The sequence below is a fragment of the Myotis nattereri genome (genome assembly GCF_964212035.1).
Source record: "Myotis nattereri genome assembly, chromosome: 15".
Taxonomy (NCBI): Eukaryota; Metazoa; Chordata; class Mammalia; order Chiroptera; family Vespertilionidae; genus Myotis; species Myotis nattereri.
Genome location: NC_138090.1, coordinates 38065056 through 38209234, shown reverse-complemented (window position 1 = coordinate 38209234; position 144179 = coordinate 38065056). Strand labels below are relative to the sequence as shown.

General features: G+C 41.3%; 3 protein-coding genes across 3 annotated transcripts; 2 read left to right on the top strand and 1 right to left on the bottom strand.

The window, feature by feature from the left end:
* Nucleotides 1-2721: 2721 nt before the first annotated feature.
* On the top strand, nt 2722-14919 carry WDR87 (WD repeat domain 87; the record flags this gene model as incomplete). Its single annotated transcript, XM_081108037.1, has 6 exons — nt 2722-2793; nt 4627-4794; nt 5446-8312; nt 8721-8992; nt 9299-12996; nt 13270-14919. The coding sequence occupies 6 exons, from the start codon at nt 2722-2724 to the stop codon at nt 14917-14919; spliced, it is 8727 nt and encodes a 2908-aa protein (XP_080964163.1).
* Nucleotides 14920-36111: 21192 nt separating this feature from the next.
* Nucleotides 36112-36588, bottom strand: LOC308530778 (rhombotin-2-like; the record flags this gene model as incomplete). The annotated part of the gene is made up of 1 exon (XM_081107475.1): nt 36112-36588. The coding sequence occupies one exon, from the start codon at nt 36586-36588 to the stop codon at nt 36112-36114; it is 477 nt and encodes a 158-aa protein (XP_080963601.1).
* Nucleotides 36589-38529: 1941 nt separating this feature from the next.
* Nucleotides 38530-103698, top strand: LOC308530188 (uncharacterized protein). The gene is made up of 5 exons (XM_081106681.1): nt 38530-38618; nt 39976-40025; nt 64734-64822; nt 70949-71075; nt 98091-103698. The coding sequence occupies exons 3-5, from the start codon at nt 64814-64816 to the stop codon at nt 100004-100006; spliced, it is 2052 nt and encodes a 683-aa protein (XP_080962807.1). The 5' UTR covers nt 38530-38618; nt 39976-40025; nt 64734-64813; the 3' UTR covers nt 100007-103698.
* Nucleotides 103699-144179: the final 40481 nt, after the last annotated feature.

The following is a 144179-nucleotide window of genomic DNA, read 5'->3' as shown; positions in this document are numbered from 1 at the left end:
GTTGATCTCTCCCTTAAAGTCCTCTAGAAGTTGTTTTTTGTATTTAGGTGCTCCTATGTTGGGTGCATATATGTTTACCAGGGTTATATCCTCTTGTTGGATTGATCCCTATAGTATTATGCAGTGACCTTTGTTGTCTCTTGTGATAGTTTTCATTTTGAAGTCTATTTTGTTGGATATGAGTATTGCTACTCCAGCTTTTTTTCCTTTTCCATTTGCATGGATTTGTTTTTCTATCCTGTGTGTGTCGTTTATTGTGAGGTGGGTTTCTTATAGACAGCATATAGTTGGGTCAGGTTTTTGTATCCATTCAGCTACCCTACGTCTTTTTATGGGAGCATTTAATCCATTTACAAAAAAAGGTTATTATTGATAGGAATTTATTTATTGCCATTTTAATTCTGTATGGCTAGGTTTCTCTCTCTATTTCTTCTTCTCATTACAGAAATCCCTTTAGCATTTCTTGTAATGCTAGCTTGGTGGTGATGTACTTTTTTAGCCCTTTTTTTTTTTTTTTTTTTTTTTTGGTCTGGGAAGGTCTTTATTTAACCATCTATTTTTGAATGATAGCCTTTTTCAATATGGTAATGTGGCCTGTATTGTTTCTGATGAAAAATCATGTGTCAGCCTTATGGGAGTTCCTTTGTAGGTAACAGTTTGCTGCCTTTAAGATTATCTCTTTCTCCTTAATTTTTGACATTTTAATTATGATGTGTTTCTGTGTGGGTCTATTTGGGTTCTTCTTGCATGGAGTTCTTTGTTCTCCTGAACTTGTGTGACTTTTTCCTTTACCAGGTTAGTGAAGTTTCTGCCATTATTTTTTCAAAAATGTTCTCTGTCCCTTTCTCCCTTTATGTCTCTTCTGGCACACTACTCTCTGGAAAAGCTGCTGCTAACATCTTGGGTGGGGCTGCAAATTGGATGGGGCGGGGTCTCAGGGAATCACCAGAGTGGAGTAAACAGTGTGAGCAAGGCTGAGGGAAACTCAGATGTGCTGCCAGTAAGCTCTGTGACAGTACAGGAACAATGATCCCTAGGAGGACCCCTATCTGGGAGAAAGCTGCCCCCAAGTTCCTGCCCTGATGTCAGACAATCCAGTTCCTCCCCATATGTCCCTGGGTCCCCCAAAGCCCCCTCGTCCTGGAGCTCAGAGGGATTGAGTCCTGGTAAGTTCATGCACCAGCCCTTTAAAAGGAACACCCGGGTCTCCAACAATCTCCAATGTACTCAGCCACAATCCCCGCTAGTGTTTTCAGCCCGAAGTTAGGGGACTTCTCTTCCCAGCTCTGGAACCCAGGGCTGGGAGTCTGGTGTAGGTTTGGGACCTCTTGCTTCTCATACATGGCCTCTGCAGAGATGATCTCCCTCCTGATTAAAAAGAAGCACATATGGGTGTCAGATCAGCCTGTTTTGCACCTGCACCCCTACCAGTTTTAATGTGCTTTCTTCTGTACTCCTCTAGTTGTAGGACTTCCATTCAGCCAGCTTTCAGGCAGTTCTGAATGATAGTTGTTCTGTATTTTAGTTATAATTTTGATGTGGTTGTAGGAGGTGCCGCATACTCGTGTTTACCTATGGCACCATCTTGGTTCTGGGGAACCACTTCTTTAAACTGAAAGCTCATATTTTATTCATCCGGCAGGCTCAAGGATGGCCTCCATTGCCCTCTTCTGGCTAAACTATAAACTTACTTCAGGTTTCCAGAGCAAGAGGAAAGTACAAATTATGGGTTGGAAGGAAATATTTGTCTGAAACCAAACCAGCCTAAAAACAGCAATCATAATAATTGTTTGTTGCTTCAGAGTATACTTTAAAAAGTATTCACAAGAATTATTTGATCTTTGCAACAATCCTGTGAAATAGGCAACACTGGCATTTTCATTTTACAAATGAAGAAAACAGGCCTATTGTCAGGACAGTAATGAGAGACTCCCTGGCAGAGGGGGCTTGTTAAATGTAGGATTTATTCACAATCCATTTGGGAAAAGTACAGGTTTGTTCTCATGAAAGCCAAAGATAAGGGAGTGCAGAAGAGGATGACGAACAGTTGATTCACATGTAAGGGAGCTACTTGATTCCAACAGCTGGGAAAAATGTCTGGATCCTTTCTCCAGCTGTGCTATGTGGGCTAACCCTTAGTCCTAAGCACCCAACATCTCAATTTCCTATCTCAGTAGTCAGACTTGAATGTCCATAGAATCATCTAGGGAGCTTGTTACAGGTGAAGGTCCTTGAATCCCATCTCCAAGCTTGTGTTTCAGTAGGTCCAGAGCAGGACCTGGGATCTGCGTTTTGAGACATACCCTCTGCCCTTGGAACTTTGGAACGCCTAGTCCATGAAAAATGCTCTCTTACCACACCACCAGCAGCAAAGAATTATTATTTGCCTAGGACAGTATTCCTTTCTAGCCCCTCTCTGCTTCCCGCTGGGTTATGATCGTTAAGATTCAATCCTCAACTCTTTGATATACTCTCTCCAAACCTCAGTTTTCTTGTCTATAAAATGAAATAATGCCTACCTTACTGGGCTTGAGTGAGGATTAAATGAGAAAGTATGTCCTATATATAGTTCCTGTAAAAAGTGTGTAATAAACATGAGTTCATGGGTCTTGCCTTCTGATTCCTAGCTCCTCAAAAAGTATAGTGGCTAAGCTGTCATGTTTTGGATTTCCACAGGTTTTTAAGGAATGGTCTTGAGCAGGACCAGGGATAATCAAGGTGATGTCTTCCCCCAGACTCATTCCCCTGTGGAAGGATTTTAAATACCTCATAAGTGACATACCTAAAAGCAAGGTAATGTATATGTAGGACATAAACGTTATTTGCCTCTGTCTATCTTAATAGTTATGAGCACCTCTGAGGAGCATAGATACATGGAAGCAGGCAGAGGAGACCATAAAGGCAATTGTCACCTTAGGAAGAAGTGGACCATCAATTTCTAAATGAGTCTAGGAACCTGTTGGAAAGACCCTTTTTTAATTCCTCATCTGAGAGGGAGGGAGGGAGGGAGGAAGGGAGGGAGGGAGGGAGGGAGGGAGAGAGAGAGAGAGAGAGAGAGAGAGAGAGAGAGAGAGAGAGAGAGAAGCGATGTGAGAGAGGAGTATCAATTGGTTGCCTTGTGTATGCACCCCAGCTGGGGCTCAAACCTGCAACCTAGTATGTGCTCTGACCAGAATTCGGCCTGTAACCTTTTGTTGTATAGGACAATGCTCCAACCAACATTGAGCCACCTGGCCAGGGTTTGCAAGACATTTTTTGTTGTTGTTGCTGTTAATCCTCACCCATTTTCCATTGACTCTTTAGAAAGAGTGGAAGGGAGGCAGCAAGGGAGGGAGGAAGAGAGAGAGAAAGAAAGAGAAACCTTGATGTGAGAGAGAGACATGGATTGGTTGCCTCCTGCACATATACAGAACAGGGCCCAGAATCTAACCCCTCAGTGCATGGGATGACACTCTAACAACTGAGACACACCAGCCAGGTCTTGCAAGGACATTTTGATAGTGGAAGGTGAACACTTTGGAGATTTGTCAGAGGAACCAGCCCTCTGAGAAAAGAGATTTTTCCAAAAAAGAAAGGAGGCCTAGCTGTTTTGGCTCAGTGGTTGGGGTACCTACCCACGAACTGAAGGGTCTCAGGTTCGATTCTGGTAAAGGGCACATACCTTGCAGTTCAATTCAGTTCAGGACATGTGTGGGAGATAACCAATCGATGTGTCTCTCTCACATCAATGTTTCTTTCTGTCTCTCCCCCTCCCTCACTGCCTCAGGTGAGGATTAACAACAACAAAATAATAAATAAAAGAGAAAGGAGAAGGCACTAGAGAAAACATTTGCCAACCTCAGTTTTGCTAAAGTTAACTCTGTGTATAAGGATCCCAATTTCATGTTGAATAGCACATATTCTATCACTATGGGATAATATATTTTTTATATATATCATCCTGTCAAATTTAAAGGTCAGGTAGGGTGTCCTAGAAATCTTACTTAGTGTACTTCTAAGCCTTAATAACTTAAAGCTGCACTGACTTTTGGGACACTGTTGCATTGTATGTGGGTATATGGCAGTGCTCTTTCCTAATTAAACTGTTAAATGTGTCTTTTATGGCATATGTGCCTTTTAGACCAGTGGTTCTCAACCTGTGGGTCACCTAAGACCATCAGAAAACACATATATAATTACATATTGTTTTTGTGATTAATCACTATGCTTTAATTATGTTCAATTTGTAACAATGACATTGGGGGTCACCACAACATGAGGAACTGTATTAAAGGGTCGCGGCATCAGGAAGGTTGAGAACCACTGTTTTAGACAGAAGGGAGAATGTCAGAGTAGAGGTATAGTTAATTTCATATTGAGAAGAACATCAGTTTCCCCTATGCTCACACTATAAAATTTGCCCACAGAGGCCCTAAAGAGGTTTGGTTCTCTCATGTTGGGGGTTTTGTTACGTGCTTGCTAAGAGTAGGTGTCCATAAGTGATATGTTGTGCATGTGTGGGCTTAACATGAGTGGTCCTTGAGGGTGCAGCATGACTTTTGGAACTACTTCAATTGTAGCTTAAGTGAGAATATATTTAGTACATTTGTGTCCTGTTCTCTTACTTTATGCCATGACTCTCCCCAGGAAAATTTAGATGATTCAAAGAATGATGTAGTTGTGCTGAGTGACCGGTCTGAGATACTATTCAAAGAGTCTCGTCATCCTCAGAATATGCCATTTATATGCTACTACTTCAGTGATGCCGACTTCTTTGCCTCCCTCTCATGGGTGACAAGCACAAAAGAAATACAGGTAAAACTGCCTCCTCTTTCTTCTTTTTAGCCCATTCTACAGGGGCCTTGCCCATATAAGCCCTCACCCAGTGACATAGAGAGCATGTGAGATTTTGCTCCCAGACATATGTCCTCATTATGGCTTAAACAAACTCTTATTTTTTTTAAAAAAGTGACCTGGCACCAGGAATTCTCCCTCATACTTTCTCAAATTACAGTCTTCACATTAAATAGAGTTTATGGTTTCCCTAAAGTAGGCCAAGGTTAAGGAAAGAATCTTATGCTTCCTGCTTCTACAATCACCATAATCAAGGGGTAAAATTATTTTAGAATTGCCAAAACCGGTTTGGCTCAGTGGATAGAGCGTCGGCTTGCGGACTGAAAGGTCCCAGGTTCGATTCCGGTCAAGGGCATGTACCTGGGTTGCGGGCACATCCCCGGTAGGAGATGTGCAGGAGGCAGCTGATCGATGTTTCTCTCTCATCGATGTTTCTAACTCTCTATCTCTCTCCCTTCCTCTCTGTAAAAAATCAATAAAATATATTTAAAAAAAATTATTTTAGAATCTTCTAATTCCTCCTTGGTATGAGAATAGGGGAAAACAGCTGAATATTTTCCCCTTTCCTCTTCTACTATCATTTCTAGGCAGTTTCCATCTATTCTATTCTAGGCTGTAGTATGGATGAAGAGCAAAACTGAGGACATGGTCGAGAAGAGAACATTCTCCATGACTGAACGATTGCCGCCCATCCAGTGTATGGTACACACAGGTTCCTTTCATATCCTTGTGGCCTACTGTGGTGACTTGCTTCTGCGGCTCTTTGGGGACCACTTTCGGTCATTCAAACCCCTGGGTATAGTGCCTTGCCGCTTTAACATCAACTGCCTCTGCTATGACCCAGAAATGAAGATGCTTCTGTCAGGTATCCTGGGGGCAGTGGTCACCTGGACCATTGAGCAAAGTGGCAGGGGCCTCCAAGTCGCCCACATGGTTTCCATGCCTGGTGATGAACTTGTCCAGGACATCATATTGAATGGCCCCAGTGGCAACCTCCTAGCCCTGTGTGAGACTGTGGTGAGGGTCCTTGAGCGCCAGGGCCTGAGCCAGCTAGGAGAAGTGAAGAGGTTCACTTCTACCACTAGTGGCTCATCTATCACCTGCTGCTTCACCTGTTTTGATCTGGGCTTTCTCTATGCTGGAAATAGGACTGGGTACATCCAGGTATGGAGCCTCAGTCAGAGCTACTCTTTCCACAGTTTCAAGGCCCATTCTTCATCAGTAATATGTATCTGCAGCCGGCCAGAAGCCCACACCCTGTTAACAGCTGGTAAGGAGGGTTTCATTAAGGAGTGGAGCCTTACTTCTGGGAACCTGCTGCGGCAACTAGAACTTGGAGAGGAATTGTATCGACTCCAATTTATTGATAACATTACTTTCTTCTGCCAAACTGCCCATACTTTCTCCTTGCGCCGTCTGCCCTGTTTCTATAGCCTCTTCAATGTTTGTGGCTCTGCTCCAGAGCAGGTTCGTCGGGTCTGCTGTGGTAATAACTGGTTCCGGATCCTATGTACTACGGAGGATGGCTTGTTACGCTTTGTGTCCCCAGTAACAGGGGAGCTTCTGGTTCTCACCTGGCCCTTCTCAATCCTGGACCAGGCTGTGGATTGGGCCTATGACTCAGATAAAGAGGAACTCTTTGTAGCAACAGGGGGCTCAGAGGTGCTGGTCTTTGACACAACCCGCTGCCCTTGCCCAGCCAAGTATCTTTTATGCACCTCACCAAATTCTCAGGACTCAGTACAATGCATGGCTTATGGGCATTTCCACCTGGGTCGGGGCCTAGAAGGACTAATGTTTTCTGGATACCAGAGTGGTATGATAAGAGTCCTTTCCCAGCACAACTGTGCCCGAATAGAGAAATTCATGCACTTTGGGGCTGTATTGGCCCTCTCTACACTGCCTGGAGGGCTTTTAGGTGGCCGAGAAAACTCTTTGCTTTGTTCTTATGGAATGGATGACTACATACGCCTATCAGAAGCTGTGCTTAATGGGACTAGAGTACATCTGCGTCCTCTAGCTAGCATTCTCAGCAGCTGTCACCTAAAACACCTGATACTCTTGCCAAAGTCTGTGGGTGCCATCACAGAAACTAACTGTCTGCGTCTCTGGAAATTCCATGATTTTCTGCCCTCTGAGACACATGCAAAGTTTATAGAGACGTTGCCTCTGCATCAGTATGCAATTACTTCCTTTGATGTATGCCTGACCTTGAGTCTTTTTGTCACAGGTAGTATTGATGGCTCTGTTCGAATATGGAACTTTCACGGTGGACTTGTAGCCATGCTGGACTCAACATTGCATTTTGGTCCACTCTGCTTTGCAAATGATCGGGGTGACCTGCTTGTGACTTTCAACCAGAGTCTTTATCTGGTATCCTGTTTAAAACTACTTCCTCCAACCCTGTTGGTTCGCCTTTCCTTTATGAGCATCACAGATGACGTGCTAGAAATCCCTAAGCCTTTCACACCAAGCTTCTTCTTCTCCTTTGAGACCATATTTGTGCCCAAGTATATCTACCTTGGACAAGGGCAACAAGTATTAGTGGGTTTGGAGAAACTTGTCAATAAGCGGGCCATTGCCTTTGACCATACTGTGCCACATGTCATAGAAGACGATGAGCAAGGAAGCTCCGTATTACTGTTTACCTCAAGACCTGGTTCCTTGAAAAGGGAAGACACTGTTATACGCTTGAGCAAATCTTATCCCCATTATGTGGTTCCTCCCCAACTACAGTTGACTGCCTGGGATGGACTCAACCCTTATCAGATACTGAAATGCTACTTTGGTCATGGGCGGAAATGGCCCTTTGCTCCTGATTGCTATATCCCTAACTCAGTGATTCGTGCCCGTCTTTGGCCAGAGGGCAGCCCAATATACCTACAGTGCAACCTGCATTCACCCATACGGAAGTTGGAATGGGACAAGTCTCAACAATTCTTCTGGCACGGTAAAGTAAAACCTATACATGATGTAAAAGAACCACAGGAAAAGGAAGATGAAGACTTCATAAAAAGGAGAATGTCCAAGGACATAACTTATAGTGTCCTTACAGACACAACAAACCGTAGTTGGCTGGGAAAAAAGATGAATGAAGTAGCTATTAATAGCTTGATTGAGACAATCCTCAACATTATGATTTATGCTCCTCCTCCATTGAAGTACCAACACTGTGTTAGTGCACTAGGGCAAATCTTTGCTTCTTACCAAGTGTCTGCACCCCTGCGCTCTGAAACAGCCCATCGTCTGCTGGATGATACAACCAATTCTAATCCACTGATCCGAGAGCTAGCCTGGGAAGGGCTGAATCGTCTAGGAATTATCACTCATCTCTTTGCCATGGCTCTGGCCCAAGGGTTAATGGACAAGGACCAAAGAGTGAGGAATAAGGCACTGAACCTCATGGCTGACACTGGAATCCACTCTAAGACTTCACTCTTAAACTTGATCCAGAATCGAGATACTTTCCAGGGGATGCAGTAAGTTCTTTGTGCCTTCCTTAATTCTTTACTAGCTTCTAATTTTCTTCTCTCCCTTCCCAGTTTTCCCCTTTCATTCTCTCACTATCTCTTCATCCCTGTTTCTTGGCTTTTCCTGTTCTTTTTCCTTGTTCACAATCTTTTCTCATTCCTAGACTATTTTGACAACCCCCTGACTCCTCAGTCATTTTTCCATTTCTTCTTTTATTCCTGCAGCCTCCATACAGATCACTCCATTAATTGCCATTTATCTTCCTAGACATTTCCTTTCTTCTTGACCATCCTTTACCTTTACATACACCATCTCTGTTGTCCACTTTGCCAGCTCCCCTGCTTGTTGCACTTTAGTTCTTTTTCATTTTCTCTTGCCCCTAATTCAGCATGCTCCTTCTCTTTTAACTTTCATAGGCAGGAAATGATTGGTGAAGAAAGCCTGGACAGTCTGCTGGGGATGCGTGTCACAGATCTCCAAATTCTTCATACTCAAGTGGAGCAGCGATTAAATGAAAACCTGACCTTGTCACATGGAGATGAAAAGCCTTTTTTTTCTTTAGATGTCTCAAAGATTCCTAAAACAATAGCCGTTCTTGATGAATCTGATATAATTCCAGACGAACCTGAAGTTGTCATCAAGCCCAGCAAAGGCCACAGACGGGGCCGGGCAGGGGGAAGAAAGCATGGTATGTATGGGGTGATCCACTTCATGCCTCAGAGTCCCAAGAGCAAGGTAGTTTAGGGCTAAAGTGGGTCAAGAGATATCAGATAGGAGTTGAAATAAGTGGAAAGATCTTTTCACAGAGAACCTTCCTAGAAAGAATCTACCCAAACTCAGGAAGACTCCAAGGCTTGGGTGGGAACACTGGCCTCAGGCCCCTCTATTGCTCTTTCTTTTATAGCAGTCCTCCTAGCTCATACTAGATATTGGAAAAATATCTTACTTAAGCCTCCCATGCATTCTTATCTATATCTCCTGATTTTCTCTGCAGCCCAGAAGAAGTTGAAAGAGACTGGCACAGAGCCAAGTCCCTTAGAAGGTGAAATTGATCAGAGTAAAGTTGCACCAATTGAGATGGAGGATACAGCCATCTATTTGAGTTCTCCAATTTCTAAAGATGCTGAACAACAGCCTTCAGAGAAAGAAATCTCAAAGGATGTTGCAATGACCCTGAAAATGCTAAGGAAAATACAAGACAAAATAGAAAAGAAAACAGCTCAGAAACACATAAAGAGGCATAAAAAAAAGACAAAGCAAGCTGAAGTTATAATTGAGGAACCTCTGCCTGATGTAAAGGAAGAACCAGTTGTGAAGAAGGTGCAAGACATAGGTCGGGGTGCCTTTGGAACTCCTGGCCGCAGGGCTACCCCTGGAGATGGCTCATCCTGGCGAGATGATCTCTGTCGTCTTATGACCCTGAGGATATCTGGTTCCCAAACAACAATGTTGGAATCTCTAAACACTGAGTTAGTAACCATGGCTCAGAAGGTGCTGGCAGATAAGCGCCCCAGCTGGGAGCTCTTTCAGAAGATCTGCCCCCTGGTGAAGACAGAAAGTGAAGTTCTGCTTGAGAACCTTGACTGGGATGTAGCTTGGCCAGAGGAGAAACCAGTTTTTATTCATGAAGCAGCAATTAGAGAGGACATGGTGAGCAGGGACAGTAAAGAAATACCAGAGGGGCAGGGTCAAGTACAAAAGGAAGCAGGGGATATACAGGAATTACAGGAAATCCAGGTGATTTCCAAAAAGGGGAAGAAAAAGAAAGTTATTTTTTTAGAACCAGGTGACCTAATCAAGGGGAAACTAATGCTGAAGCAAGAAGATAAGAAACCATCTAAGAAGCCCTCTGTGCAAAAGAGGAAAGTAGTCCAGAAGGAAATAAAAGTGGATAAAAAAGAGAAGAAAATGACCACAAGAGAGTGGGATGTGAGTCTGGAAGTGGGAGAAATGGCCAAACTAGAGGAGAAAGTGGTTGAGCAAGAAGTAAGACCAGTTATGGATAAGAAGCAGCTGTCTTTGCAGGAATGGAAAGAATCCTGGGATCAGTGGAAACAGGCTCATGGTGAGACAAAGATATCCTGGAATGAATGGAAGAAAACTTGGGAAAGGGAGACTCTTGAGGAAGAGGAGAAACTACAAGAGGACAAAGAGAAGCTACCTCTAGATGAGGAAAAGCTGGCTGGGGAAAAGAGGAAGCTGGGATGGGATGAGGGGGCACATGTCTGGGAAACTATGACAGACATGTCCAGGGAGCAAAAGTTCAAGGATGAAGAGGAATTGAGCCTGGAGATAGAAGAATTGTCTCAGGAAAAAGAAGCATTAAAAGGAGAAGGAGAAGGAGAAGGAGAAGAAGGAGGAGAAGGAGGAGAAGGAGGAGAAGGAAAAGGAGAAGGAGAAGGAGAAGAAGAAGAAGAAGAAGAAGAAGAAGAAGAAGAAGAAGAAGAAGAAGAAGGAGGAGGAGGAGGAGAAGGAGAAGAAGAGCTGTTGACAGAAGAGCAGAGACAGATCCATAAAGAATATAAACAGGCCCAGGTTGAGAAGAAACGAACCCAAGCTGAAAGAAAACGAGCCCAAGAAAAGAGGAAGCTGGCACAAGAAGAAGAGAGGCTGGCACAACAAGAGGGAAAGCTAGCTCAGGAAGAGAGGAAACTTGCCAGAGATCATGGGAAACTGATTCAGAGAGATAGGAAAATGGCCCAGGCAGAGAGGAAGCTAGTCAAGAAAGAGGAAAAATTGGCCCAAAGAGCAGTGTGGCTAAGCCAGGGAGCAGAGAAATTGGCCCAGAATAGGACGAAACTGGCCAGAAAATTGGAGAAACTGGCTGGCAAAGAAGAGAAAATAGCAAAGAAAGGAGGGAAGCTAGCTGAGGTTAAAACTATATTAGTCCCGAAAATGGAGGAAGTGATCCAAAAGGAGCAAGATCTGGCATGGCAGGAAAAGGAGCTAACCCAGGAATTGGAGGAGATGACATGGGAAGAGGAGGAAATGGCTTGGAAAGAAGAGCAACTAAATCAGGAAGAGGAGGAATTAGTTAACGAAGAGGAGAGACTGGCTCAGAAGGAGAAGACACTGGCCTGGAAAGAGGATCAACTGGCTATGGACGATGAAAAACTGATCCAGGAAGAAGAGCTGGTGATCCAGGAAGAGAATAAACTGGCTGAGGACAAAGAATTTATGCCTGAGGAAGAAGAAAGGCTTGCCCGGAAAAGGGAGCAATTGATGGAGAAAAAGGAAAAAATGGCCCAGGAAAGGAAAATTTTGATCCAGAACAAAGTGGAACTTGCAAACAAGAAGAAAATACTAGCCAAGAAGACGATGACTCTGGATCAGGAGAAGAAGAAGCTGGGTCAGGAGAAGGTAAAATTGATTCATAGGAAAGAGAACTGGCACCAGCTTAAAGAAAACCTTTCCCAGAACAAAAATGAATTAGCGCAAGTAAAGGAGAAACTGGACACGTACAAAAAAAAATTGTTTCAGGTAGAGGAGACGCTGGTGAAGGAAAAGGAGGAAATTCTCCAGAAGAAGGAGAAACTGGCCAATGTAGAGAAAAAACTGGCCCAAGTAGAGGAAAACCTGGCTGAGAAACAGCAGAAGCTAGCCCAGGACAAAATGAAATTCACTATTGAGAAGAAGGAAGTACTTCAAAAACTGAACCTGCTCAATAGAGAAGCTGATATTACTAAGAAAGAAAAGAAATTTGGCATGACAATGAAGAAACTGGCCCAGGAGAAGGTGAGACTGGTTGAAGAAAAGGAAACTCTCTCAAAGGGAGAGATTCAAGAAACCTCAACACAGAGGAAACTGAATAAGAATGAACTAGAACTACTTAAAAGGAAATTGTCACTAGTGGAGAAGATACTGGCATATGAAGATAGGATATTGGCCACAAAACAAAGTAACATTGCCAAAGAAAAATTAGAACTTGCCAGAGGAGAGAGAGTTTATGCCCAGGAAGAAAGGAAGCTAACCAAAGAAATAACAAAGTTGACTAAAGGGAACATTTTCAAGAAACTATCAAAAATGAGCAAAACAATCATAAAGGTACTTCAAAACCTTATCAAAAAAGAAAGGATAGTAACCCAGGAAGAAACACAGATGACACAGATAGCAAGGTCATTCTTGGATCAGGAAAGAATATTGAACAAAGAACAAAAAGAACTTGATGCCAGGAAGTTGGATATTTCTGAGAAACAATCAGAAATGACCCAAGATGAGGAGAAACTGGCTAGGAAACAGAGAAAACTGGCCAAAGAAATAAGAAGAATGATAAAGAAAGAGAAAAAAATAACTGAGGAGGAAAACAGACTATCCAGGCAACGGAGACAAATCATGAAGGGAGAAGAGGAGGCAGGAATAACAGAGGAAGAAGAAGAAATGTCATTTCTTAAACAAAAGCGAAGTAAAAAAAAACCACTAAAGAGAGTTAAAATGCCACAAGAAGAATTTCCCAGTCAGGGGGATGAAGTAGAAAGTGAAGAGAGCTTTTCTGGAAAAATGGAAAGCCTGTTAGATCAAGTGGAGCGAGAGAGTTTGTCTGAAGTGGAGGAGGAGGAGGAAGAAGAGGAGGAGGAGGAGGAGGAGGAGGAAGAGGAGGAGGAGGAGGAGGAGGAGGAGGAGGAGGAGGAGGAAGAGGAGGAAGAGGAGGAGGAGGAGGAGGAAGAGGATAATGAAAGGATGGGGGAAGAAGAAGTGGAAGAGGAGGAGGAAGAAGAAGAGGAGGAAGACGAAGAGGAGGAGGAGGAAGAAGAGGAGGAGGAAGAAGAGGAGGAGGAAGAAGAAGAGGAGGTGGTAGAGGAAAAGAAGAAGATGAAGGACAAAAAAGAGGTGGAGGAAGAGGAGGAGGAAAAGGAGAAAAAGACAAAGAAAAAGAAGAAGACGGCAGCAGTGGCAGCAGAGGAGGAGAAGGAAGTGTTGGAGAAGGATAAAAGCATGATTAAGGAAGAGCTAGAAAGTTTGAGTGAGGAAGAGCAGAGAGCGGCGCAAAGTTCAATGGAAGAAGTAGACAAGGAAAAAGAAATCTTTAAAAAAGAAATATTATTTAAGTTACAAGAAAAAAGAGGAAAGGATCTAGAAAGAAAAGAAACAGTCCCTTCTGTTAGAAAAAGAACTCCTGAGGTCAAAGACAGGGATATAAACTTGGAAATTCCAAAGATCCCTTCCAAGAAACTGATTTCAATAGCTCTGGGGAGGGAAAAGACTATACCAGTGCCAGAGTCTAAGAAACAAATACCCTGGAAAGATAAGGCCACAGTACTTGAGACATCCAGGATATTCCCAGAGACAAAGTTTATGGAAAAGCAACGTGAGCTATTGAAGAAATATCAGCCCATTCCTCCACAAGTTTTGGATACAGTTTTGGAGTCCCAAGAGCCATATTTCAAGACCCCATATTTATCCCACATATTGAGGAAGAGCAAAAAAGAACAGAGACTCCAAGGCAAATCACTAGGGGATAGGTGGCAGTGGCTTTCGAAGCATCATCCAACACTGATGGGACAAACTAAGATACAATTACCTGTGCCCCAAATCCCAGCTGAGGAAGTATTTGCAGATGTAAGCCTCTCAGATATAGAATGGATCCACCATGTCCTAGAACAGACAGAGTCAGGAAAACAGCTTTCCAGAGATAGTTTCCACAGATTGTGTCAGCTTGTCAAAGATCTTATCTCAAAGGGAACCTTAGAGTGGATGCATCTAGCCAAACTTGAAGCTATCATTTACCGTCACAGGCAGGTTCTGGAATCACAAAGCACATGTATCTCAAAACCCAGTACGAAGCTCATGGGTCCTAAGTACTTGAAAGTGATCCCTCCTATAAAAAGAAAGGAAAAGGAAAGCCATCTAAAACCTTTGGCTTTTTCCTCATTAGCTAACAAAAGGATTCCAGACCCAAAGGCTATAAATTGGCAACTTCTAGGAGAACCTTACAGGAGTGCACGGGCAGAGCAGATATTCAGTGCCCTTAAGGATATGGAGAAGCAACATGTTTATCCTGCTACAAGAGACATTGTCACAGGTGCCCATGCCTCTGTAGAAAAACAAATGCTAGCACTGATGTTTCAAAAGGACTTCTGGGCTTTTAAGGATAAAAGCAGGTTTCCCAGATTGCCCAAGATGGAGAAGATGACACAGCCCAGCTCTAAAAAACAGGAAGAAGTGCCTCTATGGGAGACATTTGTGGCACTCTACCATGTTTTACGGATGTTGCAGGAGCAATACGCAGGAGACAGTGCTGCTTGGACAGAAAAATTCTACCACCTCATGGACCTGTACCAATTTAAGTCCCCTGGAATCCAGAGATTGCTACAGGAGCTGCTACTGAGAGAAGAACCCCAATCCCATAAGATCATCTACAAAGAGGCCCTAAAGGCCATAGAGCTGGTTCCTGGGGAGCGATTGTTCTACCACCTATTTTGTGGTCATTCTCATATCCCTAGAGGTCCTCTAGAGTTCCAGGAGGTGGTGTCTCTCTCAGGGCAGAACAATGTGCATACTATGCTTCCAATGGGCATTGCCCATTATGGCATCTTAGAACTTGCCTGGAAGAGCCTGCCCCAAGCTGATATTCACCTCACCAAGGAATTGCCCCACACTGTGGCTCCTACCCCATAATTTGGGACTGACTGGACATCAGGACTTTTCATTCCCACCTGGAGAAAGGTCTTGCCACCAGATCTAGACCTTTATTCCTAGGGCCCATACAGAGGTAGGGCCAGGCCAAAGCCCTTTCCCTACCCAGCTCCAGAAGCCAACTTCTATATGTGGAATAAAGATGAAGTTCCCATATCCAACAAGCTCTGTGATATGTCCCTTTTCTTCAAATGTTGATTCTCCAGAAATGTAGCCATGGACACCAGATACATACATACTCCAGAGTTGAGAAAACTTACCAGAAGCCCTGGACAGTGGGTCAGTTAGTTGGGCATTGTCTCATGCACTGAAAGGTCAACAGTTTGATTTTTAGTCAGGGCACATGCCCAGATTTCAAGCTCTATCCCCAGTAGGGGGCATGCAGGAGGAAGCTGATCAATGTTTTATCTTTCCCTCTCCATCTCTCTCTCAAATCAATAATAATTAATATATATATAAATAAATATATTGAAAAACCAGAATCAAGTGGTGCTCACCCTCTGGAGGCCTTCAGACAGAAACCTGTTCTTGTCCTCTTCCTTCTTGTATCCCATCATCCTCTCCTAAAGCCTATATAGGAAGGAAAGCACCTTGACACAAAAATGAATGTATATTTCACATTAATACGAGGCATTGATATAATAGAAAAAAATGGATTTTTGAGTCAGAAAACCCAGCATTTTCCCCCTTAGTTTTGGGGGTTATACGGTGGAGGCAGGTTCTATTTCCCTGATCATAGCATGCTGATGACTTGAGACCAAAACAGCAGGAGTGTGGATGTTGAGGAGACCCTCAGAGTAAAGGAAAGAGCTTCAACAAGTTCTAGCTAGTACTTCATTACTGGATGGTACAAAGGAAAAGGCCATTTGAGGTTAAAGCAGAAAGAAAAGGAGGGAAGCCTATGTCTTTCATTTCTTTTTTCAATACCTGGACATAGGATTTGGGGAAGATGTTAGAATTTGGAAGATTAAGTGAAAGTTCAAATAGCTCCTTCTCCTTGCCCTATTGCCTAGGGACTTATGATTCTTCTAGCAATTAAGGAGACAAGAGTTAGGGGAAAGGTATAGTAAAGTGAGGAAGTTGTCACTGCCAGTAATCATGTTCCTTTCCTAATCATCTCTCTCCACCATGGAGATTTTAGAACTGCCTCTTTCCAGTTAAGCTGAGTCTTCCAGCTTCTAACAAGTAGCCCACCTGTACCATTTGCTACCTCCATTTCACCTCTCTTGTTACTTTACTTCTTCCACCTGAGTTTGATTTTGTGGTGAAAGAGAACATTCTGAGAAGTTGGGTTCACCTTGGAGGCCAAGGGTTATGACAGCCCTAGGTATATTGTTGGGCTCTTCCATGCCAGACTACATGTTAGGCCACATGGAGTATATGAGAGCTATGGGCATGGGGCAGGGAGCCTTAAAAGGAATGAGTGACCTAACAGCTGGACAAGGCAGCAAAAGTAAGCATGATCCAGCTGGCTTTGTATTCTCAACCTGAATTACTTCTCCTTTTTGGCCTCTGTTTATTTGTCTATGTCAAAAAGAGAATAGTGCACAACTTACAAACGTGGGACTATGAGGAACAACTCTATGTCCACAAATTTGACAACATAGATCAGATGGACAAATTCACTGAAAGACCAGGAAAGGGAATAGCAATACCTATCTACTTCATTTTGCAGTGGGTCCTTTGTAAAAAATTAAATTAAATTAGTGAACCCTGACTGGTATGGCTAAGTAGTTAGAGTGCCAATCCGCTCACCAAAGGGTTATGGATTCAATTCCCACCAAGGGCATGCACCTGGGTTGCACATTTGATCCCCAGTCCAGGTCAGGGCACATGTGGGAAGCAATCAATTGATGTGTGCCTCTCACATCGATGTCTCTCTCTCACTCTCTCTCTCCTTCCTCCCACTCTCTCTAAAAATCAATGGAAAATATATGCTTGGATGAGGATTATAAAAAAACAAAAACCCCACAGTGACGAAACAGTCTGTTGTGGTTCTAGAGTGAGGAAGTCTATGAAAGGCTCTTTAGAGTACCTCAAAACCTGAGTACTGGCTGTGACAGCCTAGAAATCCTCATCTTTGTCAGAATGGCAGTGAGCAGGACTTGTTTGTATTTTCTTTTTATTATGAAAAATGTCAATCACAGAAATTCAAGAGTATTATAATGAACTCCCAGATCACATCACCTAGACTTAATTATAAACATTGTACAAAAATTGCTTCATATTTTCCTTTGTTGAAATATTTTTAAAGATCACAGACATCATCTTTCAACCCTAAATATTCTGATACTCTAAAAAAATAAAATTTTCTTACATGATGACTTTTACATCTAACAAAATAATTCCTTAATATCATCCAATACTCTATGCACATTTTCCTGGTTTTCACCCCATATGTCCTTTTACACTTAGTTTGAATCAGAATTCAAACAAGGTCTACATCTTGATTGTTATACTTCCTAAGACATATTAAACATTTATATTCCCCTCTCCCCCGTTTTTCCCCACCATTAATTTGTTGAAGACTGATTCTCCATATTTTGGGTTTTTCTGATAGAATTTTGCAATCTGAGGTATGGATGTGCTTCAAGGGATCATGTAGCTTCTGAAGTTAGATGAAAAAGAATTATGATAAGTACCCTTAACCCCCTCTGGGAAAAAGTCTGCAGCTTTCATGAGGTTCTTGAGGAAGTCCTTGACACAAATATGTTAAATCACCACTTAAGGAGAGCACAAAGACATCTACCTGGGCTTTAGCTCAGACATTGCCAGTAGATGAATGACCTTCAACCAGTACCTTCTCCAAACTGGGCTCTAGATTTCTAAATTTTGAAAGGATGGTTATACTTCAGACCTCTCCAGGATGTGAGAAATCGTTTCCAGCCCCTTACCTTCTTCCAGAATGTGAGCTCTGAGTAATATATGAGACTTTCCCTACTGTACCAACTGCTTTGAATCAGGAAATAGGTAATAGGGAGCTGACTTTGAGTAAGACCTCAAGGGAGAAGGATCTTACAGTTCCTAGGAGACTATCACATGCACCAACTAAGGTGAGTGAATAAAGACACTAGATTGAGATTGGGAAATGACTCTGACAGCACACAGAAACTCCTAGATGGTTTGGATCTGAGAACTGAGCCTGAGAACTCAAATGTTTAGAACAGGGAGACATAAAGGAGATTGTAATGATGCAGCTACAAGCCAAGGAACACTAAAGATTGCCAGAAACCACTAGAAGCTAGTGGAGAAGCATGGGAAAGATTCTCTCTCAGAGCCTCCAAAAGAACCAACCCATGATAACACCATGATTTTGGACTTTTGGCATCTTGAACTGTGAACGAATAAATTTCTGTTGTTTTAAGCCCCCCAGTTTTTGATAATTTGTTATGATAGCTCCAGAAGGCACTAAGTGTGCTCATTGCTACTGGACTGACTTTGCTCTGTGGCCCTTTCCGCAGTCACAGCTAGGAAAAATATATTCACACACATACATATGTGTATACACATGAACACACTTATATGCATACATATACATATTTTAGAGATCATGTGTTCATACCAGAATCTCTAATTTCAATCTATCCCCATAGGGGTCATTGTTGCCTGCCCCGATTTCATATTTGTATGTCCTTTCTTCCATAGTGAGTACCCTGTCTCCCAATACCATAAACACATTTTCTTCTTTACTCAAGTCTATGATACATTTAAAATAGTTTCAGAATCACTTTGCCCATACTACTATAACATACAAATTTATTAAAAAGAGCTCAGGATTTGTTTGCAACCCCCCCCCCCCCGCATATACACCTCCAACCCTGCCCAAGATTGAGCATATTTGTCAAATACTGTGTACATAAGGTACTTGGATTAGTTCATCCTTCCATTCTTTAGGGTTATGTTATTCATTTGAAATACAATTAGTTTCATTTCTGTCACTTTCAGTTATAAAATTCCCTGCTTCCAATTCTTAATTTATTTTTACTCAAATATGTATAATGTAATCATGCTTTCAAAAGTCAACAGCACACAAAAAGTATACTCAAAGAAATATCATTCCCTCCCATATTCCATCTATCCCATTTTGCTCAACATACTCTTATAGATAGTCAGCTTCAATGTTTTCTGGTTTGTTTTTCCTGTTACTTTCTATATCAGGAAAAGAAAGCATATTAGGGGAGGATTCTAGAAAGATAGCAGAGCAGAAGCACCAGGAATCTGTTTCCCTACCTCGACAATTGTCTGATGTAACTATGTTGGAACTCTGGAGTCTATAGAAAGCTCGCAACCTCCAGAGGAAGACTTGGATGGTAAACTGTAGTTAATTTTGATCAATTTCAGCTCTTAGCACAGTAGCAGCTACCCATCCCCCATTCCCAATCCAGGAGTAGGTAGCTGTGTATATGTTCCCAGAGCAGCTTATACACAGTTTGTAGGAGCCAGGATAGGTATAAAGGACTACATCTTCCAAATATTAGATATCTGTGCTCTCATTGCCAACTATTGTGTCTGATCACAGGTGTAGATGAAGAGATGGACAACCATTAGACAATATACCTCCTCCATAGTTGCAAGCCTGTTCCTCTCTGGTTGAAATTTCTTCCAGGGGCTTTAAAAGGCTGATGCCCTTTGTTTCCTGCCACCACCCTGTTTCGGGGACGAGGTGCTAAACAGTAGCCCATTAAAAAATAACTGCATACTAGTATACAGGGAAAATTAGAAAGTGACCATGCATGCCAGGGACAGGCTCATGAAAGACCTGAGAAGACTAAGTTTACACATCAGGCTGACCCTTGACATAGAGACAGCCTATGAAAATTAAACAAATAAAACACTAAAACAATAACATAGCAAACCAGGGCGGAAATAGAGTCTCATTTCCAGTGTTATCAAATTACTAGGTCCAGCCCTAACCGGTTTGGCTCAATGGGTAGAGCGTCGGCCTGTGGACTGAAGGGTCCCAGGTTCAATTCTGGTCAAGGGCATGTACCTTAGTTGTGGGCACATCCCCAGTAGGGGGTGTGCAGGAGGCAACTGATTGATGTTTCTCTCTCTCATCGATGTTTCTAACTCTCTATCCCTCTCCCTTCTTCTCTGTAAAGAATCAATAAATAAAATTACTAGGTTCAAATGTCCAATGTTTAAAAACAAACAAACCCACAAACAACACAACAAGACCCAAGGCATATGAAGAAACAGGAAAGAATCAACTACTATAAGGGGAAAAAATCAAATCAACAGAAACTATCTATGAAAAGACCTGATTGCAGATATAATAGAAAAAGACTTTAAAATAACTGTCTTAAGCTCAAAGAACTAAGTAGATGTAGTGAAATTTAAAAAAAAAAAGTATGAACATAATGGAAATGTTAATACAGAGAAAACCTAAGAAAAAATGCTGAAAAGTACAATAACTTCAATAAAAAATTCACTAGAAGAATTTAAATGCAGATTTGAGCAGCCAAAGAATCAGTAAACATGAAGATAGGACAATGGAAATTATCAAGTCAGAGAAACAGAAATAAAAATGACTGAAGTGAGCTTGGCTAGAGTGGTTCAGTGATTGAGTGTCAACCTATGAACCAGTTTGACTCCTGGTCAGGGCATATGCCCAGGTTGTGGCCTCGATCCCCAGGGTGGGGCATAAAGGAGGCAACCAATCAATGATTCTCTCACATCATAGATATTTCTATCTCTCTACACCTCTCCCTTCCAGTCTGAAATCAATAAAAATATCTCTAATAAGTGAACAGAACCTAAGGGACACCAATAAGCAGACCTACATATGCATTGTGGGAGTGCCAGAAGGAGAAGAGAGAGAGAGAGAGAGAGAGAGAGAGAGAGAGAGAGAGACTCCAAAAAAGAGAAAGAAGAAAAGAAAGAAAAAAGAGAATATGTGAAAAAGTAATGATTAAAATCTTTCTAAATTTGAGAAGTGATATGAATATAAACATCCAAGAAGTTCAACTAACTTCAAGTAAGATGAACTAAAAAAGACTGAAACCAAGACACATTATAATAAAACTTTCAAAAAAGACAAAATTAAAAGCAACAATAAGATGCAAACCATCATAAGGGTGATAATTTGCTGCAATAAGAATCTTATCAGTAGACATCTTATCAGAAACTTTGGAGACAAAAAGTCAGTGGGATGATATATTCAAAGTGCTAAAAGAAAAAAAAATCATTAACCCAGAATTCTATATTCAGCAAAAACTGTCCTTTTAAAGTGAAGGAGAAATTAAGACATTCCCAGATAACAAAAGCTGAGGGAGTTCATTACTACTATACCTACTCTGTAAGAAATGCTCAGGGGAAAAAAGAACTAAATAAAATAAAAAGAAAATAAATAAATAAATGCTCAGGGAGACCTTAAAGGACACTTGACAGCAATGCGAAGCTATATAAATACAGAACACAATAATGGTTAAGGACATAGTCAATTATAAAAGCTAGTATTACTGTAAAAGTTGTAAGTGAATTTTCTACATGTTTTAAGAGACTAATATTTTTAAACTAGAGGCCTGGTGCACAAATTTGTGCATGGGTGGGTTCTGGCTGGCTCATCCCAATCAGGCTGGGCCAGCTGGGGTTAAGGGTCATAGGTGGTTGGCTGGCCTGCCTGCCCCTGATTGTGGTTGGGGAGGCTGATCAGGGACAGGCGGGCCATGGGGAGGGGCTGCAGGTGGTTGGCCTGTTGGCCCCGCCCCCTCTTCAAACTTCTGGTTGAACTCCCGGTCAAACTCCCGGTCAAGGGGACAATTTGCATATTAGGGTTTTATTATATAGGACTAGAGGCCTGGTGCATGAAATTTGTGCACGGGTGGGGTCTCTAGGCCTGTCCAGCAATCAGGGCTATCTGTTTCCTTGCATCCCCGCCTCCTCCTTCCCTCACCATGTCCTGCCACTACCCCACGGTTCCCTGCCTCCATGCCTCCCCATCTCCTCCTTCCTTTACCGCCCACACACCGCCACCTCATGGTTTCCCACCTCCCTGCCTCCCCATTTCCCCCCCTCCTCCTTCCCTTGCCACCCGTGTCCACCACCACAAACCCCTGGTTTTCCATCCCAGCCCAGGGCCTGGCCCCGATTAGGGGGAGGGGCCAACTGCCAATTGGGGCCTGCAACCAGGGTATGGACAGGGGGAGGGACCTGGGAGGTTGGCCACTAGCCCTGAGGATGTAGCTGGCCCTTGACCCCCCTGAGAAAGAGGCCACACCTGCCACTATCCACCCCTGGTTCCCTGTCACAGTCCAGGGGCCCAGCCCTGATCAGGTGATAGGGGCCTGCTGGCCGGGGGTAGGGACTGGGAGTTGGCCAGCAGGCCCCATCGGTGATCGGGGCTTGGGGGCTGGGGGAAGCTCCTGCATTGAGCGTCTGCCCACTGGTGGTCAGTGCTTGTCATAGTGACTGGTCATTCCAGTAGTTCCATTGTAACAGTCAGTTAGGCTGTTATATATATAGACTAGTGGCCCAGTGCATGAAATTCGTGCATGGGGCTGGGGTGTCCCTCAGCCCAGCCTGCACCCTCTCCAATCTGGGACCCCTCGGGGGAGGTCTGACTGCCGGTTTAGGCCAGATCAGGCCTAAATCAGCAGTTGGACATCCCTCTCACAATCCAGGACTGCTGGCTCCTAACCGCTTGCCCGCCTGCCTACCTGCCTGATTGTCCTTAACCACTTCTGCCTGCCAGCCTGATCTCCCCCTAATTGCTTCCCTGCCAGCCTAATTGATGCCTAACTGCTCCCCTGCTGGCCTGATTGCCCCCAATTCCTCCGGGCCAGCCCAATCACCCCCAACTGCCCTTCCCTGCTGGCCCAATGGCCCCCAACCGCCCTCCCCTGCCAGCCATCTTGTGGCAGCCATCTTGTGATGACATCACTTGCAAGGGCATAAGGACCAGGTAGGCTTTTATTAGTATAGATAAGGAAAAATTGTTAGTAGAAAAGCTAGTATTGTAACTTTTATTTATAACTCCAAATCTTGTTTTCTATATTAAGAAACTAATGCATTTAAAGAATTATTAGTTTATGTTTGGGGGCACACATTGTATAAAGATGTAATTCAGTGACAGAATTATAAAGGAGCAGAGTTTTTGTATGTTATTGAAGTTAAGCTGGTATAAATTCAAATCAGAGTGTTATAACTAGGGTTTTAAATGTAATCTCTATGGTAACCACAAAGGAAATAGCTATGGAATATATACAAAGGGAAATCTGAAGGGAATTTAAACATTTCAATACAAAAAATCAATAAAACACAAAAGAAGACAATAAGTCAAGACAAGGGGCACAAAAATGCTATAAAGCATATAGAAAACAAATATCAAAATGACAGAATTTCATCCTTTTCAGTGATTACTTTAAATGTAAATAGATTGAACTCTAATTAAAAGACAAAGATTGGCATAATGGTTAAAAACATGATTGAACTTGATTCTATTTACAAGAGACTCGCTTTACACAAATAGGTTAAAAGTGAAAAGATAGAAAAAGAGATTCCATGCAAATAGTAAGTAGCCAAAAGAATGCCAGGGTAACTATGCTAATATTCAACAAAATAGACTAAATAAAAAAGAGGTAAAAAGTACACTATATATCAATAAAAGCTCCAACATGGCAAGACGATATAACAATTATAAATATATATTGACAGCCCATCAAAATATATGAAGCAGCCCAGCCAGCATGGTTAAGTGGTTGAGCATTGACCTATGAACCAGGAGGTTATGGTACACTTACCCGGGCTGAGGGCTTAATTCCCAGTGTGGGGCATGCAGGAGGCAGCCAATCAATGATTCTCTCTCATCATTGATGTTTCTCTCTATCCCTCTCCCTTTCTCTCTGATATCAATAAAATATGTATCTATATCTATATCTATCTATCATCTATCTATCTGTCTATCTATCTATATGTCTATCTATCTATCTATCTATCTATCTATCATCTATTGCCTATCTAGATATACGAAGCAAAAACTGACAGAACTGCAGGGATAAACAGATCATTCTACAATAATACTTGGAAATTTCAACTCCCCACTCACAATAATGGATCAAAAACCAGACAGAAGATAAAGAAGTAGAGGATTTAATACAATATACCACCTTGATCTAGCAGACATACACAAAACACTTGACCCAACAGCAGCATACACATTCTTCTTAAATGCACATGGGACATTTTCCAGGATAGACCTTCTATTAGAACACAAATTAAGTCTCAGTAGATTTTATTTTATTTTTTAGAAGTGGATAACACATTTAGTTTTATTATAATCAAAATCACAACACTTCCTTTTTCAACTGATGCAAAGTGCCCCTGCAACTTACTATTACAGATCCACTTTAAAAAGGTTTCCTATGACATCACAGCAAGCCTCTTTTTCCCCTAGACAAATATTCCCAAATTCTTCCTCAAATAAAAATAACTCTATTATAGTAAATGGTAAGACATGAAATTACAGTAAACCAGGCACTTAAAAGGACAGCCAAGAAGTTTTCCAACAGCTTATTAAAAAGAATGTAGACATTTAAAAAAATCCCCACTACCATGAACATAAATTGAAGTTTTCAGCCCTGCCACAAACAGAATTTTAAAAACAAAAATTAAAAAAATCCAATCGTATATTAACATTTTTACTCATTTGCCATACTGACAGTACAAATACAAATTTGGTATAAGTCTACAGACTCTTGAGCAACAATGTACAGCCTTTCCTCATCCTCCATGCTAAAAAATGCAAAAGTTTAAGGGCCAAAGAATACCAAATGTACAGGTCTTTAAAACCATACAAGTTAGGGTATTCACTAGTTTTAGCTAGGATACATATGGAAGACTGACAAGGGGTCACTTATGTATTAGTATAATAATGTGAAGCAATTAAAAAAAAACTTTAGTGGAACAATCCTGAAGAACATACCAGAATGCAAGTTAGCAATATAAGGTATCGACTAATTTGTTTCAGCCAATTTGAAGCATGTTCCAAAATCTAAAACTTAAATTATTTTTCTGTTAACAAGAACTTCCTATGTTATGAAGTAAAAAAAGACTGAAGTGAAATGTTTTTTATTTATCACAAGTGCTGTATCAATTGCCTAGGACCTCAACAGTGTCATGGAAGTCTGTGAAATGTTCATGCATAATGTTATTGACTTATTTGACTTAAAATTGCCCCATAAAATGAAGCATTAACAAAAAAGAGGTTGAAAAATGGGTTTAAGGAGGCAAATGCAGCATCTCCATTTGGATTATATAAACTCATGATTTCCTCAATTTTAAAATCTTGCAGAGAAGTTATTTTTTGGTCTCAAAATTCAGTGATGACAACATTCCTTACTCCAGATCTTGCATTTTTTTTTTTCATCATCACTGTCTTGTGAATCACCATCTGCTCCATCTACTTCTGGTAAAACTACATCCTTATCACCACCCATTCTGTTCATCATTTCAGAGAAATAATCAAAATTACATATGACTTCATCAGAATCATCTCCACAGTCTTTCCAATTCTTTTTGTAAACAACATAAAATTCACCTGTTCATTCATTTTTTATAATGAATACTAGGGGCCCAGTGCACGAAATTTGTGCACTGGGCCGGGTGGGGGAGGGGGTGTCCCTCAGCCCAGCCTGCCCCCTCTCACATACTGGGAGCCCTCAGGGGATGTCCTAGTGACGGCTTAGGTCCACTCCCTGCTCCCCTTGGGGATAGGGCCTAAGCCGAAGTCTGGCCTCCCTTTGTGGGAGGTGACTGGGCCGATCAGGGGAAGGCACCAGCCCCATCACTCCACTGCTGCAGCCACTGCCAGTCACCGCAGCCAGCAAGGTTTTTTCATCAACACGGACTCCAGTCCCTGCACTATGAAAAAATGACAACTTTCTTTAGGCATTTTCAAGATGTGACATTCACATAATAATAATTTCTTTATTATTTTTTTATCCTCACCTGAGGATATGTTTCCATTGATTTTTAGAGAATGTGGAAGAGAAAGGGAAAGACAGAGAGAAACATCAAAGTGAGAGGAACACTTTGATTGGTTGCCTCCTGCATGAGCTCTGACCTGGGCTCCGGCCAGGGAGGAGACTGCAACCTAGGTACATGCCCTTGGTCAGAATTGAACTCAGACCCTGCTATCAGCAGGCCAAGGCATTATCCACTGAGCCAAACTGGCTAGGGCAGGATATGACATTTCTTAGCCCTCCAGCAGCGGATCTTCGTTTTTTTTTGCCAGGAGTATGCTGAAAAACCCTAGATGACCTTTTTGGATTCTTATTACCCAAGTTACTAAGAATATTACCAGTGGCATACAGGGAGCTTAACCAATGAGCGGTCAGAAAAGGTGTTTCCTCTGTAGTTCACACCAATCACTGGCTTAGGCCCCCCCTCAGGCCTCATGCCTCTAGCTCTTGCCAGAGGCATCAACCCCCATCACCCTCCAATCGCCAGATTGGCCCTTTGCCCAGGCCTGACGCCTCGACCAGAGGTGTCAGGCCTGGGCAGGGGACCCCCATCTCTCCCCGATCACCAGCTCTGGGCAGCTTCTGGGGCCAGCCTGTGACTCAGGATGGTGGCTGGTGCTGGTAACTGCACTGTCCCGCCCTGCCTGCAGTATGCAAATTAGCCACCATCTTTGTTGGCGGTTAATTTACATATCGTGCTGATTAGCCAATGGGAGGCATAGTGAAGGTACAGTCAATTACCATGTTTATCTATTATTAGATAGGATACTAGCATATTTTGAAAAAACATTATACATTCCTAGTAAAAAGCAATATAATAAATATGAAATTTAAACTTATTTTAAGTCAAATTATTTGCATGAAAGGGGCTTTCATTAGGTAAAAGATGGTTACAAATTTTTTGCTCTTCCATTGAAAAGTAGAGTATAGTTCCCTCTCCTTGAATCTGAGTTGTCTTAGTGACTTGCTTGGCCAATAGAAGCAGCAGAAGTGATGTTGTAGACATTTGAGGTCAGAACATAGGAACATTGGGAGCTTCCACCACAAACTCGGGGAGAATTCAGCTGCTGACCTTTCTATTCACCTGACAGAGAGTGAGAACAAGAATATTCACACATGCTCTGGGCTTTTCCTTCCCTTATAAAAGCACCAACACCATCGTGGGGGCTCTACCCCTATGACCTAAACCAAACCTAAGTACCTCCCAAAATCCCATCTCCAAATACCAATGGATGAATCGGGAGGGGAACAAACATTCAACCCATAACAATAAAGTTGTAGGCACATACACAGGTTGCAGGCTCAATCACCAGTGGGGGGTGTGCAGGAGGCAGCTGTTAACGTAAAAAACCATTAAGAAATATTCAAAGTGATGAATACCAAGAACCTACAACCAAGATTACTTTATCCAGCAAAGCTATCATTCAGAATTGAAGGTCAGATAAAGAGCTTCACAGATAAGGAAAAGCTAAAGGAGTTCATCACCACCAAACCAGGATTATATGAAATGCTGAAAGGTATCCTTTAAGAAGAGGAAGAGGAAGAAAAAGGTAAAGATACAAATTATGAACAACAAATATGCATCTATCAACAAGTGAATCTAAAAATCAAGTGAATAAATAATCCGATGAACAGAATGAACTGGTGATTATAATAGAATCAGGGACATAGAAAGGGAATGGACTGACTATTCTTGGGGGGGAAAAGGGTGTGGGAGATGCTGGAAGAGACTGGACAAAAATCGTGCACCTATGGATGAGGACAGTGGGTGGGGAGTGAGGGCGGAGGGTGGGGCGGAGGGTTGGGCGGGAACTGGGAGGAGGGGAGTTATGGGGGGAAAAAAGAGGAACAAATGTAACAATCTGAACAATAAAGATTTAATTTAAAAAAAACACACAAAACCATTGAAACCTGTAAAGAATTTTTGTGTTTATTTGAGTCAAACTGTCAACATATGCCGGGAAGCAGAACCTCAAGGAATCGAGATAATGCTCCGGAGAATGGCAGGGTTACATCCGTATTTATACATGAAATTCATTGGTGACAGGAGACGGAAGATGGCGGCGATATAGGCAGACGCGTCCCAGGTCGTGTCCCGGAGCAAATGGAGTGAGCAGCTGAAACTAATAACACCCACCCCGAATTGGCAAAATTACTCAGCTGGTGAGACGGTTTGCAGCCGGGAAGGGAAGAACTCCCCTGGAAAGGTAAAAAAAAAAAACAACCCAGGGATTTGGGCAGGAAAGTTTGCCAGATCTCTGAGCCCAGAGGGTTGGGGGGAGACCGCATGTCAGACAGCCCTGTCCATTGGAACAGGCACAGCCCCTGACTGGGGAAAGGAGATCTGGGGGATTCCTGGTGCCAGGGGATTTGATATCTGGGTTCTGTGATCACAGAGGACTGAGCCTAAAGGGGGCAGCCTGAAGAGCTGTCCAGACCATGCAGTGCCAGGAAGACAAGAGCTTACAGAAACTAAGCCTTCCCCATTTCCGCGGCCGGTGTTTGTTTGTTTGTTTTCACTGAATCCTGTTCATAAGACATTTCGGATACAGACACTCACCTGTGCTGAAGAGAGGGAGAAGGTGCGGACGAGTGGAATCTGGGGAGAGACTGAGGAGAGAGGGGTGGCCGGGAGAGGAGGCAGCAAATTGAGTGCTGAGACACCCCTGGGCCCAGGATCCAGGCACCCATTCTCTCCAGAGGGTGGGTCTCCTCCACCTAACCCCCAGGCAAAGAGCACAGCCACTCCCAGATTCCACCCTGAACGAGATCAAGGATTAAAATAATCTGATCAGTCCCTGGGAGTTAACAGGGTCTGGCCTATAGAGGGATTTTCAATCCCAGCAACAACACAGAGCGGGTAACTATTAAGGAACCAGCTCTGGGCAGTGGACTTCCCCACACCAGTTTTAAGTGCAATAGAGACGATAAACCCAAGCTACTGGACAGAGAGGCCATATAGCCTCAGAGGCCAACCCAAAAGCACTGCCACCCAGAGACTGAGCCACAAACTGACTCTTAGCTAAATACAAATTAAGGCAGTCTGGGAAACAAATACGGCCTGCTTTTAAAATCAGGACTGTGGTTTACAACACGGAGGAACAGTGTATCGCAGGGAAATTCAACACTCTCCTGAATACCTGACAGGACTAAGGCGAGACAGACTGATGAGTAGAAGAACCGAAGGACCTTCACTACTGCAATTTTTTTTCTTCTTTTTTCTTTTTTCACCTTTTAACTAAGAAACCATTTTTTTTCTTTTTTTTCCATCACCTGATTTTACCCTTTTAATTACTACATTTTTATTTTCAACCAGTATTACTACTGCTACCATTTTACCATTTTTTTAAAGTGCCATTTTATTTTCTCTTTATTTTATTTTGGTATTAGTGTTCTCTATTCTATTTTCATCATTCCTTTAGCATCAATTTTCCCTACCTCAATTTTACCTCTATGCTAAAACCCTTTCCCTCACTTTTCCCCTTTGTTGTCCTGTTTCTCTTACCCTATTCCTGCTTTAGATTTTCCCTATTCCTTCTGTTTACCTCCTGTCTAAATTTCACCCTACTTATATATCCTATTACCAATCCACTGCTCTAAATCCTTATACACATATCCCTTATCTTTCTTCACTATCCAATTTTTTTTCTTCTTTTATCTTTCTATTGTTTTGTTGCTGTTTGCTTGATTGTTGAGTATATTGGTTTTTTGTTGTTGTTTTGTGTGTGTGTGTGTGTGTGTGTGTGTGTGTGTGTGTGTGCGCTTAGGGCTGGTTGTGAGGCTATTTTGCTTTTTCTTTTTTTTTTCTGCTGGTTTTTCCCCTCCCTCCACCCCCCTCCTCCGGTTATTTTTGTGCTTCTGTTTTCCCTTGCCTCTCTGGATATTATTGGTTGTTTCTAGTTTGCATTCATCTCCAGGGAGCTGTTGCTGGAGTTTGTTGGGATTAGTGGCGGTTCTATAAGGGTTTTGTCCTCATATACATAGCCTCTTCCCCTCTTCCACTTCATTCTCTCTTTTCGCTCTTTTTTTCCCTCTCTCTCTTTTTTTTCTCTTTTCTTTCCCCCTCCTTTTTCCCAATTTCATTTTTGCACTACTTTTTTTCTTCTTCCCTACTTTTCTTTCTTTTCGTTTTTCTCCTTTATCTTTTTATCTTCTTTCTTCCTTGTCCCCTAATTCTCTTAATTCGGGTGGTCACCTTTATTTGGGGTTATTAATATCGTGAATATATTTGTGTTTAGTGCCTGGTACGTGGTGCCTTGTTGTGTTGTATTTTGTGCCTTTAAATCAACGCAGCAGACCCAAGCAACAGCAGCCACCTGAGCACCACACCCTCGGTCTGAGGAACAGCAGCTGTACGTGAAGCCTCCCCCCACCAGCCAGAAGAGCCAGCACAGCTGTGAACAGCACCCACCAGAGGAGCTGCTGCCAACTGAGGAGCAGCTGCTACCACAACCGCCCGAGGAGCAACCACAGCCCAAGGAGCCACTGCCACCCAGGGAGCAGACACTGAACGACTCAACATCTAGATATGTCAGTGAGATCAAACATGGGTAGACAAAGAAACCCCCAAAGGAACGAGAAGGAGGACTCTCCAGAAAAGCAGCTAAGTAATACAGAGGCATGCAACATGACAGAAAAAGAATTCAGAGTAAGGGTCCTAGAGTGCATAAACCGGATGGAAGAAAAAATCAACAACCTCTGCAAGAAGCTAGAAGAAACAGATGAAAAAGTCAACTACCTATGCAAGAAGCAAGAAGAAACAGATGAAAAAATCAATAACATATGGAAGAAGCTAGAAGAAACAGGTGAAAAAATCAACAACTTAAGTAAGACCCAAGAATAAATGAAGAGTGATATAGCTGCAATAAAAAACACCATTGAAAGTATCAACAGTAGACTAGGAGAAGCAGAGGACCGAATTAGTGAATTAGAAGACAAGGAAGCAAAACACACCCAAAATGTACTGCAATTGGAGAAAAAAATTAAAAGACAAGAGGAGAGCCTAAGGGAGTTTTGGAACAACATGAAACGAAACTACATATGAATAATAGGGGTGCCAGAAAAACAGAAAGATGAACAAGGATTAGAAAACCTACTCGAAGAAATAATATCAGAAAATTTCCCTGAGGCGGGGAAGAAAAAAGTCACACAAGCCCAGAGAGTCCCAAATAAGGTGAACCCAAAAAGACCCACACCAAGACACATCATAATTACCATGGCAAATGTTCAGGACAAAGAGAGAATCCTACAGGCTGCAAAAGAGAGATGGAAAGTTACATACAAGGGATCTCCCATTAGATTATCAAATGATTTCTCAACAGAAACACATCAGGCCAGAAAAGAATGGACAGAAATTTACAAAGTGATGCAAAGCAAAGGACTGAATCCAAGAATACTCTATCCAGCAAGGCTATCATTCAAACTTGAAGGGGAAATAAGAAGCTTCACAGACAAAAAAAAGCTAAGGGAGTTTATCACCACCAAGCCAGCAATGCAAGAAATGCTAAAGGGACTGGTGTAAAAAGAAGAAATAAAAAGCTCAGAAAGAAAACAGCCACACACACACACAAAAAATGCTACAAACAAGTACCTTTCAATAATAACTTTAAATGTAAACGGATTAAATGCTCCAACCAAAAGACATCAAGTAGCTGAATGGATAAAAAAAACATGACCCATACATCTGCTGTCTACAAGAGACCCACCTCATTAGAAGGGACTCACACAGACTGAAAGTGAATGGATGGAAAAATATCTTTCAGGCAAATGGAAAGGAAAAGAAAGCTGGGGTAGCAATACTTATATCGGACAAAATAGACCTCAAAGTGAAGGCCATAACAAGAGATAAGGAAGGCCACTTCATAATACTAAAGGGATCAATACAACAAGAAGATATAACCCTGGTAAACATCTATGCACCCAATGCAGGAGCACCCAAATTCATAAAAATCTCCTGGAAGATATCAAAGGAGAGATCAACAACAATACAATCATAGTAGGGGACTTTAATACACCACTGACAACACTGGATAGATCCTCTAGACAAACAATCAGCAAAGAAACAGCAATCCTAAATGACTCACTAGATCAGATGGACTTAGTAGACATCTTCAGAACACTTCACCCCAAAGCCACGGAATATACATTCTACTCAAATGCTCATAAGACATATTCAAAAATAGACCATATATTGGGTCACAAGCAAAGTCTCCCCAAATTCAAGAAGACTGAAATCATAAAAAGCATCTTCTCAGACCACGATGGCATAATATTAGGAATAAAATACAATAAAAACAACCCAAAATACTCAAACACCTGGAAGCTGAATAGCATGTTATTAAATACTGATTGGGTTAACAATGAGATCAAAGAAGAAATTAAAAACATCCTGGAAACTAATGACAATGAAAACACAACAATCCAAAACCTATGGGACACAATGAAAGCAGTCCTGAAAGGAAAGTTTATAGCTCTACAAGCCTATCTCAAAACACAAGAAAAAATGGTAGTAAATCATCTAACTCTACATCTCAAAGAACAAGAAAGAGAGCAACAAGAAAACCCCAGAGTGAGCAGAAGGAAGGAGATAATAAAGATTAGAGCAGAAATAAATGACATAGAGACCCAAAAAACAATACAGAAAATCAATGAAACCAAGAGCTGGTTCTTTGAAAGGATAAACAAGATTGACAAACCTCTAGCCAGACTCACCAAGAAGCAAAGAGAGAGGACCCAAATAAACAAAATCAGAAACGATAGAGGCGAAATAACAACAGACCCCACAGAAATACAAATGATTGTTAAAAAATACTATGGACAGCTCTACTCCAACAAATTAGACAACCTGGAGGAAATGAACAAATTCCTAGAAAAATACAACATTCCAAAACTCAATCAGGAAGAATCTAATATTCTCAACAAGTCAATAAGTATGGGAGAAATTGAAGCAGTCATCAAAAAGCTTCCAGCAAACAAAAGCCCAGGACCAGAGGGCTTCACAGGGGAGTTTTAACAAACATTCAAGGAAGAACTAAAACCTATCCTCCACAGACTACTACAAAAAATTCAAGAGGAAGGAACACTTCCAAGCTCATTCTATGAAGCCAGCATCACCCTAATACTAAAACCAGAGAAAGACAACACAATGAAAGAGAATTACGGGCCAATATCCCTCATGAACATAGATGCCAAAATCCTCAACAAAATCTTAGCAAATAGGATCCAGCAGTACATCACAAAGATCATACACCATGACCAAGTAGGATTTATCCCAGGGATGCAAGGATGGTACAATATCTGCAAATCAATAAACGTGATATATCACATAAACAAACTGAAAGAAAAAAACCACATGGTCATATCAATTGATGCAGAAAAAGCATTTGACAAAATTCAACACCCATTTTTGATAAAAACTCTCAGCAAGGCAGGAGTCGAAGGATCATACCTCAACATAATAAAAGCCATATATGACGGGCCCACAGTCAACATCATACTCAATGGACAAAAACTAACACCATTTCCCCTAAGAACAGGAACAAGACAGGGATGCCCCCTCTCACCACTCCTGTTCAACATAGTACTGGAAGTGTTAGCCATTGCAATTAGGCAAGAAGAAGAAATAAAAGGCATCCAAATTGGAAAAGAGGAAGTAAAACTGTCCTTATTTGCAGACGACATGATATTATACATACAAAACCCTAGAGACTCCATCAAAAAGCTACTAGACTTAATATAAGAATTTGGCAATGTAGCAGGATACAAAATTAACCCCAAGAAATCTGAGTCATTTCTATACACCAATAGTGAACTTTCAGAAAGAGAGATTATAAAAACAATCCCATTCACCATCGCACCAAAAAAATTAAGCTATCTAGGAATAAACTTAAATAAAGAGGTAAAAGATCTCTACTCAGAAAACTACAGGACGTTGATAAAAGATATGGAGGAAGACATAAACAGATGGAAGAACATACCGTGTTCATGGATTGGTAGAATCAACATCATTAAAATGTCCATACTACCCAAAGCAATCTATAAATTCATCGCACTTCCCATTAAAATACCAACGGCATACTTCACAGATCTAGAACGAACTCTCCAAAAATTCATCTGGAATAAAAAAAGACCCCGAATAGCTGCAGCAATCCTGCAAAATCAGAACAAAGTAGGTGGGATCTCAATACCAGATATCAAGCTGTATTACAAAGCCACAGTTCTCAAAACTGCCTGCTACTGGCACAAGAACAGGCATATAGATCAATGGAATAGAATAGAGAGCCCAGAAATCGGCCCGAACCAATATGCTCAATTAATATTTGATAAAGGAGGCAAGAACATACAATGGAGTCAAGATAGTCTCTTCAATAAATGGTGTTGGGAAAATTGGACAGATATATGCAAGAAAATGAAACTAGACCACCAGCTTACACCATACACAAAAATAAACTCAAAATGGATAAAGGACTTAAATGTATGACAGGAAACCATACAAATTCTAGAAGAATCCAAAATCTCAGACATATGCCGAAGCAATTTCTTCACTGATACAGCTCCTAGGGCACTTGAAACTAAAGAGAAAATGAACAAATGGGACTACATCAAAATAAAAAGCTTCTGCACAGCAAAAGAAACCATCAACAAAACAATGAGAAAACCCACTGTGTGGGAAAACATATTTGCCAATGTCATATCTGATAAGGGCCTAATCTCCAAAATTTATAGGGAACTCATACAACTTAACAAAAGGAAGATAAACAATCCAATCAAAAAATGGGCAAAGGACCTAAATAGACACCTTTCAAAAGAGGACATTCAGAAAGCCAACAGACATATGAAAACATGCTCAAAGTCACTAATCATCCGAGAGATGCAAATCAAAACAACAATGAGGTACCACCTCATACCTGTCAGACTGGCTATCATCAACAAATCAACAAACAACAAGTGCTGGAGAGGATGTGGAGAAAAAGGAACACTTGTGCACTCCTGGTGGGAATGCAGACTGGTACAGCCACTATGGAAGACAGTATGGAGTTTCTTCAAAAAACTTCAAATGGAACTCCCATTTGACCCTGTGATCCCACTCCTAGGAATATATCCCAAGAAACCAGAAACACCAATCAGAAAGGATATATGCACCCCTATGTTCATAGCAGCACAATTCACCATAGCTAAGATCTGGAAACAGCCTAAGTGCCCATCAGTAGATGAATGGATTAGAAAGCTGTTGTACATCTACACGATGGAATACTATGCTGCTCTAAAAAGCAAGGAACTCTTACCCTTTGCAACGACATCGATGGAACTGGAGAGCATTATGCTAAGTGAAATAAGCCAGTCAATGAAGGAAAAATACCACATGATCTCACTCATTCATGGATAATAGAGAGCATTATAAACTTTTGAACAATAATAGATACAGAGGCAGAGCTGCCTCAAACAGATTGTCAAACTGCAGCGGGAAGGCCTGGGAGGGTTGGGGGGCAGGAGGTAGGGGGGTAAGAGATCAAGTAAAGGACTTGCATGCATGCATATATGCATAACCAATGGACATAAGACACTGGTGGATAGGGGAGGCTAGGGGACTGTCTAGGGCGGGGGGATAAAATGGTCACATATGTACTACCCTTTGTAATACTTTAAACAATAAAAAAAAAAAAAGAGTTGCAGTTCCCATTTTCAACTGAAATGTGTCTCTCTGCTACTTCCCTTGGGTCCAAAGGTTAAGGCCTTGGTAAAGTGGCCGAGGGAAAAAGGGTGGCTGCTCTCCTATCCTTCTTGTGTGTGGAGGACAGTGATTGGAACAGGTTTGTCATGGAAGCCAGGAAGTAAAGAAATCATTTGCACATTTCTAGTTGCCAAGGGTCAAAGTCATAACGCGTCTTTCCACAACTCCCTATCTGTAGATGTAAAGTTCTGTTATAATGGCCCAAATGCTGTCCCCTCCCCACACACTCCTTGCCTTCACTAATCATGTCAGTAATTATGGGTAGGCTGTGGCTACGGTCCATACATCCTCCCTAAAGGCCGGTCATTTTGTCACATTTAGGTATCATTTTTTGCATTATGTCACTTAGATGCTGTGTCTTGTGCCCAGTTAGGGTCTACCACCCACTAAGAAATGCCTCACCCCAACCTCGAATCCCCAAAGTGCCTAAGAGTGAAGACCCCCTGGAGACAGTGACTTTGGTGGAGCACCTCCCAGAGATGCCTAGATCATGCCATTGATCTTAGTCCACTCGTAGATGTCCTGTTCCCACACTATGTCAGAGTTGATGAGCAGGTATCTGTCGCCAATGCAGAAAAGCTTCTGGCAGGCGGCACATTTGAAAGACTCCAGTTGATACACCTTGTCTTTCACCCACATCGTCATCTCATAGGCATGGATCCACTTGTCACAGGAGGCGCAGAGACCATCTTGGCCAAAAAGCCCGAAATAGTCCCTCCGGTAGAGCTTGTGGCCCAACTTGTAGTAGAGGCGCCGCCCCACCTCGCCGAGCCGGCACCCGCAGAGGTCACAGCTGAGACAGTCCTCGTGCCAGTACTGGTCAATGGCCTTCAGAAAGTAGCGATCCCCGATGTTCTGCTGGCAGCCTCCACATGTCAGCAGGGATGGGGGAATCTGTAGCACCTCATCCACGGGCTCCTCAGACGGGTCCAGGCTCTTCCTCTTGATGGCCGAGTACATTGGGGAGGGCGGTGGCGTGCTAGGCCGCGGGGACGCTCCCTTTATGACTCGGACCCCCTGGAGTGCTCAGGCTCCGCCGCTCCTGTGCCTCTTCTGGCCAGGGCGTTCCGGCTGCGAGCTCGCCCTCCGCGCTCAAGGACAGTCACCGTGCTCCCTGCCTCTCCACCAGTTCCTTCAAGTCCAGGACGGAAAATAGCTTCTTTTCAGAACTGTTGTTCCAAAGATGATGTAATTTGGTGGCTTCTCCAATCAGATCAAGGCTGTCACTCCTCTGCTTCCTCAGCTAATTGCCCTTCTTCACACCTGTTGCTAGTTCCTGGCGCCTATGCCACCTCCTTTCCCTGCCCGGACACTCACTGGTCCTGGTGGACAGCAAGGCCTAGGGCTGATGGGGTGTATCCTTCCCACTTCTGTTCAAGGCCAGTTGCTGTATGTTGAGTGTGTTGCAAACCCATGGTTAGGGGAGCTGGGCCCCCTGTAGCCCGGTTGTCTATCTGATGGGTGGAGTCTTCGCTCCTGCAGTGAGCTCTCACACTGCATGTGCTCTGCGTGGAATCTCCAGATTTCCAGGGGAGATCCTCTATGCTGTGCCAGATGGCAAGAGTGGATGGCCCCAATCCTGCTTAGACCCTGGCTCAGAACGAGGAAGGCCTGCCCTGGATGGCTGCGTCCTGGCGGCAGTATGCAAATTAGCTGCCATCTTTGTTGGCGGTTAATTTGAATATTGCGCTGATTAGACAATGGGAGGCATAGCAAAGGTACTGTCAATTACCATGTTTGTCTATTATTTGATGAGAGAGAGAGAGAGAGAGAGAGAGAGAGAGAGAGAGAGAGAGAATGGGAGAAGGGTTTGACCTGGAGTTCAGGAAATCGAATGCTGGACTCTGCTAAAATTCACTCTTCTTATGTATAAACTTATATTATTATTTAATTAGTCAATGGCATCTCAATCTTATCCAACAATGTCCCCCTAATAGTAAAAAATAATGGATGCCTATTTTGGGGGGCAGTGGCAGAGGAAAAAACAGTTACTCTATGTCTGGCTTTGAAATAATCTTTCTTTTAAAAAAAGATGTTAATTTTAATTTTGTAGTCTTCCCCATAATGCATGTATTTGCTCTGAGGGAAAAAAAATCATTTATTTGCCAAATAAACTGATAACTTTTTCCAGATCATCAAATTAGTGTTCAAGTAATAAATAACTGACCATCCATTGTGTTTTCAGTCACACAATGCTCTTTTTCTAGTCGAACTCCTACAGACACTGAAACAGGTACAAGAAAAGTACATTTTACATAAAAAAAAATCCAGTCAGTCACTCAACCACACTGAATTATGGACACAAAACAAACAAGGCTCAATAGCAGAGGTCCCTACTCTATCAGGCAATCCCACTCAGTTATAAAAAATATGCCAAAACCATGTGTCTTCAAGTATGGATCACACCACACCCAACAGCAGGAAGAATCACACAAGGGGAGAAATAAACCCGGCCACTGAGGGTCTCAGGGTGCCTGACAACATCTCGCGTTGTTTGACACACATTCACACATCTAAGGGCCAGGCGAGGCACAAAAAGGGTCTCTTGCTCATCGGAGGCTCTGGCTGGTCGCCGCCCCGCCCCGCCTCGCCCCAGCTCGTCCCCGGCACTGGACACGCCGGCCCGTTCCACCCTCTGGTCGCATGGGACCCCAGGTCTCGGCCTCCCTCTCCGCCGCTGGCGCCCGACGCCTGCGCCTTGCGGCCCTGGGCGCCTGCGGGTCCTGGCAGCGGGATCCGCGAGCCCCGCTAGGTGGCTGTATCGTTTAGCGTCTTCGCTGGCCAGCCACAGCCTTCCGGTGGTTGGACTACATTTCCCAGAGGCCCCGCTTCCTAAGGCGGCTTCCTTTCCGTTTGTTCGCGCGACTTGGGGGCCTCGCTTTGGGGGAGAGCTGTATCTGTGGAGGAGCTTGGGCCAGCGCCGGTGGGACCCGCGAAGCCGAAGTCGCACTGGACCCCGAGGGCGATCCTGAACTGCGCCTTCTGTCGAGGTGGGCGGCGATGCTCGGAGGAAGCGTCGGTGTAGTTTCTTGTGTGGCCGTGTCTCTTGTGGATTTGTATTGTGAGACAAGCATGACGTGTTGGTGACTTGTCTAAGTGAATGGGTGTGTGCGACGGTGGTTTTGTGTTTAAGTGTTTGTGTGAGTTGTTTATGACTCTGACGGTTTGATAATACGGCTATGATTGGTGTTGTTACAGGTCCGCGACAGTGCTGTTGTGAAAGGATGTTTAGATGTTCTTGTGTCACTTTGAGGTTGTGGATGTGATCGTATCATGTGTATTACTGGGGTTTTCCGGTGACTTTGAGGTGTTACAAATGTTGCTGTGGTTTAGTGTTTGTGACTGCTTTTTCCTCGACCTGGTACTTGGCTGTGTTTTTTTGACTTATTGTATGACTTGTGTGGCCGTGTTGTCTTCGAGATTGTGAAAAGAGTAAAATTGCTGCTGTGAAAGGGTGTTTTGGGCCATTGTGTGTCCCTGACAGGGTGCTTGGATGTGCTTGAATGAGGTTGTGTGTATACTCTGTGTATGATAGGATTTTGTTTAAGACTAGGTGATCTGACAGTATAGTATTAACGTGGTGAAGGTGACTATGGCTGGAAATGGGATTGTGTCCCTTTGTGTCATCATTTGTATATTTTATGATCTGTGCCCATATGAGAGTTCAGTGGGTTACAGAGGTAAAATTGTTTTTTGGTATTTCTGGGGTTCATTCTGGGGTAGAGTCGGCCTGTGGGTCATGAGTCCCACCTGGCTTTGTCCTTCCCTGAGGACTTCTTTCTCTTCTGGCCACAGTGAGGACCCGCTCCCTTTCCCCTGTTCAGACATGGCCTCTATTGATTGCTTTATTCTGTATCCTTACTTCACCCTGGGATTGCAGTTGTAGGTTCCTTGCTGCTTTCCGGTGCCTTCTCACTTTGGGTATTGGATGCAAGAAGTGACAAGAAGTCAGAAATTTGAGCCTGTGAATGAATTATTTCTAAGCCACACACCTGGTCTTGGGATGAGAATTTTAGAGCTGGTAATACCTTAAAGAAAGGCCACATAAATGTAATGGGGCTTTCAGAGAGTGTGCTGTATGAGGCAAGCCACACACTTAAGAACTTGTAACACTCCCCTATAGGGGTCTGTTTCCAGTGCACAACTTTGAATCCAGAAATAAATTCTAGCCCAAGACAGCTGTGATTTTCTTTCTGATACAGAAAGTGGAGGACTGTTTTGACTGCTCTCCATGTTAAATGAGGGTAGATTGGGGGATGGGAGACAGACAAAGGTATGGTCTAATTTAGAATATGACCTAAGAAAGGCCTCGTATTTCATAATTCCATTTTCTTTTCCTGAGAGTAGGGCCCAGAGGAGGAAAAATGGCTGTCATGCATTCAAAAGCAAAGTCCAGGGTGAGTAGATGTTTTCTCTATTTCCTGATCTCCCTCTGTTTATTTCAGGACATAGGCATCTTTTTCTTTTTGAAATTTCCTAGCTAAAGTGTTTTCGAATAATGCAGGGACAAGGCAGTTTTCTATAGATTGGGAATATGAGCAGTAAATTGTGATAGATGCTTCCCAATATTTGTTAAGTTAAGGAATAATGGATTTGAAATTCATATTTCTGACATAGAAGCATAGTTTTTTTTAACATTTTAAAATTTTCAAATGTACACAAAAGTATAATGAACCTGCTAAAATTTATCACTTGCCAATCTTATGTAATTTATTCTGTCTTCAGTTCAAAATCTGTCAGTTTCTGCTTCATCTATTTTGAAGCCCTACTATTAGGTACATAAATATTTTAATTACATGTCCTAATGGTGGGTTGGCCCCTTTAATCATTATGAAATAGTATCCTTTATCCCAGTAATATTCTTTGCTTGGGACCTCTACTTTGTTTGATAGTTAATGTAGCCACTCCAGCTTTTTACATTAGTGTTAACATGGTATATCTTTTTCTATCCTTTTACTTTTAACCTATTTGTATTCTGATGGTTAAAGTGCATTTCTTTTAAAAAAATTATAATTATTATTTGAAAGTATGACAGATGTCCCCTTTTTCCCTCCCTGCACTCGTTTCCTCTGTCTCTGTTTCCTCTGCCCCCTCCCCCCAGGCCTTTACCACACTATTGTCTGTGTCCACGGGTCATGCATATATGCATATAATTCTTTGGTTAATCTCCTCCTCCTCTCCCCGCCCTGCTGCCTACCTGCTTTCCCTCTGAGATTCAGCAGTCTGTTCCATGCTTCTATGTGCATTTCTTGTTGGCAGCATTTAGTTGAATCTTTAACTTTTTATTTAATATATATATTTTTTATTGTTGATGATATTACAGATATCTCCCATGTCTCCCCCCCCCCCCTCCTCCCAGCCTGTTCCCACTACCCCAGGTCTTCACTACCCTATTGCCTGTGTCCATGGGCTATATAAGTACTTTGGTTTATCTCTTCACATCCCCCCAACCCCACATCGAGGTATGTCAGTCTGGTCCATGCCTCCCTGCTTCGGGTCTTATTTTGTTCGTCAATTAATTTTGTTCATTAGATTTCATAAGTAAATGAGATCATGTGATATTTATCTTTCTCATATTGGCTTATTTCACCTAATATAATATTTTCCAGGTCTATCCATGCTGCCCTAAAGGATAAGAGGTCCCTCATTTTTACAGCTGCATAGTATTCCATAGTGTAAATGTCCCACAGTTTTTTTTAATCCATTGATCTACTGATGGGCACTTGAACTGTTTCCAAATCTCAGCTATTGTAAATAATGCTGCTATGAACATAGGGGCGTGTATATTCTTTCTGATTTGGTATTTTGGGATTTTTAGGATATATTCCCAGAAGTGGGATTTCTGGGTCAAACAGAAGTTCCATTTTTAATTTTTTGAGGAAACTCCATGCTATTTTCCATAGTGGCTGCACCAATCTGCATTCCCAACAGCAGTGAACTAGTGTTCCCATTACTCCACATCCTCGCCAGCACTTGTTGATTTTTTGATAATAGCCATTCTGACAGGTGTGAGGTGATATTGTGGTTTTAATTTGCATTTCTCTGATAATTAGCGACTTTGAGCATATTTTCATGTGTCTCTTGGCCATTTATATGTTCTTTTTTGAAAATATATATTTTATTGATTTTTTACAGAGAGGAAGGGAAAAGGATAGAGAGAAACATCGATGAGCGAGAAACATCAATCAGCTGCCTCCTGCACACTTCCTACTGGGGATGTGCCTGCAACCAAGGTACATGCCCTTGACTGGAACCAACCTCGGATTCTTCAGTCTGCAGGCTGACGCTCTATCCACTGAGCCAAACTGGTTAGGGCTGTATGTCGTTTTTGGAGAAATGTCTGTTGAAGTCTTCTGCCCATGTATATTTTTTAAAGATATTTTTATTGATTCCAGAGAGGAAGGGAGAGGGAGAGAGAGATAGAAACATCAATGATGAGAGAGAACAATTGATTGGCTGCCTCCTGCAAGCCCCCCACTGGGGATTAAGCATGCAACCCAGGCATGTGCCCTTGACCAGAATCAAATCCGGGACCCTTCAGTCCACAGGCCAGCACTCCATCTACTTGAGCCAAACCAGTTAGGGCTGCCCATTTTTTAATTGGATTGATTGCCTACTTTTTGTTGAGTTGTATAAATACTTCATTTATTTATTTATTTATTTATTTATTTATTTATTTATTTATTTATTTAATTGACTAAGTCAGTGGTTATCAACCTTCCTAATGCCGCTACCCTTTAATACAGTTCCTCATGTTGTGGTACCCCAACCATAAAATTATTTTCGTTGCTACTTCATAACTGTAATTTTGCTACTGTTATGAATCATACTGTAAATATCTGATATGCAGGATGTATTTTCATTGTTACAAATTGAACATAATTAAAGCATAGTGATTAATCACAAAAACAATATGTAATTATATATGTGTTTTCCGATGGTCTTAGGCGACCCCGGTGAGAGGGTTATTCAACCCCCAAAGGGGTCACGACCCACAGGTTGAGAACTGCTGGGTTAAGTTATTACATATGTGTCCTTATCCCCAAGTTTCCCCCTATCACCCCCCACTCATGCCCTCACCCCCCTGTTGTCTGTGTCCACTGGTTAGGCCCATATGCTTGCATATAAGTCCTTTGGTTGATCTTTCCCCCTTACCCCCACCCTCCCCTACCTTCCCTCTGAGGTTTGACAGTCTGATGGATGCTTCTCTGTCTCTGGATCTGTTTTTGTTCATCCGTTTATGTTGTTCATTATATTCCACAAATGAGTGAAATCATGTGGTATTTATCTTTCTCTGACTGGCTTATTTCACTTAGCATAATGCTTTTCAGTTCAATCCATGCTATTGCAAATGGTAAGAACTCCTTCTTTTTTACCGCAGTGTAGTATTCCATTGTGTAGATGTACCACGGTTTTTTTAATCCACTCATTTACTGATGGGCACTTAGGCTGTTTCCAAATCTTAGCTATGGTGAATATTGCTGCTATGCACATAGGGGTGCATATATTCTTTCTAATTGGTGTTTCTAGTTTCTTGGAATATATTCCTAGAAGTGGGATCACAGGGTCAAATGGGAGTTCCATTTTTAGTTTTTTGAGGAAACTCCATACTGTTCTCCACAGTGGCTGCACCAGTCTGCGTTCCTACCAGCAGTGCACGAGGGTTCCTTTTTCTCCACATCCTCACCAGCACTTGTTGATTTATTGATGATAGCCATTCTGACAGGTGTGAGATGGTACCTCATTGTCATTTTGATTTGCATATCTCGGATGATTAGTGACTTTGAGCATGTTTTCGTATGTCTTTTGGCTTTCTGTCTTCTTTTGAAAAGTATCTATTTAGGTCTGTTGCTCATATTTTGAGTGGGTTGTTTATCTTCCTTTTGTTAAGTTGTATGATTTCCCTGTAAATGTTGGAGATTAAACTCTTATCAGTGATAGCATTTGCAAATATATTCCCCCATGCAGTGGGCTTTCTTGTTGTTTTGTTGATGGTTTCCTTTGCTGTGCAAAAGCTTTTTATTTTCAATGTAGTCCCATTTGTTTATTTTCTCTGTAGTTTCCATTGCCCTAGGAGCAGTATCAGTGAAGAAATTGCTTCGGCATATGTCTGAGATTTTGCTGCCTCTGGATTCCTCTAGTACAGGGGTGGGCAACCTTTTTGTGAGTGCATGCCCAAACCAGCAAAATCTCTGACTCAAAATTCTTCTGCGTGCCAACCCTAATTTTTTGAGAACATGTTACGCCTACTTGATATCTCTTAAGGTGTACATATGTGAAGAACCTTGAAGAAATAATAAAATTCATTTGAGTGACAAAAACACAGTATATAATGATGAAAAATACATTTATTTTTTAATGTATGCATGTACACTGATAGTCCAACAGAAAACTTTATGACTCCATTTGATATTATCAGTGGGACTTTTGCTGCTGCATCACTGATGACAGAGATTTTACATCAGGTTTATATTTTATGACCTTCAGAGATATGCATGAGCTACTACTTTCATCCATCAGGCTACTCCTATTACGAGACTTAACAAAATTCATCACTGAGAACAAAGATTCACAAGCGTATGTGGATGAAACCAAAACACTGGTCGGATCTAGGAAGGCAGGGAGAGTTAAGGCAGAGGCATAGAAATTGCTCTTCACCTCTCTCGTCAATCCATGTCTATGGTCTTTTTTTTATTTTTTTAAAAAAACTTTATTTTCACAGAATACATTTCACATTAAAGATTCTCACAGTGGCAGGTTCTCAAAAAATTAGGGTTGGCACGCAGAAGAATTTTGAGTCAGAGATTTTGCTGGTTTGGGCACGCACTCACAAAAAGGTTGCCCACCCCTGTACTAGAGGAATCCACTAGAGAAAAATAACAATTTATTATTTAAAGTTTTATATTTGTGGATATTATTTTGGGACAAGTAAAATGAACATATTTGAGGAGTTAAGTCTGTTTAGAACATGTAATATTTTGATACCTCTACAGGGGTACCTCTTCTCTGCATGGAACTTCTCTATATTCAGAAGTTCTCGCCGAAACCGGTTTGGCTCAGTGGATAGAGCGTCGGCCTGCGGACTGAAAGGTCCCAGGTTCGATTCCGGTCAAGGGCATATACCTGGGTTGCGGGCACATCCCCAGTAGGGGGTGTGCAGGAGGCAGCTGATCGATGTTTCCCTCTCATCGATGTTTCTAACTCTCTATCTCTCTCCCTTCCTCTCTGTAAAGAATCAATAAAATATATTAAAAAAAAAAAAAAAGAAGTTCTCCAGGCTCTTTTACCCAGGCTTTAGAAATTAGTAATGTGAAATATCAGCATTTCCTAACTTTAAAGTTTCCCAAAGACATATAACCATCAGTAACGATATCAACTAAACAAAGGGGGAAAGCTTTCAAACATTAAGTGCTGCATAAGTTTCTGCAGTTTTTACTTATTAATTAATAGTTTTTCCTTTCTCCGTAACTCCTAGGACAAATATAGCAGTTTGATTAGGTATTGAGAGTAATAAAACTGAATTCCCTTTAAGAGTTCAGTAAATTATAATGCAAAAGCTCATATATAATGTTCAGTTACATTGTGAGTCTTGAGAAGCTGGAGGACAACCTCATTCACTCTCCAGAATGTGGAACTCTGTCTCACAATTTCTTGGATACAATTCCTCTCAAACTTTTTCCTCACAGATTAAATTCTAAAACTAGCCAGGTGATTAGGAGAAAAGATTTATCTCACCAGTGGACTTATCTGTTATTTCCTCCTTATTGTGAGATGAATGGCATGACAGAGCAGAGGCAAAGAGGTGTACAATCAATTTTCAAGGTAATAAGTCAAGAAGACCAGAGCTTCCACAGCATGGCAACAGCTTTGCAGATGCCCACATCGTGATTGTTGAATTAACAAAGCCAGCAAAGGTGAAAGCCGACAGTGCCAAGAGGCCTGCCTTGGCAGCTTTCTGCAATGTATTCTTTTGAACATAGTCAGTACCAACTTGTCCAAGGCCCCAATGACTATGGAGAGAGCGGACTGCAGCCAGGGAGTAAGTAGTCCATCGCAGTAGAAGGATTCAAATACGCAGCTGGAAGTAGGCCCAGGAGCAATACACTGACAACCCTCTCACCAGTCCAGTGGAGAGACGCAGCCTTGGAACCAGAATGGCGGCTGGGTGACAGGTGAATGTGCTGTATTCCACACCATCCTGGGGTGGGTTGGTCCTGGAGAAATGCTGAGATTTGAGCAGGTCTGACCACTGGGGTTCGGAGGAAGAGAGCTCGGCCTCCTCAGGCATGTCTATGGTCTTTAAGATAACTTGTTATGTAAAATTATTTATTTATCTAAGATGCACCTACACTGAATTTATCTGAAAAATAAAAAAGTTGATATTAAGAAAAAAATTGTAAATGGAAGTTTATAAGAGAGGGTTTCGCGTGCCAGCAAAAGTTACTGGCGTGCCATGTTTGGCACGCGTGCTAGGGGTTGCCCACCCCTGCTCTAGTATTTTTATGGTTTCCCATCTTATGTTTAAGTCCTTTATCCATTTTGAGTTTATTTTTGTGTATGGTGTAAGTTGGTGGTCTAGTTTCATTTTTGTGTATGTATCTGTCCAATTTTCCCAACACCATTTATTGAAAAGGCTGTCTTGACTCCATTGTATGTTCTTGCCTCCTTTGTCGAATATTAATTGAGCATAGTGGTTTGGGTCGATTTCTGGGTTCTCTATTCTACTCCATTGATCTATATGTCTGTACTTGTGCCAGTACCAGGCAGTTTTGAGAACTGTGGCTTTGTAATACAGCTTGATATCTGGTATTGAGATCCCACCTACTTTGTTCTGATTTTGCAGGATTGCTGCAGCTATTCGGGGTCTTTTTTATTCCAGATTAATTTTTGGAGAGTTTGTTCTATGTCTGTGAAATATTCTGTTGGTATTTTAATGGGGAGTGCATTGAATCTATAGATTGCTTTGGGTAATATGGACATCTTGATGATGTTGATTCTACCAATCCGTGAACAGGGTATGTTCTTCCATCTGTTTAAGTCTTCCTCTATCTCCTTTTTCAGTGTCCTGTAGTTTTCCAGGTATGGGTCTTTTACCTCCTTAGTCAAGTTTATTCCTAGGTATCTTATTTTTTTTGTTACGATAAGTACTTTATATATTTTGGGTATTAACCCCTTATCAGATGTATCATTAGCAAATATGTTCTCCCATTCACTGGGTTTGTTTTCAATTTGATGGTGGTTTCTTTTGCCCTGTAGAAGCTTTTAATTTTGATGTAGTCCTATTAGTTTATTTTCTCCTTAGTTTCCTTTCTCCTAGGAGATGTGTCTGTAAACATATTGCTGCGTGAGATGTCTGAGATTTTATTGCCTATGTTTTCTTCTAAGATTTTTATGATTTCATGTCTTACATTTAAGTCTTCATTTTTAGTTTACTCTTGTGTATGGTGTAAGTTGGCGGTCTAGTTTCATTTTTTTTTGCATGTGTCAGTCCAGTTTTCCCAACACCAATTATTGACGAGACTGTTTTTACTCCATTGTATGTTCTTGCCTCCGTTCTCAAATATCAATTGACCATAATGGTGTGGATCAATTTCTGGGGTCTCTGTTCTGATCTATTGGTCTATATGCCTATTCTGATGCCAGTACCAGCCTGTTTTGGTTATAATGGCTTTGCAGTATAGTTTGATATCCATTATTATGATCCCTCTTCTTTCTCAAGCTATTCAGGTTCCTTTTTGGTTCCATATAAATTTTTGAAGTGTTTGTTTTAACTCTGTGAAGTGTACCATTGGTATTTTACTTTTATTTCATTTTATTTTTTAAAATTTATTTTTATTTATCTCAGAGAGGAAGAGAGAGGGAGTTAGAAACATCAATGATGAGAGAGAATCATTGATCAGCTGCCTCCTGCACGCCCCCTACTGGGATTGAGCCTGCAACCCGGGCATATGGCCTGACTGGGAATCTAACTATGACCTCCTGGTCCATAGGTCAACACTCAACCACTGAGCCATGCTGGCTGGGTCTACCATTTTTATTTCAATAGGGATTGTGTTGAATCTATAGATGTTAATTCTTTCAATCCATGAACATGGTATATGCTTCCATTGTTTGTATCTTCCTCTATTTCTTTTTTCAATGTCCTATAGCAGTGGTTCTCAACCTTTTTAATGCCGTGACCCTTTAATACAGTTCCTCATGTTGTGGTGACCCCCAATTTCATCGCTACAAATTGAACATAATTAAAGCATAGTGATTAATCACAAAAACAATATGTAATTATATATGTGTTTTTCAATGGTCTTAGGTGACCCTTGTGAAAGGGTCGTTTGACCCCCAAAGGGGTCGCGACCCACAGGTTTAGAACCACTGTCCTGTAGTTTTCCAAGTACAGGTCTTTTAATTCCTTGGTTAAATTTATTTCAAGTAGGTATCTTATTTTTTTGTTGTTGTTGCAATGGTAAATGGGATTGCTTTTTTAGTTTCTTCTTATAACAGTTTATTATTGATGTATAAAAATGTCATTCATTTGTGGATGTTGATTTCATAACCTGCTACTTTTCTGAATGCATTTACTAAGTCTAGTAGTTTCCTGATGGATTCTTTAGGGTTTTCTATGTACAATATCATGTCATCTGTGAATAATGAGCATTTTACGTCCTCCTTTCCAATTTGGATGCCTTTTATCTTTTCTTCTTGTCTGATTGCTGTGGCTAAGACTTCCAGAACTATGTTGAGTAAGAGTGGTGAAAGTGGACACCCCTGTTCCTGTTCTTAAGGGAAACACTTACAGTTTTTGCCTATTGAGTATTATGTTGACTGTAGGTTCGTTGTATATGGCCTTTATTATGTTGAGGTATGATTCCTCTATTCTTACTTGACTGAGAGATTTTATCAAAAAAGGGTGCTGTATTTTGTCGACTGGGTTCTCTGCATCTATTGATATGACTATGTGGTTTTTATCTTTCAATTTGTTTATGTGATGTATCACATTTCGTGTGAATATGGTACCAGCCTTGCATCCCTGGAATATATCCCACTTGGTCATGGTGTATGTGTTTTTTGGTTTTTTTTTTAATTTGTGATTTATTTATATATTAAAAATTTTTTTTTTTTATTGATTGAGGCATTACATATGTGTCTTTATTGCCCCATTGCCCCTCCAGCCCCCCACTCATGCCCTCAACCCCCGTGGTGTGTCTCTCCATTGGTTAGGCTTATATGCATGCATACAAGTTCTTTGGTTGATCTCTCCTCCTTACCCCCACCCTCCCCTACCTTCCCTTTGAGGTTTGACGGTCTGATAGATGCTTCTCTGTCTCTGGATCTGTTTTTGATCATCAGTTTATGTTGTTCATTATTTTTACCTAATAATAGACAAACATGTAAATTGACCATCCCTCTACTATGCTCACCAGCCAATCAGGAGAGTATGCAATTAACCCAACAAAGATGGTGGTTAATTTGCATATGTAGGCAGAGAGCGGCGGAGCGAAGACTGAAGGCTCTGGCTGGAGCAGGGAAGATTGAAGGATCTGGCCAGAGCAGTGAAGCAAAGGCCTGGGTCCCGGGTGCCGGAGGAAAACTGGTGCCGGCAGCCAGAGGAAGGGAAGGCCTATTGCACGAATCTCTTCGTGCTACAGGCCTCTAGTATTCTATAAATGAGTGAGATCATGTGATACTTATCTTTCTCTGACTGGCTTATTTCACTTAGTATAATGCTTTCCAGTTCCATCCATGCTATTGCAAATGGTAAGACTCCTTCTTTTTTACCGCAGTGTGGTATTCCATTGTGTAGATGTACCACGGTTTTTTAATCCACTCATCTGCTGATGGGCACTTAGGCTGTTTCCAAATCTTAGCTATGGTGAATTGTCCTGCTATGAACAGGGGTGCATATATCCTTTCTAATTGGTGTTTCTAGTTTCTTGGGATATATTCCTAGAAGTGGGATCACTGGGTCAAATGGGAGTTCCATTTTTAGTTTTTTGAGGAAACTCCATACTGTTCTCCACAGTGGCTGCACCAGTATGCATTCCCACCAGCAGTGCACTAGGGTTCTTTTTTCTCCACATCCTCGCCAGCACTTGTTATTTGTTAATTTGTTGATGATAGCCATTTGACAGGTGTGAGATGATACCTCATTGTCATTTTGATTTGCATATCTCGGGTGATTAGTGACTTTGAGCATGTTTTCCTATGTCTCTTGGCCTTCTTTATGTCTTCTTTTGAAAAGTATCTATTTAGGTCCGTTGCCTATTTTTTGATTGGGTTGTTTATCTTCCTTTTGTTAAGTTGTATGAGTTCACTGTAAATGTTGGAGATTAAACCCTTATTGGTGATAATATTGGCAAATATGTTCTACCACGAAGTGAGCTTTCTTGTTGTTTTGTTGATGGTTTCTTTTGCTGTGCAGAAGCTTTTTATTTTGATGTAGTCCCACTTGTTTATTTTCTCTCTAGTTTCCATTGCCCTAGGAGCTATATCGGTGAAGAAATTGCTTCAGCATATGTCTGAGATTTTGCTGCCTGTGGATTCCTCTAGTATTTTAATGGGTTTTTGTCTTATGTTTAAGTCCTTTATCCATTTTTAGTTTATTTTTGTGTATGGTGTAAGTTGGTGGTCTAGTTTCATTTTTTTGTATGTATCTGTCCAATTTTCTCAACACCATTTATTGAAGATACTGTCCTGACTCCATTGTATTTTCTTGCTCCTTTGTCAAATATTAATTGAGCACAGTGGTTTGGGTCAATTTCTGGGTTCTCTATTCTTTTCCATTGATCTATATGTCTGTTCTTGTGCCAGTACCAGGCAGTTTTGAGAACAGTGGCTTTGTAATACAGCTTGATATCTGGTATTGAGATCCCACCTACTTTGTTCTGATTTTGCAAGATTGCTGCAGCTATTCAGGGTCTTTTTTTTATTCCAGATGAATTTTTGGAGAGTTTGTTCTATGTCTGTGAAATATTCTGTTGGTATTTTAATGGGGAGTGCATTGAATCTATAGCTTGCTTTGGGTAGTATGGACATTTTAATGATGTTGATTCTATCAATCCATGAACAATGTATGTTCTTCCATCTGTCTATGTCTTCCTCTATCTCTTTTTTTCAGTGTCTTGTAGTTTTCCGAGTACAGGTCTTTTACCTCCTTAGTTAAAGTTATTCCTAGGAATCTTAATATTTTTGGTGCAATGGTAAATGGGATTTTTTTTTAAGTCTCTTTTTCTGTAAGTTCACTATTGGTGTACAGAAATGCCAGATTTCTTTGCATTAATTTTGTATCCTGCTACATTGATGGATTCATTTATTAAGTCTAATAATTTTTTGATGGAGTCTTTAGGTTTTTCTTTGTACAGTATCATGTCATCTGCGAATAATGACAGTTTTACGTCTTCTTTTCCAATTTGGATACCTTGTCTACTTGCTATAGCTAGCACTTCCAGAACTATGTCGAACAGGAGTGGTGAAAGTGGGCATCCCTGTCTTGTTCTTGTTCTTAGGTGAAATGCTTTTAGATTTTGCCTATTGAGTATGATCTTGGCTGTAGATTTGTCATATAAGGGTTTTATTATGTTGAGGTATGATCCCTCTATTGCCATTTTGCTGAGGGTTTTTATCAAGAAAGGGTGTTGGATTTTGTCAAATGCTTTTGCTGCATCAATTGAAATGAGTATATGATTTTTATCTCAAATTGTTTATGTGATATAGCACATTTATTGATTTGCGGACATTGTATCATCCTTGCATCCCCAGGATAAATCCTATTTGGTCATGGTGTGTGATCTTTCTGATTTAATGCTGGATCCGATTTGCTAGAATTTTGTTGAGGATTTTGGCATCTATGTTCATGAGGGACATTGGCCTTTAATTCTCTTTCATTGTGTGGTTTTCAGCTGATTTTGGTATTAGGGTAATGCTGGCTTCATAGAATGAGCTTGGACATGATCCTTCCTCTTGAATTTTTTGGAATAGGCTGAGGAGGATAGGTTTTAGTTCTTCCTTGAATGTTTGGTAAAATTCCCCTGTGAAGCCGACTGTCCCAGGCTTTTGTTTGCTGGAAGCCTTTTTATGACTGCTTCAATTTCTTCCATAGTTATTGGTCTGTTGAGATTTTTAGATTCTTTCTGGTTGAGTTTTGTAAGGTTGTATTTTTCTAGAAATATGTCCTTTTCCTCTGGGTTGTCTAGTTTGTCGGAATAGAGTTGTTCATAGCTGTTTTTAACAATCCTTTGTATTTCTGTGGGGTCCGTTGTTATTTTGCCTCTTTTCATTTCCGATTTTGTTTATCTGGGTCCGCTCTCTTTGCTTCTTGGTGAGCCTGGCTTTAGGTTCATCAATCTTGTTTATTCTTTCAAAGAACCAACTCTTCGTTTCATTGATCTTTTGCATCGCTTTTTTTGGTCTCTATGTCATTTATTTCTGCTCTGATCTTTATTATCTCCTTCCTTCTGCTCACTCTGGGCTTTTCTTGTTGCTCTCTTTCTAATTCTTTGAGTTGTAGAGTTAGATGACTTACTACCATTTTTTCTTAATTTTTTTAGGTAGGCCTGTAGAACAATAAACTTCTCTCTCAGGACTGCATTCAATGTGTCCCATAGATTTTGGATTGTTATGTTTTTATTGTCATTCATTTCCAGGATGTTTTTAATTTATTCTTTTATCTCTTTGGAAACCCAATCATTGTTTAATAGCATGCTATTCAGCTTTCAAGTGTTTGAGTTTTTTTGATTGTTTTTTTATTGTGGTTTGTTCCTAATATTATGCCATTGTTGTCTGAGAAGATGCTTGATATGATTTCAATCTTCTTGAAAATGGAGAGACTTTGCCTGTGGCCCAATATGTGCTCTATCTTTGAAAATGTCCCATGTGCACTCGAGAAGAACGTATATTCCATGGTTTTGGTGTGAAATGTTCTGAAGATGTCTGTTAAGTCCATCTGATCTAGTGAGTCATTTAGGATTGATGTTTCTTTGCTGATTTTTTGTCTAGAGGATTTATTTAGTGATTTCGGGGGGGGGGGTATTAAAGTCTCGTACTATGATTGTATTGTTGTCGATCTCTCCCTTGATATCTTCCAGGAGTTTTTTTTATGTATTTGGGTATGTATATGTTAATCAGGGTTATATCCTCATGTTGTATCGATCCCTTTAGTATTATGGTGTGGCCTTCCTTATCTCTTGTGTTGGCCTTCACTCTGAGGTCTAAATGAAAAAAAAAAAAAAAAGCAAGCTGGGGTAGCAATACTTCAGATATAAGTATTGCTACCCCAGTTTTTTTTTTTCCATTTCCATTTGCCTGAAAGATATTTTTCATCCCTTCACTTTCATTCTTGTGAGTCCCTTGTTCATTCTTGTGGGTCTCTTGTAGACAGCATATATATGGGTCATGTTATTTTTATCTATTCAGCCACTTAATGTCTTTTTTTAAAAAAATACATTTTATTGATTTTTTTTTTTTTTTACAGAGAAGAAGGGAGAGGGATAGAGAGTTAGAAACATCGATCAGCTGCCTCCTGCACACCCCCTACTGGGGATGTGCCTGCAACCGAGGTACATGCCCTTGACCGGAATCGAACCTGAGACCCTTCAGTCCGCAGGCCGACACTCTATCCACTGAGCCAAACCAGTTAGGGCCACTTGATGTCTTTTTATTGGAGCATTTAGTCCATTTATGTTTAAAGTTATTGATAGGTGCTTGTCTGTAGCCATATTTATTTTTTGTGCCTCTGTTCCTTCTTCCCTTTGTATTTCCTCTTTTTACACCAGTCCCTTTAGCATTCATTTCTTGCATTGCTGGCTTCGTAGTGATAAATTCCCATAGCCTTTTTTTTTTTTTTTGTCCGTGAAGGTCCTTATTTACCTTTCAATTTTAATAGATAGCGTTGCTAGATAGAGTATTCTTGGATTTAGTCCCTTGCTTTGCATCACTTTGTAAATTTCCTTCCATTCTTTTCTGGCCTGATGTGTTTCTATTGAGGAATCATTTTTTAATCTAATGGGAGGTCACTTGTACGTAACTTTCTATCTCTATCTTGCAGCCTTTATGATTCTCTTTTTGTCCTGAACATTTGCCATCATAATTATGATGTGTCTTGGTGTGGGTCTTTTCTGGTTCATCTTGTATGGGACTCTCTGTGCTTGTGTGACTTTATTCTTCCCCACATCCCGGAAGTTTTCTGACATTATTTCTTCAAATAGGTTTTCTAACTTTTGTTCCTCTTCCTGTTGTTCTGGCACCCCTATTATTCATATGTTGCTTCATTTCATGTTGTCCCAAAGGGCCCTTAGGCTCTCCTCCTGTCTTTTAATTTTTTTCTCCAATTGCAGTTCAGTTTGGGTGTGTTTTGCTTCCTTGTCTTCTTATTCGCTAATTCGGTCATCCACTTCTCCTAGTCTTCTGTTGAAACTTTCCACGCTATATCATTCTTTATTTCTTCTTGATTCTTACATAAGTTGTTGATTTTTTCATCCATCTGGTTTATGAACTGTATGACCCTTATTCTGAATTCTTTTTCTGACAGATTGCATGCCTCTATTTTACTTAGCGGCTTTTCTGGTGATTCCTACTTTTCTTTCCTTCGGTGGCTTCTTTGTCTACCCATTTTTGCTCTCACCGAAGGATCTAGGTGTGTGGTCATGCAGGGGTTGCTCCTTGGGTGGCAGTGGCTCCTTGGGTGGCGGCTGCTCCTCAGGCTGTTGCAGCAGTGTCTGCTCCTCAGTTGGCGGTGGCTCCTCTGGTGGGTGCTGTTCTCAGCAGTGGTGGCTCCTCTGGCTGGTGGGGGCAGGGTGCTTGTGCAGCTCCTGCTTCTCGGACCGGATCAGGCTGCTCATGAGGCTGCTGCTCCTTGGACGGGGGCTGGCTGCACACAGCTACTGCTCCTCAGACTGGGGCAGGCTGCTTATGGGGCTCCTGCTCCACAGGAGGAGGCAGGCTTCTTGCACGGCTGCTGCTCCTGGGATGGGGGCAAGCTGCTTGTGAGCTGCTGCACCTCAGGTGGGGGCGGACTGCTCTCGGGGGCTGCCGCTCCTCGGACAGTGGTGGGTTGCTCGCAGTTCTGCTCCTCCTCGTACAGGGGTAGGCTGCTTGCACAGCTGCTGCTCCTCAGATGGGGGCGGGCTGCTCATGCGACTGCTGCTCCTTGGACGGGGGCGGGCTGCTTGTGTGCTGCTGCTCCTCGGATGGGTACGGGTTGTGTATGGCTCCTGCTCCTTGAATGGGCGTGGGCTGATCATGTGACTGCTGCTTCTCGGACGGAGGTGGGCTACGCTCAAGGCTGCTGCTGATCGGATGGAGGGGGCTGGCCATTCGCACAGCTGCTGCTCCTTAGATGGGGGCATGCCGCGTAAGGCTGCCACTCCTTGGCCTGGGGTGGGCTGCTCAGGGGGCTGGTGCTCCTCGGACAAGAGTGGGCTGCTCATGTGGCTGCTTCTTGCGTGGTCACAGTGCCCTTAGCTAAAGTGTTGGGCCAGTCAGAGGGTAGCATGCTTCGGAACTCACAGGACCCTTCACCTGGGGTGGCTGGTGTCTCAGTGACTATGAGACCACACCCGAGGCCTCTGAGGAAGAGCCGGCCACTCCAGGACTATTTCCAATGGTAGCAGAGGCTGCCTAGTTAGGCGAGCCTGGTTAGCCTACCCCCAAAGGTCCTGCAGGATCTAACTATTCCTCACTCACACACCCACACGACCACACACTCCTCTTTTGTTAGTCACTCGCGCTCTCTCTCTCACTGCTGCCTTCTTCCTGCCTCTGTAGTTGTTTCTGGAGTGTTATTGACCCATTCATGGATGGAGTCTCCTCTCCAGGTACTGCTTATGTGGCTTTCTCTCGAGCATATTGGCCAAACAGGAAAAAATTCACCTTGACAAGACATGACACAAAGGGAACAAAACACGAATGTACTCACAACACTGATAACCCCAATATAAGTGACCACCAGAGAAAAGAGAATTAGGGGAGAGAAAAGAGAGCACAAATGATATCGAAGAGAGAAAACATGGTATGAGAGAAAAGAAAAAGAAGAAAAAGGAAAAAATATATATATATATTTGTGGAGAAAACACCAGAGAACAAACAGGTAAACCAGAACATACAAACACCAAGTACCCAGTAAAGAGGGTGGGGGCAGAATCTTATATACAGAAAGTAAGGTTAAGAATTGGATAAATATGGAGAGAACCTCAGTTCTGTATAGAGGAAGTAGAAAGAGGATGAATAGATAAGAGGAAAGAGAAAGAGAAGAAAATAATAATAATAATAAAAATTAAATTGATTAAAAAGTAGGATTAAAAAATAAAGTAAAATAAAATGAAAAAGTGAAGTGTCATTTCATTGCCTGGTTTTAAGATCCCACTCTTCTGTACTGTGTGTGGGACTGAAGGCCTTTTTTTAGGCCAGCCAGGGTGACTATTCCGATTTTTTTAAAAAATTATTCTTTGTGCCACTCAGGGTGTAGTCTGGGTGTGGCTGTATTGGTTGCCTGGAGACTGCAGAGAGGGGCTATCTCTTCAGGAGAAAATGGCTACATAGTTTGCGCGTGTCAGGTATGACTCAGTGCCAGACTTGCGGTCACCTGTCCTGGACCCTCTCCTCACCCCAGCCTCTCCCCAGACTCCACAAGTCCTGTACCTCCTCCTGCACCTCAGCCACAGGTGAGTGTTTGTGTTTGAAAGGTCCTATGAACTAGGTTCAGTGAACAAAAGCAAAGACCAAAAAGAGGGGAAAGAACTGTGCCTGTGTGAACCCCTCTCCTCCCTGCACAATGCGGTCTGGGCAGCCATCCAGAATGCCCCCTCTGGGCTCAGTCTCTATGACTGCAGACCCAGGTCTGGAATCCCCTGCTACCAGCAGTCCTGCAGACCTTTCCACAGTCAAGTCAGAGGCTGTGGCATGCACCCATGCCACAAAGGACAAGGCCTCAGTGCCATGCAGTTTGCCTCTGACCCTCTGGACTTAGAGGTCTCAGTTCTCTCCAGCCCAGGTCCCTGATTTTACTGTTCACCAGGTGTCCTCTTTCCTTCCTGGCTGGGGATTGTCTCACCAGCTGTATATACTTCACCAATTCCAGGTGGATGTTATTTGATTTAGTTGCTTGTTCTATCTGCTCTGGGACAAGGCTCGGGACACATCCGTCTATTCCACTGCCATTTTGTCTCTGTGTATGATCTTTTTAATATATTGCTGGATCCTATTTGCTAATATTTTGTTGAGGATTTTAGCATATGTGTTCATCAGGCATATTGACCTGTAATTTTCTTTCTTTCTTTCTTTCTTTCTTTCTTTCTTTCTTTCTTTCTTTCTCGCGTCTTTTTGAATTAGAATAATGCTGGCTTCATAAAAAGAGCTTGGAAGTGTTCCTTCCTCTTGAATTTTTTGGAATAATTTGAACAGGGTAGCTGTTAGTTCTTTGAATGTTTGGTAAAACTCACCTGTAAATCCATCCAATCAAGGACTTTTGTTTGCTGGAAGTTTTTTTAGTGCTTCAATTTCATCAGTTGTTATTGGCCTCCTCAGGTTTTCTGATTCTTCCTGATTGAGTTTTGGAAGATTGTATATTTCTAGAAATTTATCCATTCCATCTACATTGTCCAGCTTGTTGGCATATTTGTTCATAGTATTTATATTTCTTTGGTGTCTGTTGTTATAGTGCTTCTTTCATCTCTGATTTTATTTATTTGGGTCCTCTCTTTTTGTTTCTTGATGATTCTGGCTAGCAGTTCATCGATCCTGTTTATCTTTTCAAAGTAAACCCACTCTTAGATTTATTGCTCTTTTGTACTGTTTTTTTTGTTTGTTTGTTTGGCTTTTTGTCTTTATGTCATTTATTTCTGCTCTGATCTTTATTATTTCCTTCCTGCTTTCTCCAGGTTTTTCTTGCTGTTCTCTAGTTCATTTTGTTTTAGGATTAGATAGTTTATTAGTCCTTTTTCTTGTTTCTTGAGGTAGGCCTGTAGTGCTGTGAACTTCCCTCTCAGGACTGCTTTTGCCAAGTCCCATAGGTTTTGGGTGGTTGTGTATTCATTTTCATTTGTTTCCAGGAAGTTTTTAATTTCTTGTTGATCTCATTGGTAACCCATTCATTGGTTTAGCTTCCATGTATTTCAGTGTTTTAGAATTTTTTTAATTTTTTTAATTGTAGTTGATTTCTAACTTTATCCCATTGTAATCTGAGAAGATGCTTGGTTTTATATCAATCTTCTTGAATTTGTATAGACTTGTTTTGTGCCCTAACATGTGGTCTATCTTTAAGAATGTTCCAAGTGCACTTGAGAAGAATGCATATTCTGTTGCTTTAGGGTGAAATGTTCTGTAAATATTGGTTAGATCCATCTGATCTAGTGTGTCTTTTAAGTCCTCTGTTTCTTTGTTAATAGTTTGTCTGGAATATCTATGCAGTGATGTCAGTGGGGTGATAAAGTCTCCCACTATGACTGTTGTTGTTAATCTCTCTCCTAATGTTCATCAAGAGTTTTTTAATGTACTTGGATGCTCCTATATTGGGTGCATATATGTTTACAAGGGTTATATTTTCTTGTCAAATCATTCCCTTTAGTATTATGAAGTGGCCTTCCTTGTCTCTTGTTATGGCCTTTGTTTTGAAGTCTATTTTGTCTGACATGAATATTGCTATGCCAGGTTTTTTCCCCCTTTCCATGTGCATGACTCATCAAAGAGAAACAAAGAGAGAGGATCCAAATAAATAAAATCAGAAATGAAAGCAGAGAAGTAATCACTGACACCACAGAACAACTATATGCCAACAAGTTTGACAATGGGGATGAAATGGATAAATTCCTAGAAAATACAGTCTTCCAAAACTGAACAGGAAGAATCAGAAAACCTGAATAGGCCAATAACAACTGATGAAACAGAAGCAGTTATTAAAAAAATCCCAGCACATAAAAGCCCAGGTTCAGATGGCTTCACAGGGCAGTTTTACCAAACGTAGAAAGGAGAACTAACACCTATACTCCTCAAGCTATTTCAAAAAATCCAAGAGGAAGCTACACTTTCAAGCTCTTTTTATGAGTACATCATTATCCTAATTTGAAAACCACATAAAGACACTAAAAAGAAAGAGAATTACAGGCCAATATTCCTGATAAACAGATGCTAAAATCCTCAACAAAATATTAGTAAATTGGATCAAGCAATATATTAAAAAGATCATACACCAACCAAGTGGGATTTATTCCAGGGATGCAAGGCTGGTACAATATTTGTAAATCAATAAATGTGATATATCACATAAACAAATTGAAAGACAAAAATCACATGGTCATATCAATAGTTGCAGAAAAAGCATTTGACAAAATCCAACACCTATTTTTGATAAAACTTTCAGCAAAGTGGGAATAGAGGGAGCATATCTCAACATGATAAAGGTCATATATGACAAACCTATAGTGAACCTATGAGCAAAAACTAAAACCATTTCCACTAAGAGCAGGTACAAGACAGGGATGTCCACTCAACTCTTATTCAATATAGTACTGGGAATCCTAGCTATGCAGTTGGACAAGAAGAAGAAACAAAAGGCATCCAAATTATAAAGGAGGAAGTGAAACTCATTATTTGCAGATGACATAGAAAACCCTAAAGACTCCACCAAAAAACTGCTAGATTTAATAAATGAATTTGGCAATGTACCAGGATACAAAATCAACACCCAAAAATCAACACCCATTATTGATACACCAATAATGAATTCTCAGAAAGAGAAACTAAACAAACAATCCCACTTTTCATTGCAACAACAACAAAAAAGCAGATATTTAGGAATAAACTTAACCAAGGGTGGCAAAAGACTTGTACTCAGAAAACTACAGGACGTTGAAAAGATGGAAGAAGATATAAACAAGTTGAAGAATATACTGTGTTCATGGATTGGTAGAATTAACATCATCAAAATTTCCATACTACCAAAGGCGATCTACAGATTCAATGCAATTCCTATTAAAATAACAACAACATATTTTACAGAGCTAGAACAAATACTACCCAAAATTATATGGAATCAAAAAGAACCTGAATAGGTGCGGTAATCTTGAGAAAGAAAAAAAGTGGGAGGAATCACAGTACCAGATTTTAAGTTCTACTGCAAAGCCACTGTAATAAAAATAGTCTGGTACTGGCACAAGAACAGGCATATAGAACAGAACAGAAACCCCAGAAATCATCCCAAGCCATTATGCTCAATATTTGACAAAGGAGACAAGAACATACAATAGAGTCAAGACAGTCTCTTCAATAAATGGTATTGGGAAAATTAGATACATGGAAAAAAAATGCAACTAGACTGCTAACTTCCATCATACACAAGAATAAACTGAAAATGGATAAAAAACTTAAATGTATGCTGTGAAGCCATAAAAATCCTAGAAGAAACAATAGGCAGCACAATCTCAGACATCTCGCATAGCAATATGTTTACAGATACATCTAGGGCAATGGAAACTAAGGAGAAAATAAACAAATGGGACTACATTAAAACTAAAAGCTGCACAGCAAAAGAAACCATCAACAAATTGAAAAGGGAGCCCACAGTATGGGAGAACATATTTGGCAATGATATATCTGATAAAGGGTTAATATCCAAATTATATAAGGAATTTATACAACTTAGCAAAAGGAGGACAAACAATCCACTAAGAAAATGGTCAAAGGACCTAAATAGACACTTCTCCAAAGAGGTCATACAGATGGCCAAGAGTCATATGAAAAAATGCTCACAGTCACTGATCATCAGAGAGATGCAAATTAAAACGACAATGCAGTGTCACCTCACACTTTTCAACAAATGACAAGAGCTGGCAAGGATGTGGAGAAAAGAGGACCCTAGTACACTGCTGGTGGGAATGTAGATCAGTGCAACCATTATGGAAAAAAGTATAGAGCAGTGGTCGGCAAACTCACTAGTCAACAGAGCCAAATATCAACAGTACTTCTTCAAAATAGACTCGCCCAGGCCGAAAACTGACTTCTGCACATGGGCCACGAAGTTTCAACCGCACTGAATGCACGCCTGGACATGGTATTTTGTGGAAGAGCCACACTCAAGGGGCCAAAGAGACTCATGTGGCTTGCGAGCCACAGTTTGCTGACCATGGGTATAGAGTTTCCTCAAAAAATTAAATATGGAACTGGCAGTTGACCCAGTGATCCCACTTCTAGGCATATATCCTACAAAACCCGAAACACCAATCAGAAAGAATATATGCACCCCTATGTTCATAGCAGCATTATTTACCACGAGAGGCCCAGTGCATGAAATTTGTGCATGAGTAGGCCTTCCTTCCTCTGGCTGCTGGCACCGGCTTCCCTCCAGCCACTGTAGGCACCCGGGACCTGGCCTTCCCTCGCAGAGGGAGGCCCTGGTAACCCGCCACAGCCCGCTGGTCAGTTGCAGCCACGGCAGCTTGCCTTGACCCTTGTAGCCCTGGCTTCATCTGGAAGGTTGTCTGGTCTAATTAGCATATTACACTTTTATTATTATAGACTAGAGGCCTGGTGCACAAAAATTTGTGCACTGGCAGGGAGGGTGTCCCTCAGCCCCTCTTGTGCCCTCTCACAGTCTGGGACCCCTCAGGAGATAATGACCTGCTGGCTTAGGCCCCCTCCCGGGTGGCAGAGGGCAGGCCCAATCCCTAGGTGCAGCCCCTGGTCGGGCTCAGAGCAGGGCCGATTGGGGAGTTGGGGCACTGCCACCTGTCATGCACAGAGCAGGGTGGATCGGGAGGTTGCGATGCCACCCCCAGTCATGCTCAGGGTAGGGCTGATTGGGGGGTTGGGGCACCACCCCCTGTCACACTCAAGGCAGGGTTCATGGGGAGGTTGTGGCACCACCCCCTGTCATGCACAGAGCAGGGCGAATCGGGGTTGTCGCGCCACCCCTGTCACATACAGAGCCGGCCGATTAGGGGGTTAGGGTGCTGCCCCCTGTCATGCACAGAGCAGGGTCCATCAGAGGGGTTAGGGCTCCGTACCCTGTCGCACACAGAGCAGGGCTGATCAGGGGGTAGGGGAGCTCCCCCCTGTCATGCACAGAATAGGGTCGATAGGGGAGTTGGGGCACCACCCCCTGTCACACACAGAGCAGGGCCAATCAGGGGGTTGGGGCACTCCCCCTGTCACACTCAGGGCAGGGTTGATGGGGAGGTTGCGGCACCACCCCGTCATGCACAGAGCAGGGCCGATCAGGGGGTTGGGGCTCCGTACCCTGTCATACACAGAGCAGGGCCGATCGGGGTTGGGGAGCCCCCCCGTCACCCACAGAGCAGGGCCAATCGGGGTTGGGGCACTCCCCCCTGTCACACCGGGGCAGGGCCGATGGGGAGGTTGTGGCTCCACCCCGTCACACACGGAGTAGGGCCCATGGGGGGGTTGGGGCGCCGCACCCTGTCACACACAGAGCAGGGCGGATCAGGGGGTTGGGGAGCTCCCCCCTATTAGGCACAGAGCAGGGCCGATCAGGGGGTTGGGGCGCCTTCCCCTGTCACGAGCAGAGCAGGGTGGATAGGGAGGTTGTGGCCCCGCCTCCTGTCACACACAGAGCCGCAGGGCGATCAAGGGGTTTGGGTGCTGCCTTCTGTCACGCTGCTCCAGGGCCAGGAGGCCTTGCTGCTCCTCTGATCCCGGTGCTAGGAGGCCTCACAGCTCCGCTGATCTCGGTGCTGGGAGGCCTCGCGGTTCCACTGATCCTGGGGCGTGAGGCCTCGCGGCTCCGCTGATCCTGGGTTTGGGAGGCCTCGCGGCTCTGCTGATCCCGGGTTTGGGAGGCCTCGCGGCTTCGCTGATCCCAGTGCTGGGAGGCATATTACCCTTTTACTATATGGGATAGAGGCCTGGTGCACTGGTGGGGGCTGGCTGCGTTGCCCTGAAGGGTGTCCTGGATCAGGATGGGAGTCCCCACTGGGGTGCCTGGCCAGCCTGTATGAGGGGATGATGGCTGTTTGCAGCTGGTCACACCCCTTCAGGGTGGGGGTCCCCACTGGGGTGCCTGGCCAGTCTGGGTGAGGGGCTGAGGGCCGTTTTCAGGCTGGTGGGTGACTGAAGCTCCCAACCTCTCCTTTTATTCTTTTTTTCTTTTTTTTTTTATTCTGGGATTTATTTACCTTCTATGGCTGTCACTGGAACTGAGAGCCGGCTTTACCTCTGAGGCTCAGCTCCAGCTCTGAAACCTCGGCTGCTGAAAGCAGGTATCTGGTTTGTTTGGCTTCTATAATTGAAACACTGTTGCAACTCCAGCTCAGCCGGCTGGCTGAAAGCATCGGGATTGTTTTAGCTTCTATAATTGCAACAATGTTTCTTAGACTGCAAGCTCAGAGGCTGGCAGCGGCAGTCGGGGAACCTTGGCTTCCTCCTTCACTGGAGCAAGCAAGCCTCCTGTTCACTTCAGCTGCCTGGCTGCCGGCCACCATCTTGGTTGGCAGTTAATTTGCATATCACCCTGATTAGCCAATGGGAAGCGTGTTGGAGGTATGGTTAATTACCATGTTTGTCTATTATTATATAGGATAGCTAAGATCTGGAAACAGCCCAAGTGCCCATCAGTAGATTAGTGGATAAAAAAAGCTGTGGTACATTTATACCATGGAATACTGTGCAGCAGTAAAAAACCCTTTGAGACCATATGTTGGGAACTGGAAAGTATCATGCTAAGTGAAATAAGACAGTCAGAGAAAGTCACGTATCACATGATTACACTCATGTGGAATCTAAGTAACAAAATAAACTGATGAACAGAGTCGATTCCGATACATGGAAGCATGGAACAGAGTGCAGAATCTCAGAGGGAAGGCTAGGGTGGGTGGGTGGATAGGAGGTAATCAGTCAAAGACCTTGTATTCATATATGCATAACCCATGGACATAGACAGTAGGGTGCTGAAAGCTTGGGGTGGGGGATGTGGGGCCTGGAGGCAGTCAATTGGGGAAGAAGGGGGGCATATGTAATACTTCCAACAATAAAGAATTATTCAAAAAAATAAAATACCTGCAAAAAACCCTAAATAAACAAACGAACAACAAAAAAAAACCTTACAAAATAAAATACCTGCAAAAAAACCCAAACAAACAAACAAAAACCAGCCAAAACCGGTTTGGCTCAGTGGATAGAGCGTCGGCCTGCGGACTGAAAGGTCCCAGGTTCGATTCCGGTCAAGGGCATGTACCTGGTTTGCGGGCATATCCCCAGTAGGAGATGTGCAGGAGGCAGCTGATCGATGTTTCTCTCTCATCGATGTTTCTAACTCTCTAGCTCTCTCTCCCTTCCACTCTGTAAAAAATCAATAAAATATAAAAAAAAAAAAAAACAAACAAAAACCATAGCTGAGGAAAAAAATAAGTTTATAATTATATGGATCTAGAACCTCTTGCATAGAGCATTTTTGTCAAATATCTAGATTTATCTACTTTAGTATTATTGCTAAACCAGGAAGGCTGGTTTGTTTGAGAAAGATTTATCATCTTGTAAACTTTGTTTTATTCTGAAATTTACTGAGATATTTAAAAACAACTTTAAAAAGTCTCAGCACTAATGGCAACACTACTTGTGTCATTTGACTTATGAATAGCACACACTTGTAGAAGCCTTAATTTGTAGATAATAAATTTCACTTATTCTACACACTTACTTGTATACACACATACTTAATATACATGTCACTTTTTTCAAAATGGCAAACATAAATAAAAATATGTCCACAATACTTAGTTGAATATTATCATCTTATAAATCTAAATTTGTTCATTTTATTTAGTTGTAAGCATTTAATTATTTGTGCCTTCTGTAGTTGTGTGTGATCATTAATATACTTAAATATAACAGTTGGTCATTATCCATTTTTGGCATAATGTATAAATGTGTTGTCCATAAGTTTTATTTGAGGAATGGTAGAGTCGTTTTTTATAAATATATATATATATATCTTAATATAGAGAGCACTGAGTTTGACAGAGATATGAACCTATATCCTCCTGCTTAGTGTGTATTTTAGGAATGGGAGCAAGTGACAGCAAGAGGAGTGTAACAAAGGTAATTCTAATATAACTCATTTGGAGCTTTGTGAAAGGCATAGTCTCATGGTTCTGTTTTCTCCTCTCCAGCACTGCCTTTTCCAGATGCTGTGCCTCTCCAAGATAGGAATCCAGGAGAGGATTAATAATTTCATATAGCCATAAAAATCATGGCTCAGGTAACTTGGTGTTTTCTCCTTTCACTTTTTTTTTTGTTTTTGTTTTGTTTTTACATAGTATGTGCATATTTGCATTCCTTATTTCTGAAACTTCCTTCCTAACTGACCCCATTCAGGAATATGCTCCCCAGTTTATTCCATTCTTATAAATGACTAGAGGCCTGATGCACAAAATTTGTGCAAGGGGCTCAGCCCCTGCAGCCATGGTGGCTGCCTCAGTCCTTGCAGCCCCGGCTTCATCTGGAAGGTCGTCCAGACAAGTGTCCGGACAATTGTTCTGCTGTTCGGCCGTCTGGTCTAATTAGCATATTATGCTTTTATTATTATAGACTAGAGGCCCAGCGCACAAATTTGCGTACAGGTAGGGTCCAGCCAGTTCGGTCTTAATCAGGGCAGATCGGGGCTGGGCCTGTGAGGAGGAGGAGATGGTGGGAGGTTGGCTGGCCAACCCTGATCGGGCTGATCAGGGCCGGGCCGGCTGGGGGAAGGGACCACGAGTAATTGGCTGGTGGGCCCTGCCCCCGATTGGGGTTGGGGGGCTAACTGGGGGCAGGGCCTGCCATGGGGAGGGGCAGTGGGCTGGCTGGCCCAGCCCCCACCCCTGAATAGGGTGCGGGTGCTGATTGGGGACCAGCAGCCTGGGGGAGGGGCAATGGGTGGTTGGCTGGCTGACCCTGACCCTGATCAGGGTGGTGGCGGCCCACAGGGGGGACTTGGCCGGGGGGAGGAGCTGTGGGAGGTTGACCAGCCAGCTCTGCCCCCTATTGAGTTGGGGGGGCTATCAGGGGTGGGGCTGGCCAGGGGTAGGGGCTGAAGGCCAATCAAGGTGGTGGGGGCCCATCAGGGGCATGGCCGGCCGGGGGAGGAGCTGCAGGAGGTTGGCCGCCCAGCCCCGACCCCTATTGGGGTGGGGGATGCCATCATGGAAGGCTGGCCAGGGGGTGGGGCTGCAGGCCTATCATGGTGGGGAGGGCTAATTGGGGGCAGGGCTGGCCAGTGGGAGGGGAAGGGGCATTTGGCTGGCCACCCCACTCTTGATCAGGGTGGGAGAGTTCGATCAGGGGCAGGCCAGCAGCAGAGGGGTCATGAGGTTGGCCTGCCAGCCCCACGCCCCATGGCCTGATCAGGCCACTTCGCTAGTTTGGTCTTGATGCCGTTCCGGCATGACTACCACAGGCCTTTTATGATATAGACTAGAGGCCCAATGCACGAAGATTTGTGCAAGAATGGGCCTTCCTTCCCCTGGCTGCCAACACCGCCTTCGCTCTGGCCGGAGCCACCTTTCTGCCTTCGCTCCAGCTCGGAACCGCCTTTCTGCCTTCCCATGCTGCCCAGGGGCCCGGAGCAGCTGGGGCAGTGCGTAACACCTGCATTGTCGCCATGTTGATGATGCAAGTGTCCCACCCCACCGCTCGGCACCTGAATATGCAAATTAACCTGCCAGCTTTGTTGGATTAATTTGCATACTCACTCCTGATTGGCTGGTGGGTGTCACGAAGGTACAGTCATTTTGCATCATTCACTTTTATTAGTGTAGATAGTGTCGTCTCTAAGCATGTCTGTCTAATCTAACCTATATTCATATACTTATTCATTAATTTACTGAACATCTTTAACTAGAATCACTGAGTGATACAGCAAAAGAAAATTTCCTGATTTTACAAGATAGAGAAGAATGTTAAATGGTACTATACCTGAGAAAACTTTGATCTATTCTTTAGACCTAAATTTCCCAGTTAAGCAAGGTAGGAGTTGGTTTTGACTCTGCTCAGTCTCCATAAATTGAAAATCCAGGCTTTGTGAGCTTTATGATTAAGGATTGAATACAGGGAGATCATGGATCTTCCCTGGGAATCCATAATTGATACCAATAATATAGGTGATTTTGAGATTCAATATTGTGTGCTAATCTTGAATGTTTAAGTTTGAATTATTCTTTTCCATCTTTATGTTGCTTAAGACAAGAAAAAGTCATGTTCATTATGTTCATCATCTTGATTAATAATAAGACAGATCATCATTCACATGCAAAAGCTATTGAGAATTATAAACTCCCCAAATTAAGAAATGCTTATGAGATTTTTATATAACCTACAATGTTCAAATATTCATGCCATTAAGTCAAGATATATTGATTATTTGAAGCAATTCTGCAGCCTGTTAAAAATACTTACTAAATTATTAGTAACAAGGAAAATGCCTATGATGCAATATTCTAATATAACAACAAACTTGAAGTTTTAATATATTCATTTTTTTGCAAATCTTATTTTATAATAGATATAAGATTTTACAGAAACATTTACCCAGTTATTTTTCTTATTTCTATTTTAGTACATTTTTTATTTTTCAATTATAGTTGATATATAATATTATATTAGTTTCAGGTGTACAGCATACCTTTTAGGCATTGCTCACCCTGATAAAACTAGTAACCATCTGACACCATACATAGTTATTACAAATTTTGACTACATTCCCTATGTTATATTTTACATGATTATTCTATAACTACTAATTTGTACTTCTTAGTCCTTTCATCTTTTTCACCCATGCTCCTAATCCTCCCTCCCATCTGTCAACTGTCAAAATGTTCTCTGAATCTTTGATTCTATTTCTATTCTGCTTGTTCATTTATTTTGTTTTTTAGAAATCATATGAAATTTTTCTTTGTCTGACTTATTTCACTCAGCACAAAACTCTTTAGGTCTATTCATGTTATTGCAGATGGCAAGATTTCATTCTTTTTTTTTTTTTTATAATTGAGTCATATCCCATTGTATATATGTACCACTTTTTTTTATTCATTTACCCCTATTGATGGACACTTAGGTTGCTTACATATCTTGGCTGTGTAAATAATGCTGCAATGAGCGTGTGGATACATATATATTTTTGAATTAGTGTTTTGGGTTATTTTGGATAAATACCAATAAGTGGAATTGCTGGGTGCTTCTTTGTCTCATTATAACCTTTGTTTTAAAGTCTATTTTGACCAGTATAAGTATTGTTACACCAGCTTTTTTGTTTTTGTTTTCTTCCCATTTTCATGAAATATCTTCTATCCCTTTACTTTCGGTCTGTTTGTGTCTTTTGATTTTAAGTGAGTCTCTTGTGGACAGCATATGTAAGGGTCTTGCTATTTTATTCATTTAGCCACCCTGTGTCTTTTGAATGGAGAATTTAATCCATTTGCTTTTAAAGTAATTATTCATAGATATATATTTATTGCCATTTTATTACTCATATTATTTTTTAACTTTTTCTTCTCCTCCTTTCTTCTTCTCCTTATTTTATTCTTTCTTCTTTCTTCTGACCCTTTGATGTTTCTTGTAATACTGGTTTAGTGGTGATGAATGCTTTAACATTTTATCTCAGAAGCTCTTTGTCCTCTGATTCTAAATGATAGCTTTTCTGGGTAGAATAATCTTGGTTATAGGTTCTTGTTTTTCATCACTTTAAATATTTTATGCTAATCTAGCTTGCAAAGTTTCTGTTGACAGCCTTATGGGGCTTCCTTTTAGGTAACTAACTGCTTTTCTCTTGCTACTTTTCAAGATTCTCTGTCTTTAACCTTTGGCATTTTAATTATGATGGTACTCATAATTTTAATTGGGTGGTACTCCAGTGGGCTTCTTGGGTTCATCTTGTTTGGGACTCGCTGTGCTTCTTGGACTTGAGTGTCTTTTTCCCTCACCAGGTTAGGGAAGTTTTCAGTCATTATTTTTAAAGCATGTTTTCAATTCCTTAATCTCTCTCTTCTCTTTCTGCTACCCTTATGATATGAATGATGGTATGCTTGATATTGTTGTGTCAGAGTTTCCTTAAACTATCCTTTTTTTTGCTACACTAATTGGGTGTTTATTTCCTGCTATCTTGACTTCCAAATCGCTGATTTGATCCTCTGCTTTATCTAATCTGCTGCTGATTCTTTCTAGTGTATTCCTCATTTTAGTTAGTGTATTTTTCATTTCTGAGTGGTTCTTTTTTTATGGTCTCTAAGTGTGGTTTTTTAAAATGCTGTTGAAGTTTTCTCACTAAGTTCCCCAAGCATTCTTATAACTGTTGTTTGGAAGTATCTGGTAATTTGATATCCTTCATTTCATTTACTTCTTTTTATGGGGATGTTTCCTGTTCTTCCATTTGGGACATGTTTCTTTGTCTCACCATTTTGGCTGCTTTCCTATGTTTGTTTCTGTATAGTTGGTAGATCTGCTATATCTCCAAGTCTTAGTAGTATGTCTTTTTAAAAAAATATATTTTATTGATTTTTTACAGAGAGGAAGGGAGAGAGATAGAGAGTTAGAAACATCGATGAGAGAGAAACATCGATCAGCTACCTCCTGCACATCTCCTACTGGGCATGTACCTGCAACCAAGGTACATGCCCTTGACCGGAATCAAACCTGGGACCTTTCAGTCCACGGGCCTACGCTCTATCCACTGAGCCAAACCGGTTTTGGCTTAGTAGTATGTCTTTTTTTATTTTTTTAAATATATTTTATTGATTTTTTACAGAGAGGAAGGGAGAGAGATAGAGAGTTAGTAACATCGATGAGAGAGAAACATCGATCAGCTACCTCCTGCACATCTCCTACTGGGGATGTGCCCGTAACCCAGGTACATGCCCTTGACTGGAATCGAACCTGGGACCTTTCAGTCCGCAGGCCGACGCTCTATCCACTGAGCCAAACCGGTTTCGGCTTAGTAGTATGTCTTAATGTAGTAGGTGTTCTGTAGAGCTCAGTGGGGTAGCCTCTCCTATCATCTGAGCTGGGCAGTTTATACATACCCTGTGTGTGGGCTACGTGTATCCTCCTTGATTGTTGTTGGTTTATCAGTGGGAGGGATTGACCAGCCATGACTACAGTGGAGGAACTACAGTGTAGAGTAGTGATGGCGAACCTTTTGAGCTCGGCGTGTCAGCATTTTGAAAAACCCTAACTTAACCCTGGTGCCGTGTCACATATAGAAATTTTTTGATATTTGCAACCATAGTAAAGCAAAGACTTATATTTTTGATATTTATTTTATATATTTAAATGCCATTTAACAAAGAAAAATCAACCAAAAAAATGAGTTCACATGTCACCTCTGACACGCATGTCATAGGTTCGCCATCACTGGTGTAGAGGCTGACCCCACAGAGTAGAACTCACCTCTGCGGGGCTCTGGTGCCCGCCAATTCTGCCCCTGGAGTGTGTTGCTCGTGGACGTGGTTGGGTGGTACTCCAGTTTAGTATGAAGCTGGCCACACACTGGCTCTGGGCCTTTTTGGAAGGTTCAGACTAAGGTTAGCTGCTACCTGTGCCTTGTCCAGGGCTACTTGGCATGAGCTACAAAGTGATCTGCAGATGGGTGCTACTTGTGCTGGGAGGTGCCTTATATGATGTTATTTCAAGGTTGTTTTTAAGTAATTGACTGAATTTTTTCTTATTCTCAAATGAATGGATTTAAATTAGTAGAGGTAGTAATTTATTCTCAAATGAATGGTTTTAAATTACTTGGAGATGCCTGGGAGAAATCAAGGTGTGAACCAAGTTTGTCTGCTGCTAGTGCCAGGTCTGGGACCACTTAGCAAGAGGTACGTGGCATATTGAGGCCAGATGCTGTGAACCTTTGAGCGAATTTAGGAAAGTCCACAGCATGAGCCAAGACAGGCCATTTTTATAGAAAAGCCACTGGAAGTGGCTTAAATGGATCTGCAAATTGGGTGGGCAGAGTGTCAGGGACTCTTATTTCTTAAATAGTAATTAAAAAGGGAAACTTTCATTTATTGGGCATGTAGGATATACAAGATAAAATTGTATAGGGTGCTTCTGTATGCTATTTCTTTTAATTGGGACATTGCATTTAAAAAATAATTTTACTTATTTAACTTTATTAATTCCCAGACTATGTTCATAATGAGATGTTCTATATTCAGGAAATGGCTACAACAACAGGAATAAAAAGGAACATGTTGTCACTTCAGAAGCACCAATTTTTGTAGTATCATCCATGTGAGGATACTTCCTAGCATGTTTGTTCTGTTATCTCTATGGTTAAGAGCTCTGCATCATCTCCCCCTCCACTGAAAATACATTTTCTTTATATCCACTAGAAGTATTATGTTTGTTGTTTCAGAGATTGGTGATGTTCAGGGATGTTGCCATTGACTTCTCTCAAGAAGAGTGGGAATGCCTGGACTTTGCTCAAAGGGATTTGTACAGAGATGTGATGTTGGAGAACTATAGTAACTTGGTGTCACTAGGTAAGAATACCCCATAGTATTTTAGGATCTGTCTTTGAAATCAATCCATATATGATGTTATTTCAAGGTTGTTTTTAAGTAATTAACTGAATTTCTTCTTTTTCTCAAATGAATGGTTTTAAATTACTAGAGGTAGACATAGATAGTTTCATATAGGGCACATTTATCTTTAAAATATAGTTACCTATCTTTCTTCTGTCTTCCTTCCTATCTTCCTTAATGATCAAGGGGCTAGATTTGAATTCTGGGACACTTTTGCTATTTGTTGTTATAATTTAGATCTGCTAAAGGAGTTTAATATTAAAAAAAAGAGATGCAGAAATAAATGTTGTTGTTTTTTTACAACAGAAGAGCTTATTTTATTTATATAGTGACTAGAGGCCCAGTGTAGGACTTTGTGCATGGGTGGGTTCCGGCCAGCCTGCCCTGATTGGGACCAATCAGGCCAGGCCAGCTGGGGGGAGGACCTGCAGGCGGTTGGTGGGCTGCTCTTACCCCCTCCCCCCCTCCCCCCTCCCTCCCCCCCCATTGAACTCCGGTGGAACTCCGGTTGAGGGGACCATTTGCCTATTACCCGTTTATTATATAGGATATGATGGATCAATGCATTTCACTAACAATTCATGTGTACCCGATCCATTGCAACAAGCACATTCTCTTACTTAGGTTTTGTAGTTGAATATTACACTTTAAGAACTTTGTATTTCACATTGAATGAGTATGCTAGAAACACTTTTTATTATAAAATAGCTCAGGAAGAACCTGTGATTGTTTAAGAAAGTTTTTTTAGGAGAGAGTCTATATACATTAAGACTTTAATATTAAAGTGATTTTCCTACCTAACTGATCACTTTATTCTTTGGACTCTTTATGTTACTGGAATATAACTATCTCTTGCCCCTTCAGTCCTCTTTCCAATGAAGGCTTTATGAAGTTACTGTGTGGTACATTCTTCAACAGGGCCCAAGTCTTGTGAAAAAATGCCTCTGACTTCAGAAGAAAAGCATGGAGGCACTCTTCTTTTCCTCAGTGACAACCCTTTTATATAAACTTGTTGGTCAATTCCTTTTCATATATTTTTTTGTGTTTAGACATTTCATTATCTGCATTCTTTAAAATGTTTTCATTCATTAAAAATATATTTATTGAGGGCCTGTTTTGTGCCAAGGACTGTAGTAGGCATTGTAGAAATAAAGAACTAGACAAGTTTCCTATTCTGTTGAAACTTACATTCTTGTGGGAGAAATAAAAAATAATTTGAAAACAAAAATACAGTGTGTCCCCCCAAAAATGCATACACACTTTAATGGCCTAAACAAGGATCGGGCCTAAACTGGCAGTCGGACATCCCTCTTACAATCTGGAACCGCTGGATCCTAACCATTCACCTGCCTGCCTGCCTGATCACCCCTAACTGCCTCTGCCTACCTGCCTGATTGCCCCTAACCACTCTGCCTGCCTGATTGCCCCTAACCTCTGCCTGCCTGCCTGATCGCCCCCAACTGCCCTCCCCTGCCGGCCTGATCTTGCTCCCAACTGCCCTCCCTTGCCTGCCTGATTGCCCCCAACTGCCCTCCCCTGCTGGCCTGATCTCGCCCCCAACTGCCCTCCCCTTCCAGCTTGGTTGCCCTCAACTGCCCTCCTCTGCTGGCCTGATCTCGCTCCCAGCTGCCCTCTCCTGCAGGACTGATCTCACCCCCAACTGCCCTCCCCTGCCGGCCTGATTTTGCCCCCAACTGCCCTCCCCTGCAGGCCCGATCTCACCCCCAACTGCCCTCCCCTGGAGGCCTGATCTCGCCCCCAACTGCCCTCCTCTGCAGGACTGATCTCACCCCCAACTGCCCTCCCCTGCAGGCCTGATCTCGCCCCCAACTTCCCTCCCCTGCCGGCCTGGTTGCCCCAACTGCCCTCCCCTGCTGGCCTGATCTCACCCCCAACTGCCCTCCCCTGCCGGCCTGGTTGCCCCAACTGCCCTCCCCTGCTGGCCTGATCTCACCCCCAACTGCCCTCCCCTGCAGGCCTGATCTCGCCCCCAACTGCCCTCCCCTGCAGGCCTGATCTCGCCCCCAACTGCCCCCCCCCCTTCCAGCTTGGTTGCCCTCAACTGCCCTCCTCTGCTGGCCTGATCTCGCTCCCAGCTGCCCTCTCCTGCAGGACTGATCTCACCCCCAACTGCCCTCCCCTGCCGGCCTGATTTTGCCCCCAACTGCCCTCCCCTGCAGGCCCGATCTCACCCCCAACTGCCCTCCCCTGGAGGCCTGATCTCGCCCCCAACTGCCCTCCTCTGCAGGACTGATCTCACCCCCAACTGCCCTCCCCTGCAGGCCTGATCTCGCCCCCAACTTCCCTCCCCTGCCGGCCTGGTTGCCCCAACTGCCCTCCCCTGCAGGCCTGATCTTGCCCCCAACTGCCCTCCCCTGCAGGCCTGATCTCACCCCCAATGGCCCTCCTCTGCCGGCCTGGTTGCCCCAAATGCCCTCCCCTGCTGGCCTGATCTCGCCCCCAATTGCCCTCCCCCGCCAGCTGATCACCTCTAACGGCCTCTGCCTCAGCCCTCACCACCATGGCTTTGTCCAGAAGGAAGTCGGATGTCCAGAAGATGGCCGGTCAACCCGGTGTAATAAGCATATTACCCTTTTATGAGTATAGATAGATTATATAGGATAGGATTGCTTAAATGGGGAGGGGTAAGCCTTTTTCATCAGGAGATGATCTTGGCAGACAAAAATACATAATCTTTATATCTGGACTGATGCACTATATGCACTATACTGCTAAACCAGTCATTAAAAAATTGAACCACTTTCTTACACCTTACACCAAACCGCTGTTGCCCTGAAAACCCCTCCTCAGCCCCCACCACCTTAGCTTCTGCCTTTGCAGTTCACCCACATTTGGTTCTGATTGGTCGGTTTCTATCCCAGTTAGCATCAAAAGCTCTGCCTCCTAGGCAGCCACTGACTCCTTGCACTTCACCCAGATTTGGTTCTGATTGGTCGGTTTACATGCCAGTCAGCATCCCCGGGCCTATTAGTAGGCCCGATTAGAGAGGTGGGGCTGATCAGCAGCTCCAGCGGAGGCCCAAGAGAAAGAGAGGCGTGATTGCTGGCTAAGCCTGGAGCAAAAGAGAGAGGCAAGTGCTGATCAACAGCTGCCACGGAGGCTACAGATCAGACCCTGCTTTTCTCTCCAGGCCTCTCTTTAGGCCTGATCCGCAACCCCCTTGGCAGTCAGTGCTGGGTTGGGCTCCCACAGCGGCAGCAGTCAGTGCAGCACTGACTTCCTGTCGGACGAGCCTTTGGTCATTTTGGATGTTACGGACCCTGGGTTTTTATATATTAGGATACCCTAGATTGGCAAAAAATAAAGAACTCTGACAGTCTTCACAACTTCTGGAGGTAGAAGTGCTGTATACTTCATTATTCACAAGTGGAAACCCTCCAAATGTCCCCCAGCAAATAAAATGAGTGAATACAATTTAATATTTATTAATTAAAGGAATGAAGTTCTGATACGTGCCACAGTGTGAAAAAATGCTCAGTGAAAGAAGCCAGACACAAAGCCTATATAGTGTATAATTCCATTCATATGAAATGTTCACAACAGACAGACATATAGAGAGAGAAAGTAGATTAGTGGTTGTCCAACACAGGGAAGTGGGGATGGACTGGGGAATAAAAGTGGGGACACTGAGAAGGACTGCTAATAGGCATGGATTTCTTTCCAAGGTGATACAAATGTTATAAAATTACATTGTGGTGATTGTTGCACAACTCTGTGAGTATACTAAAAACTATTGAATGTATACTTTAGATGAATGAAAGTGAATTATATATATTTTAACTGCTCTATACCTTACTGATAGTAGTATCAATTGGCACAATCACTTTGAAAAAAATATAAAAATGACTTTAAAACTTGTATGTACTTTGGAAGTAGCTTTCGTCCTTTTAAAAATTCCAGAACGCAGGCCATACCCTAGTCCAGTGATGGCGAACCTATGACACACATGTCAGAAGTGACACGTGAACTCATTTTTTTGGTTGATTTTTCTTTGTTAAATGGCATTTAAGTATATAAAATAAATATCAAAAATATAAGTCTTTGTTTTACTATGGTTGCAAATATCAAAAAATTTCTATATGTGACACGGCACCAGAGTTAAGTTAGGGTTTTTCAAAATGCTGACACGCCGAGCTCAAAAGGTTTGCCATCACTGCCCTAGTCCATTTAAAACACAGTCTCTCTAGGCATGGGACATAGGTATTTTGGGAAGCTCTTTTTTAAAAAATATTTTTTTAATCCTCATTCGAGGATATTTTCCATTGATTTTTAGAGAGAGTGGAAAGGGGGGGGGGAGAGAGAGAGAGAGAGAGAGAGAGAGAGAGAGAGAGAAACATTGATGTGAGAGAGACACATTGATTGGTTGCCTCCCACATGCACCCCAACCAGGGGCCAGGAATAGGCCTGCAACAGAGGTATGTGCTCTTGACTGGAATTGAACCTAGGACCCTTCAGTCTGTGGGCTGATGCTCTATCCACTGAGCCATACCAGCTAGGGCTGAAGCTCTTTAGATTGTTCATATGTTTAGACATATTTGGTAACCAATGCAATGATATTATCTGAGAATATTTTGTTCACTTTATTTATTATTATTGGCAATATGATTGGATTTATGTCTCCCCTTTTTTATGTTTTTTGATTACTCTTTTAATATTCCTGTTTTGCTTTGTAAATCTTTTTCATTAATCAGGATGAATACAGGTTAGTGTTTTTCCTTTAATTCAATGTTGCCCTTATTAAGTGTGGAAGACATACACTATGTATTTTCAGTGGTTATCTTTAATTTTTTATTACATGTACTTCATTCTCTTAATACAAATACAATTTTGTAGTTTTTATTAATTTTAATGATATTTGAAAAAGTAGTTATGAAAATTAAATATTTTATTGTATTTAAATGTAATTAATATTCAAATGTAGTTTTTCAATCCACGTATAATATTTAGTGTGCATACTACTTTACAGAGTGTATCTTGTAATAAACTATCTGTACCACTATCATCCCTAGGATTTCAAGGCCAACAAATTGAGAAATAAAGATATGAAGGGCTGTATCTGCCTACCTTGAAATAAAGTAGTGGCTGTTGTGGCAGTGAGTTGAGATTCTATAAGAGATTGACATCTCACTGTCAGTTATATATCTCACTGTCATAAAATTCTTATTGAGGTGTACTAGCAATATAGGATTTTACTCTTTTTCTACATTTGTTACCAACACTAGATAATATCACTTAAAAAGCTTTGCCAATTTATAGATTAAAAAATTGAACAACATATGCCTATGATTTCTGGTGAATTTAAATATTTTGGGAATATTTCTGACTGTTGGTTTTTAAATCATTATCATTATTGTTTGTCACTTAACAAATTCATACTTAATGAAAGCTAATGTGTCTTCTCTCACAGGACAGTATAAAAGATCTTAGATGCTGTAACTTTGATCAGTCTTTCCCATCTAATTTGCTAGTATTGTATGGTATTTTTTCTGTTTTTTTTTTAACCCCCAAAATGGGCATTATTTTTATTTCATAATGACAACCTTTGCTTATAGATTTATCTATGTGATTTTTCTTTTATTTGCATACTATTTTTCTTCCATCATACCTTCCTACTGGGATCATATTATTTAACATGAAATATATTAGGCAATGGCTGTTGTTACTAAATGCTCTTGGTTTTTATTTTTGTTATTCCAGAATAATTTTGTTTCACATAAATTGTTGCTTGGTGATTTAACTTGGCACTCTGACAATATTATTCCACTGTCTTGTGGCTTCTATTGTTGCTCATGAGAAATCTGACATCTGTCTCATTGTTGTTCCTTTTGTAAGTAATCTAATTTCTCTCTGGCTGCTTTTAAGATTTATTTCTCTAAGATTTTAATATAATTGATTATATTGTTTTATTTCTAGAAGTTTAATACTTTTCTCCTGCCCTAGATCTTAGATCTTACTTTTGAAAAGATGTCTATGTAGTCTCTTTCTCATGGTTTTGATTTTATATTTTTATATATTTTAAGCATTTATGTTATACTAGGGGCCCAGTGCACAAATTCATGCACCTTGAAAGGAACTGTGGGCTGCGAGGCTGTGTTAGGCACAGGGGCGGGTCTCGGCCCATCTCTGTGCCCCAACCTGACCCCTCCTGCAGCAGCTCCTGGTCCTCTGTCTGCTGGCAGCTCCACTCCCACCACAGTTCCCATGCGCTGACAGTGTTGGGCCCACTCGCACCTGCTCATGGCACGGAGTGATTGGGTCTGGTGCTAGCAGCGGGTGCGAGTGGGGCCGGTGCCATCAGCGGGTGCAAGTGGTGGCTGCTGCCTCTATTGCCCCTCAGGAGCAGGGGGAGGTGGAGAAGCCCTCAGGGGTGATCAGGGCCTGCAGCTGCTGCTCGCACCAGCTGATGGTGCCGAGTGATTAGGACCGGCGCTGGGCACAAGCAGCAGGTGCGAACGGCAGCTCTGGTGCCAGCTGCAGGTGCAAGTGGGGCTGGTACTGGCAGTGAGTGCAAGTGGCAGCTCTGGCACCGGCAGCAGGTACAAGCACCGGGTGGGACTGCGGCACATGGGAGCAAAGAATTTTCAGTAACTACCAGAGGCTCACCCTGATGACAGCAACCGGTGCCCCACCTTGGTCTGGCACCTCCACTCACCTCCTCCACCATCCTGCAGTGGCAAACGCCCTCCATATTCTGCACACACCCCCTGGTGGTCAGCGCATGTCATAGGGACCAGTTTTTCCACTGTTCAGTCTATTTGCATATTAGCCTTCTATTATATAGGATACTGGATGCCCGGTGCATGAAATTTTTGAAGTGGCAGGGGTGTCCCTTAACCTGGCCTGTGCCCTCTCGCAGTCTGGGAACCCTTGGGGGATGTCTGACTGATGGCTTAGGCCCACTCCCCCCAGGCCTAAGCTGTCAATTGGACATCCTTAGCACTATTGCAGAGGTGGGAGAGGCTCCGCCACTGCCGCTGCGCTCACCAGCCGTAAGCCTGGCTCAGGGCTTCTGGCTCAGCGGTGCTCCCCCTATGGGAGCACACTGACCACCAGGGGGCAGTTCCTGTGTTGAGCATTTGCCCCCTGGTGGTCAGTATGCATCATAGAGACCGGTTGTTTTGCCGTTTGGTCGATTTGCATATTCACCTTTTATTAAATAGGATCTTTTATTTCTAGAAGTTCCACTTTGCTCTTTTTTAAAAATTTTATATATTTTTTATTTATTTCAGAGAGAAAGGGAGAGGGAAAGAGGCATAGAAGCATCAGTGATGAGAGAGAATCATTGATTGACTGCCTCCTGAAGGCCCCCCACTGGGGATCAAGCCAGCAACCCAGACATATGCCTTTGAGTGGAATCAAACCTGGGACCCTTCAGTCCATGGGTCGACACTCTATCCACTGAGCCAAACCAGCTAGGGCACACTTTGCTCTTTTCTATATCTTCTATTTATCTCCTTATTATGTTCATGCTTTCCTTTAAGTTCCTCAACATATTTATAATAGCTGTCTAAAATTCTTGTCTGCTTTCGATCATTATTGTTTTTTTAGTCTATTTGTATTTCCTGATTTTCATTCTCACTTTCCTGCTTCTTCCCAGTAATTGCTAAGTGTCTAAATTTTTTGTTCTTTTTTTAAAGAGCAGCTTTACTTGGAAGACAGTTAAATTGCCTGCAGATCAGCTTTCAAGACTTGAATTTAAGCTCTGTTAGTATGGATTTATGGTGGCCTTTAATCTAGGCTGCAAGCAGGCACCTGGCGCCTGTGACCCAGGCTTCCCTCGCAGCCCCAGCTTCATTCAGAAGGTCGTCTGGTCTAATTAGCATATTACGCTTTTATTGTAGATAAATTCAACAATGGCAATTTCTGGGGAACAGATCTGATTCTTCAGTTTCTTGCACACATGAGGGCTCCTTTGTACTGATGAATTAACTATAGCATTTTTTTTTCTTTTGAAAGTCTAGGCCAAGAATGAAATATAACTTGTAATTTTCTTTTGAGGTCAGATGGATTTTTTTTCCCTCTTTGAAATAAAAGCCTTGGATAGTCCTGATTTTCAGAAGGGGTTCATTGCTAATCCATGACCATTTGTAGGGCCAAGAGTTTGTCTCCTGGATATTTTTCAGAATATTAACATACACATTTTAAGGCACTTTAAGTCAGGAAATACCCTGAGTTCTGTGACTTCATAGCATGCTTAACTCTAGTTTCTGGTTCTCATGTCATTGTGCCTCCTCTGGATGTTCTTTACTTTCTTTTAAAAAAATTTTTAAATTTATATTATTGTTGAAAGTATTACAGATGTCTCCCTTGTTCTCCCCATTTACCCTCTCCTCCCCACTCCTGCCACCTCCCCAGTTTCAGCACACTATTATCTGTGTCTATGAGTTATGCATATTTGCATATAAGTTCTTTGGTTGATCTCTTCCCACCCCACACCCTGCTCTTCCCTCTGAGAATCATTAATCTGTTGCATGCTTCCATTTCTCTGGATCTATTGTGTGGGTCAGTTTATTTTGTTCATTAGATTCCACATATAAGTCAAATCATGTGTAATTTGTCTTTCACTGAGTGGCTTATGTTGTCTCAAAGGGTAAGATGTCCTTCTTTTTACAGCTGCATAGTATTCCATTGTGTAAATGTGCCACAACTTTATCCATTCATCTAAAGATGGGCACTTGATTGTTTCCAGATCTCAGTTATTGTAAATAACACTGCTATGAACATAGGGGTAGATATATTCTTCTAATGTTTCAGGATTCTGGGGATACATTCCTAGAAGGGATATCACTGGGTCAAATGGCAGATCCATTTTTAATATTTTGAGAAAACTCCACACTGTTTTCTATAGTAGTTGTACCAGTCTGCATTCCCACCAGCAGTGTACAAGGGTTCCTTTTCCCCCCCCACATACTTTCCAGCACTGTTTATTGAGTTATTGATGGTTACAATGAGGTGATACCTCATTGTAGTTTTAATTTGCATCTCTCTAATGATTAGTGACATTGAGCATTTTTTCATATGTCTCTTGGCCATTTTTATGTCCTCTTTGGAGAAGTGTCTATTTAGCTCCTCTACCTATTCTTTAATTGGATTGTTTGTCTTCTTTTTGTTGTGTTGTATGAAGTATTTTATATATTTTGGAAATTAAGCCCTTACCAGATGTATCATTGGCAAATATATTCTCCCATATAGTGGGTTACCTTTTCATTTCAATGATAGTTTCCTTTGCTGTGCAGAAGCTTTTTATTTTGATGTAGTCCTATTTGTTTATTTTTTCCTTTGTTTCTCTTACCCTAGGAGACATATTGGTGAAAATTCTGCTACCTGGGATGTCTGAGATTTTCCTGCCTCTGTTTTCCTCCAGGATTTTTATGATTTCACAGTTTACATTTAAGCCTTTAACCATTTTGAGTTTATTTTTGTGTATGGTGTAACTTGGTCATCTAGTTTCTTTATTTCTTTTTCCTTTTCTGTATGTACCTGTCTAATTTTCCCAACACCATTTATTGAAGAGACTATCTTTACTCCATTGTATGCATTTGCTTCCTTTGTCAAATATTAATTGAGCATAATGACTTGGGTGATTTCTGACTTCTCTGTTCTGTTCCGTTGATCTATATGCCTGTTCATGTACTTGTATCAGGCTGTTTTGATTACTGTGGCTTTGTAGTGTAGCTTAGTATCCTGTATTATGATTTCCTCCAACTTTGTTCTTCTTTTTAAAAATCTTTATTGTTGAGGATATTACAGATGTCCCCCTTTTATTCCCCATTGACCCCTCCCCACCCCATGGCTTCACCACCCCATTGCCTATGTCCATAGGTAATGCATAGCCTATATAATATAAGGCTAATACACAAATTTTCCCCTAGGGAGTTCGACCAACTGGGAGTTCAGCTACTCGCCATGATGTGTACTGACCACCAGGGGCGGCATGGAACGAAGGAAGGCCCTGGCCAGCAGCTGGCAGCCGGGGGAAAGCAGACCCCGATTGGCCCTGGTTGCCAGCCAGGCCTAGGGACCCTACTCATGCATGAATTTCATGCACTGGGTCTCTAGTATGTATATAAGATCTTTGTCTAATCTCTTTCTGCCCCGCCTCCCTGCTTCCCTCTGAGATTAGTCAGTCTGTCCCATGTTTCCATGCCTCTAATGCTATTTTATTCACCAGTTTATTTTGTTTTTAGATTTCTTGTTCATTTATTTTGCTTTATAGATTCAATTGTTGATAGATATGTATATATTGCCATTTTAATGTTCACATTTTTTATCTTCTTCCTTTTCTTAAAGAATACCTTACAACATTTAATGTAATACTGGTTTGGTGGTGATTAACTCCTTTAGCTCTTTCTTGTCTGTGAAGCTCTTTATCTGACCTTGAATTCTAAATGACAGCTTTGCTGGGTAGAGTAACCTTGGTTGCAGGTCCTTGCTATTCATCACTTTGAATATTTCTTACCAGTCCCTTCTGGCAAGAAATCATCTGACAACCTTATGGGAGCTTCCTTTTAGGTAACTGTTTTTCTCTTGCTGCTTTTAAGATTCTTTCTTTGTCTTTAACATATGGCATTTAATTATGATGTGTTTTGGTGTGGGCCTCTTGTTTGGGACCCTCTGTGCTTCTGGACTTGTAAATCTATTTCTTTCATGTAGGGGAAGTTTTAAAACCTATTTCTTCAAATAGGTTTTACTATCGTACTCTCTCTCATCTCCCTCTGGCAACCCCAAATGCAAATGTTCGTATGCTTAAAGTTGTCCCAGAGGCTCCTTACACTATCTTCATATTTTTGAATTCTTTTTCTTTTGGCTCCTCTGATGGGGTGTTTTTTACCTTCCTCATATTCCAAATCATTGATTTGATTCTCAGAATCCTCTACTCTACTGTTGATTCCCTGTAAATTATTCATTATTTTAGTTAGTGTATCTTATTTTCTGACTCATCCTTTTTCATGTCTTTGATTTTCTCACTAAGATCCTTGAAAATCTCACTAAGTACTGTGAAGCTCATTTTTAGTCTCTTGAAGCTCTCATTAAGATTCTTGTGTAATCATATAACCATAATTTTTAATTCTCTATCCAGCAGTTTATGTGCTTCCATTTCTTTCATTTGTGACACATTTCTTTGCCTCCCCCCCCCCCCCCCATTTCGGCTGCTTCCCTGTGTTTGTTTCTATGTATTAGGTAGAGCTGCTCTGCATCCTGGAATTGGTAGAGTGGCCTTGTGTATTAGGTGTCCTGTAGGGCCCAGTAACTCAGCCCCTTCCACCTCCCCACCCCGCCAGTCACCTGAGCTGGGCATTCTAGGTGCACCCCTGTGTAGGGCTGTGTGCACAGTCTTATTGTAGTTGAACCTTGATTGCTGTTGGTGTCATTGAGAGGAATTGACCTCCAGGCCAATTGGCTGTGAGGATCAGTTGCGACTACAGTGAAAGAGCAGCTGTGCAGTAGACACCCCTATGGAGCAGGACTTGCTTAAGTGGGGCTTTGAAACTGAGTCTGCCCCTTTAGTGTTTTTCTTGTGGATGTGTGTAGTTGTAATCTGGTATGGTCTGAAGCTGTCCACTGAGTACACCGGCTCTGGGGTCTCCTGGGAGGTGTAAAGTCAGCCACTTCTTGGGGCCCACCCAGCAGGAGCTACAGAGAAGTCTTCAGATGGCTGCTACTTGTATTGGCCTTGTGAAGTGGCCAGGTGAGACCCAGCTCAGAAGCATGGCAGGCTGGTGCTAGTGCCAAGTCTTAGGCCTTTTATTGATAGGCTTGGGGCATGATGACACCATCTGCTGCTGTTTGAGAGATTTTAGCAGTGTGAAGCCTGAGCCAAGTCAGGTCATTCATATGCAAAAGCTACTGCAGGCATCTTGTATAAGGCTGAAAATTAGATGGGGCAGGGTTTCAGGGAATCACTGGGGCAAAGTGAGCAGTGTGAGCCAGGCTGATGGAAACTCAGATATAGTTACCAGTCAGCTCTGCAACAGGGGGAGGTCCCAGCATAGAAACAATGACCCCTGCAAAGACCCCCCACCCCCACCCCATCTGGGAGAAAGCTGACCCCAAGTTCCTGCCTTGATGTCAGACAATCCAGTTCTTCCCCATATGTCCTTGGGTCCCCCAAAGCCGCCTGGCTCTGGAACTCAGAGTGATCGAGTCTGAGTAATTTTATGCACTGGACCTTTAAGAGGAATACTTGGGACTCCAGCAGACCTCCATGTCATTCAGCCACAATCCCCACTAGTTTTTACATCCCAAAGTTAGGTGGACTGCCCAGCTCTGGAACCCTTGCCTGGGGGTTTGGTGTGGGGCTGGGACTCCTTGCTCCTCATGCAGGGGCTCTAAAGCTGAGATATCCCTTCCGTTTAAAAAAAAAGCCCACGTGGATGTCAGAACAGCCTGTTCTGTGCCTCCACCCTTCCTACCAATCTCAGTGGGCTTTCTTCTTCACTTCTCTAGTTGTAGGACTTCCATTCAGCCTGCTTCCAGGCAGTTCTCTTTTGTATTTCAGTTATAATTTTGATGAGGTTTTGTGAGGTGGCAAGTACCCGCGTTTACCTATGCCACCATCTTGGTTCTCCTCCACCTCTTTTCTTAAGATTGCTGAAGCTATTAATGGTCATTTTTGGTTCCATATACATTTTTGGAGTATTAGTTATAGATCTGTGAATTACACTGTTGGTATTTTAATAGGGATTGTATTGAATCTATAGATTGCTTTGGGTAGTATGGACATTTTAATGATGATAATTCTACCAATCTATGAACACAGTATTCCTTGAGTTGTTTATATCTTCTTCGATCTCTTTTTTCATGTTCTGTAGTTTTCTGAATATAGGTCTTTTACCTCCTTGGTTATATTCCTAAGTATCTTAATTTTGGGGTTGAAATCGTTTTTTACAGATTTTCTTTCCTAGAGTTCATTATTGGTGTGTAAAAATTCCATCGATTTCTGCATGATAATTTTCTATGCTGCTACACTGCAGGATTTATTTATTAAACGTAATTTTTTTGTGGAGTCCTTAGGGTTTTCTGTGTACAATATCATGTCATCTGCAAATAATGACAGTTCTGCATCCTCTTTTTCAATTTGGATGCCTCTTACTTTTTATTCTTACCTGATTGCTGTGGCTAGGACTTCCAGTACTATGTTGAGTAAAACTGATGAAAGCAGATATCCCTGTCTTATTCCTATTCTTAGGGGAAATGATTTTAATTTTTTCCATTGATTATGATGTTGCCTGTAAGGTTGTCCTATATGGCCTTTTTATGTTGAGGTATGAACCAAACCCTCTATTCTCATATTGTTGAGAGTTTTTATCAAAAATGGGTGTTGGATATTGTGGAATTCTTTTTTATACATCTATTAATATGAGCATGTGATCTTTGTCTTTCAATTTGTTTGGTCCTTGGAGAGTGTCAGTGTAGCTTCCTCTTACTCTGCCACAATTTTTCTCTTATCAGTACCCTGTTCTTTTTTCCGATAGGTACTTATTTTTTGCCATTTTTATTATTTTTGCCTGTGTTTCTCTCCTTTTCTCTATTTCTTCCTCTTCTTCCATCAGTCCCTTTAGCATTTCTTACAGTGCTGGTTTGGTTGTAATAAACTGTTTTAGTTGTTGTTTTTTTTTGTTTTGTTTTTGTTTTTTTTTGTTGTTTTTTTTTGTCTAAGGATCTCCTTATTTCACCTACAATTTTGAATGATTGCCTTCTTGGATAGAGTAGTCTTGGATTAAGTCCCTTGCTTTTTATTACCTTGTATACTTCTTGCCACTCTCTTCTGGCCTGAAGTTTTTCTATTGAGAAATCAGTTGACAATCTAATGGGAGCTCCCTTGAGGGTAACATTCTGTCCCTCTCTTGCTGCCTTTAAGATTCTTTCTTTTTCTTTAATGTTTGCCATTTTAATTATAATGTGTCTAGGTGTGGGTCTTTTATGGGGGGATCACCTTGACTGTGACTCTCCATGCTTCTGGATCTGTGTGACTTTCCTCTTCATCTTGTTAGGGAAGTTTTCTGTCATTATTTCTTCAGATTCTCTGTTCCTCGTTCAAATTCTTCTCCTTCTGGGACCCCCATGATGGGGATTTTGTTACATTTCATGTTGTCCCAAATTTCCTTAAACTCTCCTCCTGCCTTTTAATTTTTGTTAAAAGTACCTGAGGGTACTCTTCTTTTGAATTTGGAGAGAGTGGAAGGAAGAGGGAGGCAGAGGGAGAGAAACATCGATGTGAGAGAGACACATCAACTAACTGTTGCCTCCTCACACCAGTTCTGAGGATTGAGCCTGCAACCAAGGTATGTCCCCTTGATTAGAATCAAACCTGGGACCCTCATTCCACAGGCTGATGCTCTATCCACTGAGCTAATCCAGCTAGGGCTAATTTTTGTTCTTATTGCTGCTCTGCTTGGGTGATGTTTTTTTACCTTGTTTTCTATTTTGTTGATCCTGTCCTCACCTTCTTCTACTCTATTGTGATTCCTTTCAGCATATTCTTTATTTCAATCATGTCATTCTTCATTTCTTATTGGTTTTAATTCATGCTTTCTACAAATGTTTTCATGTTGATATAGTTTCCACTAAGTTCTTTATAGTTTTCATTATATTGCTTATAATTTTCACTAAGCTGAGCATCCTTATAACCATTACTCTGAACTCCACTAGTATATCTGATAAATTGCTTTTATCCATTTCATTTAGCTCTTTTTCTGGAGATTCCTCCTGCTCTTTCATTTGGGGCCTGTTTCTTTGTTTCCACATTTTTCTATTTCTTTGTGTTTGTGTGTTGAAGAAGACTTCTGTGCCTCCTATTCTTGGTGCAGTGGGCTTCTTGTGGGCACCAGGAGTGTAGTTTCCTTGATCTTCTGAGCTGTGCTCTAGGAGTGACTCTTTTGTGGGTTATGTGAGTTCTCCTGTTGAGTTTGGGTCTTGGTTGCTGTTGTTCCATTTGTGGTTAGGCTCAGCCCTCAGTCTTGTTGACTGTGTGTCTCAGCCCCGACCACATCATGCCAGTTGTTATATAGGTGCTGACAGAACAGAACAAGACAAAACCAGACCAAACCTAAAAGAACACGAAGGAAAAAAGAAAACAAACAAAAATTTAAAAAACCACACAAACACTAATTAGAACACTATCTTCAATAATAAGACTAAAAAACAACTAAAAAAACCCTCAGACATTAAAAAAGAGAGAATACGAAAAGGCATAATACTAGAATTAGAAGAGAGTGGGAAACACCTGCAACAAAATTAAATAGAAAAGAGAATATGAAGGCAAAGAAGGAAGAGACCAGAAATAGGGCAATTATAAAAAAAAAGTTGATAATAATGAATAAAATAATAATAATTTTAAAAAGTAAAAATGCTAAATAAAATAGAATAGGAAAACAAAAGAATAAAAAGGTTTAATTAAAAATAAGAATTAAGAAGATCGAAGATGGTGGCTGACAGGATGGCAGAGAGGGCGAGAGTGTGAATGAGTGAGGGAGTGAAAGGGGAGTGTGTGGATGTGTGGGGCATGTATGTGTGTGTGTGTTTGAGTGAGGGACAGTATATTCCACAGGACTTTTGGGGGCTGGTGGACCAGGCTCTGCTAGCCAGGCAGCCTTTACTACCACTGCAATCTCTCCTGGGGCAGCTGACTTTGCTGCAGAGACCATGCCAGCTTGAAGGGGAGAGCAGCTGTGACTGGGACACCAGCCTCACCTCCATTCAGGGAGCCCTCGGACACCACCCGGGACCCTACAGCCACACCACCAGGGACTTTCTGCCTAGGCTGCGAACCCACAAACACCGAGACTCCAGCCTCCCCGGCCACGGCTCTTAAAAAGTTTGTCCAGGGGAGACAAAATGGTGGCCAAATAGGTGGATGTGTCCTGCGCCTTCTCATGGAGCAGATAGAAGAAACAGCTGAATTGAATAACATCCACCTGGAATTGGTGAATTAAACACAGCTGGTGAGACAATCCATGGCCGTAAAGTATGCAGGATGCCTGGAGAACAGTACGATTGGGGAACTGGGCTAGAGAGAAACTTGCACAATCGGGACTAGAGGGTCAGAAGGAAACTGCACTGCACCAAGTCTGCATCCCTTGGGGACACGTGTCATACTCGACTTTGTAAGGTGGTCCACAGGGCAGCTGGCAATTGAGGACTCTAGATCTTAATCCAGTGATGGCGAACCTATGACATGCATGTCAGAGGTGACACGCGAACTCATTTTTTTTGGTTGATTTTTCTTTGTTAAATGGCATTTAAATATATAAAAAAATATCAAAAATATAAATCTTTGTTTTACTATGGTTGCAAATATCAAAAATTTCTATATGTGGCACGGCACCAGAGTTAAGTTAGGGTTTTTCAAAATGCTGACACGCTGAGCTCAAAAGGTTCGCCATCATTGTCTTAAGCCATAGCCATGGGAGGCTGTGACCAGAAAGGCAGCCTGAAGTTCTGCACCAGCCGCGCAGTGCCAGGGTGAGAGAGATCACAGCGGCGCAGTTGCTCTTTCTTTATATTTTCCTTGCTTCTACTAGGTAAACCCAGTGCATAGGATTTCAATTACAAACACTCACCGAGACTGCAGTGCAGAAGGTGGTTTTGTGAAAGCTGGGGAGCAAAATAGAGAGAGGTGACCAGGAAGCCAGCTCTGGGACAACCAGTCCCTCCAACCCTGAACAGACATTTTTTCTTCTGAAGACCAGACTCCTTCTAGCAGCACAGCTGCACCCAGCCTTGAGCTCGGCAGGAGAAACAAGGATTCTGAATACCCCCAGAGAACCCTCAGGGACTGAGTAGAGGGGATATTTTGTCCTTGAAACTAATACAAAAACATCACCACCTAGAGCCCATCTCAGAAATTGACGCCTGTGTAAATATGACTGAAAGCAGGCATAAAAACAAAGAGAAATAAGCCAGTCAGAGAAACATAAATATCACATGATCTCACTCATATGTGGGATATAATGAACAACATAAACTGATGAACAAAAATAGATCCAGAGACAAGGTAACACTGAACAGATCATCCAACCTCAGAGAGAAGGCAGGGGAGGGGTTTAGAGATCAACCAAAGAACTTGTATGCATGCATATTAGCAAAACCAAGGGACACAGACACTGGGGTGGTAGGGCTTGTCCTAGGGAGTGGGAGTGGAGAAAGGAAAAAAAAAGAGACTAAAATAGATGACAATTGGAGAATATGGGAAAAAAGAAGAGACTGAAAATCCAAACCAAACAAAAATAAACAAACAAAAGACAAAAAACAAAACACACACACAAAAACATAAAACCAACCAACCAAAAACAAAACAAAACCTTTGGGTCTGCTATTTGTGGAGTGTGCTGGATTTTATTTTGATGCTGTTGTATCTGGCCCTTTGGTGTGTGGGTCCTGCGTCTCCTGGTCAGTTTTCTGGTCCAGGCCAATGTGATTTTCTGTCTGTGCCTGTCCTGGGGCAGCCTTGCTGAAGACCTGCAGTGTGGATCCCAAGTAGAGGCTTTGTCTGCTTGGGGTTTGCCCTTTTAACATATTTGTTCTGGGCACCTTTCTATCGGAACGGGCTCTGCAGGGTATCTGTTCCCAGTTAGGATGGTTTCAAGAGATTTGTGTTAGGGGTGCCCATAGCTTGTAGAAGAGGTGGGTGAGGCCTTCCTCTCCTTCCAGTGCCTCAGCTTTGCCTGGGTCACTGTCACTGCCTTGTCATCACCTTTACTCTGTGTCTTCTCCGGTCCATTCTCCTCACTCCCCACTCCCAATATCTCTGATCACTGAGAATAATTGCAAAATAAGAGAAAGAAGACAACTTCATTTTGCCTGTATCATCCTATTTCGCATGCTGCCCGGATTGTTTAGCACCAGAAATAACTTTCCCAGCTTGAGAGAGTTTTCCGAAAAAGAACAACCTTTTTCCTTTTTTTTAAAACCTCCTTCCTAGGAGCATGATGTTTATCTTTTTTTCTTTCTTTTTTTAAAAATAAATTCTTATTGTTGAAAGGTCCCCTTTTTTTCCCCATTGACACCCTCCAGCCCGCCCCCCTGCTCTTTAGCACCCTATTGTCTGTGTTCATGGGTTATGCATACTAGTATATGCATACAAGGTCTTTGGTTGATTACCTCCCACCCACCCTCCCTCCCCCACCTTCCCTCGAAGATTCCACACTCTGTTCCATGCTTCCTTGTCTCTGGATCCACTCCGTTCATTAGTTTATTTTGTTACTTAGATTTCACATATGAGTGTGATCATGTGATACTTGTCTTTCTCTGACTGACTTATTTCACTTAGCATGATACTCTCCAGGTGCCTCCATGCTGACTCAAAGGGTAAGAGATTCTTCTTTTTTACTGCTGTATAGTATTCCACGGTATAAATGTACCACAGCTTTTTTATCCACTAATTTACTGATGGGCACTTGGGTTGTTTCCAGATCTTAGCTATTGTAAATTGTGCTGCTATGAACATAGGGTACATGTATTATTTCTGATTGGTGCTTTGGGTTACTTAGGATATATGCCTAGAAGTGTGATCACTGGGTCAAATGGCAGATCCGTATTTAATTTTTTGAGGAAACTCCATTCTCTTTTCATAATGCTGGCACCAATCTGCATTCCCACCAGCAGTGTACTAACATCCTCTTTTCTCCACATCCACACCAGCACTTGTCATTTGTTGATTTGTTGATGGTAGCCATTCTGACAGGTGTGAGGTGATACCTCATTGTCATTTTAATTTGCATCTCTCTGATGCTCACTGACTTGAGCATTTATACATATGTCTCTTGGCCACCTGTATGTCCACTTTGGAGAAGTGTCTGTTTAGGTCCTTTGCCTATTTTTTAATTGGATTGTTTGTCTACCTTTTGTTAAGTTGTAGAGTTCCTTATATATTTTGGATATTAAATGTTTATCAGATGTATCATTGCCAAATATGTCCTCCTATACTGTGGGCTTCCGTTTTGTTTTATTGATGGTTTCTTTTGCTGTGCAGAAGATTTTTATTTTGATATAGTCCCATTTGTTTACTTTCTCCTTAGTTTCCTTTGCCTCAGGAGATGTATTTGTAAACATAGTGCTATGCAAGATGTCTGAGATTTTGCTGCCTATATTTTCTTCTAGGATTTTTATGGTTTCATGACTTACATTTAAGTCTCTTATCAATTTTGAGTTTATTCTTTTGTTTTATTTATTTATTTTTTAAATTTAATTTAAATTCTTTAGTGTTTCAAATATTACATGGGTCTCTTTTTCCCCCATTGACCTCTCCCCGGCTGCTCCCACCCACCAGCCCACGCCGTCACCCCGCTACGGTCTGTGTCCATTGGTTATGCTCATATACATGCATACATGTCATTTGGCAGACCTCTTAAACAACTCCCCTCCCCACCCCCCACCTTCCCACATAGGTTGGACAATCTGTTCGATGCTTTTAGGTCTCTGGTTCTATTTTTGTTAATCAGCTTATGTTGTTCATTATATGCCACAAATGAGTGAGATCATGTGATATTTATCTTTCTCTGACTGGGTTATTTAACTTAGCATAGTGCTCTCCAGTTCTATCCAAGCTATTGAAAATGGAAAGAATTCCATCTTTTTTACAGCAGCGTAGCATTCCATTGTGTAGATGTACCACAGTTTTTTAATCCACTCATCTGTTGATGGGCACTTAGGCTGTTTCCAAATCTTAGTTATTGTAAATTATGCTGCTATGAACATAGGGGTGCATATATCCTTTCTGATTGGTGTTCCTTGGGATATATTCCTAGAAGACGGATTACTGGGTCAAATGGGAGTTCTATTTTTAATTTTTTGAGGAAATTCCATACTGATTTCCACAGTGGTTGCATCAGTCTGCATTCCCATCAGCAGTGCAAGAGGGTTCCTTTCTCTTCACATCCTCGCCAGCACTTGTTGTTTGTTGATTTGTTGATGATAGCCATTCTGACAGGTGTGAGATGGTAACCCATTGTCATTTTGATTTGCATCTCTCAGATGATTAGTGACTTTGAGCATGTTTTTATATGTCTCTTGGCCTTCTGTATGTCCTCTTTTGAAACGTGTCTATTTAGGTTCTTTGCCCATTTTTTGATTAGATTATCTTCCTTTTGTTAAGTTGTATGACTTCCCTATAAATTTTGGAGATTAAATCCTTATTAGAGATAAAATTGGCAAATATGTTCTCTCATGCAGTGTGCTTTCTTGTTGTTTTGTTGATGGTTTCTTTGGTTGTGTAGAAGCTTTTTATTTTGATGTAGTCCCATTCGTTTATTTTCTCTTTAGTTTCCATTGACTTAGGATCTGTATCGGTAAAGATATTGCTATAACATATGTCTGCTATTTTGCTGCCTATGGATTCTTCCAAGGTTTTTATTGTTTTCCATCTCACGTTTAAGTCCTTTATTCATTTTGAGTTTATTTTTGTGTATGGTGTAAGTTGGTGGTCTAGTTTCATTTTTTTTTTGCACTTATCTGTCCAAGTTCCCTAGCACCATTTATTGAAGAGACTGTCTTGACTCCATTGTATGCTCTTGCCTGCTTTGTCAAATATTAATTGAGCATAATGGCTTGAGACTATTTCTGGGTTCTGTGTTCTGTTCTATTGATCTATATGTTTGTTCAGGTGCCAGTACCAGGCAGTTTTGAAAATAGTGGCTTTGTAATGTAGCTTGATATCTGGTATTGTGATTCCTCTAACTTTGTTCTTCTTTGTCAAGATTGCTGCAGGTATTCGGGGTCTTTTTTAATTCTATATGAATTTTTGGAGAGTTTCTTCTAGGACTTTGAAATATGCTATTGGTATTTTAATGGGGATTGCATTGAATCTATAGATTAGTTTGGGTAGTATGGACATTTTAATGTTGTTGTTCTACCAGTTCATGAACACAGTATATTCTTCCATCTGTTTATGTCTTCCTCTATCTCTTTTTTCAATGTCCTGTAATTTTCTAAGTACAGGTTACCTGTTTGGTTAAGTTTATTCCGAGGTATCTGACTTTTTTGTTGCGATGGTAAATGGGATTGTTTTCTTAGTTTCTCTTTCTGTGAATTCATTATTGGTGTATTACAAAAGCCGTAGATATCTTCGGTTAATTTTGTATTCTGCTACATTGCCGAATTCATTTATTAGGTTTAGAACTTTTTTTGATGGAGTCCTTAGGGTTTTCTATGTAAAATACCATATCATCTGTGAATAATAACAGTTTCACTTCTTGTTTTCCAATTTGGTTGCCATTTATTTCTTCTTCTTGTCTGATCACTATAGCTAGCACTACCAGTACTGTGTTGAACAGGAGTGTTAAGAGTGGGCATCCCTGTCTTGTTCCTGTTCTTAGGGGAAATGGTTTTTAGTTTTTGCCCATTGAGTATGATGTTGACTGTATGTTTGTCATATAAGGCTTTTATTTTGTTGAGATATGATCTCTCTATTCCCACTTGGCTTAGAGTTGTTTTTTTTTTTTTGTTTGTTTGTTTTTATCAAGAAAGGGTGTTGGATTTTGTCAAATGCTTTTTTCTGCATCAATTGAAATGAATCTGTGATTTTTATCTCTCAATTTGTTTAGATGATGTATCAGTTTGATTGATTTGCAGATATTGTACCATTATTGCATCTCCGAAATAAATCCCACTTGGGGATGGTGTATGATCCTTCTAATATAATTCTGGATCTGAATTGCTAGAATTTTCTTGAGGATTTTAGCACCTACATTCATCAGAAACATTGGCCTGTAATTCTCTTTATTCATAGAAAGAGCTTAGAAGTGTTCCTTACTCTTGAATTTTCTGGAATAATCTCAGGAGAAGGTTTTAGTTCTTCTTTGAATGTTTGGTAACACTCCCCTGTGAAGCCTTCTGGCCTAGCACTTTTGTTTGCTGGAAGTTTTTTTGAGTACTGCTTATATTTTCTCTATAGTTATCAGCCTTTTCATTTTTTAAAATTCTGATTGAGTTTTGGAAGGTTGTATTTTTCTAGGAATATGTCCATTTCTTCTAGATTGGCCAGTTTGTTGGAATAGAGTTCTTCATAGTATCTGTTTACAATCCTTTATTTCTGTGGGTTCTATTGTTATTTTGCCTCTTTCATTTTTGATTTTGTTATTTTGTTCCTCTCTCTTTGCTTCTTGGTGAGCCTGGCTAGAGGTTCATTAATCTTATCTATCCTTTCAGAGAACTAGCTCTTGATTTCATTGATCTTTTATATATTTTTTTGTTTTGTTTTGTTTTTTGTCTCTATTTTACTTTTTCCACTCTTATTTTTATTATCTCCTTCTTTCTGCTCACTCTGTGCCTTTCTTGTTGCTCTCTTTCTAATTCTTTAAGTTGTAGAGTTAGATAATTTATTACCAGTTTTTTTTTTTTTTTGAGGTATGCTTGTAATGCTATGAAATTCCCTCACTACTGCTTTCACTGCGTCCCATAGATTTTGGATTGTTGTGTTTTCATTGTCATTTGTTTCCAGGATGTTTTTAATATCTTCTTTGATCTCTTTGGTAACCCAATCATTGTTTAATAACATGCTATTTAGCCTCCACGTGTTTGAATTTTTTGAATGTTTTTATTGTAGTTTATTTCTAATATTATGCCATTGTGATCTGAGAAGATGCTTGATATGATTTCAGTCTTCTTCAATTTGGAGAGACTTTGCCTGTATCCCAATATTTGGCTTATCTTTAAAAATGTCCCATGTACATTTGAGAAGAATGTATATTCTGTATCTTTGGGGTGAAATGTTCTGAAGATGTCAATTAATTCCATCTGATCTAGGTATTGCTACTCCAGCTTTTTTTTCTTTCCATTTGCATGAAAATTTTTTTTCCCATCCCTTCACTTTCTTTCTGTGTGAGTCCCTTATTCTGTGGTGGGCCTCTTGTAGACAGCATATAGTTGGGTCATGTTTTTGTATCCATTCATCTACTCTATGTATTTTGACTGGAGCATTTAATCCATTTGTATTTGATGTTATTATTGATAGGTACTTATTTATTGCCTTTTAAATTCTGTATGGCTATGTTTCTCTCTCTGTTTCCTCTTCTCATTACAACAGTCCCTTTAGCATTTCTTGTAATGCTGGCCTGGTGGTGATGTATTTCTTTAGTCTTCTTTTTTTTTTTTGGTCTGGGAAAGTCTTTATTTGTTTGTCTATTTTGAATGATAGCCTTGCTGGCTGTAGTAATTGTGCTCTCAGATCCTTGCTTTCCATTACCTTAAGTACTTCATGCCATTCCGTTTTGGCCTGTAGAGCTTCTGAAGGGAAATCAAGTGTCAGATTTATGGGAACTTCTTTGTAGGTAATAGTTTGTTTTTTCTGTTGCTACCTTTAAGATTCTCTCTTTCTCTTTAATTTTTGGCATTTCAATTATGATGTGTAAGGGTGTGGGCCTGTTTGGGTTCTTCTTGCTTGGGGTTCTCTGTGCTTTCTGAACTTGTGTGACTTTTTCCTTTACTTGGTTAGGGAAGTTTTCTGCCATTATTTCTTCAAACACGTTCTCTATCCCTGTCTCCCTTTCTGCCTCTTCTGGCACACCTGCTATTCTAATATTGTTACATTTCACATTGTATCACAGCTCCCTTAAGTTTTCCTGATGCTTTTTAATTGTTTTTTCTTTTTGGTTCTCTGATTGAGTGATATTTTCAACTCTGCCTTTTAATTCACTGATTCAATCGTCAGCTTCCCCTAATATGCTGTGAATTCCTTCCAATATGTTATTTTTGTGTGTGTTATATCATTCTTTATCGCCAGCTGTTATTTTTGCAGGGTTACTGTATCTTTTTTTCATGCTATTGAGCATTTTTATCATCATTACTCTGAACTCTCTTTCAAATAAATTTCTTATCTCTGCTTCATTTATCTCTTCTTCTAGAGAATTCTCTAGTTCTTTCATTTGGGGGTTGTTTCTCTGTCTCCTCATTGTGGCTGTCATTTTGCATTTGTGACTGTGTATTATTTAGATCAGTGATGGCAAACCTTTTGAGCTTGGTGTGTCAAAATTTTGAAAAACCCTAACTTAACTCTGGTGCTGTGTCACATATAGAAATATTCATAATATTTTTTATATTTGCAACCATAGTAAAAAAAAGATTTATATTTTTGATATTTATTTTATATATTTAAATGCCATTTAACAAAGAAAAATCAATGAAAAATGAACAAAAACAGAAAAACAATGTACATTTAGGAAAAAATAATTAAAAATGATAATCAAATGGTACGAAAACTAGAAATTAGTGACTTTTTTTGTGCTAAAGTTTGTCTGCTAATTCTTTGATTTCAGTTTCATACTTGGTGCACTTCAAGGCCAAGCAAGCGCCACTAACTTTATCTGTTAGCAGGTTTCTTTTGTTCGTTTTAATATTACTTAATGGTGAGAACAAAGTCTCAGAAAAATGTGTTGATGAAAAAATTGTTAGCAAAGCCATCGCTAGATTTTTTATGTCGCTAAAAGTGTCAGGTACTCTGTTGCTAGCACTCAAAATTTCTTGTTCGTAGTTGCACTCTTCATTATTCAAACAATTTTGTTTCAGATTTTCAAGTTTCAACCTTAAGTCAACAAACACATGAGACCAATTGCTACCTTGAAAATTTGCAAGTTGCATCTCTAAATCGTCAATTTGCATCTATTGGAAATCCTTTAATTCCAAAGTACTATAAATAAATACATCTGGATACTTAATTATCTTAATGGTCTGTTCTAGGCTTCTAAATTGGTTGAATCTTTCACTGAACTGTTCAGATAATAAGTTTACTATATTCTGGTACATAAGTATGGACTCCATTATACTCGTTGTAGTGGCCTTCTCGAAATACTTTTTTATCCGAGGAAAATACTTATAAGTTTTAGTTTCAATACCTCGCTTGAAAATTTTAAGTTTACTTTCAAAAGATTTGATGTATCCAAACATAACGTCAATACTTTGTAATTTTAAGTTCAGTTCATTCATATGAACAAAGAGATCTGTAAAAAACATCAAATTGCTGACCCACTTACGATCATTAATCTGAGGAAAGTTTGCCAGATCCTTTTTCTCAATAAATACCATAATTTCTTCAAAGCACTCCACAAATTGCTCAAGTACTTTACCTCGACTCAGCCATCTCACATTATTGAACATGAGTAGTCCACTGTAGGTTGAATCAACTTCCTGTAAAAGTGCAGAAAATTCTCGCTTGTGAAGGGGCCGAGAAGCTATAAAATTCACAATTTTTGTTACAACTGACATTAAATCATTCAATTCTGAGAATCCCGATTTGGCACACAACACCTCCTGATGGATAATGCAATGAAAAGGTACAAGTGAATGTCTAATAGCTTCCAAAAAGAATTTCAGGAATCCTACATTTTTCCCACCATATTTGGTGCCCCACCTGTCGTGACTGACACAATTTTAGAGATATCAATGTTTAGGTCACTGAATGTTTTTATAACAACCTTACATATTTTGTTTCCTGATATATTATTGGCACTGATTCTAACTTTATCAACTCTTCTCTCATTGTGAGGCCATCAGAATATCTAGCAATAATGGCCAACCAAGCATTTGATGTGACATAAGTAGTTTCATCAAGAGAAATTGAAAAATATTTACAATTTAATTCTTTTTTTAATTAATGTTGTACGTTTTTGTTAAGATCTATTATTCTGTCTTTGATAGTATTTCTACTGAGTGGTAACTCAGAAATTCTTTTAATAATATCATCTTTATTTTTCATATTGTGAAATAGAGCTGGTGCACATCTTAGAAATGTTTCCTTGATAAATTCTCCGTCACTGCAGGCTTTACCATGCTGAACTATGGAGTGAGCAATACAGTAACTTGCTAATGTTAAATTTGTAGAGCATCTTACAAATTTAATGATGGAATTTGATTGACTTTTATAGAGGTGTAGATGCCTAGAAATGTATTCCTTCCTTTCACTGATACTTTTTTCAAGACCTGACAATAATTAGTTTCAAAATGTCTCTTTAATTCCATGTTCTGCTTTTTACCATTTCATTACACAGTATGCACAATGATCTGTTGTTTCAGTCGACAATCCCTTACATCTAGATCCATATGTCTTGAATGGGTAGGCTACTGCTACTTCCACTTCCTTTATCATTCAATCTTGCTTTTTTATTTATTTTTGATTCTCCATGACAAGGCTGCAATAATGAATAAACATAAATCACGGCGTTTTTTATAAAAGGTTGATAGGTTTCTTATCTATTAACTTTTTGCAGTGTTGTTGCACTGACTCCTGGTTGCAAAACAATTCAAAGATAGTATGTATAACCAACAAATATATGGTGCTGTAATCAATTATCTGACATGCAGAATGTCTCGCTGAGCACTGTTGCACTGTATATCTTTTTCTTCTAACGCTCCCACTCCTGCCTCCTAACGAACATGGTGATCAAGTGCGTCCATTTGCCGAATGCATGCGAATGCACGGGAAGCTTACCTGAGGCACATGTTGACAATAATGAGGCCATTTCCAGAATTGGGCATTTTGTCACTCGAGTAAAAATAAAATGTCATGAGTAAAGATTAATCTCTTTATATTGCAATTCTTAACCTTTTTGATATTATGTCTATATTGGAACAATGTATCTTGGATGTTTTCACTATGTATCTTTGCTATGCAACACCGATGTACATGTTTACATCTGGTTTTAGAATTGCATTACTGATCATGAGTAATGTGAGTAATAATATTACTCGAGTGATGCCCAATGCTGGCCGTTGTGAGAGACATATATTTGAATTATGCAATTTTTTGTCTCTTTGGATGCGTGTCACCCAAAATGAGTTAGCGTGTCACCTCATAGGTTCGCCATCACTGCTATAGCAATATTTCAAAAACACATGTATCTAAGCCAGTTATTTCTTATGGGTATAATTTCCCTATATATTTTACTATGTAGTCCTTTTTACTATGGAAATTTTACTTCTAAAATGACAACCAAAATTATTATTATTTTTTTAATCTTTCAGATTTGTCATCAAGATATGCCAATAATTACTTACCTCCAAAAGAAGATACTTATGAAACAGAATTATTTCAATGGGAAATGAATGACAGGCTTCAAGTCTATGATATTAAGAAGTCTATTCCTAGAGATTATTTGGAAGTCAGAGGCACATTGGAAAATCAGAAGGAATTTTTCAGGCAAGGAATGATTATATATGAAAAAATGTCTATTTTCAATCAGCATACTTACTTATCTCAATATCCCACATGTAATTCTGAGAAGCCCTATAAATGTAAGGAATGTGGGAAGGCCTTTAGACGGGCCTCACACCTAACTCAACATCAGAGTATTCATACTGGTGAGAAACCCTATCAATGTAAGCAATGTGGGAAGGCCTTTAGTCGTGATTCACAGCTCAGTCTTCATCATAGACTTCATAGTGGTGAGAAACCATATGCATGCAAGGAATGTGGGAAGGCCTTTACTCAGAGCTCACAACTGATTTTACATTACAGAATTCATACTGGTGAAAAACCATATAAATGTGAACAATGTGGGAAAGCTTTTATTCGTAGTTCACAACTAACTCGACATCAAAAAGTCCATACTGGAGAGAAACCTTATGAATGTAAAGAATGTGGAAAGGCCTTTACTCAGAACTCACAACTTACATTGCACCAGAGACTTCATACTGGCGAGAAACTCTATGAATGTAAAGAATGTAGAAAGGTTTTTACTCAGCTCTCACAACTTATTCTACATAAGAGAATCCATACTGGTGAAAAACCCTATGAATGTAAGGAATGTGGGAAAGCTTTTATTTGTGGCTCACAGCTTTCTCAACATCAGAAAATTCATAATGGGGAAAAGCCATATGGATGTAAAGAATGTGGGAAGGCCTTTATTCGTGGTTCATTACTTATGCAACATCAGAGGATTCATACTGGCGAAAAACCCTATAAATGTGAACAGTGTGGGAAGGCCTTTATCCGTGGTTCACAACTTACTCAACACCAGAGAATTCATACCAATGAGAAGCCCTATGAATGTAAGGAATGTGGAAAGACCTTTAATCATGGTTCACAACTTACTCAACATCAGAGAATTCATACTGGTGAGAAACCCTATCAATGTAATGAATGTGGAAAAGCCTTTAATAGAGGCTCACTACTTACTCGGCATCAGAGAATTCATACTGGTGAGAAACCCTATGAATGCAAAGAATGTGGAAAGACCTTTAGTCGTGGCTCAGAACTTACTCAACATGAGAGAATTCACACTGGTGAGAAACCCTATGAATGTAAGGAATGTGGAAAGTCTTTTATTCGTGGTTCACAGCTTACTCAACATCAGAGAATTCATACTGGTGAGAAACCTTATGAATGTAAAGAATGTAGAATGGCCTTTACTCAGAGTTCACATCTTTCTCAACATCAGAGACTTCATACTGGTGAGAAGCCATATGTATGTAATGACTGTGGAAAGGCCTTTGCTCGTGGCTTACTACTTATACAGCATCAGAGAATTCATACAGGTGAGAAACCTTATCAGTGTAAGGAATGTGGGAAGGCCTTTATTCGTGGTTCACAACTTACTCAACATCAGCGAATTCACACTGGAGAAAAACCCTATGAATGCAAGGAATGTGGGAAAGCCTTTAGTCATGGTTCTCAACTTACTTTACATCAAAGAATCCATACTGGTGAGAAGCCCTATGAATGCAAAGAATGTGGAAAAGCCTTTACTCAGAGCTCACACCTTTCTCGACATCAGAGAATTCATACTGGTGAGAAACCATATCAATGTAAGGAATGTGGGAAGGCCTTTACTCGTGGTTCACAACTAACTCAACATCAGAGAATTCATATCAGTGAGAAATCTTTTAAATATAAGGAATGTGGAATAGACTTGACTCATAGCTCACAAGTTTATATATGAATTTGAAACTTTGTGATTAATAAAGAGATTTCTGTGGTCATTAATCCATTATAATCAAAGAATTCTTAAAATGTGAATATGGGAGTACACTTTCTCATAAAATTCTGCATCAGTGAATTTATTTGGGGAAGAGTGATAATGTAATCCATATAGAAAAATTTATTACTAGAAACATTAAACTTTAGTGAATTTTAATCAATAGTAATGTAATAAATATTAGAAGGCCTTCAGCCATAGCATGTCTTTTTAAGGATTATCTTGACTCTATCAGTTGCTTCCCTTTGTGACATTTGTTATGATAACCTTTAGTTTAATCATTTGTAAGAAAACTTAATACCTTCCTTATCAAATTCTTGAAAGTATTATGTGAGTTGTTACATGTAAAGCTTTTAGAGCAGTGCCTTGAACATAGCATAGCACAAATATTAGCTGTTATTATAGTGTTAGATAATTTGCATGAGAGGAGGACACTTATGAGTATAATGAATATTGAAAAATATTCCATTTAACATTTAACCCCAATTATTTGAATGGGGAACACTGTATGCTATAATAAATGTGAGCAAGCTTTTATTTAGATTTGATCCAATATGCTACAAGAGGAAATTCATACTGTATATTAAAAAAAACCACTGTAGGTTTAATGAGTGGATTGTTGACGAGGTTTTAAGTGAATTGTAACAAAGTCCAAAAACTCATATTTTCTCTTTCTGACCACAATTCAAGAATATTATTTAGAAATGGATAACCATAATAAATCTTTCTACTAGGAACTTTTTAAAAACTTGGGTTTACAGATTTTGATTAACATGAAAATAAAAACTGACATTACAGACTGTTTTGCAATGAAAAAATGAGTCTATGTCAGAGACTGCTGTTTTTCTGCCCAGTATCCATTTCCCTTTTTAAGTAACTGAATTCTTGATTGAAAACCTATGTAAGATTTCCTTACTGATTAAAGTGGAAATGATATTTTGTATGATTAGGACATTTATCCCTTTTTCCTCTATTTTCCCTCTGTCTACAATGTGGACATTTAATCTGTAGTACTGGCAGTTTTATGGGAACTTTGAGAATGGGTATTAAGGATGGTGGAGTAGAAAAACAAAATATACACCTCTGCTGATTTTATACAACAGCCACAACAACTTTGGTCTTCCTGTATTTCTTTATATAGAAATGAAAATAAACTTACTTATTGATACTATTGTTATTTTCTTGTTGACAAAATTATTAAGGATATAAAATTTTATATCTGGATGTGGAGTCCTGTGGGTAAGGAAATCTCAAATGTGGCACTGCTTTAGGGCCATGGAGAATGAGGATCTACGTATCTCAGACTAGAAAACTGACGATTGTTTTTATACACAAGACATTTGGTCAGACTCCCACTTTATCTCACAAGGCATATCTTGTGCCAATTAAGACAATGATGGTAGGAAAAATAATAGGAGTGATTCAGAATGTGGGTTTTGGGTGCTTCTTTCTGCATTTGGTAATGCCCTGTGAAAGAAATTTAGTGGAGAGTTAGATACCGAGGGTGCTTTCAGAGATTGAAAACAATATTGATTTGTTGAGAGATGTAGGTGCTCAATCCAGGTTGATGGTAAATTTTAGAACTTTGATCCTTGTGGGATTCAAAATGCCAAACGCTAGCAGCTAAACAAGAAATGAGACCATTGCTAATCCTTGCAAACGCAGTGAATCTGTTAGCAAGAGAAAAAAAGAATTTAAAATGCTTTCCCAATATTCTTATTTATTAAGTACTTAATATTTCAGCTACTCTTTTAGGTATTTGGTGTATATCAATGAACAATTCTAGAAGGAGAAGATAGAATAATACATTGTAGAGTATGTTAGAACATACGTGTTATAGGGGGAAATTTTCAAAAGGAGTGGAGGAGGATATGACAGTTTAGGCTGCTATATGAAATAGAATGATCAGGGTAGACCATGGAGAAGGAAATATTTGAGTCAAGATTTGTAGAGGTGAAGGAGTAAATCATTATCTAAGGGAAGGGCATTCCAGGCAGAGGAAAAAGAGCAAAGGCCCTTACATTGCTGGTTTGTTTGAGGAACACCAGTGGAGATATTGTAAAGGTTTGTGCTGATGGATGATTGATAAAGGAGGTAAGAGAGATAATGACTATACCTTGTAAGTCATTTTGTATTTTGAGCAGAGGACATGATCTGACATATTGCTATTGTGTTTAAAATTTTAAAAGTCTAAGTGGCTATGAGTAGAGGTTATGGCATTAATTCAGATAAATGATGATAGTAGCTCAGACCAGAGTAGCAACAATGGTGAGAAGTGGTTGGAGTCTAGATATATGGTAAATATGATGGAGCAAGCAAAATTTGTTTGAGGGTTAGATGTCAGATGTAAAAGAAAAAAGTCTAGGGTACTGACCCAAAAGTTTAGGGCTCAAGTAACTGGAAAGATGTTCTCATCAGCTGAGATGGGGAAAGGTACAGTTCCATCAGGTTTGTGGGGGAAGATTGGAAGTACATTTGTTGGACATACTGAGTTTGGCATGTCTTTTTGACACAAAATAACAATATTGAGTGAGCACTTGGATGTTCTAATTTGTACTATTCTAGAGATTATATTAATTTGCTAATTATTACCTATAGTTATTTAAAATCATGAAGCAGGACAAGATCATTAAGGACCTGAGTGTGGCGAGAGAAAAGAACATAAAGGACTGATCCACCTTGAGAATTCAAGGATAAAAGACAATCAAAGCAGGATCAGTGAGATGGAAAGACAACTAATAGTTGTACCACAGAAGCCAAATGAAAGTGAGTCAAAGGGAGAGGATGGCTGCTGATGGGAAGGCAGACTGCAAGATAGTGTGTGAGTGAGAGAACAAAAGGAGAGTGTGTGGACATATGGGGAGTGTTTATTTGTGGGTGAGGGACAGCTGTATTCCAAGGGACTGTTGGGGACTGCCAGACTGGGCTCCCCTGACCAGGCAGCCTCCACTGCTGCTGAAATCTCTCCTGAAGCGACCAGCTCTGCTGCGGAGACCACGCCATCTTGAAGGGGGAGAGTATCTGTTATCAGAAGCCTATACATCCTGGGACTCTACAACCACAACACCCAGGGGCTAGCTGTGAACCCAGGAACACTCAAGCAGCATGAATACGCAGAGTTGGATGAGCTCTGCACCTTCTCACGGAAAGGTCAGATTTCACCTAGGGAAAGGTGAGATCTGCAATCCAGGCAGGAGAGAGAAATGTGCGAATGGGATCTAGAGGTTCGGGGGAAGTCTGCGCCCCACAAAAACTGCGGCCATTGGGGCTAGCGTGATCCGTGAATGTGGAAGGAGATCCACAGGGCTCCTGGAAGAACTCTAAAAATCAATCCATAGCTGGACTGGGCGCGAAAAGGCACCCTGAAATTTTCCCAGTGTGCCGGCTGCTTAGTGCCAGGGGGAAAAAGACTGCACAGAAACATTCACAGAGTTGTGTGCAGTTCCAGAGGGTAAAAGTTGCAAGTTCACACACTTACTCTGGCTCTTTTTTTTTCTCTTTAAATCGTTGCTTTTGATTACTAACCCCAGTACATAGGATCACCCAATTGGGGACACTCTAAGAGACTGCAGCGGAAAGTTGTTCCCGTGGAATCTGGGGATCAGAGCAAGGAGTAACGATCAGAGAACCAGCTCTGGGGCAATCCATTCTCCCAAGTCAGTATTAAGTGCGACAGGGAAAACAAAATCTAAATACTGGCTAGAGGGGACTTATCGCCCCGGAGGTCAATCCAGAAACACTGCCACCCAGGGGTTTAATCACAAATTGACTCTTGTGTAAACACAAATAAAGGAGTCTAAGACACAAAGAAATACTGCCTGCTTGAAAATCAGGACTGTGGCTTACAACACAGAGGAGCAGTTGAACGCAGGGAACTTCAATATTCTCTGACAACTTACAGGAAACAAGTGGGCCAAACAGAACAGTAGAGGAAGTGAATGACCTTCGCTACTGCACATTTTTATTTTTTCATCTTTTACTTAAGAAACTATTTTTTTCCTCACTTGATTTTACCTTTTTAATTATTATATTTTTATTTATTTATTCATTTATTTTACAGGAACCAGGACCAATGATCACCAGCTGCCCAAGTACCAAAAAATTATGCTTCTGAAATCTCTTGATGTCGATTCCACACATAGAGCAATCAGGCTGCTCTATGTGTGCCACGCACGACAGAAGCCTATATTTTTATTTTTAATCAGTATTACCACTACTATTTTACCTTTTTTTAAAAGTCATTTTATTTTCTCTTTATAATATTTTGGGATTAGTGTTCTACATTCTATTTTCATTTTTCCTTTAGCATCGTTTTACTCTATCTCAACTTTACCTTTATCCAACACTCTCTTCCTCACTTATCCCATTTTGTTGTCCTGTTTCTCTTACCCTATTCCTGCTTTAGATTTTCCCTATTCCTCCTTTTTACTCCATTAAAAATTCATCCTACTTATACATCTAATTTCCGATCCCCTGTTCTAAGTCTATACACACCTCTGTCTTCTCTTTCTTCACTATCCAATTTTTCTTTTTTATCCCTTCCCTTTTTATTTTTGTTATTGTTTTCTTGTTTTGTTTTATTCTAGGTTTTGTTTTGTTTTGCCTTGCTTTCTCTGTCCTATTGTTGTTGTTTGCTTTATTATTTTTTTAATTAAATCTTTATTGTTCAGATTATTACATTTGTTCCTCTTTCCCCCCCCCATAACTCCCCTCCTCCCAGTTCCCGCCCCACCCTCCGCCCTCACTCCCCACCCACTGTCCTCATCCATAGGTGCACGATTTTTGTCCAGTCTCTTCCCGCATCTCCCACACCCCTTTTCCCCCCAAGAATAGTCAGTCCATTCCCTTTCTATGTCCCTGATTCTATTATAATCACCAGTTCATTCTGTTCATCAAATTATTTATTCACTTGATTCTTAGATTCACTTGTTGATAGATGCATATTTGTTGTTCATAATTTGTATCTTTACCTTTTTCTTCCTCTTCCTCTTCTTAAAGGATACCTTTCAGCATTTCATATAATCCTGGTTTGGTGGTGATGAACTCCTTTAGCTTTTCCTTATCTGTGAAGCTCTTTATCTGACCTTCAGTTCTGAATGATAGCTTTGCTGGATAAAGTAATCTTGGTTGTAGGTTCTTGGTATTCATCACTTTGAATATTTCTTGCCATTCCCTTCTGGCCTGCAAAGTTTCTGTTGAGAAATCAGCTGACAGTCGTATGGGTATTCCCTTGTAGGTAACTGACTTTCTTTCTCTTGCTGCTTTTAGGATTTTCTCTTTTTCTTTTGCTCTTGGCATTTTAATGATGATGTGTCTTGGTGTGGTCCTCTTTGGATTTTTTTTGTTTGGGGTTCTCTGCGCTTCCTGGACCTGTAAGTCTATTTCTTTCACCAGGTGGGGGAAGTTTTCTGTCATTATTTCTTCAAAGAGGTTTTCAATATCTTGCTCTCTCTCATCTTCTGGCACCCCTATAATTCTGATGTTGGTACGCTTGAAGCTGTCCCAGAGGCTCCTTACACTATCTTCGTATTTTCGGATTCTTTTTTCATTTTGCTTTTCCAGTTGGGTGTTTTTTGCTTCTTCGCATTTTGAATCTTTGACTTGATTCTTGCGCTCCTCTGGTCTGCTGTTGGGTGTCTGTACAATATTCTTTATTTCAGTCAGTGTATGCTTAATTTCTAGTTGGTTCTTTATCACAATATCGAGGGTGTCATTAGATTTCTTGAGGATCTCACTACATTTATCGGCGGTCTCACCAGTCTTTTCGAGGGCCTTACTAAGTTTATCGGCAGCTTCTAGACAGTTCTTGAGAGACCTTAAAAGTGTGGTTTTGAGCTCTATATCTTCCATTTCTGACATTTGCGTCCTGTTTCTTTGTCTCCGCATTTTTTTATCTTTTCTTGGTGCACCCCCTAGTGGTCTTTGTGCGCAGTCTTGTTGTAGTTAAGCCTTGATTGTTGTCGGCAATACCGGGGGTGATTTGACTTCCAGGCTAACTGGCTATGAGAGTCAGCTGTGTCTGCAGTGGGAGAGCTTCTGTGTTGGATCTCTAGGGCGGTGCTAATCTAGCATTTGCCTGAGGCTATCCGGCAAATGGCTCTGTGCAGGGGTTGAGTGGGGCGGGTCCCCGGGGATCTACAGGGCAGGCCGGAGTGAGCAGTTATGGCTGCTCTCAGTTCAGTCCCTAGGGGCTCTGCCTCACAGAGTCCCAGCAGCCACTGCAAACCTCGGAGAGAAAGCTGCCTTGGAATTCCGACCAAAGCCAGACAGTCCCGCTTCTCCCGTTTGAGTCTGGGTCCCTAGAGACTCGCCCAGATCTGGAGCTCAGAGTCTGAAACTCCCTCCCGATTGAAAACAACAACCACACCCTCTGCTGCCAGCCCACTCAGTGCGCACTCCGCACCTGAGTATTTCACTTCAGCACTGCGCCTCCTCTGAATCTGGGTATGATATTCTCTTTCCTCCTAGTTGTAGAATTTCCACTCAGCCAGCCTTCCTGTGGTTCTGGATGATGTCCATTCCGTCTTTTAGTTGTTTTTTGAAGTGGTTGTTCGAGGCAGCAATCTCCAGCGTTAACCTATGCCGCCATCTTGGTTTCCTCCCAAACCTTAGTCCAATGCTTTTTGATTTACAGCAATTCTGTGAACAGGAGTGGCCCACTTTCCAGGAGGGGTGGCCAGATGCAGGGTCTTTTGATCTGACCACTGCCTACTGGGTCCATTATGTCATATATGGCCACCCAGGGGATCCTAATCAAATTCCTTATATTCAGGTTTGGGTTGACATATTGTCCAAGAAACCCCGGTGGATGACGGCTTGCCTCCCGAGGGGAAAATTGGGACAGAGACAGACAGTCCTCTTGGCTTCGGCCCAGAAGGACAAAACTGCCCCTGTTCTCCAGGGTCCAAGTGAGGAGGCACTCCCCAGGGTCAGGCCTCCCCCGTATGCTCCCCCACCCACTGGCCCGATGGTGGCTAAAGACCCTGGCCCGGAACCTCTGCCTCCTCCACAGCCGGTTTCTTTTCCTCCGAAAACACCAGTCCAGGACCCAGCTTCATTCTCCCCTCCTCACACTAGGCAAGGGATAGTGTATGGAGAGAGAGAAGGAAAGGGGGAGAACCTGCAGGACCCAGCGGCATCTGCCAGTCCTGCAGTTCCTATGCTGCCACTACGGCAGGCAGGCCCTTTAGATTTGGGTCCAGACGGGCAACCTTTCATGGTCTATGTCCCCTTTTCTACCAGTGACTTGTACAATTGGAAGAACCAGAATCCTTCTTTCTCCCAGAATCCACTCTTTTAGAGTCTGTGGTTTTTTTTTTACCCATCAACCTACCTGGGATAATTGCCAACAGTTGATGCAAACTCTTTTCACTTCAGACGAGAGAGAGAGTCAAGGCGGAAGGGAGGAAATTTGTACTGGGTCCGGATGGGCAGCCTACCTCTGACCAAGATAGATTAGAGGCTGTGTTTCCCTCCAGGCGACCTGACTGGAATCCCAATAGTGAGAGGGGAAAGGAGGCTCTCGATTGGTATCACCAGACTCTATTGGGGGGCACCCAAGCTATTGCTCGGAGACCCACAAACCTCTCTAAGGTGACAGAGACAGTCCTGACCCTAATGCCCCGGAAAGTCGAAGAGCTGTCATTGTAGCATTTGTTTCCCAGTCGGCCCCAGATATTAGAAAAAATTGCAGAAGTTAGAAGGCTTTGAGGGGAAATCAATCTCTGAGTTGGTTGAGGTGGCCCAGAAGGTTTTTAACAATCGGGAGGACCCTACAGCAGGTTTAAACACCCAGATGGCCAAGGTCTTCCTGGACCTAAATGAGGAAAAAGGCCCAAGGGGCTGGAGTGACAATAAGAATAAAGGAAAGCCTCGTGGGAGAAAAGGAGTCCAATCCAGGCTTGGAAAAAATCAGTGTGCACTTTGCAAAAAGGAAGGACACTGGAAAAGGGAGTGCCCTGAACGTGCGGAGGAACCGACTCCCGTGCTGGTGGAGGAGGTGGATTAGGGTTGTCAGGGCTCAGCTGGCCCCCAAGAGCCCAGGATAACTCTGACAGTGGGGGGCCAAAAGGTGGACTTCCTTGTGGACACGGGAGCCACCTTCTCTGTCCTGCAACAGCCAGTGGGTCCGGTCTCTAAGACCAAAATCCCCATCAAAGGGGCAACTGGAAAAGTGAAATCCTACCCATGGACTAAAGGTCGGATCAGCGACCTAAGAAATGGCTCAGTGACTCATTCCTAGTAATGCCAGAGTGCCCTTACCCTCTGCTAGGCCGGGACTTGCTGAGTAAATTACGGGCCACAATCTCTTTTGAAGGGCCAGGGCCAGAGGTCAAGTTGCAAGACCCAGGGACTGCGGGGATCTATCTTCTGACATTGCCTTTACAGGAGGAATATTTACTACATGAGGAGCCTGGGGAAGTCTCCGCAGATGCCTATCTCCAACAACTAAGACAGGCTATCCTGGGAGTTTGGGCAGAGGACAATCCGCCAGGGTTAGCTAAACACCGGCCTCCAATTGTAGTCCAGCTAACCAGCAGTAACACCCCAGTCAGAGTCCGGCAATATCCAATGAGCCAGAAAGCAAGAGTGGGAATCGCCAAGCACATTAAGAGGCTGAAAGAGGCTGGAATCTTGATTCTTTGCCAATCTGCTTGGAACACTCCCCTGTTGCCAGTACAGAAACCAGGGGCTGAGGATTTCAGGCCGGTGCAGGACTTAAGGGAAGTAAACAAGAGGGTTGAGACTATCCATCCCACGGTTCTGAACCCTTACACTCTTCTCAGCCTCCTCAAGCCAGAACACCAGTTCTATACTGTTTTAGATCTAAAGGATGCCTTTTTCTCCCTTCCCCTGGCAAAGCAGAGTCAACCTATTTTCGCCTTCGAGTGGGTGGACCCGACAGAGGGAGAGTCTGGACAGTTAACTTGGACTAGATTGCCACAAGGGTTTAAGAACTCACCCACTCTGTTTGATGAGGCCCTAAACCAAGACCTCCGGGAGTTCCGTCAGGACCATCCACGGGTGACTCTGCTCCAATATGTAGACGACCTCCTACTGGCCACGGAGGAGGAACAGGACTGTAGACAGGCCACTCGAGAGTTGCTGACCACCCTAGGTCATTTGGGGTATCGGGTCTCAACCAAGAAAGCTCAGCTATGCACTACCCGAGTGACATATTTGGGTTACAACATAGAAGTGGGTAGGCGAACTTTATCCAGTAGCAGAATAAAGGCCATCTTGTCAACCCCCAGGCCTACCACCAAAAGGCAAGTCCGGGAGTTCCTTGGGGCAGTGGGTTATTGCAGGCTATGGATACTAGGTTTTGCAGAAATTGCAAGACCACTCTACTCTGCAACGGGGGGAAAGGAGGCCGCCCTGGTCTGGACAGAAAAGGAAGAAGAGGCTTATAAGAGACTGAAAGAAGCCCTGGTAAGCGCCCCGGCACTCGCCCTGCCAGACCTAACCAAACCCTTTCAGCTATATGTAGCAGAAAACAAAGGGGTGGCGAAAGGGGTCCTCACACAACCCCTAGGACCATGGAAACGCCCCGTAGCTTACCTCTCTAAGAGACTTGACCCGGTGGCCTCGGGATGGCCCAACTGCTTGAGAGCCACTGCAGCCACCGCGCTCCTGGTAAAGGAAGCCTCAAAGCTAACCTTTGGCCAAAATCTCCAAGTAGTTGCTCCGCATTCAGTTGAGACCTTATTAAGGAGCCCCCCCGGAGAGATGGATGTCCAACGCCCTCATTACCCAGTACCAGGTGTTACTGCTAGACCCACCATGAGTCAGCTTCCTGAAAACAGCTGCCTTGAACCCGGCCACACTCCTCCCTGACAAGGAGGCAGAGCCTCCTTTGCATGACTGCGAGGAGACATTGACTGCCCTCACTTTCCTCCGAGAGGACCTTGTGGACCAGCCCCTGCAGAATCCAGATGAGACCCTCTACACGGACAGGAGCAGCTTCATAGAAGAAGGTACTCGGTATGCGGGGGCGGCAGTGGTGACACAAAAGGAGGTTCTCTGGGCACAGGCCTTAGGACGAGGCACCTCAGCCCAAAAGGCAGAACTTATAGCACTCACTCAGGCCCTCGGTTGGGGAAAAGGAAAAAGAGTGAACATTTTCACAGACAGTCGGTATGCTTTCGCCACTGTACACGTGCATGGGGCCCTATATCAGGAAAGAGGCCTCCTGACCTCAGGAGGAAAGGACATTAAAAATGTTTCTGAGATACTTAACCTCCTGGCAGCCATATGGGGGCCAAAAGAAGTGGCAGTAATTCATTGCCGAGGGCACCAGAAGGGTGATAGTCCCGAAGCACAGGGAAATCGACTTGCAGACCAAACCGCCAAAGACGTGGCTAAAAGACCAGTAGGGCCTCTAGAAGTTCTCGTAGCCCTGCCAGCACGAAGGCTCCCAGAGAAGCCTACTTATGTGACGGGGGAGCAGAGGCTAGCTGTGAAACTAGGGGCCCAGGAAGGAGAGGCTGGATGGCTAATCCTGCCAGATGGAAGGCCTATAGTGCCAGAAGCCCTGGGGTGGACCATCGCTTCCCAGACCCACCAGAGCACCCACCTGGTGGGAACAAAGCTATCAGAACTACTGGGAAGAGAATTTTACATCCCAGGGCTCCAGAAAAATATCCCAAGTTGTGGCTAGGAGGTGCCAAGTGTGTGCCTGGGTAAACCAAGGGCCCCCTGTTGTGGCTGCGCCGGGGCAGCGATTCTGAGGACAGAACCCTGGAGAACACTGGGAAGTGGACTTCACCGAGATACCAGGAGGACAAGGAGGGTATAAATACTTGCTGGTTTTCATTGATACCTTCTCTGGCTGGCCTCAGGCATACCCAACCAAGGCAGAGACAGCACAGCTAGTAGTTAGAAAACTCCTCACTGAAATTGTCCCCCGGTTTGGCCTGCCACTATACATGGGGTACGATAATGGCCCAGCGTTCATCGCCAAAGTTACACAATCCATAGTTAAGGCCCTGAGAGTTACCTGGAAATTGCATTGTGTCTATAGGCCACAGAGTTCTGGACAGGTAGAGAGGATGAATCGGACCTTAAAGGAAACATTAACTAAGTTAAAATTAGAGACCGGTGAAAACTGGGTAAGTCTCCTTCCTTTTTGCTCTCCTCAGAGCTAGGTGCACTCCATACATAAAGGGACTCACCCCTTTTGAAATTATGTTTGACAGGCCACCACCTCTTCTTCCCCGCCGAAGGGAGGAAGAGCTTGCCCGACTGTCTACCCAAAATTTGCTTAAGTCCTTACAGGCTTTGCAGAGCAGCGCCTCGTTGGCACGACGGGTGGTGAGCCGTATTGGAGGAGGACGTGCTGAGATCCAGTCCAACACAGCCTGCCTTCTCTCCGGGACATCTCGTTTGGGTGAAGCGTGACGACCCTGGCAGCCTGGAACCTAGATGGGATGGACCCTACCAGGTGGTGCAGAGCACTCCAACTGCCATCAAAGTCGCAGGAAAGAGGCACTGGATCCATCGTACCCAGGTTAAGGAAACAAACGACAGCGTCGAGGGATGGCGGGTCCAGAAGACTGGAGACCCGTTGAAGGTCAGACTCACTCGGTGTTCTTCCTAACTCTCCTCATCTGCCTGCAGCCGGGACTGGGAAATCCCCATTCGGCCAGAAATTACTCTTGGGAGGTCACACGTACTATTGATGGGACTGTTATAGGCTCTGTTGTTGGAATAGGGGCGCCTGTCATCCCGACAGATCTCTGTAAACTGTTTGGAGAAAACGGGAAATTCCTGTAGCAAAACTGCATCGACTAAGTATGGCTCGGGGGGCCGTCCCCGGGTCACCAAAGCCAGGGGTTACGGGTGCGGAGACCTAACCCTAGAGCAAGAATTGTGGCACACTCGACATTATGTCTGCCCCTGGGAAGCGGGTAGTAACTGTGGAGGAGAGGGTGATGTCTATTGTGCCTCTTGGGGTTGCGAGACCCTAGCCCCATGGAAAAAACCTCCCACCGACAAGCTCCTCCGTCTGAACAGAGAGGTTCGACCTGGGGCCCTGAAGAAGAACTGCATGATCGGAAATTGTAACCCCGTCCTCCTCATGCCTCTCGCCTGGTGGACTGACCAATGGGAAGGGGGAAAGACGTGGGGACTAAGACTCTATGTAAGCGGCCGAGACCCTGGCCAGCTCTTCACCATTCAACGCCGGACTCTTCCCTGGTGGTTCAACACGATTGGCCCCTTGCATCCCCTAGACAAGCCTGAGAGGCCAAGCCAGCCACAGCACCCAGCCCCAGCTAAACCTCCTGGTTCCCCTGGGTCACAAAGCTCTGGGAGCCCCAGCCCTACTCCACCTGCAGCCACGACCTCACCAGCCCTTGGGGACCTACAACAGCTTTTTGATACAGGCTGTAAAGTTAATGGTTACACCCAATACTCCAGAATCTTAGAGGAGGACCCTGAATCAAAGATTTGATTCCCAATAAGACTAGTAGGGAATGTACTGGGCTGCATATCGTGGTGCGCTGTACTGGAACAGACAGATAGGAAGGTACTGACATCAGGTCAGGCCTTGAGATATGGTCTCGTGGTCCCTCCTCAATATACTGTGCTCTCTGTTCCCGGAAAACATAGATAGGAAGGTGATAATGCTATACGGTGTCGGGAACAAATTGTGTAAACAAGGCTTTGTAACTTTGTAGTTTTTGCAAATAAATATGCTGTAACGCTTGCAGTCATTGCTGCAGTTCAGCCTTTGCTTTGGTGGAGTGCTGGGACTGCAGACAGCTGGCCAGCTTAATAAAGGTTCCTAAATTTAAATTCTGAGTCTGTGGTCTATCTCGCTGAGCCAACCCATAACACCCTCACCCCCACTAGTCTGGCCCCGATTGGCCCTCATCAGGGTGGGCCAGCCGGATCCAACCTGTGCATGAATTTGTCCACCGGGCCTCTAGCTAATTATAATTAACTAGGGCCCCAGTGCACAAATTTGTGCACCTTGAAAGGAACTGTGAGCCATGAGGCTGCAGTGGGCACAGGGGTGGGTCTTAGCCTATCCTCTGCGCCTCCACCCAGCCCCTCCTGCCATGGCCCCTGGTCCCCTGTCTGCTAGCAGCCACGCTCCCACCGCTCCCACTGCTGCTGCTCCCACACGCTGAGCTGACGGTGCTGGCCCCGCTCAACCCACTGATGGCATAGAGAGATCGGGGCAGTTTCCAGCAGTGGCTGCGAGCAGTGGCTGCTGCCCAAATCACCCCTCAGGTGCAGGGGGAGGTAGAGAAGGCCTCAGGGGAGATCGGGACCAGCACCAGGTGCTGGCAGCAGGTGTGGGCGTTGGCTGCGAATGTGAGTGGGGTCAGCACCAGCAGCAGGTGTGAGCAGCCGGTGGGACCATGGCACAGGAGCAAAGAATTTTCAGTAACCACTGGAGGCTCACCCTGATGACAGCGACTGATGCCGTGCCTTAGTCTGGTGCCCCCATTCACCTGCTCCACTATCCCGCCATGGCCAATGCCGCCATGTTCTGTACTCTGCTGCCTGCTGCCAACGCTCACCTGCCCTCTGATGGTCAGCACACTTCATAGCAACCGATTGTTCACTTGTTCTGCTGTTTGGTCTATTTGCATATTAGGGTTTTATATATATAAATGTAAATATTTAATTTGCTATTAAATAATATATTTTACTTCCAGTTTGGGACCAAGATGGAATATAAATAAATGTTAATCTATGGTAAAAGAGTAACTATAAGATATAAAAGAACTCTGAAGAGTATTGAAAAGCTAAGGGAAGGTTTCCAAGGAAGGTGCATTCCATTTCTAAGATCATTAGGTGTAGTTTCAGCCTCACTATATTATAAAGAATCTTGGTGGGTTTCCTGGGGCAGAGCTAATCTACAGTCATTTAGCAAGTAGAAAACAAACCTTGAGGACACAATTTAGTTGCACCTGGTAGAGTTGAGGTGCAAGGCTTGGAGAATACAATATCTACATTGAGAGCACCATGGGAAACCATGAAGGCTATAGGTAAGCCACAGCAAGTGGGCAGGCACCTAGGAAGAATCAGAAGCCGCTGTAGCCCAAGGACTACAGTTCACATGGTCTGTGTTGGGAAAGAAGTTGGACTTGGCTGAGCTGCAGAGTTCCCAAGAGATTACAATGATTGGCACATGACTGGGCAGAGTACCACTGAATGTTCTTATATACCCACACTACTAGACAACCATGTAGTAGGACAAATAAAATGCAAAATACCACATCAGGACCAGAAAGAAGCACCTATTGAAAAAATTAACATCATACTTACTGTAAAGAAGAAAATGCTTAGAAGTTAGTCCATTATAGCAGAGCTGAAAGTTGAATTTGGAGTTGTGAAACAATGAACTGATAACTGGCACAACAGTGGATAAATACCTTGAAAATATAGGCTCCTTTCAGTAAGAAACTCAAGTTAATTGAAAAATAATGAAATGTATATACAGATAGTTCACAGGAGAGAAAGCATAAATTACCAATAAACATAAGCAAAGTTGTTCATCCTTATTAGTAACTAGGAAAATGTGAACCAGAACTACATTGAGATGCCATCTCACAGATATATCTGTTAGAAAAAATAAAGTTAGCAAGTATCAAGAGTTAGTGAGGAATGAGGATTTGGAGAAATGGTAATTTTGTCTGCTGGTAAGAGCAAAAACCATAACTACTTTAAGGAGATGGATAGTACTTATTAATTTTAAAAACCCACATATCCAATGACTTAGTGTGTTAAACTTTTAAAAGTCATACCTATAATTAAATATATTATTTAAAGAGCAGACCACTAACAACAGAATGCACATTCTTTTAGGCACTCATAGAACATTTACCAAGATAAGGCTATATACTGGGTCTTAAATATCAGCAAATTAAAATAACCTAAATTATAGAGAGTATGTTCTCTGGCCATAATGGAATCAAAGTAGTATCAATGAAAGCAATACCAACAGGAAACACAATTGGAAATTAAACTTCTAAACAATTTATAGATCAAAGAGGAACTCTCAAGGGAAATAAAAAGTATTGAACTGAATAAAATAGAAAGTACACAGACGTTCATAGCAGTTTTATTTAAAATAGCCCCAAACTGAAAACAACCCAGATGTCCTTCAGCAGGTAAATTATTAAACAAGCAGTGGTTCATCTATACCAGGCACTAATAGCAATTAATTTTTTAAAGCATGAACTATTAATACAACAACTTGGATGAATTTTCAGGGAGTTATGCTGAGAAAAAAAGCCATTCTAAATAGGTTACATAATGTATGATTCCATTTATTTAAAATGTCAAAATTATAGGAAGATAGAAAACATGCATGGGTGTCATGACTTAAGGATGGGGGAATAAAAAACAGGATGCATATGGTTATAAAAGGGAAACAAGGGATTAATGTGATGGAATTCTGTATGTAAATTGGTGGTTACACAAACTTAAACGTGATTTAAAAATTTTTAGAACTAAACACAGACACATACACACAAGCACAAGTAAAACTAGGAAAATATAAATACTAGGTCTACTGGTTAATAATGCGGATTTTTTTCAATAGATGTAGTTATACCTATGTTGATATATATGCAATTTGATTGGTATGCTACTTTGTTGTATTGACAACAAGCTTCAAAACTTCACATGTCTAATTTTCTGAAGGTGTTAACATAATAGGTATCTTTACACTTAAAAATGTCGAATTTCGTGCTCCAAAAAAGAGCGTGTGCGGGAAGTTTTAATTCATTACTTTATTTTGAAGAAAATTGCTGCTGAAAGTTATCGTATACTTCGAGAAACTTATGGTGAACATGCTCCATCTCAAGATACTTGTGAACGCTGGTTTAAACGCTTTAAAAGTGATGATTTAGATGTGAAAGACAAAGAACGTCCAGGTCAATTTGAACCACACTTTGATGGTGAAAGGACCAGAATGTGCCAGAAGACACAGCAGAGTAATTTTGCTTCATGATGACACACCATCACACACTTCAAAACCGGTTAAAGACACATTAAAAGATCTTGCCTGGGAAGTATTAACCCACCCACTGTATTCACCAGACCTTGCTCCTTCAGATTACTACTTGTTCCGATCGATGGCACATGCACTTTCTGAGCAGCACTTCAAAACGTACGAAGAAGTGGAAAATTGGGTCTCTGAATGGTTTGCCTCAAAACAAGAAATGTTCTATTAGGACGGTATCCACAAATTACCTGAAAGATGTGGGAAATGTATAGCTAGCGATGGACATTACTTTGAATAAAGCACCTTTGATGTTTCTCTTGAAATTATCGCGTTTTTCTTTGATTACAAAATCCGCATTATTAACCGGTACACCTAGTAATGTCGGTGGATTGTATCAATGTCAATATCCTGGTTGATATTTCATTAGAATTTTGTAAGATGTTAATTTTTAGAAAACTGGGTAAACTATACACAGGATCTATATAATTAAATATATTAAATGCTAACCTATTGTTTTACTAAAATTTTCCCAGTAAACTTGATTGGATTAAGTTTGCCCTCCAATAGATTTCTTTAAGAAGACTGGGTGTTTATACATATTGCAAAAATATTTTATATAGCCTTGTACTTGAGGGAAAGTGGCTGGATGTAAAATCTTTGACCCGTGTTACTGCTTGAGGTTTGGAAAATGCTGTTCTCTCTTTGGGTTTGTTCTTAATTTTTGAACAGTAAAGCTATTGCCCTCCAAAAAGAATGGAGAAATAAACGAAAACCAAGAGTATACTAGAATTTTAAGAATATTTGCTTCACATTTCTAACTTCATTATTTTTTAGACTATGATATACTATAGAACTAACCCATATCTTTCATCTCTCTTTGCCAAGTGCATATCATATCTGGTACAAAAATGTAGCAAACATTGTTGGACTCAATTCAACAAGTAAATAACTTTTAAAAAAGATACAGGTTACAGGAGATAAGATGCCTAGAGAGTAACTGGAGGCTGTGTACCCATGCTCCCAGCCAGGAACCAGAGTTACAGCTAAAATACTGAACACTCAACATGAAAAACCAAGAGAAGTGTAGCTAATTGGACACATTATATCTAAGGAGCACTGAAGAAACAACAAAAAGGCTGGTAAAAGGAAAGAAGTCACTGAAAGGGGGAGCCGCCCCCCTTCTCCCCCAGAGCAGGTGCGCAGCTGAGAGGTCAAGTGATATGGGCTGCAAAGCTCCTTCCTCTTGAGAGTGCAGCGTCTCAACCCCATGCAGGGATCCCAGACCCAGAGCACAGAGACTGGGAGAAGAGCCTGTGTAACATTGAACAGAAGGAACCAAGGGAATTTGGAAGACTAAGATTGTATCTTCCCAGTGAAGGAGTGCTCTATTGTTGGTGCTGGAAAGGTGGTGGTGCTGTGGTGTTTGGGTCCAGCAGAGGAGCTTGTGGGCTGCACCCACCAGTGACTTTGAGGGACCCTCTATTTTCTATAGAGGCATTGTCCAGAGCCACAGTTAGTAACTAAACTGTTTAGCAAGGGAAAAGGATTCTCCCGTCTCCAGTGTGGGGTTGGAATCCATCCTATGGGATTAGCAGCACAGTGGATCAAGAAAGGTCAGATTTTTGGCTGGCACTGAGAATTTCAGCCCTCACTTTGCTGAGACCAGCCACATGGATAGATCAAAGTCTGTGCGGGGCTGATTTTATATCCCCTCGTACTTGGACCCGTGGTGTGAGGATGCTGATTCTGTGCAGAGAAGGGATTTTTGGACTGTGTCTCTTGAGAAGGCTTCTATCAGGGAGACAGATGAGTTAGTGCTGGGCTTTGTGACTGCACTGTGGGTAGGCTGATCCAAGCTCCCTGTGAGTTCAGCCTGGCAGCCTCTGGAAGGAGAGGTAGAGCCCATCTCCCCCTCCTGCAGGCTGTAAACACCTCCCCGCTACTTTCCCCCACCCCCTCAATCAGGAAGCTGTATGGTTCAGCTCTGTGAAGTCCCAGATACCTCTGCTGGGTACAGTTAAGGGGATGTGGCAGGAGAGCAACTCCAAGTGGGACATCCCAAGTGTGAGGCCCTTAGAGCTATTGTCTGAGACCAGAGGAAGTGCTTAGCCTTCTCCTATAGGCTGAGCTGGCAACATTATCAACCTGATACTCTTGATCAATCCTCCTGAGACCCAGGGAAGATTGCGGACTGTACCCAACCTGAACCTGCCACCTTAGGGGAAATGAGTTGGAGTCTCTGGAAGAGACTGAGGAATTTGGATTTGAAGCAGAGACTATTTACCCCATGTTGAATGCCTATGTAATCTCAAGGCTAGCCTGGTTCCATCCTAAAGACTCTCTTCAGATGGCACTGGAGGAGTGTGTGTGTGTGTGTGGGGGGGGGGGGGTAGAGTAGCTGCCAGGTGGAAGTGGACATCAGGGAGCCTCAGTCTGACCATAGATTTCCCCCTGCTCTAAGCTAAAAGAAGCCAACCCATTTACACTGATTGAACATAGATCTAGCATGCAGACACAAACAGTGAACAGAGTGGTAACTACACACAGGCAGCCCAAGAGCAATTACACACAATGTCTAATAGCAACCTACATCTGAAACCCATCCAAAAGGAACCCAAAGGGCCCAGGATTATCACAATGAATGGTGGGCCTCAGATGATACCAGAGCTCAATCCAACTAGACAAAAAAAATAAAGGGACACCCAAAGGAGGATCCTGGAAGGCCCTGTACCCTGCTGGGAACAACCCTGCCTTTGAGGGCACAGTGTATCGTACAAGGTGATAAAATTTCACCTCTATAGACACCCAGCCTGAAGGGTTAATGAATGTGCCACTGAGCCTATCAAGAAACCTCAATACTGCATCTGCAAAGCAGTTTTCACACCATAGTAGGGGTTGACTCTCATAGTCAGTCAGCCTGAGAGTTGATTCCAACAACAAAAGGTACATCAGCAATCAAAACACAAACAGGAGGGTCCAAACAACCTACATAAGAGACATTACTAGAACACTCAGCTCAGAAATCAAGGAGACTGCACCACTGGGAGCCACATGACACCTACAACAGAAGGTCAACCCACCAAGATTTGGAATCATAGCAGTCCTATCTAAAACATAGAAACAAGTACAAAGAGTTGGCCAAAATGAGAACACAAAGAAACAGGCCCCACATGAAAGAAGAGGAGGAAACTCCATAAAAACAGCTAAATGGAGGCAAGTAATTTATCAGCTAGAGCAGTGATCGGCAAACTCCTTAGTCAACAGAGCCAAATATCAACAGTACTTCTTCAAAATAGACTCGCCCAGGCCGAAACCGACTTCTGCGCATGGGCCATGAAGTTTCAATCGCACTGTATGTGTGTGACCGCATGTGGTATTTTGTGGAAGAGCTACACTCAAGGGGCAAAAGAGCCACATGTGGCTTGTGAGCCGCAGTTTGCCGATCACTGAGCTAGAGAATGCAAAGTACAGTGGGGCCTTGAATTACGAGTTTAATTCGTTCCGTGATGGAGCTCTTAACTCAAATTACTCGTATGTCAAATCAAAAAGTGAACGAGTGAGACACGTGATGCTGGGCTGATGTTGTGGCATTCACTGTGACGTTCACTGCACCAACTAGCACTGGGGTATCTGAAGCTGACTCATAACCCGAATTTTAGCTCACAACTCAAAGCAAAATATCGGCTGAGAGACGGCTTGTATCTTGAAAAACTCATTAGTTGGGACACTCGTAAGTCAAAGCCCCACTGTAATGGTTAGAAGGGTGCTCAAGGAACATTGTGAGAACAACAACATGAAGAAGGATATAGAAACTATGAAAAATAATCAGTTGGAAATGAAGAAAGCCATGTCTGAAATACAGAATACACTGGAAGGAATTGCCAGTTATCTGCATGAGGCAGAGGATCAAATCAGTGAATTAGATGACAAAATATAAAAAAATTAATCAGAACATTAAAAAGACAAAATAATATAAAAGCAGGAAGATAGTTTAAGGCAGTGGTTTTCAACCTGTGGGTCGCAACCCCTTTGGCAGTTGAACAACCCTTTCACAGGGGTCGCCTAAGACCAACCTGCATAACAGATATTTACATTACTATTCATAATAGTAGCAACATTACAGTTATGAAGTAGCAACGAAAATAATTTTATGTCTGGGTTACAACATGAGGAACTGTATTTAAAGGGCCAGAAGGTTGAGAACCACTGGTTTAAGGGAACTTTGGAAAAATATGAAACAACAACATCCACATCATAGGGGGGGCAAAAGGTGAGAAAGCAAACAAGGGATAGAGAACCTGTTTGAAAAAATAATGACAGAAAATTTCACTAGCTGATGAAGAAAAATGACACACACATTCCAAACAAGATAAAGACAAAGAGGCCCGCATCAAGACACATCATAATTTAAAAGGCCAAGATTAAATACAAAGAGAGACTCTCAAAGGCAGCAAGAAACAGTAAGTTACTTACAAAGGAGATCTTATGAGGCTTTCAGCTGATCTCTAAACAGAAACATTTCAGATTAGAAGGAATTGACATGAAGTATTCAAAGGAATGAAATTCAAGAACCTGAAACGAAGATTGCTCTGTGCAGCAAGGCTATCATTTAAAATTGAAGGCAAACTAAAAAGCTTCCCAGATAAAAAGAGACTAAAGAAGTTCATTTCCTGGAAAACCAAGATGGCGGCATAGGTAAACACCAGAGTTTGCTGCCTCAAACAACTACTTCAAAACTACAACTAAAAGATGGAACGGACATCATCCAGAACCACAGGAAGGCTGGCTGAGTGGAAATTCTACAAGTAGAAGGAAAGAGAAAAGCATACTGAGACTCAGAGGAGGTGCAGTGCGGAAGTAAGATACTAAAGTGCGGAGGTGCACGCGGAGAGGGCTGGCGGCTGAGGGCACGGTTGTCGATTTCAATCGCGAGGGAGTCTCAGGCTCTGAGGTCCAGTTCCGGGCAATTCACTATGGACCCAGACTCATACAGGAGAAGCGGGACTGTCTGGCATCAGTCGGAACTCGAGGGCAGCTTTCTCTCAGAGGGGCTGGCAGGGATTTCGAGGATACTGAGAAGCAGAGACGCCATAACTGCTAGCCCTGCCCTGTTGATCCTGTGGGACCCGCCCCGCCCAAGCCCTGCAGGGAGGCTTTTGCTGGATAGCCTCAGGCAAAGGCTAGATTAGCACCTCCCTAGAGATCCAGGAGCCAGGAAACCCAGAGGTCAGAGTGGGACCATCCAGTTTGCAGCTCCATGGAATCATAAAAGACACAGTCAGGGGGCAGACTCAGTGAGCACCAAAGCCCCATTGAAGCAAGTCTTGCCCTGGAGGGGCAGAAGGAGGGAAATAATAAAGATCAGAGCAGAGATAAACGACATAGAGACCAAAAGAACAATACAAAATATCAACAAAACCAAGAGCTGGTTCTTTGAAAGGATAAACAAGATTGACAAACCTCTAGCCAGGCTCACTAAGAAACAAAGAGAGAGGACCAAAATAAACAAAATCAAAATAGAAAGAGGAGAAATAACAACAGACCACACAGAAATACAAAGGATTGTTAGAAAATACTATGAACAACTCTATTACAACAAACTAAATAACCTAGAGGAAATGGACATATTCCTAGAAAAATACAACCTTCCAAAACTTAATCAGGAAGAAGCTAAAAGTCTTAATAGGCCAATAACTGTGGAGGAAATTGAAACAGTAATCAAAAAGCTTCCAGCAAACAAAAGCCCAGGACCAGACAGCTTCACAGGGGAGTTTTACCAAACATTCAAGGAAGACCTAAAACCTATCCTCCTCAGACTACTCCAAAAAATTCAAGGAGAAGGAACACTTCCAAGCTCATTCTATGTAGCCAGCATCACCCTAATACCAAAACCAGGGAAAGACAACACAATGAAAGAGAATTGCAGGCCAATATCCCTCATGAACATAGATGCTAAAATCCTCAACAAAATTCTAGCAAATCGGATCCAGCAGTACATCAGAAAGATCATACACCATGACCAAATAGGATTTATTCCAGGGATTCAAGGATGGTACAATACCCAAAAATCAATAAACATAATACATCACAAACAAATTGAGAGAAAAAAAAAACACATAATCATATCAATTGACGCAGAAAAAGCTTTTGACAAAATTCAACACACTTTCTTGATAAAAACTCACAGCAAGGTAGGAATAGAAGGATTATACCTCAACATAACATAATAAAAGCCGTATATGACAAACCCACAGCTAACATCATAGTCAAAGGGCGAAAACTAAAACCATTCCCCCTAAAAACAGGAACAAGACAGGAATGCCCACTCTCACCACTCCTGTTCAACATAGTACTGGAAGTACTAGCTGTTGCAATCAGACAAGAAGAAGAAATAAAAGGCATCCAAATTGGAAAAGAAGAAGTAAAACTGTCCTTATTTGCAGATGACATGATAATGTACATAGAGAACCCTAAAGACTTCATCAAAAAATTATTAGTCTTAATAAATGACGTCGGCAATGTAGCAGGATACAAAATTAATGCCAAGAAATCCATAGCATTTCTTTACACCAATAGTGAACTTACAGAAAGTGAGACTAAAAAAGCACCCCCATTTACCATCGCACCAAAAAAATTAAGTTACCTAGAAATAAACTTAACTAAGGAGATAAAAGACTTATACGCGAAAAACTATAGGACACTGAAAAAAGAGATAGAGGAAGACATAAACAGATGCAAGAACATACCGTGTTCATGGATTGGTAGAATCAACATCATTAAAATGTCCATACTACCCAAAGCAATCTATAGATTCAATGCAATCCCCATTACATTACCAACGGCCTATTTCACAGATCTAGAATGAACGCTCCAGAAATTCATCAAGAATAAAAAAAAGACCTCGAATAGCTGCAGCAATCCTGAGAAAGAAGAACAAAGTAGGTGGGATCTCAATACCAGATATCAAACTGTATTACAAAGCCACTGTTCTTAAAACAGCTTGGCACTGGCAGAAGAACAGACATGTAGATCAATGGAATAGATATAGAGAACCCAGAAATTGACCCAAACCACTATGCTCAATTAATATTCGACAAAAGAGGCGAGAGAATACAATGGAGTCAAGACAGTCTCTTCAATAAATGGCGTTGGGAAAATTGGACAGATACATGCAAAAAGATGAAACTAGACCACCAACTCACACCATACACAAAAATAAACTCAAAATGGATAAAAGACTTAAACGTAAGATGGGAAACCATAAAAATACTAGAGGAATCCACAGGCAGTGGAATCACAAACATATGCTGAAGGAATTTCTTCTCTGATAATGCTCCTAGGGCAATGGAAACTAAAGAGAAAATGAACAAATGGTACTACATCAAAATAAAAAGCTTTAGCACAGCAAAGGAAACCATCAACAAAACAACAAGAAACCCACTACATGGGAGAACGTATTTGCCAATATTAACACCGATAAGGGTTTAATCTCCAACATTTATAGGGAACTCATGAAATTTAATAATAGGAAGATAAACAATCCAATCAAAAAAATGGGCAAGGGACCTAGATAGACACTTTTTGAAAGAGGACATACAGAAGGCCAAAAGACATATGAAAACATGCTCAAAGTCACTAATTATATGAGAGATGTAAATCAAAACAACAATGCGGTATCATCTCACACCTGTCAGAATGGCTATCATCAACAAATCAACAAACAACAAGTGTTGGAGAGGATGTGGAGAAAAAGGAACCCTTCTGCACTGTTGGTGGGAATGCAGACTGGTGCAGCCACTAAGGAAGACAGTATGGAGTTTCCTCAAAAAACTAAAAATGCAACTCCCATTTGACCCAGTGATCCCACTTCTTGGAATATATCCCAAGAAACCAGAAATGCCAATCAGAAAGTATATATGCACCTCTATGTTCATAACAGCACAATTCACCATAGCTAAAATTTGGAAACAGCCTAAGTGCCCATCAGCAGATTAGTGGATTAGAAAACTGTGGCACATCTACACAATGGAATACCATGCTGCGGTAAAAAAGAAGGAACTCTTGCCTTTTGCAAAAGCCTGGATGGAACTGGAGAGCATTATGCTACATGAAATAAGCTAGTCAGAGAAAGATAAATACCACATGATCTCACTCATTTATGGATTATAGAGTACAACATAGACTGATGAACAGGGACAGATCCAAAGACAGAGAAACAGTGATCAGACTATCACTCCCTAGAGGAAAAGTAGGGGAGGGAGGGAGTAAGAGGAAGAGATCAACCAAAGGACTTGTATGCATGCATATAAGCCAAACAAATAGACATGGACAACAGGGGGATGAGAACATGAGTGGGGGGGGGAGTTAATGGGAGGGATAAGGACACATTTGTAATACCTTCACTTATAAAGAATTAAAAAAAAATCATACACCATGACCAAGTGGGATTTATTCCAGGGATGCAAGGCTGCTACCATATTCACATAGAAATAAATGTGAGACATCATACAAACAAAATGGATGATAAAAATCACATAATTTTATCAATAGACACATAAAAAATATTCGACAAAATCTAGCACCCATTTATGTAAAAATTTCAGCAAAGTCGGAAAGAGGGATCATAGCTCAACATAATAAAGGCCATATATGACAAACCTGCAGCCAACATCATATTCAATGGGCAAAAACTAAAAGCATTTTCCTTATGAACAGTAACAAGACAGAGATGTTGGCTTTCACCACTCCTAATCACAGAAATTAGCCAAGAAGAAAAAATAAAAAGCATCTAAATTGGAAAGGAAAAAGTAATATTGTCATTATTCACAGATAACATGATATTCTATATAGAAAACTCTAGGGACTCCACCAAAAACTACTAGATTTAATAAATGAATTTGGCAAAGTAGCAGTATACAAAATCAACATCCAGAATCAATGGCATTTTTATACACCAATTATGAACTCTCAGAAGGAGAAATTTTAAAAATCCAATCCCATTTACCACTGAAACAAGCAAACAAAAAAAGATACCTTGGAATAAATATAACCAAGGAGGTAAAAGACTTGTACTTGGAAAACTACAGGACATTGAAAAAAGAAACAGAAAGATACAAAGAAATGGAAGCATATTGGATTGAAAGAATTCACATCATTAAAATGTCCATACTACCCAAAGCAATCTATAGGTTGAATGCAATCCCTATTAAAATACCAATGGTATGTTACACAAATCTAAAACAAATATTCCAAAAATTTATATGGAACAAAAAACAAACAAACAAAAATACCCCAAATAGCACCAGCAATCTTGAGAGAGGAACAAAGTTGGAGGGATCACAATACAGGCTGTCCTATATAATAAAAGCCTAACATGCAAATAGACCAACGGTGGAATGATTGGCGGAATGCCTGGTGGAACGACTGGTTGCTATGACCATCAGGGGGCAGATGCTGACCACCAGGGGACAGATGCTCAATGCAGGAGCTGCCCCCAGCCCACAGGCCCCAGGCCAGCCAAGGCAGGTGCCAGCAGGGGCCCCCTCAATCACCCCACTGGTCACTCCACAGATCAGCCTGATCACCAGCCAGGCCTAGGAACCCTACCTATGCACTAATTTCATGCACCAGGGCTCTAGTTAAACTATACTATGAAGCCCTTCTAATCAAAATGGCCTGTAACAGGCAAATCGATCAATAGAACTGAACAGAGACCCCAGAAATTAATCCAAACCACTACCTTCAATTAATATTTGACAAAGGAGGCAAGAACATACAATTGAGTAAGCACAGTCCCTTCAATAAGTGGTGTTAGGAAAATTGGACAGGTACATGTAAAAAATGAAACTAGACCACCAACTTACTCCATACACAAGAATAAACTCAAAATGGATAAAAGATTTAAATGTAAGCCATGAAACCGTAAAAATCCTGGATGAAAACAGAGACAGAAATATCTAAGACAGTGATGGCGAACTTTTTGAACTCGGCGTGTCAGCATTTTGAAAAACCCTAACTTAACTCTGGTGCCATGTCACATATAGAAATTTTTTGATATTTGCAATCATAGTAAAACAAAGATTTATATTCTTGATATTTATTTTATATATTTAAATACCATTTAACAAAGAATCAACCAAAAAAAATGAGTTCGCGTGTCATAGGTTCGTTATCACTGATCTAAGACATCTCACATAGCAAAAATTTTACCAATATGTATCCTAGGTTAAGAGAAACAAAGGGAAACATCAACAAATGGGACTATATCAAGCCCAAAATCTTCTGCATAGCAAAAGAAACCCTCATCAAAATGAAAAGGGAACTCTACTGTATGTCAGAACATAATTTTCAATGATACATCAGATAATGGGTTAATTTCCAAAGTATAGGATGTCCCCAAAATGTATACACACACTTTGAATAATTATAAAGGCAGTATTTATTAAAATACATTTCATTTTCCAAACTGAACTATCAGCTGCTAACGTGTATATACATTTTGGAGGCACACCTCAACAAAAAGAAGAAAAAAACCAATTTAAAAAGTGGCAAGCCGAAACCGGTTTGGCTCAGTGGATGGAGCGTCGGCCTGCGGACTGAAAGGTCCCAGGTTCGATTCCGGTCAGGGGCATGTACCTGGGTTGCGGGCATATCCCCAGTAGGAGATGTGCAGGAGGCAGCTGATCGATGTTTCTCTCTCATCGATGTTTCTAACTCTCTATCTCTCTCCCTTCCTCTCTGTAAAAAATCAATAAAATATATATTTAAAAAAAAAGTGGCAAATGATCTGAACAGACACTTTTCCAAAGAAGACATATAGATGGCAAATAGACATATATGAAAAATGCTCAATATCCCTAACTCATCAGAGAGATGCAAATTAACACTATAACGAGGAATCATCTCACACTTGCCAGAATGGCTACCATCAATAAATCAACAACAAGTTCTGGTGGGAATGTGCAGAAAAGGGAATGCTAGTATACTGCTGGTGGAAATGCAGACTGGTGCAGCCATTATGGAAAACAGTATGGAGTTTACTCAAAAAATGAAAAATGGAACAGCCTCTTGACCCAGTGATCCCACTTTTGGGAGTATATTTGAAGAATCCTGAAACACCTATCAGAAAGAATATATGTACCTCTATGTTCATAGCAATGTTATTTACAATAGCCCAAGTGCCCATCAGTAGATGAGTGGATAAAATCAGCTCAAGTGCCCATCAGTAGATGAGTGAATAAAAAAGCTGTGGGCCCTGACCGGTTTGGCCCCATGGATAGAGCATCGGCCTGTGGACTCAGGGGTCCCAGGTTCGATTCTGGTCAAGGGCATGTACCTTGGTTGTGGGCACATATCCAGTAGGGAGTGAGCAGGAGGCAGCTGATCGATGTTTTCTCTCATCGATGTTTCTAACTCTCTATCTTTCTCCCTTCCTCTCTGTAAAAAATCAGTAAAATATATATATATTTTTAAAAAGCTGTGGTATATTTACACAATGGAATACTCTGCAGCTGCAAAAATGAAAGATTTCCTACTCTTTGAGACAACATGGATGGACCTGGAGACTATTATACTTTGCAAAATAAGCCACTCTGAGAAAGACAAATACCACATGATCTCACTTATATGTGGAATCTAATGAACAAAATAAACTGATAAACAAAATGTAGCCAGAAGCATGCACACATGGAACAGATTGACCATATGATGGGTGTAAGGTTGACTGGATAAGGAAGGTGAAGGAATTTACTGAAGAACATAAATGTACTAGAGGCCCGGTGCACAAAAATTTGTGCACTCGGGGCAGGTCCCTCAGCTTGGCCTGTGCCCTCTCACAGTCTGGCACCCCTCGGGGAATGTCCACATGATGGCTTAGGCCTGCTCCCTGGGGGATTGGGACTAAGCTGGCAGTCAGACATCCCTCTGGCAGCCTGGGAGACCTAGGGGGATGTCCACTTGCCAGCGGGGAGCAGGCCTAAGCTGCAGTCGGACATCCTTAGTACTGCTGAGGAGGCAGGAGAGGCTCCCACCACCACTGCTGTACTGGCAGCTGTCGGCCTGGCTTGTGGCTGAGTGGAGCTCCACCTGTGGGAGCGCACTGACCACCAGGGGGCAGCTCCTGCATTGAGCATCTGCCCCCTGGTGGTCAGTATGTGTCATAGTGACCAGTCACTCCCAGTAGTTTTGCTGTTAGGGTCAATTTGCATATTACCTTTTTATTATATAGGATAGAGGCCTGGTGCATGGTGGGGGCCAGCTGGTTTGTCCTGAAAGGTGTCCGGATCAGGGTGGGGGTCCCGCTGGGGTACCTGGCCAGCCTGGGTGAGGGGCTGATGGCTGTTTGGAGGCTGGACACAGCTCCTTCAGGGTGGGGGTTCCTGCTGGGGTGCCTGCCCAGCCTGGGTGAGTGGCTCATGGCTGTTTGCAGGTTGGCCAAGCTTTCCAGCCGGAAACCTCATCCCCTGAGGGTGTGGTCATCCTGGGTGAGGGCTTTATGGCTGTTTGCATGCTGGCCACAAGCCTCAGCCACCCAAACTCCCAGTAGAGGCTGGCTGGATGCAGATAACTGGGATTTATTTGGCTTCTATAATTGAAATTATGTTGCCTTTGAGCGGAGGCCACAGCCAGCCAGGGCAGACAGGAAGCTGATTTCCTCCATCGCCGGGGCAACCAAGCCTTCTACTTGCTCCAGCTCTGTGACTGCTGGCCGCCATCTTATGTGGGTTAATTTGCACATAGTCGCTCTGATTGGCTGGCGGGCATGGCTTGGGGTGTAGCAAAGGTACAGTCAATTAGCATCTAGATTTTTTTTTGTTTTTTGTTTTTGTTTTTTTTATTGCTTAAAGTATTACAAAGGGTATTATTACATATGTGTCCTTTTTTCCCCCCGGCCCTTGACAGTCCCCTAGCCTCCCCTATCCCCTAGTGTCTTATGTCCACTGGTTATGCTTATATGCATGCATACAAGTCCTTAGGTTGAACTCTTACCCCCCTACCTCCTGCCCCCCAACCCTCCCCGGCCTTCCCTCTGCAGTTTGACAATCAGTTTGAGGCAGCTCTGCCTCCGTATCTTTTATTGTTCAAAGGTTTATAATGGTCTCTATTATCCATGAATGAGTGAGATCATGTGGTATTTTTCCTTCATTGACTGGCTTATTTCACTTAGCATAATGCTCTCCAGTTCCATCCATGCCGTTGCAAATGGTAAGAGTTCCTTCCTTTTTAGAGCAGCATAGTATTCCATCATGTAGATGTACAACAGTTTTCTAATCCATTCATCTACTGATGGGCACTTAGGCTGTTTCCAGATCTTAGCTATGGTGAGTTGTGCTGCTATGAACATAGGGGTGCATATATCCTTTCTGATTGGTGTTTCTGGTTTCTTGGGATATATTCCTAGAAGTGGGATCACAGGGTCAAATGGAAGTTCCATTTTCAGTATTTGAAGAAACTCCATACTGTCTTCCATAGTGGCTGTACCAGTCTGCATTCCCACCAGCAGTGCACAAGTGTTCCTTTTTCTCCACATCCTCTCCAGCACTTGTTGTTTGTTGATTTGTTGATGATAGCCAGTCTGACAGGTGTGAGATGGTACCTCATTGTTGTTTTGATTTGCATCTCTCGGATGATTAGTGACTTTGAGCATGTTTTCATATGTCTCTTGGCTTTCTTATTGTCCTCTTTTGAAAGGTGTCTATCTGGGACCTTTGCCCATTTTTTGATTGGATTGTTGAACTTCCTTTTGTTAAGTTGTATGAGTTCCCTATAAAGTTTGGAGATTAGGCCCTTATCAGATATGACATTGGCAAATATGTTTTCCCACACAGTGGATTTTCTCGTTGTTTTGTTGATGGTTTCTTTTGCTGTGCAAAAGCTTTTTCTTTTGATGTAGTCCCATTTGTTCATTTTCTCTTTAGTTTCAAGTGCCCTAGGAGCTGTATCAGTGAAGAAATTGCTTCGGCATATGTCTGAGATTTTGTTGCCTTTGGATTCTTCTAGAATTTTTATGGTTTCCTGTCGTACATTTAAGTCCTTTATCCATTTTGAGTTTATTTTTATGTATGGTGTAAGCTGGTGTTCTAGTTTCATTTTCTTGCACATATCTGTCCAATTTTCCCAACACCATTTATTGAAGAGACTATCTTGGCTCCATTGTATGTTCTTGCCTCCTTTGTCAAATATTAATTGAGCATAATGGTTCGGGCCGATTTCTGGACTCTCTATTCTATTCCATTGATCTATATGCCGGCTCTTGTGCCAGTACCAGGCAGTTTTGAGAACAGTGGCTTTGTAATACAACTTGATATCTGCTATTGAGATCCCACATACTTTGTTCTTTTTCAGGATCGCTGCAGCTATTTGGAGTCTTTTTTTATTCCAGATGAATTTTTGGAGAGTTCGTTCTAGATCTGTGAAGTATGCCATTGGTATTTTAATGGGAAGTGCCTTGAATTTATAGATAGCTTTGGGTAGTATGGACATTTTAATGATGTTGATTCTACCAATCCATGAACATGGTATGTTCTTCCATCTGTTTATGTCTTCCTCCATATCTTTTATCAACGTCCTGTAGTTTTCTGAGTAGAGGTCTTTTACCTCCTTAGTTAAGTTTATTCCTAGATAGCTTAATTTTTTTGGTGCGATGGTAAATGGGATTGTTTTTATAATCTCTCTTTCTGAAAGTTCACTATTGGTGTATAGAAATGCCTCAGATTTCTTGGGGTTAATTTTGTATCCTGCTACATTGCCAAATTCATGTATTAAGTCTAGTAGCTTTTTGATGGAGTCTCTAGGGTTTTGTATGTATAATATCATGTCATCTACAAATAAGGACAGTTTTACTTCCTCTTTTCCAATTTGGATGCCTTTTATTTCTTCCTCTTGCATAATTGCAATGGCTAACACTTCCAGTACTATGTTGAACAAGAGTGGTGAGAGGGGGCATCCCCGTCTTGGTCCTGTCCTTAGGAGAAATGGTGTTAGTTTTTGTCCATTGAGTATGATGTTGGCTGTGGGCCTGTCATATATGGCTTTTATCATGTTGAGGTATGATCCTTCTACTCCCACCTAACTGAGAGTTTTTATCAAAAATGGGTGTTGAATTTTGTCAAATGCTTTTTCTGCATCTATTGATATGACCATGTGGTTTTTTCTTTCAATTTGTTTATGTGATGTGTCACGTTTATTGATTTGCAGATATTGTACCATACTTGCATCCCTGGGATAAATCCTACTTGGTCATGGTGTATGATCTTTCTGATGTACTGCTGGATCCGAAAGATGCTAGCTAGATTCTAGCAGCAGGATTGACATTTCCATAATAAAGAACAGTTTTTTAATACTAATAAAAAATATTAAAAAGTTAATTTCAAGGCCAAAAAGGAAAGTCAGTAAAGTTGTCTCTGTTAAAAGAATTTGCTAAAGAATATGCCTAAAGATAATAAATTGGATTTAAATCTCAAGAATTATTAAAGTATATTAATTATAAAAATCTAAGTAGCCCAGGTAAAAGACGGCTATGCCCTCTATTTAAGGCTGGCCTCCCACAGCAATTTCTAATAGAGGAAGGGCTAGCCTCCCTTCCCCCAACAGAGCAGGTAGGCCAAAAATTTCCTGCCAGTGACAACTTTAAAAAAGAGGCTTGCTTCCCAGTTTCCCATCCTTGGTAGAAAGAATATAACTAATTTACATTTTAATGGTCACCTGTTTTCAGTCAATGGCACCCTAAGGCTTAGGAGTTTACTAAATTAAATTAAATATTCTGAAATAACAAAATGCTAAAATATTAATCTAAATTTCCCTCATGAAAAATCTAAAGGACAGAATTAAATCTATTGATTATGTCTTGTATTTTTGAAGTTTATTCTTAAAAATATTACTGATTAAGAAATACTAAATATTTAACTTACCAGCTAAGAGTTTAAAGTTCTGGTTATATAATTTGGGAGAAATCATATAATTATAATAAAATTTCAACATTTATCTAATTAAAAAAGAGAATAAATTCTATAATCCCAACCAAAATTTTTAAATACAAAGATCAGTTTTAATTTAATTGATATCTCTTAATAATAATAAAAGGTATATAATCTTTAAATTATATATACACATATATATTTAATAGTTTTTAAGTTAGATTTCAAAACTAAAATCAAGGAATGACTTTAGGACATTTCATGGGCCCTGAAATGTTTTCAAAAGTTTATTCTCTTTTCTTAAAGGATTTTTTAATAAAGCCAGTTTAATATACTTGAAATCACATAGAAAGCTTTATCAGATAAATATTAATAAGTATATATTTTAAGTTTTTGCCTCTAAGAAAGGGAAAAACAAGTTATTTTATTTAAAATTTCTTAAAACACAGCAATAGAATTTTTAGATATAATTTAAAACAACAAAAGCTCATTAATAATTTTTAATATTTTACAACAGCATATTAACATTTATTCAAAACAAGCTTACAAACTAATTGTTTGGCAGAAATTTAACAGAACATAAAAGGATTTCATCCCTTCCACTGTGTGGAAGGCCCCCTGGGAAGGCACTTAAGCATTCTATATTGACCTCTCTTGACCCTTTTTACCAAAAGGGGGTCTCTCTTCCAATTGCCCACAGCTGTTATGTAAGCTCTCTGTTCATACTGAGGTTGAAGCCTCATGGTGGCTGGTACCATGGATCTGTCTCTTGCCCAACGGCGTAAGCTGGGCCCTCTCTAGGGTAGAAATCTGGGTTCCCCATGATCAATGCCAGGGCCCCCCCAGCAGGCGAGGGGATCCAAAGGCAGTTACTGGGCATGGAGGCCACCGGGGCATATGCTACCAAGGAGACAAAACTAAACCTCACATCACCCTGCTTGGCCCTGGAGGATGGCCGGTTAGTCAACGACAGGTAAGACCCCTCTGGGAGGGGCAACCTAAGACAGGCACAGTCACAGGGGGCCTCAGAGGAGAACTTGGGGGTCAATAGAGGTGGGGCAGAGATCCTCACCCCCCACCCCAACTATGCAGGGGCTTGAACACTCGCCCCTTCTGAGGGAGGTCTCCTGCCCCCATGGCTGCTGCGCTTCCCATGCCCAGCTCAGATCGGGACCCAGATAACAGAAAGAGACTTAGCCCAGCCGATATCAATACCCAGATAACAGAGACTTGGTTAACAGCAACTATCCTATATCTAAATCCAGCTTAACACCAGGAATGCTCAGGGCCTTCTCAAGGATGCAAAATAATCCTTTCCATTAATATTTACAGTGTAAGCTAAGATTGTTTTTAGATTATTCAATTTAACAGTAAAATAGTAGTCAAGTTTTCAGATTAATTAAATTTTACTAATTAATATAAATAATTATTCAAAAAGTATTAACCAAAAATTTCATTTCATGGACAAATTGCTTAACATACTATAAACCTAAAGCAGTCATATTTTTATACAAAAATTAAAATTTAAAGTTATCTAGACTGCATTATATAATTTCCAAAAACCTCCTAATATTAAAAAATAAAAAAGGGGTGATAGTGGAATAATAACCTGTTAAGTAAATAATAACCTTTTAAGTAAATGCCTTAATTGCTTCAATATTTTTACTTAAAAATTAATTTTTTCATTTATAATGCTAATAGCAAGACACCCATGAAAATATACGTGGTGTCAAAATAAGCCAAAGGAAAATCGTTTGGACAAAAATTAAAAGAATCCCAAGTCTAAATTATAGATATGATTCCTTTATTAACCTTTGGGCTAGAATACATTTGTATATTTTCAGAAAACAACTCCAAGACCATGTGGATTCCTGCAACACAGAGGAATTATCAGAACTGCTCCAGCCACAGAATAGCAATGGCCCTGTGAGACAACAAGAAGAGAAGCAGTCCAGAAATGAAGACGGTGACAACGCTTTATCATGCTAGCAGTCAGCAGCTGTGCATTGCTGCAGGTTGCCCAGGACCAAACCAGAGAGGGTCAGACCTGCATTGCCACCATTTGTGCACCATCCAGAACTGAAATATTACTGCTGACATGTACACATAAAAAACTGTCGGACACTGAAACATGAACTTCGCCTAAAAAACAAAGAAGGGGGATCTGTTGGGGGCCAGATGTAAGCTGGCAAGGTCCTTGCACCTGAAGGGGCTAGCAAGGCTGGGACCCTTACCCACACAGTTTTCCCAGACTTGTTTGGATGGCGATTATCAGTAGAATGGGAGTAACATTTGTAGAATGAGAACAGCCTTTCATAGCTTGCCAAGAAGTCTGTAACTATTTACTGAGATATGCTGTACTGAGAACTTGTCCTTCTGCTGTATCTCTCCCTTAGAGATTAAGAGGAACAAAGAATACATTCCTCTTGACAGACCTCTGATTCAGTGTGTTGTATATAAATAGAATTGTATAGCTAATAAACTCGCTTCAGTTCATCAAGAGAACTGGGGTCCTCCCGACCCCGCTTTCCTGTCTTTCTTTCTTTTCTCAATTCCCACCTCCCTGCCTCAGCCCGGCTCAACCCTGTCAGGCTGGCCCTGACATGGTGTGTTTGGGTTCTATAATCGAAACACTGTTTCAACTCCAGCTCTGAGATCCCGGCTGGCTGAAAGCAGGTTTCTGGGGTTTTGTTTAGCTTCTGTATTTGTAACAATGTTTCAAACTGCAAGCTCAGAGGCCGACAGCGGCAGCGGGGAACTTTGGAGTCCTCCGTCACTGAAGCAAGCAAGCCTCATGTTTGCTTAAAGCTGCCTGGCTGCCAGCAGCCATCTTGGCTAACCGTTAATTTGCATATCGCCCTGATTAGCCATTGCGAAGGTTAGTGGAGGTACGGCTAATTACCATGTTTCTCTTTTATTAGATAGGATATACTGTTCTCTTTGTGTCTTGTAACCAGTTTTCACTTTAAATATATTTTGTCTATTATGGGGTGTGGCTACAGTGTTTTGGACAGGTTCAAGCCTTGGACTGAGGAGAGGGCACAGTCCTCTCATTGCCACGTGCAAGTCCCAGCTTGGACGGCAGAGCCTTCCCAGCACAATTATAGCCAACAGGTATAGTTGTAAGTTTGAACCTATGGTCCAAACGTGGTCCCACATGCCTGAGTGATGGAGTTCAGGTGCATGTAGTTGAGTAGGATTGAAACCAACGAGAATGTTGTAAACATTTTGATCACACCCTTACTTTGACTTGTGGCATCTGCTATAAAATAAAGACACGGCTTGTGGGTGCTGGCACTGTCCATCAGAGGGGTAGCGTCCCACCAAGACCCAGCTTTCATTCTCTTGTCTGTCTTTTCTAAGCCTTTCATGGCCCCCACTCAGGGTCACTGAACCAGGCTGAGCTGGCATGAGTATGCCATGGCGGTGCCAGCTCCTCACAGTCTATCAATAATATAGCCACCTCCCCACTCTTTTGTTGGTGACAATTTCCATGACAATTATCCATCCTTTTAATTTCAATCTCTTTATGTCTTTGTATATTAAGCAAACCTCCTATAAAAAGCATTTAAATGAACCACATTTTTATCCATTTCACCAATATGCAATTTAATTAAATAAGTTAATTCCTTTATATCTAATGTAATTAAGAAAGGGAATACTTCTGCTATTTATATTTTGTTTTGTCTCATGTGTTTTTAGTTCCTGTACTCTTTCATTTCTGTTTTATTTAATTGAATTTTTATGGTATATTTCCTTTTCTGTATATTTTTATTTACTGTTTTAGTAGTTTCCTTGGAAGTTACCATAAACATCTTAAAGTTATAGTTTGGATAATGCTAACTTAACCTCAACAGCAGAGTCTGCTCCTATAAATCTCTGTACATCAGGTAATAGATTAATTTCCAAACTATAGGATGTCCCCAAAAATGTATACACACACGTTGAGTAATTATAAAGGCAGTGTTTATTAAAATAGATTTCATTTTTGAAATGAACTATCAGCTGCTAAAGTGTATATACATTTTGGGGGGACACCCTATATATAAAGAACTCATACAACTCAACAAAAAGAAGAAAAATAATCCAATTTAAAAACTGGCAAATGACCTGAATAGATACTTCTCCAAAGAGGACATATAGATGCCCTTTATATTGTTATTGTCACAGATTACATCTGTATACATTGTGTGCCCATTAACATAGATTATCATTTTTTATTATTTGATTTTAAATCACAGAGAGAAAAAATAGTTCTAAATCAAGTACAATAATACTGGCTTTTATATTTACCTATGTATTTATGGCTTCAAGTTACTATTTGGAGTCCTTTTATTTCAGCCTGAAACATTTCTTGTAAGAAATATGTTGAGAAGTTAGCAAAACTACTCCACAATATTGCTGCTATGGCATCCATTTTGTGTAGTTAAATGACCTTTAAGGGGCTTGAAACACACTACCCCTCCAAGAAAACATTTCTTAGATAACAGACCCCTAAGACACAAGTGAAGTTGTGTTATGACTCCCCCAATGGCCCTTGAAGTAAAGGCTACCCTGTCTCCCAGAAATTTCCCCTTCAGCAACACTTAAATAAGAGCCCTTGAAGCTTAACCAGTCCCCAGTATTGGTTTGAATAACCAATCAGGACTTAGCCTGGAAGCCCCAAAGCACGCCACCTTTGGATCCTAATAAAGGCATGTACTCCAGGTCCTGCTGTGATGTCTGCCTTGACCTCCTTGTACGGTCCCTCAAGCAATGTCATATACTTCTTCCAGGACCTGAGTAATAAACTTCTCTATTTCAATTCCTTTATGGTCTTTTATTAACCCTTTGAGTGCCAACCAATATCCTAGGAACTATGCTAAAATTGCCATGCATTTCTGCTGATTTTACAGCAGTTTAGGAAAAAAATTATGAATCGCAAGTAAATGAAGTTACATATTCAAAAACTTAAGGAAACCTTTACTACATTTGTTTTCATCTTTGACATATATTGTTTGCTGATTGTATTATAAAATACTAGTAGAAAAAAAAAATGCTGACCACTGGCTAGACTGAGCTCTAGATGTGCTCCCAGGGCCCCGAGACTTTCAAAGCTTCACACACCTGTTCTACTCTATCATTTTAATGGATTTATTGTTATTGTTTTTTGATAACAGACTTTAATGAAGTATAATTTATATGCAGTAAAGTACACAATTCCTAAATGAATATTGCTCGGTATCATTTTGCATAGGATTCTTGTGTCCTCAATGCCAGTGGTCAAGTTTAGAACTACAAACATTCGGCATCATAAGTAATCTGCACTTAGGTGCCATCTGTCAATTAAGAGCGAATTATTAGCATCTAATAGTGACACTGCAGGAGGAGCACGATAGCGCTCCTGGCATTTTTGGCGAAAGACAGGAGGAGTGCGATTGCGCTCCCCGGCACTAAAGGGTTAAATCTCAGCTCACCATCTAACGCCCAGGTCTCTATGTAATGAACCTCAATTTAATAAAGTTACACAGAAGGTATACTAGTAATAAACTCCATAATGTTCTGTTTGTGTAGGAATATCCTAACCCTACATAATTCTTGAAGAAGAGTTTTGCTGAATATAGAACAATTCTTTATATTTTCACCTTTTTCTTTAAAAATGTTAAATGTAAGTATTACAAAAATGTTAAAGGGTTATATTTAATAAAAAGAAAAAAGAGAAATATAGTTATAAAAATAAAATGGCTATTAGTATGTATGGTGGGGTCCCTCTTTTCCGCATCCAGCACAGAAAGAGAATGATCTGGTTATTTGAGTAGAGGGGCTGGAGATTGAGAAATGAAAGAAAAATACAAGACACAAAAATGGAAAGAAAAAGCTGGGGCCGGGTGGGATCGCCATCCTCTTCTGAGGGAGAGACAGGGACCCAGCACTGAAGAAGCGTGTTTATTTTATACCCCAAATACCAGGAAGTTTCACCAAAACTAAAGATAAAGGAACTTGGGTGAGCCCAAGTCGTATTCACTCCTGGTGCTAGACTGGATTTACATATCAAAACCCACTCCCCAACACCTGGGCAAAGATAAGAGTCAATGCTGAGAACACATCTGCCTTCTTGGTAAGATGTGTATCCAAGACTCGGCTCTGCCTGTCGCCTTGGGTTCAGCTGACAATTATTAAGGAAGAATGCCCATGTGCCTTTCCAGGGGGCCCTCTACAAGTATGTAACTATCAATCATCTATAAAAATGAAAACATAATATGTTAATTACTAGTAGATCAGACAGCCAAACTACCTTCTGGATGTCCTTCTGGAGACCTTCCCAACAAAGCCAGGGCTGCAAGGGCTGAGGCAAGCTGCCGCGGCTATGACGGCTGTGCCCCTTGCACGAATTTTGTGCATTGGGCCTCTAGTTTTAAATATAAATGGATTAAATACTCAAATCAAAATACATAGGGTAGCTGAATGGATAAGAAAACAAGATTTACTATGGATGGTGTAGCTCAGTTGGGCTAAAGCAAGCATGTCAAACTTGTGCCCTGGGCCACATGCAGCCCACAATGAGTATTTCTGTGGCCCAGTCAATATAACGGTATGAAGGAAACGTTTTAATACAAATTTTGTAACTTAATTTTTACAACATCCTCTTATACATAATTATTAATAACAAACTACAATGTTTGCTAATGACTGATTACTATAATCGTGTTGCATTCATTTCCCTTACGCACCTTACCTGCAGACGCACCATTTCTCTCCTGTAATACCAGCAGCGAGTATTTTAGCAGCCGATTGCCACGTCATTAGTCTTGGACTGACTTGTTTGGTGTGTACAACAGGAAATATTTCACTTTCAGAGAACAAGAAAAATAGGTTTATTTGTGTACGCTTATTAATTTGTGTAGTTATCCAGTGTCTGGTAAGTTAATGTTCAAGAAAAAGATTCTTACTTTGTCGTTGGTGTTAGCCAATTTAAGTATAATGTGCCTTGGTGTCAGTCTTTTGAGGTTAATTTAGTTTGGGACTCTGTGAGTTTCTTGCATTTGTGTTTTTTCTTTCCTATATCAGGGAAGTTTTCTGTCATTATTTTCTTCAAACAGGTTTTCTATTCCTTTCTCAGTTTCCTCTCCTTCTGGCATCCCTATTATGTGGATGTTGTTTTGTTTTGTGTTGTCCCAAAGTTCTCTTAGGCTCTCCTCCTGTTTTTTAAGGTTTCTTTTTTTCTAGATTCTGCTCTGCTTGGGTGTTTTTTCCTACCTTGTCTTCTAGCTCACTGGTGTGGTCCTCTGCTTCTTCTAGTCTACTGTTGATGCTTTCTATTGAGTTCTTTATAGCAGTGATGTCATTTTTCATTTCTTCTTGGTTCTTCTTAATTTCCTCTTGTTTCATACACATATTGTTGAATTTGTCTTCCATTCTTTTCAGCCACCTTATGACTATTTCTCTGAATTCTTTCTCTGACAAGTTGCTTGCCTACATTTTGTTTACTTCCTTTTCTGGTGATGCCTCCTTTTCTTTCATATGCAGTCTGTTTGTCTCCCCATGATCTCTCTTCTCTAGGTGTTTGGTTATGTAGTTCTCTCTCTCCTTTTCTTAGGTGAAATCTGACCTTTCTGTGAGAAGGTGCAGATCTCCTCCGAGTCCGTGTATTTGTGCTGCTTGAGGTCTGGTGTTCCTGGATTTGCATCTGTTCTTTGGGTGTTGTTGTTATAGATTCCCAGGATTTTTAGACTTCTGATAACAGCCACTCTCCCCTTCAAGATGGTGCTGTCTCCGTGTCAGAGCTAGTTGCTCTGGGAGGGATTTCAGAAGCAGTGTAGGCTGCCTAGTCAGGGGAACCCCATCTGGCAGTCTCCAACAGTCCCTTGGAGTATAGCTGTCCCTCAACTCACAAAGAAATACTCCCTGTGTGTCCACATGCTCTCCTTTCATTCTCTCACTCATGCACTATCTTTAAGTCTGCCTTCCAGTCAGCAGCCATCTTCCCAATCTTTCTTCATGATGTATACTTTTAATGTATTTTTGTATTTGATTTGCTAGTATTTAAACTTTTTTCATTTGTATTTATCAGAGATATTGTTCTATAGTTTCTTTTTGTTGTTGTTGTCATTGCCAGGTTTTGATATCAGGGTAATATTCACCTTATAATAATGTGTTAGGAAATATTGCCTTTTCTTCCATTTTGTGGACGAGTTTGAAAAGAATAAATATTAAATCATCTTTTAATGTTTGGTAGAATTCACTATTGAAGTCATATGATCCTGATTATTGCTTTTTGGGAGTTTTTTTTTTATAGTTGTGTCAGTTTCCTCACTGTTGATTGGTCTATTCACATTTTCCAGTTCTTTTTTATTTAGTCTAGGAAGGTTATATATTTCTAGGAACATTTCTATTTCTTCCAGGTTATTGAATTTGGTGGCATACAGCCTTTCATAGGACTCTTGTATGATCCTTTGTATTTCTGTGGTGTCTGTGATAACTTTTCTTTCATTTCTCATTTTGTTCAATTGAGTCTCATCTGTTTTTCCGTAGTGAGTCTAGCCCAATGATGGCAAACCTATGACACGCGTGACATGCGAACTCATTTTTTTGGTTGATTTTTCTTTGTTAAATGGCATTTAAGTATATAAAATAAATATCAAAAATAGAAATCTTTGTTTTACTATGGTTGCAAATATCAAAAAATTTCTATATGTGACACAGCACCAGAGTTAAGGTAGGGTTTTTCAAAATGCTGACACGCTGGGCTCAAAAGGTTCGCCATCACTGGTCTAGCCAGAGTTTGACAATTTTATTAATAACTAGAGACCTAGTGCACAAAATTCGTGCACTGGTAGGGTCCCTAGTGGCTGGCAGCAGCCAGTTGGGTACTCCCTCCCTTCCCCTGGCTGTCTGCTGCCAGTCAGAGCCTCTCTTCCTTCCCCTGGCTGGCTTCACCCCTTGATCAAACTCCCAGAAGAACTCCTGGTCAAGGGGACAATTTGCATACTATGGATTTTATTATATAGGATTTCAAAGACCCAATTCTTTGCTGCAGTACTTTGTTGTATAGTCCATTTGTTATGTTTCATTCAAGTCTGCTCTAATTATTTTTTTTTTCTGATGACTGATTTTGTTCTGCTTTTTCTACTTCATTAGGAGGTAATATTAGATTGTTTTCTTGGGATTTTTCTTGTTTCTTGAATAGGCCTGTAATGATACAAACTTCCCTCATTACTGCTTTTACTGAATCCCAAAATTTTGATACGTTGTCGCTATATATCTTTTGTCTTTCAATATCTTTTTATCTCTCCTTTTACTCCTTCCTTGACAGGTCATTTATTTAGTAACATTTAATTATTTAGATGTTTTCTAATCTCCACATATTTCTGGTATTTCCCTTTCTATTATTGCAGTTGATTTCTAATTTCAAAGCATTGTTGTAGAAGAATATGTTTGGTGTGATTTTAAACCATTTAAATTTGGTAAGGTTAGCTCTGTGTCCTGATATATGGTCTATCCTTAAAACTGTTCCATGTGCATTAGAGGAAAATGGGTAATCTGGTGTTCTGTGATGAAAGGCTCCGTAAATGTCTATACTGTCAATTTACCCTAATGTGTACTTTAAGGCCAATATTTCTTTATTCCTTTTTGTGGATATTGTACCATTCTTGCATTCCCAGAATAAATCCCACTTGGTCATGGTGTATGATCTTTCTAATGTAATGCTGGATCCAATTTGCTAAGATGTTGTTGAGGATTTTAGCATCTATGTTCATCAGAGATACTGGCCTGTAATTTTCTTTCTTTGTAGTGTCTTTATCTGGTTTTGGGATTAGGATAATGCTGGCTTCATAGAAAGAGTTTGGAAGTGTTCCTCTTGAATTTTCTGGAATACTCTCAGGAGGATAGGTTTTAGTTCTTTGAATGTTTGGTAAAACTCCCAGGGCTTTTGTTTGCTGGAAGTTTTTTTTATTACTGCTTCAATTTCCTCAATAGTTATTGGCCTATTCAGAGTTTTTTATTCTTCCTGATTGAGTTTTGGCAGGATGTATTTTTCTAGGAATATGTCCATTTCCTCTAGGTTGCCTAGTTTGTTGAAAAAGAGTTGTTCATAGTATTTTTTAACAATCCTTTGTATTTCTGTGGGTCTGTTGTTATTTTGCCTCTTTCATTTCTGATTTTGTTATTTGGGTCCTCTTTCTTTGCTTCTTGGTGAGCCTGGCTAGAGGTTCATCAATCTTGTTTATCCTTTCAAAGAACCAGCTCTTGGTTTCATTGATCTTTTTTTGTATATACTTTTTTTCTCTATGTCATTGATTTCCACTCTGATCTTTATTATTTTCTTCCTTCTGCTCATTCTGGGATATTCTTGTTGCTCTCTTTCTAATTCTTTAAGTTGTAGAGTTAATTTATTACCAGTTTTTCTTGTGTGTGTGTGTGTGTGTGTGTGTGTGTGTGTGTGTGTAATGCTATGAACTTTCACTACTGCTTTGACTGTGTCCCATAGATTTTGGATTGTCATTTGTTTCCAGGATGTTTTTTATTTCTTCTTTGATATCTCTGGTAACACAGTCATTTTTTTAAAAAAATTTTCATCTTTTTTTACGAGTCATTTTTTAATAACATGCTATTTAACCTCAAAGTGTTTGATTATTTTTATTATTTTTATTGTAGTTGATTCATTTTCTGTTTGGATAATCTATCCATACCTGTAAATAGGATATTTAGGTCCCTTACTATGATTTTGTTTGTTTCTCTCTTTAGTTTTGCTAGTAGCTGCTTTATATATCTGATGCTCCCTCATTGAGAAGTGTTATGTTTTCTTGATGTGGTGTTCCCATTATCATTATAAAGTGTATAACTTTGTCTCTTGTTACCTTTTTTATCTTGAAATCTATTTTGTCAGATATAAGTATGGCTATACCTGCTTTTCTTGGGATTCAATTTGCTGGAGAATCATTTCCCATTCTTTCACTTTTGAGTCTATATTTGTCTTTGCAGGTATGAAACCTTTCTTTCTTCCTTTCTCTCCTCTCTCTCTCTCTCTCTCTCTCTCTCTCTCTCTCCCCCTCCCTCCCTCCCTTCATCCCTCCTTCCCTCCTTCTCTCTTTTTCTATTTTTGGAGCTCCGTATCTCCATTGTTTCTTTTCCTTTGTGTTTCTGTCTGTTGTATTAGGTAGTATTTCATATTTTTTCTTATCTCTTCTTTTTTTAAGCTATGTGAGTCTGTTGTTGTTGTTTTCTGTACACCATTAGGTTTATGCAAAAGAAAGTTTCATACACACAGTAATTTTTTTTCTTTTCCTTCTGGATGCACCTTATCTCTATTTCCTTTTGCAAATTCAGACTTTCACCCACTCCCTTTTTGTTTTTCTTGTCACAAATTACCCCAATTTATGCTGTGATTTTCATTTCAAATTTCAGTAGCTATTGTCGTAATCTTCTCTTTTTAAATGTTTTTAATTCCTTTAACCTCTATATAATATTTAAGTTAATAGTACCCTATTCTGAAAAGAGTTGTAATATTCCACTTCTGTTTGCCTGTTGGTGGTCTTACTAGTAGTTTTGTGTCCTTTTGTCCTTTGTTTCATGTAGACTAACTCCCTTGAGTATTTCCTGTAATAAAGAGGTAAATTCCTTCTGCTTTTGTATGTCTGAAAAAGCCTTTATTTCTTCTTCAAATCTAAAGAATAACTTTGCCGAATGTATTATTTTTGACTGATAATTTGTATTAGTAATTTGAATATTTGATTCCACTCTTTCTTAGCTTGCAGGGTTTTGCTGAGAAATCTAACACTAATCTAATGGGATTTCCTTTGTAGGTTAGTGTCTTCCATGGCTGCCTTGAAAATTATTTATTTGTCATTAATTTTGAAAGTTTTAATGCGATGTGCCTTGGAGAAGACCTATTTGAATTTAGATAATAAGGTGTTCTGTTTGTTAATTGGGTTTGAGAATTTGCTCTTTCCATAGGTTTGTGAAGTTGCCATCAACTATTTGTTTGAAATAGGCTCTCTGTTGCCTTATCCCTTTCTTCTTCCTCTGTATGTCTGTTATTCTTATATTAATCTTTCTAATGGAGTCATATGGTTCTTGTAGAGTTCTTTTATTCTTTTACTCCCCCCAGGCCCCCTCCCCCTGCTCAAATCTCTCCTTCTATTTGCATCATTTCTAGATCTGAATCTTTGATATTTCCAATTCTTCTTTATTTTATTGTTTACTGTTTGGGGTTTTACTACATGTATTTTTATTATTAATTTTGACACTATTACAGATGTCCTCAAACTCCCCCTCC

Bases quoted from the DNA above. Each gene is read 5' to 3' on its own strand.
- LOC308530188 (XM_081106681.1), top strand. The intron at 71,076-98,090 runs GTAAGAATACCC...TTAATCTTTCAG, and splicing joins TAGTAACTTGGTGTCACTAG to ATTTGTCATCAAGATATGCC.